The following is a 132,113-nucleotide window of genomic DNA, read 5'->3' on the forward strand; positions in this document are numbered from 1 at the left end:
TTGTATAAAGGAACAATTATACCTGATTTCCAGTCCTTTGGAACCCTTCCCTCTTCCCAAGCCAATCTACACAACTTCCATATCCACTCCACAACAATCTCACCCCCATACCTCAGCATTTCATCACACACTCCATCAATTCCTGGGGCCTTTCCCAACTTGATCTTCTTCATTGCTTCTATACTTCCTCCCTACTGAACTCTTCCTCCCTTCTCTCATTTCTTCTCCCAGTCATTCCTCAACCCCTTATACTCGCACTGCTCTCGTTCTCTACATTCGACAAATCCTCAAAGTGCTCCTTCCTTCTCCTCAATTTCTCTCTCTTCTCCATCAACAATCTATTATTCCTATCTTTCACTCCCCTACTATTTCCCCTTTCACACTGCCTTACTTTCTTTACCTCCTTCCAAAACAATTTCTTACTCTCCCTCCATTTCACACTCAGATTCCTCCCAAACTCTTCAACCACTTTCATTCATACTCTCCTTCACCAGTCTCTTCACCTCCCTTCTCTTGCTCACATATACCTCTCTATTCTCTTTTTCATCTTCTCTCCTACCTCTATTCGCTACCCATTCACTATATGCCTTTTTCTTTTGCTCCACAGCTCGTTTCACCTCACCATTCCACCATGCTGTCCCTTGCACACCCTTGCATCTCATCCTCACTCCACAAACCACCTCACACGCTGCGCCTATCTCTTTCGTGAATATCTTACATACGTCTTCCATCCCTTCCATCTGCTCTAGCTCATACCTTCCCAATCTTTCTTCCACTAAGCTCTTATACTCTGCCATTTTCTCACTGTCTTGCAAATTCTCCACTCTTCTCACAGAAGCTGTTTCCTCCTGTCTTCCCCTTCGTCTCCTCAACCATTTTCTTTGCAGCTTTACCTTGACCATCACTAAGTGATGGTCCGAGACTCCATTCCCCCACCCTCTCCACACTCTTGCATCCAACACTTGTCTTCTCATTCGCTCATCCACACACACGTAGTCTGTTATTGCCTTTCGTTCAACAAGTTCGCCATCCATCCTCCTCATTACTCTCCATGTATACCGGTGAATCATCTTATGCCGAAAGTAGGTGTTGGCTATTGCCAACCCCTTACAAGCACAGATGTCCACCAAAGCATTACCATTCCCATCTTCTTCAGCTGGCACACCCCACTGACCAACCACTCCATCCACTCGTACATTCCCGACTTTGCCATTCATGTCTCCAATCAAAAGCACTCTCTCGCTCCTCTCAAATTTGTCCATACATGCTTCCACTCTCGCCCAAAACTCATCTTTCACTCTTGCCACTCGCTCCTCTGTCGGAGCATACACACATACAATCGCCCACGCTTGTATACCTACTTTCATCCTCACCCATACAATCCTTGCACCCACTGTTCCATACGCTCTTATATTCTCCTTCCACTTCTTGCTTATCATCAGACATACTCCCTCTCTTGCCCTCTCATTCTCGTTAACTCCCGCACATATTCCTGAACCATATTCCCATTCTCTCACCCTTTCACCTCTCCATTTAGTTTCAGTCAATCCACATATTATATCCACTCTTGCATCCTCAAGCACCTGAACAATCTCTCTCCCTTTCACTTCATCATTCACTCCTCTCACATTCTACGTTCCCACCCTCAGAAAGTCCTTTGTCCGTTCCTTAGTCGTCAGCGTATGGTCCGTGTTGCATACTATAAATTATGCTTGCATGCAGTCTGCTTGCGCAGGCCAATTACACTTGGTTCACAGACTACACACACATCCAAAGCCACTCCAGCACTACAATTACTCTTACAAGCACTTCTCACCCTACATACAATCTCTACCAAACAGCCTAAGCCATTTGAAAGAGATACATAGGCTGTATCGTCCCCACTTCGGTCGGGATAGGCCGGTCCTGCAGAGAAGATGATATGATATCTCTCTCTCTCTCTCTCTCTCTCTCTCTCTCTCTCTCTCTATATATATATATATATATATATATATATATATATATATATATATAGATAGATAGATAGATAGATAGATAGATATACATCATCATCATCAGCCGTTTGAGTATCCACTGCAGGACCGGCCTATCCCAACCGAAGTCGGGATGATACAGCCAATGTATCTCTACCAAGTGGCTTAGGCTGTCTGGTGGAGATTGTATGTAGGATGAGAAGTGCTTGTAAGTGTAATTGCAGTGTTGGAGTGGCGTTGGATATGTGTGTAGTCTGTGAACCAAGTGTAATTGGCCCGTGCAAGCCGACTGGGTGCAAACATCCTTTATAGTAAGCGACACTGGTTCAACCACAGCATCCCTTGTGTCTGCCAATGCAGTACGTGGCCGGGTGAACACTCCCAAAGTTTATTACCTCGATTGGAGTCCGTGCATGAAAGGGTTAAGAAAGTCTCCATGTCACCCTGAAAGCAAGAGAGACCCTGTGTTGCAGGAGTTCATCAAGCAACACAAAGCAACATTGGACCCTTCTCACCCCAGGGACCTCGTCGACTCCTACCTAATTGAGATACAACAGACTAAGGATTCTCCTCAAGACGATACTTTTTCAGGTGAGGTCACGACAGAAGAGACACTGTTTATAGGTGGGAAGGGACCAAGGTATGCTTTATGGGTGGGGTGTGACATGATGATATATTATCCAAAAGAAGCACCACTGAAGCCTATAGGTAGAGTACTATGTTCCTAATGGCATGATCATTATATATAAATACTCTCTTCACTTTCAGTTGGTGTAAAATAGGCATCTGTCCAGCTTGAATGCTTATCTGTAACATGAACTAAAATGGATATTATGGTACTTGTAATAGTCATAGAGAAGTGCTGCGGAAATGATTTAGAGCTGCAGCACTGTCTATTTCTGGCACTTAGCTCTGGAAATAAGCTGCAAAAGGACGAAAATTTCCACCGAATAAAAGTGAATGAACTTTAGACTGTTATTATTCACAGCATACTAAGCTCATTTCAATTTAACCTGACCTAAAATCGCCTGCTCTCTACTTTGAATACTGAAATGTAAAAATATATTAAAACGAGAATATGATCCTGTCATATTCTCTCCATTTAAGGTGGTTCCCTAACACCTCTTCCTTAGCGATTTATTTTTGGATACGGCTGGTTAATATAAACTTGCACACTATATATCCAGTGTGGTGACAAAATCCTTTATGTAACACAGAAAAGGAGAGCAAGGCGTAAGAAACAGAGTAAATACCTTAGGAGGAGGTGTTAACGACCTTCCCTAATTGACGGGAAATGCTAGCATGAATTTGACCCCTACAGTCCAAAAAAAAACATCTCTCCGAAGCAGATTAAGATCGTTTGAAGTAGTCAGAATAAAATATAAAAAGACGAAATCGGACTAGAGAAGATAATAATAATAATAATAATAATAATAATAATAATGATAATAATAATAATAATAGTAATAATACTGAACCTGGAAATAAGTTCTCAGAGGCGGATTTTAAGGTGATGATCAGTGATTTTTATCTGATTCTTTCTAAGTTATGAAAAACCATAGTGAGAAAAAAAAAAGAAAAAGAAAAACATGTTCATATTTTACAGACGCTCTGAAAAGTAATGATTAGTAGTTTGCATTGGTTGTTTCAAGGCACTAAAAAAAAAAAAATCATGTTTACGAAAAAGATTTGAAGGTGATGATCGGTATTTGCGTTCTTGAAAATGATAAAAAGGGAGGGGGAAGAGATTTACTTTAATAAATGGATTTCAAGGTGGATTTTTCACTCGTACTCGCCCCATTGAGGCAGTAAGAAAAAGAGAAATAAAAAAACTTAGATTCAAGAGATGGATTAGATAGTCATGAGTGACTTTTATTAGTCTTCAATAATTCGATAAGACTATGCATGTTTTTTCAGAGAAGGATTGAAGGTGATGACCAAGAACTGCATTGATCTTTTTGAGGCAGTAAGAAAGCAAAAAAATAAATAAATAAAATGTCTATATTTTAGAGAATGATTTGAAGGCGATGATCTGTGACTTACCTTTACACTTAAAAGATGAATATATTTATTTTTCAGAGAAGGACTTGACTGAGGTGATGACCGAATTGTTTTTGGCCGGCGTTGAAACCACGACGTCGACCCTATGCTGGTCAAGTACCTGGCCAAGTACCCGCAGGTGCAGGCCAGGTTACAGCAGGACATTGACGCCGTGGTTCCTGAGGGCGGCTTCCTCTACTACCACGAGAGGAGCAAGTGGGGATGAAGTTTTTGCTCTCTGTTTGTGTTCTTAACCCTCTCGTGCACGCATAAAAGTTTTCCGGCACACGATTTTGCTTGACTGGCCGCCCGCCTAGCCCGCCCGCGCGCCGCTGAAAACACGCATTCTCGCCTTATTTTCGCCACCCAGACCTCAATATACTGTCATGAAACCTATATGATCTTATTCGTCGATGTTTGTTCTAGCTGATAAGCAAAAAAAAAAAAAAGAAAAAAAAAAAAAGGAAAATTCGAATAAAAATAACATTAGGCAGCCCTGAATAAACATTTTGCAACGTCAATTTCACTTCCCAACATCACCATTCAAATGCTTTCCATCATACAGGAAAATGTTATTAGAAGTTTTGATAGAGAATTTCATCAGATTTCTAATGAGAAATATCTGGTTGTGATACGATTTGTAGTTTTCGAGAAAATAGCCAAAAACTAAAAGCCATTAAAAAAAATCTTTTTTTTGTTCAGGGAGCTTTCATGCAGAAGTTTTCTTGCACACCGTATGTTTTTATTTCATAATGTTGTGTAGAATTTCATGAGCTTTCACCTCGGCAAAACAGATTTTCGATATGACTGATAGTTTCCGATTAAATCGCAAAAAAAGACTGGGTACTCATGGCAGTGCGTCATTTTTGTCATGCGCGCACAGCAAACGCTGTATTCCCGCCTACGTAACAACGACTTTTTACCAGATATTACATTGTTATGTTCAGTACATACGTAGAATTTACTGGTCATTATCATGGCTCTTACAGGAAGTCGATATGTCCAATATTTTCGAGTAATTGGCCGACAAAGTGAGATTACTTCGTCCAGCGTTTTCGACTATTACCGCCAGTGAGAATAAAACACTACGTTCCCCCGCCTTTTCCTAAGAAATATGCTCCCAAAGGCTTATATTTTCGTAAAGAACATACGTAGAATTTACTGCTCTTTATCATGGTTCTTACAGGAAATCGATACGTCCAATATTTTTCGAGAAATAGGACGACAAAGCTAGATTACTCTTCCGATCGCTACCTAGCTTTACTGCACGCTAAAAAAAAAAAAAAAAGGTTTCCCCCCCTTTGCCTGAAGACTATGCTCCCAAAGCCTTTCTTCTTTTTTTCCCTTTTATGTGCAGACCGTAAAGTCTCCAAAGGTTGTTTTTTTTAGTGTTATAACCTACTAGACATGAACACTTCTTAGTTCTAGTTACTGCTAATGAAGCTGTACTTCCTGTCATATGTGTAGTATGTAGGAGAAAATGGTTGTGTGAAAAATATAGGGGTAGTGATAATTGGTCAATATACATATCAACAAAATTCGGAAAAGTCACTTCCTCCAGGGGTGTTGAAGAGCCTGAAGGACCTTGTGGGATTTGAAGATGAGGAGTTATGTAGTGTGTGTGTGTGTGTGTGTGTGTGTGTGTGTGCGTACGGTCCACTAGGGAATACTTCGCTCAGCATGGTACCATTTGAAGCTATCTGTCACGAATCAATTCGCGACATTTCCTTTTTGTGAGAAGCCACGAACTATTAGTGGAAAACTCACTGTGTATCGCTCAGTTAACCGTTTCTCTCTCCAATTCGGGGGTATACTTTTCAAATCATTCGTCACCGTTTTCAGGGGTGACCGATTTGATGCACGTCACTAAGTGCGCTACTGAGCGATACTATTGTTTCTTTATCGTTCGCCTCTACTTCCCTCAACCGTTAGCCACGCCTTGCGTCCTGCCCATACAATGTATTTGAATTCAGTCTTGTGTTTGCTGTGACGGAGAAAAGGTCCTGTGCTCCAAGAAGTGTGAGAGGTCGCTAGCACCCAGGCTCCACTGAGACAGTATCAAGTCCTCCCACCTTTAGTTCTCCAGCTTTGGGTGATACACCGCATTCATTGACTAGTATTTCCTTTGTGTATTTTGTAGTCTTAAGAGTTTAGTTAAGGTGTTTTTCCTAGGCGTAAGTATTTAGCTTCTGTGTGAGTGAGCGAGTGCGTCTCATTTAATTTGATTTGAAATGTAATGTTAAATTTGTTTTTGTAATTAATAAATTTAACAGTTCTATTTCTTGAGCTTAATGTAGAGTAAAAATCTTGTTTCATTTCTCCATAATTAAGCTTATTTTCCATATAGCTCCTAGCTTGCATAAACGTTTGCTTTCATAACTGGTACTTAGACCAGTCTTGTTGTATTAACTTAAAATCCGTTGTGCCAGGAGTTAATGCATCAGCAAGAACCTGATGTTATTATTATTAGTATTAGTTATTTATTGTCAGGGGTGATGTAACTTTCTCCAGAGGCTAACAGTACAGTAATTCAGCAATTGTGAGTAATTAGTCTCTGCTGTGTACTGTTGAGAAAGTTTATAAATTCTCGTTCTTAGAGAATCGTGCACAAGCCAGCGTAAAGTAATCGTTGCTTGATGTAGCAAGACAATCATTGTCTCTGCGCTTCAATATTATTGAATATAAATATCAATTTAAATAATATTTAACCATTTATATCAAAATTACAGATCTATTTTAAAAACCCCGTGACAATTGGCGACCTCATTCCAGGATATTAACTCCTAGCTCTAAAGCTATTCACGAGATAGTGCTCACTCATTCATATTTAGGTATTTATCATTAAAGTTTATAGGCACAAGCTTACTGGTGTTTACCCTTAATTTAGCAAGTGAATTTTGCTTTATTAATCAATAGAGTACTTAACTCTAGTTTATTCTTGGTAACGCCAGACGATTTTATTCGCTCCTGGGAAGTCGCCGTACCCATTGTGTTTATTTTTGAGTCTTCCCAGTCATTTACATTTTTTATTTATTCTTTGCCAGCTAACTGGATAAGACTGGTCACCACTAGCTTGTGTCTGTATTCTTTACTTGTGTTTATTAGTATTCGTCGCTAAGCAGTCAGTACTCAATTTCGGTTACTTAGTAAATTGAGCTAGCATCATGGCTACAGCTGTATATGTACAGGAAGCCAAAGATATTGGTCTCACAGACCCAGAGAAAATACAGAGTTACGTTCTCTCACGGTTCAATTACGAGCAAGAACGTGAGAAAGATGCTCGTGAAGAGCGTGCAGGATTCAGCGCGAATGCGGCGAGAACAGCGCGAATACGAGCGAGAACAGCGTGAGGAACGTGAAGAGAGCGTGCTTATGAACAAGAGCAGCGTGAGAAACAGCGCGAATACGAGCAGAAACAACGCGAGCTCGAGTTAGAAAAAGAGCGAGAACAGCGCGAATACGAGCGGCAACAACGCGACCAAGAGCGAGAACATGAACTTGAAGTGCTGAAGCTCAAGCGAGATTCCTTGGCTTCAGACACGTCTGGTGCAGTTGGTCAAAGCTCCACGAGCGTTCTCCCTGCACATGTCCTAGCGACCCCACGCATCAAGCTTCCTTCATACAAGGAAAGCGAGCGAATCGAGCCGTACATAGCTCGTTTTGAGGACATGGCAGACTTATATCAACTGGATGAGGCAGCTAAGCGGCTTCAGTTTCTTAGCCTATTTGAGGGCCCTGCCCTCGATATTCTCCACAGAATTCGTGGAGACAATCTCACATATGAGATGATGAAAGCTGCACTCATTAAGGCGTATGGTCTCACAGTAGACGACGCCAAAGTTCAGTTCATGCGAGCTCGTCTCCAAGACAAGGAGACAGCTGTTCAGTTCCTTGATCGTCTCACAGCTTACTTAAATGAGTGGATGGAGAAAGATGAAACTCCTTCCACGCGTGAGGGGATAATTGACCTTATGCTGCGTACACAGCTAGAGAGGTCGTGGCCTGCTGAGCTCATAGCACAGCTTAAGATCTGCCAGGTGAAAGATGCCAGCCAAATGGCAGAAAAGGCTGACGCATTCTTTACTGCATACGGGTATCAAGCTCGTAAGCAAAACACCTGGAGCAGAAAAGATACTGCCAAGTCTGGGAAGCCGTCTCAGACTGAATCCCAGCACCAAGGCCGTTCTCAGAGTAATGGTCAAGGTCCAAAACCGCAGTGGAAGGACCAGGGGCAAAACACTCAGAAACCTGAGTGGAAGAGGTACAACAAGTACCCTAACCAGCAGCAGTATCAGCCACGCAACCGACCGTCGGGACAAACTTTTTCACCACCAGCTCAAAAGAGGCAGGAAGCAAATGCAGCCTTCATTCCTCAGCAGCAGCACGGTGGTCACGTCCCTACCAGTGTGGGTACTTCCCCACAGTTCACTAGTCCCACAGTGACAGTGAACCCCCTCCACAGATGGCCAATGTTCCATCTTCTCAAGTATATAACCCTCAAGGCACAATGTTTGCCACATCAATTCAGCAGCCTCATGAGTGGCTAGCTGCTTCCTCCACAGGCCCTCCCACAGGTGACAGTACCTTCCTTGTTCAGCCAGGGTTTGTGGAAGGCATTCCTGTGAAGGTCCTGAGAGACAATGGTTCCTCAGGTTGCTCTGTTAAGCAGAGTTTAGTTCGGCCTGAGCAGTATACAGGTCGACAGATCCATGCAAAGCTTATTGATGGATCAGTGAGATTGTTCCCTGAGGCATGTATCCAGGTGGCATCTCCATTTTATACTGGTATGACACTTGCAGTTGTCATGCCAGAGCCTCTATTTGACTTAATAGTAGGCAATATTAATGGAGTCAAGGATAGTTGCTCCGATGGCGCTACTCAGACTTCGGCTGCTGCGGTGACACGAGCCATGACTGAGGCTCCAGACTGTGTCACCCCAGTGATCATTGAATCGCCGCAAGATCTGATGTGCAGTCAACTTGTACAAGAACAACATTCTGACCCGACACTTGCTGCCGTGCGGAACAAACAAAAGGGTCAGTGATTAAGTATTCACGGGAGGTCGAGCCAAGTTCCTTCGTAAACAAGGACGGCTCTACCGTGAGTCACGAACACCCGAGGGGCGAGTTCGACTGCAGTTTGTCGTTCCCGCCAAGTACCGCCTAGCAGTGTTACAATGGGGTCATTGTTCAGCCTCAGGAGGTCACATGGGGAAAAGGAAGACCCAGGGCCGTATCCGAGCTGACTTTTTCTGGCCAGGGATGGGACGAGACATAGACAGTTTTGTCCGTTCCTGCAGTGTGTGCCAAAGTATCACCACTGATCAGGGACATGTCCTTCCTGTGCCGTTCATAACCACACCTGTAATCTCTGAGTCAGTTGAGAGACAGGGTAGTGGTGAAGTGGGTGCAGACCTGATGTCTCGCCCATTGGCCCCACAGGACACAGTATGTCCAGGGCCTGTACATGCATATTATGTACCTTAAGTTAAGGGGGAAGTTGAGAGGCGACTTGAGGCTATGGAAGACCCAAGTTTGCATAAGGATTCTCAGCTTCCCGGTACTAATAGAAGTACTGTAGGTTAAGGGGGAAGTTGAGAGGCGACTTGAGGCTATGGAAGACCCAAGTTTGCACAAGGATTCTCAGCTTCCCAGTACTAATAGAAGTACTGTAGGTTAAGGGGGAAGTTCGAGAGAGAACTCCGCAGTGGCGACTTGAGGCTATGGAAGACCCAAGTTTGCATAAGGATTCTCAGCTTCCCAGTACTAATAGAAGTACTGTAGGTTAAGGGGGAAGTTCGAGAGAGAACTCCGCAGAGGCGACTTGAGGCTATGGAAGACCCAAGTTTGCACAAGGATTCTCAGCTTCCCGATACTAATATAAGTATTGTAGGTTAAGGGAAGTTCGAGAGAGAACTCCGCAGGCGACTTGAGGCTATGGAAGACCCAAGTTTGCACAAGGATTCTCAGCTCCCCGATACTAATATAAGTACTGTAGGTTAAGGGGGAAGTGAGAACTCTGCAGAGGCGACTTGAGGCTATGGAAGACCCAAGTTTGCACAAGGTTTCTCAGCTCTCCGATATTAATATAAGTACTGTAGGTTGAGGCACAGGTTGAGGACCGTGTGCAGTTCGAGGCTATGGAAGACCCGAGTTTGCACAGGGATTCTCAACTTGCCGACCATAATCGTGTGCTATAATTAATGGCGACCTCGAGTGTACTTTTCATAGCATGTACTGACTGCTAGCCAGAGAGAGTAATTGTAACATAATAAGAATTTTGTCCCATTGACACTTTTGATGCTCCACCTCAATTGGTTTTGCAGGTTCAGCAATGGGTGTAGCAGTTTTGCTGTGCGGGCCAGCCGATCGTCTGCCGCACGCTGCCACCTCTTCTCCTCTGCCTTCGTCATTGCCATATATTATTTACTGTGTCATTTTACACGTAGGTACAGTTACACTGCAACTGTCACACCTACACTGTGTATTACATACATCACACTACACAACAATTAGTTGTCAGTGTAAATATAGCGACTTTTCGCTCAGTTTGACCTGAGTACAGGATTTTCACCGTCGTCACGGAGTTTTTTCCCTCAAGCTTGCTTCTATTAACGTAAATACGAGGTTTTTTCGCTCACTGGCGACTGCGACTTTCTCCTGTAGCAGGATAGCACACACACCACAGTGTGAATCTTGTGTGACTGAGTTAGGATTTATATGTATGTATATTGAAATCATTCTTCTGAAGGAAGAAAGATTTAATTTTGATGGGGCGTAATGTCACGAATCAATTCGCGACATTTCCTTTTTAATGAGAAGCCACGAACTATTAGTGGAAAACTCACTGTGTATCGCTCAGTTAACCGTTTCTCTCTCCAATTCGGGGGTATACTTTTCAAATCATTCGTCACCGTTTTCAGGGGTGACCGATTTGATGCACGTCACTAAGTGCGCTACTGAGCGATACTATTGTTTCTTTATCGTTCGCCTCTACTTCCCTCAACCGTTAGCCACGCCTTGCGTCCTGCCCATACAATGTATTTGAATTCAGTCTTGTGTTTGCTGTGACGGAGAAAAGGTCCTGTGCTCCAAGAAGTGTGAGAGGTCGCTAGCACCCAGGCTCCACTGAGACAGTATCAAGTCCTCCCACCTTTAGTTCTCCAGCTTTGGGTGATACACCGCATTCATTGACTAGTATTTCCTTTGTGTATTTTGTAGTCTTAAGAGTTTAGTTAAGGTGTTTTTCCTAGGCGTAAGTATTTAGCTTCTGTGTGAGTGAGCGAGTGCGTCTCATTTAATTTGATTTGAAATGTAATGTTAAATTTGTTTTTGTAATTAATAAATTTAACAGTTCTATTTCTTGAGCTTAATGTAGAGTAAAAATCTTGTTTCATTTCTCCATAATTAAGCTTATTTTCCATATAGCTCCTAGCTTGCATAAACGTTTGCTTTCATAACTGGTACTTAGACCAGTCTTGTTGTATTAACTTAAAATCCGTTGTGCCAGGAGTTAATGCATCAGCAAGAACCTGATGTTATTATTATTAGTATTAGTTATTTATTGTCAGGGGTGATGTAACTTTCTCCAGAGGCTAACAGTACAGTAATTCAGCAATTGTGAGTAATTAGTCTCTGCTGTGTACTGTTGAGAAAGTTTATAAATTCTCGTTCTTAGAGAATCGTGCACAAGCCAGCGTAAAGTAATCGTTGCTTGATGTAGCAAGACAATCATTGTCTCTGCGCTTCAATATTATTGAATATAAATATCAATTTAAATAATATTTAACCATTTATATCAAAATTACCGTGATATTATAAAAACCCCGTGACACTATCACCCAAGCAAAGTGGCACATCACAAACAGGACACATGTGATTTGAATCCCTCCTCATCTTCGTCAGGGCACACAGGGCACACTGGAGCCTCCTCCAGTTGGGGATCCTCTCCCTTCGATGGCCCAGTGTGTGATTCAACCACACTCTGTCGTTGATGACTCTACAACTCTTGGTTGGATGTCCTCCTGGTCTTCCCTGGTCCTGTCTTCCTGGAGGTGCAGCTGCAGGGCCGGGCATGGCAACGGCAGCAGATTCTCCCAGCGGACCAGCAACTGCTGCTGGTCGTCTCAGCACCCGTCCTGGTCCTGCAGGTGATGGTGGCACTGGCTCCTGTGCTGGTCCTCCTCCTGGAGATGTTGGTGTTGGCACCTGTGCTGGTGCTGGTCCAGGAGATGGTGCTGGCCCAGGAGATGGTTATGATGGCACATGTGCTGGTGCTACTGCAGGTGCCGCAAATGCTGGAGGTCCGCTGGCCGTCAGGTTGGAAGCTCAGGGGCGTGGTGCATGACGTGCCCTGTTGCGGGCCACTCTGCTTCCTCGAAGTGGAGGAGTTTGTCCACTATCTCCTCCACAAAGTCCAGCAGACTGACTGCCCTGCGTGAGCACTTCTTGTACAGGGCGAATGCATTGATCATGGCCATCTGGATGAAGTAGAATGTTATTTTCTTGGTCCATTTCATGGTCTGCAAGTGGATGGGGTAGTACTGGACCATCTGGTCGAAGTGGTCCACCCCACCCATGTATCGATTATAGTCCTCCACCACGACAGGCTTGTCCAAGGTCTTCCAGACATAGGTTGTCCTCCCATTATTAGCCCTGGTCTTCCCTCAAACCTGCTTCTGGACGTTGCTTGTGCCGTGGAAGGTGAAGACCCTGTTGACGATGCGCTTGTCCTTCCACAGCAACAATATCACGTTGTCCTTATGCATTGCTGCCATGCCCCCCTCTGGCAGGTTCTTGGTCCTGGTGATGTCCAGCAGCCGCTTTGGTGCTCCTCTGGTCAGGCGTAGGGTCCCACACACGTAGGTTCTTGCATTGAAGAGGCGTTCGCACAGGGATACAGAGTTATAATAGTTGTCCAAGTAAACTTTGTATCCCTGATCCTTCAGCGGCTCTACGAGGCTCCAAACGATGGTCTCCAGCTCCTTTTTCTGTCCCGTATACACCTCAAAATTCCAGATGTACCCCGAGGAAGCCTCAGCCAGGATATAAAACTTGATCGAATGCTTCGAGGGCTTCATGGGGTTGTAGATGGAGAAGCTGAGGTGCACCTTCCACACCAGTGAGCCCTTGTCCAGGCTGAGGTGTTCCTCGGGTAAGTAGGTGTCCTGGAACCACTGAAGGAGGTACTAAATCGCCGTGCAAACCCTGATGAGCCTGTCGCGATTGTCCTGGGGTATAGCAAGTGAGTTGAAGGATTGGAAGTGTTTCAGGATGGCCCTGAAACGCCTCCCACTCATCATTTGCTGGAAAAGGGGGTAGTTATGTAGACAGGATCTCCTCAAGTAATGCCTGATGGTTGGCATATTCTCCACCCCCATGAAAAAGTACAGCCCCAGGAACTTGCCCATCTCCTCTTCATTGCAGATGAACCATGTGTCCAACACAGTCCCCAAGTGCGTAGTTGTCAACGACTCGGTGAAAAACAGCTCAAAGAACTGAAGAGGCATTGTTGGTGGATCCAAACTCATTCCTGGGGATCCTGTGAAGGGCCCATAGCCGGGCCGTGAACCATGCCAGCCTCATCAAGTTGGTGAGGATTCTGACGATGAGGACGATGAGATTGTCTTCTCCTACTGCTGCAAAACATTGGGAGGGGGGATGAATGCTGTTGGAGACAGCGCCCTTGTTGACCAGGCAGGGGACAACGACACAGTCGCATCCTGCACCAGTTGCACTGCAGACACTGCGCCACATGCAGGTACCAGTGTCACGTAACTAAGCCCTGCTACCGGTGACATGGGCTCGGCCAAGGGGAAACTGGAGGCTAGAGGTGGAGAGACCGCGATGGCTGCTGGAGCAAGAGGTCTGAGCAAAGGCGATGCCTGTCGTCCAAGTGAAGACGATGGCTGGGTTGATAGTCCCGACACTGGTGGTGGTGGTGTCTGCTCCCATCGTGGTAGGGGTGGGGGCAAAGCCGCCCGAGGGGAATGGCATTGGACATCGTCCCAGTCCTCCTCACTTGAAACATCACTAAGCTCCTCAACCTCCTCGCTCTCAGTCTCCTCCTCAAAGAGAACCTTTTGCCACTCATCAGAAGACAAACCCCCTCTTCTCCATTTTGGCAACCACTGACACACAAAGTCCATTATGAGCTTTTTACGTTCTCAGCTGAAAAACAAGGGATATTATTCACTGTCACACAACACCTTCCATTGAGAGTAGCCCTACAGAAGTGATGTTATATCTTTCCGTACGGCCAATTCCTGCACCAATTACGAACAGTTCACATAAATGATAACTTTTCAGTATCGTTGCACAGTGTAATACCTGTCCACTATCGTCCGTGCATGTGTGCCAAAAATAAATATATATACAGTATATATACTGTACACACACACACACATATATATATATATATATCACCTCATTTCATCTAATCAACCATTTGAGTGTCCACTGCAGGACCGGCCTATCCCAACAAAAGTGGGGATGATACAGCCAATGTATCTCTGTGAAGTGGCTTAGGCTTTTTGGTAGATTGTATGTACGGTGAAAAGTGCTTGTAAGTGTAATTGTAGTGTTGGCGTGGCTTTGGATGTGTGTGTAGTCTGTGAACGAAGGATAATCGGCCTGCGCAAGCCTAATGGGTGGAAGGATACTTTTAATGGTATGTGACACTGGTTCAACCACAGCACCCCTTGTGTCCGCCAAAGGAGTACGTGGCCAGAAGAATGCTCCCAATGTTTATTATTCTGGCAGGGCGCAAACTCTCGTTCTTCAGTGAACGAAAACTCACACTTTGCCACTGTACCATAGAGGCTTCATATATATATATATATATTTATAAATATATATATATATATATATATATATATATATATATATATATATATATATATATATAGGCCTTTGGTTCCTTCTTCCTCGCATAAAATATATATATATATATATATATATATATATATATATATATATATATATATATATATATATATATATATATATATATATATATATATATATATATATATATATATATATATATATATATATATATATATATATATATATATATAATATATATATATATATATATATATATATATATATATATATATATATATATATATATTTTTTCCCTCCTTCCCCCAGGGATTCAATAACACATGAAAATATCTCAGGACAAGCATTCGTGACACTTATCACAAACATTTTTTTATAAATCATAAATAATCAACATTTGTCTTAGCACGTTACAGAATCTAAAGGTGAATGTAGGGAAGAGTAGTGATGGTCTTTGAGAGAGATGAGGTCAGTGAATGTACAGCGAGGTTGGATGGTGAGGAATTGGAGAATGTGAGTACGTTTAAGTGCTTGGGTATTGTGATGAGTAAGGATGGAGGTTTGGAATATGAAGTGCTTGAAAGGGTAAAGCAGGGAAGAAAGGTTGCTGGTTCTTTGAAAGCAGTGATAAGAAACAGAGAAGTGAGCATGGAAGTGAAAAAGTTACTTCATGACGGTGTTGTACTGTAACTGTAACGTATGGAAGTGAAGCTTGGGCGTTGTTGGAAAGACACAAGTCAAGAGTGAGAGCAGTGGAAATGAGTTTTAAGAGGAGCTTGTGGAGTCACATGGAGAGACAGGCTGATGAATGAGGATATATCGGAGCGTTGTGGTGTGGATGTGGATGTGATAGGAAGCGTTATGAGGAACACACTGAGGTGGTTTGGCCATGTGGAGAGGATGGAGGGTGAAAGACTGACGAAGAGAGTGTATGTGAGTGAGGTGGAGGGGGGAAGAGGGAGGAGGAGGCTGAGGATGAGATGAAGGGATGGAGTGGAAAGGTATATGAGAGAGGGGGGTGTGAGTTGGGAGCAGGGCAGTGAAATGGTGGGGGACAGGGCGACGCGGAGGGGTTTTCTTTGTGGCCACCCCTAACGGGATTGAGGCGTCTGGCAATAGATAGATAGAGACGTTACAGTACCTGTCCACTGACGTCCGTCGTTGCCCAGCATCCTAACATCATGTGCACACCTGCCGCTATGTTATCACTGACAATGCACCCACATCCCACAATGAACACTCATGACACATATCACAAACATTATATATAAATCATTAATAATCAACGAATGTCTTAGCATGTTACAATACCTGTCCACTGATGTCTGTCATTGCTCGGCGTCCTTACATCACCCGCATACTTGCCGCTTAGGTATCGCTAACCTACACTAGCACCCACAGAACTCCTTCACAGACAATCGCAGCACATTTGATGTTCATTGTACATAAAGTATAACTTCTCACTAAATGTCTTAGCAAGTTACAGTACCTGTTCAATGATGCACATGGTTGCCCGGTGTCCTGACGTCCCTGCACACCTGCCGCCAATGTATTCCTAACCTATGCTATGCACACACAGATTTCGTTCACGGACACTCGCAGCACATGTCACGTTCATTGTACATAAAGTATAACTTCTCACTAAATGTCTTAGCAGGTTATAGTACCTGTTCAGTGACACACATTGCCCAGCATCCTGACATCACCTGCACACCTGCTGCTAAGGTATCACTAGCCTTCGCTACGCACCTTAAAATTATCCCTTCACAAACACTCGCAGCTCAATTCACGTACACTTTACACTAAATCATACGCAAATACAAGGTGACCCCCCAAAAAACTCCCACATTTTGCAAGGCTGCAGCACTGGCAGTAGTGAGACAGGAGGAGTGGGGCTAGGGTCTGTTGGTAACCCAACCCCAACCGTCCTCAGTCATCAACATGGAGTGGTCGGGAGCACACCATGCGTTCGCTGTCGAAGTGTTCTTCACAAATGACTATTCCGTGATTGTCGTGCAGAGGGCCTTTCAAAGACATTTCAGTATTCCATGGAGCCGAAACGTTCCAGATCAGAAAACCGTCTTGCAGTGGGTTGAGACTTTCAGGGCAACAGGCTCAGCTTTAAAAAGAAAATCACCTGGGCTACCTAGAAAACTCATATGCCTTAGAATATTGAAGCATTGAGGTGATCTGTTGTGCAGTCTCCGAGACGTTCTGTGTGAAAGCATGCTTTAGCTGTAGGGATATCCCGTGAAACTGCAAGGAGAATCTTACACAAAGACCTTCACTTTCATCCAGACAAAATGATGGTTGTGGAAAAACTCAATGTGAGAGACTAGATAAGCCACAGGGAGTTATGCGAGAACATTCTGCAACGTGTTCCGGAAGATGCTGTTCTCTTGTGCAGTGATGAAGCTCATTTTCATTTGAGCAGCTCAGAAAACAAACAAAATTTTCACTATTGGTCTGAATACAGCCCTCGCATGCTACACGAAAGACCGTTGCACTCCGATCGAGTGACTGTGGTGCACTGTTGCTGGCATTGTGAGTCCTTATTTCTTTGAAAAGGGTGGTGTAACTGTTACCGTAACTTCTGACCGTTACATTGATGTGCTCAAAAACTTTCTAAGGCCACAACTCGAACACCTTGAGCTTGAAGAACTCGATGTGTGGATTCGGCAAGATGGAGCTACAGCACAAACAGCTAAAAGATCATTGCAAGTGCTGAAGGAAATGTTTCCGGATCGGGTGATCTCGTTGTGTGGCGATGTTGGGTGGCCAGCCTGCTCCCCTGACCTCGCCCCGTGTGATTTTTTTCTGTGAGGCTACCTTAAATCTGATGTGTATACTCATCGACCCCAAACTCTTGAAGCCCTTAAGGTTGCTGTTCAGCAGGATATAGCCGCTGTTCCACCAGACATGACCCGTCAAGCCATGGCAGCCTTCAGAAATTGCCTCCAAGCATGTATAGACAAGGACGGTCACCATTTGGAGGATGTCATCTTTAAAACATGATGGGAAAAAAATGTATTGAATGAAGTTTCATGTGTGCAAATAATATTTTGATTATCTTTAACCATTTCTTTCAATTACCTTTGAAATGTGGGAGGTTTTTCTGGGTCACCCTGTACATGACTACCACAATTATTCCACCCCTACCTTCACAATTATTTACGTTCCTTACTACGGTACAACGTGACCGTGGTGCAGCACTTTTGACTCGAGATTTATGACGTACCGCTATGTTGGCACACACCACACTCCTTCACTTACACTTGCTGCATGTTGACCTTATATTTCACTCAAATTCATTGATATATACAGTATGACAATCACAATAGCCATCCCTAAACACCTCTAATAATCCCTTCCTGACTACGGCATACAGGTAACACCTGCCCCATTCCACAGTCTGGCTATGGCATATGTAATGCATGCTAGTTCCAGTATATCACAAAGGAAGCCACTATAGCTTTCACACACTATACAGTTTAGGCATTGGCTTTTTTATATATGTATGTGTAGTTACAGCATAGGGCCCAGGGGACGTGGAGTGGCAAAACCCCGCTACAGTGAAAAAACATCTTGCCCCTAGTCCTAACGACAGATAATGGGCACCATTTCTTCTCAAGATATATATCTATGATCCATCGACAAAATCATTTCAAATTATGCTCAGAAATAATATATTATCATACTCAGTCCATTGGGGCTTCAACCTGGGCAGGAGGGGGAGAATTAGTGGCGTTTAAAGGGACAGCACACATGACGCAGCCTCACAGAATGGCTCCTTGGGATCGACTGTGATTTCTCGCTATGGGCAGCCTCCTGGGAGGCTGTACAGTGTTGCCAATTCTTTACCTCGGAAGAGGAACACGCCCGCAAGAACGAGTCCAAATTTGACACAAATCGGCTGAAAACTTTTTTTTTTTACAGTGTTTTTTTTTCTGCTTTTTCACGCAATTCGTGTCAACGTGCGTTTATCTCCCAAACCACAAAGAACACGATTCATGTCAATGTGTCTGGGAGGGTTAATTGTCTGTGTTTACATTTTTGCATTTTTGTTTATATCTGTACTATTCAGAGGAAAAATCATCTAACGCATTGCCAATATGCCAGGTATCAAACCCACAACTCTCAAATGTGAGTCAGGCAGCATACCACTACACCACAACCAGGTAAAACTTATCTCACATTGTTCGATTCCTGGCATATTGACAATGTGCTGGAGAATTTTTTCTGTGTACAGTTCAGGTTTCTCCCTTCATTCTGACTTTCCTTAAGCATTTGGGATAGATTAAATGCATCTACTTGCCCGAGTGCCAGAGGGATGTCTAATCCTATTGTGCACACATCTGGGAGTCTGAGAAACATTGGTTACAAGATTGTCACTATGTGAGTCAACTTTTACTTGGTCAAGGTGTAGTGCTATGCTACATGGTTCACACCTGAGAGTCCAGGATTTGATGTCCGGCATGTTGGCAATATGTTAGACGTTTATATCTGTCTTCTTGATTCTGTGTATATGCAATGCTGTTTTGTCTGTTTCTGTGTGTATGTTTTTTTGTTTTACTCTGATTGTTTTACTGCATTGTCTGTAGCTCAGTCAGGTTAACTTCTTAACTCTCTCCTTTTCCTCCTGCCTCTCAGTGTGATTCTGTTTGCTATGTCTCTGTAATAGTCCATACATTTTATTGACGTTAGAGGAGGTTATGCGGTCTTAGGAAGCTTTTGCGTTCTTTAATACGATGGTAATGTTAATGATGGAAATGATGTTGATGACGAAAGTGATGATTGTAATGAGAAAAATGATGTTCATGATGACCTTGACCATGACGATGGCAATGATGACAAAGTAAATCTTGCACATACACACACACACACACACACACACACACACACACACACACACACACACACACACACACACACACACACACACACACTCATTCTCCCCTCCCTCTCTCTCTCTCTCTCTCTCTAACTCCTGCCCCTCCCCCAGACTTCCCTACCTGGAGGCCGTCATCCACGAGGTCCACCGCTGCGTTTCCCTTGTTCCAATGGCCATTGCACACTCCACCTCGGAGGACACAGAGATCGACGGCTACACCATCCCCAAGGTTAGTGTTTTGCCTCCCCCTTTCTCTCTCTCTCTCTGTCTCTGTCTCTGAGCATATCTACCTATCTACCTACTTACCAATCTACCTAATCTACCCACCTCCGCAGGGCACAGTGGTAGTTCCCCACCTAGAGTGCTGCCACAAAGACCCTAAGTACTGGGCCCAACCACACCACTTCCACCCCAACCACTTCATCAACCCAGACGGATCTTTCAATGCCAGGAAGGAAGGATTCGTCCCCTTTTCTGTCGGTACGTACAATAAAAGTCCTTGTTATAATGCACGTTGGTAAGAGTACAGCATAAAATCGATATGTGATGTTAAGCAGTACAATTTTTCCTCGTCATGTGATGGTAGGTACAATATTTCTTCGTTAGGTAACGGCAAGTATTATATTTCCTCTCTATAATGAAAGGTAAAATTTATCCTCTTTATGTGATCATCGGTCCAATATTTCCTCGTTATTCGATGGTGGGTACAACATTTCATCGTTATGTGTTAGCAGGTATAATAGTGCTTCATTATGTGAAATTTTTTTTAATGGTGAAGGGGTTAGTGTAGGCCAGGGATCGAGGAACAGGGGTAAATTACTCCCAATGGGGGTCTATCTAAAAATTTAGGGGGTAATACGTGAAGTATGGGAAGTAATGCGTGCGGTATATTACTGATTTTTCAAGCAAATGATGCACGTTTTAATAAACAAGATGTAAAATCATGTGTCATGCATCATGATATTTGTTGCTTAGCTGCCGTCCAATCGACAGATGGGTACATAGACGTAGCTGTTTTTTGGGGGGGAGAGGGAAAATTTGATTTTACTCAAATAAACTTTGGGTAATACCCCATAAAAGTTTCTCAACACTTAGTGTAGGGTATCTTTGACCCTTCCCTCTTTCTTCTTTTAAACTCTTTGGAAGGGATTCTTTCTCCTCTGCCTTTCTACCTTTGCTTCCACATATGCATAAAAAAGAATTCTACCTCTCGACATATTGGAATTAATGAATCTTCAATTTGGGGTTTACTTCTTATATACTCCTTAGAGGGGATACTTTTTTCTGTCTGTCAGCCTTTGATTGTATATCACTGCATAAAAGTAAAACTAATAATAAGAGAATCCTCCACTTCCACATCACCAGGTCGACGGTCGTGTCCTGGTGAGAGTCTGGCCAGGGTGGAATTGTTTGTGTTCCTGACGGTGCTCCTTCAGAACTTCTCTTTCGCACCGCCACCAGGGCATGAACTCACCATGGACAAGGACCCTACAGATTTCCTCATCAACACACCCAAGCCCTACAGGGTCATCATCACTCAGAGGGTGTGATGTTGAAGTAAAAGTGAGAGGAGGGAGTGGTGAAGTGAAACAAAGAGGGAGTGATTGAGGGGTTGATAAAGTGAATGTGCGAGAGAGGAGGAGTAAAGGAGTGGTGGAGCGAAATAGAGGGAAGGGTGTGATGGAGGGGGATGGATGGAAAGAATCTGAGATGATGGAGGGGTAAGGAGAAAGAGGTGAAGTGAAATAGAATGAAGGAGTGTGAAGGAGGCTCTCTCATCCACCGCTTCCCTGGGCATAAGAACCGGCAGGAAAAAATAAGAAACGCAACATGATCACCGGAAAGGAAAAGCATGGAACTTGTTATTAAAAAATAAAAATAAACAGGAGAAAATAAATAGAAAGATGAATAGACAGTTACAGAGAGAGAGAGAGAGAGAGATGGAGTTAAAGAAAAAAATGGTCCCTGGGGTATTCTGCTACTTATTTCAAGCCACTCAGAACATTCTCCATTTATTACTACCCTTTGATTGCATATAAATATGAGTCTCTGATTCATGGACAAAATTTTTCCCACATGTCACGAGAATATTATTTTGCTTATTTACGTGTAGGTTATCAACATTTTCCTGGACACCTAAATAATCTTTGAAATGTTGGATGGTATTGCATTACCAAGGAATAACAATATATTATCTTAGACATTATTATTTTCAACATCTTTTTAAAATATTGTTATGAAGCGAGATTTGCTAGTTAAGAAAACTGGAAGGTTCTCAGTTTTTTTTTTTTTTTTTTTTTTTTTTTTTTTTACAGTTGGCAGTTAGCCTGCTGTTTGTGATTGGAGGTATTTTGTAAGTTACACATTAATTTTTATGCTTCTTTTCCCCTAATGTTTTATTTATGGGATTCATTGTTAAATTAACTAATTTTGTCTCTATATGCTAAATAATTTAGAGTGTTATGCAGTGTAAAAAAACTATGGCATGTTTTGGATGTCTCCGCGTTGGCAACTGTTGCCCGTTGAGAATGTACTAGAAGTTTCGAGTACAATGCAGACTTATATAGGGATGGAGATAAGAATAGAGCGGTTTCAGTCAGCTTTCAGCTCAGTTTGAGTGTAGTTGAGTGTAATTGCTGTTAGTGAAATTTGTATATCTTCGGTACTTGTAAAAATAGTGAAGTGTTGTTGGTAGGCATTAAGTGTAATTTGAAAATAAAGCCAATGAACTTAAGAAGCCAGTGATTATTACTACACTTGAGCTGGTATTGTGTGCTGTATACCGAAAGGCTGACCATTGGATGAACAACTCACTGGGCAACATTCTCCCTATACTATACTACTGCTGCTGAAGCCTATGGCAGTGTGGTATGAGGACATAACAATGGTGTCAGGAGTGTGGGTCATTAAGGGCCGCAGTGAGTCTAACCATTGACATGGAAGCAGAATGTGCTCAGAAAAGAGGCCATGCTGGGCAGGAGAAGGTAAGGCTGGGTTCAATTATGAAACTATTATGAGCACAACTACAAGCACACAATGAAGGACAGAAAGAACTCAAAGAACAATTGCAGGCTGAAAATGAAGGACAAAAAAACTCTAAGAATAATTACGGGGTCAAAATGAAGGACAGAAAGAACTCAAAGGACAATTACAGGCACAAAGTGAAGAACAAAAAGAGCTGGAGAAAGAAATCAAAGAATAATTGCAAGCACAGAGTGAACAGCTTCAAGATGCATTACAGGAGTAACATTGGAATTACAACTGCAGATGCAATGACAGCGATGCTTTCATGAGGCAAATGAAGCGAGAACAGCAATAGTTGAAGGAGGAAGTATATGCTGAGCTACAGCAGCAGAAGTGTGAGGTAAGCAATAACGTGATGGAGTTCAGACAGCATCTAGATGACCAGCTGAGGCATGTAGGCGACCAGCTGAAGATTAGTGAGGGAATAGTGACGAAGTGCAGACAGCAGGTAGACAAATAGCTGAAGCTTAATGAGGGAGTAGTGATGGAATGCAGAGAGCATGTAGATAACCAGACGAAACATATACACCCACTGGAAATTGATTTAGGAACAGAATTGCTAAGAGTGAGTTGTCTGTCTTTGCTTTGTGTTTCCACCTCTACCAAGTGAATTTTTTGGGCAAGAAGTACCTGGCAACTCCTCTGGTGTTGGCGGGAGGTGGTGAAACACTCAGCACGTCAGTGGTTGCCCAGAAGCGAGAGTGGGAGTATATGTTCCCGTCGGTCCGAGCTTGCACCTCCCTATTTTTTCGTATGCATTACTGTTTGCCCTGTTATTTTCCTAGAGTCGAGTTGTCATGCCTGAAAAGTACTGCTCAAGGGATGAGAGGGTCTGTATCGTTGCATGGAGGCAGGATATTATCCCTATCAACACAATTTATGAATGTACTGATGCGCAAAGTCGACCGTCATGAAGATTCTTACTACAGCACTCGGCCTGCCACCTGATGTCGAACCAGAGCACAAGCATGGTGGTGGAAAGAAGAGAACGACTTCCAGAGGTACAGATACTCTTCTGAAGAGGGAAGTAATCAAGAATCCTCGACTGACAGAAGCAGAATTGAAGAGAATGTATCCCCAGCTGTTACAAGATGTCTCAATTTGAACTATTCAACACCTCTCGCAGAAGAGCTGGGTTTGCCAAGCCGCACCGCAGCCAAGAAACCACTTCTCACTGACCGCATGAAGAAGCAGCACATTCAGTTTGCCAAGAAGTTTGCACACTGGACATCGGATGAGTGAAGAAAAGTTATGTTTTCCGATGAAAGCACTTTTCAAGTGTTCCAGGTGCATTCTGCCAAGGTTCATAACCCTGCCTCTGATAGTTGATATTACCCTGCTTACACGGTGCTGACTGTTAAGCACCCACAATCAGTAATGGTATGGGGGTGTTTCTCAGGTGAAATGAGAAGGGGAGGCCTCTACTTTCTTCCTAAGAACTTGATGATGAATGGTGGCCGGTACATTCAAGTTCTGAAAGATCATTTGTTAAACTTTTTTGCTTTTCATGTGTGCGACTTTTTCATGCACGATTCAGCTCCATATCAAAAGTCAAGAAAGGTGACAAAATGGCTTCAGGATAATCGGATTGAGGTCCTTGACTGGCCTGGCAACAGTCCGGATCTAAATCCGATAGAAAACTGGTGGGCAAAGATGAAGAAAATTATGGCAGAGAAGAAGACACCCAATCTAGACAACATCAAGACTGAACTGACAAATGTTTGGTGCCAAAAATGTCCTTAGATTACTTTAGAGATCTAGGTGATTCCATGCCAAAATGCATCCAACTGGTCCTGAAAAACAAGGGAAACATGATTTCGTATTAATGAATGGCATTTCATGAACAAACATTGTGATATACTATGATTACTGTGTTTTTTAATACTTTGTGCTGGGATGCCCTAGATCAATTTGCGGTAGCTGTAGTCGACCATGTGAAGATAATTAGTGAGAGAAGTGAGGCTGTAGAGAAATACTGGACTGCTGAGCCCGAGGTTAGTGTACATGGAGCATATGAAAAGAATGGACAGTGTATGGTGAATCATGACGGATCCTAAGCATTTAAAGGTAGCATTACAGGGTTGAATAATCAGAATGTAGGTGATTAAAGTCCTGGATTTAATAATGATGCCCCAGTTTTTAGAGTCCAAACCAGTGAAGTGTATGACTGTAATGGGGGTCCAATGAAAAAGAACCTCAGGAAATTGATGGTAGAGTATCTTGGGAAGTTTACCGTGCACAGTTTGAGTTACTTGCTGATCAGAATGGTTGTGATGATAGGCAGAGGGGAGTTTAGCTTACCAGTACCCTCAAAGGTGTCACAGTGGAAATACTGAACCAGATGTTAGTAAAGGAGAGGAACAGTTATCAGTCCTTAGTAGAAGTACTGGAATGCAGATATGGGACAATGTACCAGACTGAGGTTTACAAAGCAAGATTCTGGGGCTGTGTATGGGCTCGAGGCGAATCCCAACATTAGCTAGCTCATGACCTAGAGAGTATGGTATACAAGGCATACCCTGGAGCAAAACCTAACCTAATGGGTATTCTTCTTAGGGACCAGTTCAATGATGCTCTTGATAGTGCAGAGCTAAAAGTGCAAGTGATGCATGCACAACCCAGAAGCATGCAAGAAGCACTAGCCATGCCTCTAGAATTTGAGTCCTTCATCAGGTCCAGTACTTCCATTTTTCAGGCAGGTCGTAGTGCAGGATTCGAGGCAAGAAAGGGGCAGCTATGTGGAGTGGAAAAATTTGAAGGAAGTTGCTGGACATAGGAAAGATGACTGCGGGAAGTGGAAGAGGGAACAGGAGAAGACCGGAGGAGGTTGCTGGTTCCACAGGAAGCTGGGACAGAAGAAGGACGATTGTTACAAATGAAAGAAGGAGCAAGAACAGAGCAATGTAAGGAAATCAATAATTGTAACAAAAGCATGTTGGACAAGTACTGAGGTGGGGACACTTCAATTCTGAGTGCCCAAAAAAGAAAAGGGAGGATAAGAAGAAGGCTGCAGAAGACCAGAAAGAAGCGGAAAACTAGTGGAGGCTGGTGCTAAGGGGCAGCCAGCAGCCGGATTTTCCCATGTAGCCCCACCACAAAGAAAATGCAAGAGAACTGCGATCGACAGTGTGTGAGTAGACAAAAGAATGGACAGAATGAATTGTTTCCTGGTGACTGATTCACCCTCAGAGCAAACTTTTGTGAGGCCTGATGTGTTACATCATTGGTATCTGCCTGAGTCATCAGAAAGATTGTGTGGCATAACTGGGCACCACGCAGAACTGAAGGGACCCTTGGATTTTTGGACTGAAGTGGCAGGGCAAGAGGCCACGCTTTCAGCCTATGTAGTTGTGATGCAGGATCCTTGCCTTCTTGGTCTGAACTATCTGATGTCCATGGGATAGGAGCTAGAGTTCTGCTCCATGAAGCTGAAGGTTTGAGGAAGGTCGGTGCCTGTCATGGCAGTGAGATGTACCAGTTCTGGTGGCGGGGTTAAGGCACTCTGCACTAAAGTGATACCCCAAAATCAGAACCATTGCTCCAGTGCAAGGTGAGTGGCTCTTTTGACAGCTGTGTAGGGGTAGTGGAGCCTGATGTACGGTGCAAGACGGAGGCCGGAGTGATGGTGGGGAAAACTTGAGTGGAAACAGGTGCAGGTGAAGTGCCGGTTATGGTGGCCAATTTCTCCCATGAGCCACAGAAGATCAATGAGGGAGAAATTCTGGGACTGTGCCAGGCGGTGGACCCTGAATGGCATCAGAGGAAAGCCTGTAAAAGGAGTGTAGCCAAATAAGGTGGGTATCTGCCAGACCACTTACATGACCTATTTTCAAGGAGTTCCTAATGCCTGGATGGCTTACAAGTGCTGAAGTTGAGGCAGCTGCAGGCGAAGTTTGCTGATGTCTTTTCCACTGGAGACCTAGAACTGGGATGCACTGATCTGATGGAGCATTGTATAGACACTGGGGCTCACCACCCAATTAAACAGACAGCGTGAAGGATGGCGCCAGCTCAGCAGCAAGAAATGGAGAAGGTGATGAAGAATATCCAAAGTCAAGGATTGACAGAAAAGTCCAGCAGTCCTTGGGCATCAGCAGTGGTTCTGGCAAGGAAAAAGGATGGCTCAGTAAGGTGCTGAGTAGATTATCAAAACCTGAATGAAGTGACAGTGAAGGATGCATACCCCTTACCAAGAATTGATGACACCCTGGATGCTTTGTCAGGTGCCAAGTGGTTCTCCACTTGGCACCTGACAAAGCATCCAGGGCAGGATACCACCTGGTCAAGGTTGCAGAGAAGGTTAAGGAGAAAACAGTCTTTTCGAATGGGTGGGGTTTATTGAAGTTTAACCCCTAAAAGCCTAATCGCATCAATTGATGCAATTTGAGTTTTATGCCAAAATGCCTAATCGCATCAATTGAGCAAGGCCTGTAAAAAACTGCGGAGCACTTCCTCCACCCCGATTATGATGTACATGCCTTCAGGCCGATGAGAACTCACCCGAGCTGGCGTGAGGGAGGATCGGACCAACGCGGGCATTGGGGGCACCCCCCCCTCTGGGCTGCCTCCATGCCACCCTCCACTCCTTCACTCCCTCCTTGTCCCCCATCACCGTCCCACCCCTCCATGCACCTGCATCTCTTCTCCCACCACCACCTGTGTCCCTTCCCACCCACTCTTGCCCGTCCTCCCAATCAGCTAGCCCTATGTCCCCCCCAAACTCCACCCTATCCCTCCATCCTTGTCCCTCATTACCCTCCCGCTCCCTACAATCCCCCGAGAGGTATCAGGCCACCAAGATGTTACATAACACATGAAATGCTTCCTTTTCATGCTAAAAGCTGGTTATTTTTCCAACCCCCACACCTATAGGCCTACTTCCCACAGCCTACTTTATCTCCCCACAGCCTAGTAGTCCCCTCATGCCTATAGGCCTACTTCCCACAGCCTACTTTATCTCCCCACAGCCTAGTAATCTCCCCACACCTACATACACCTATTTTCATTGTTGGTGTGACAAAACACTTTGAAATGACCTGTTTCAATAAGAAAAATATGTAGTTATCAAAATTTTCACGTTTTACATTGTTGTCAACGGGTTACTATTATAAACTTTATTAACTTTGACGTGCGATTGTGTGGTAACCATTAGGCCTATGGGGGTGCAGATTGTGTTGTCAGGTGTGTAAATTCTTCTTCTTTAGCCAGAACACACTTTGCCCATTGTGAAAGTCGCCAAACCACCCTCAAATTGCGGCAGGGGGAGGTACCCTGCCTGAAATAATTGTTGTCTTTAGGGGTTAAAGTGATGCCTTTTGGCCTATGCAATGCCCCAGCGACTTTTGAGCATCTCATGGATCGTGTACTGGGAGGCCTGCACTAGCAGACAGCTCTCATGTATCTGGACAATGTAACTGTGTTTGGACAGACTTTTGACCAGGAATTGGAGAGGCTGTCAGATGTGCTCAACAGGATCAGGGCAGTGCACCTCAAGCTGAGCCCCAAGAAATGCAACTTGTTCCAGAAGAGAGTGAAGTACCTGAGACACATTGTAGGTAAGGACGGCATCTGTACTGATCCAGAGAAGGTGGCAGCTGTGAAAAACTGGCTGGTTCCAACTGTGTGAAGGAGCTATGGATTTTCCTGGGCTTGTGCACCTACTAAAGGTGTTTTGTCAAGGACTCTGTATTGATAGTTGTGCCTCTACACAAGTTGTTGCGGATGAGGTAGAAGTTTATATGGATAGTAGTGACTCAGAAGGCCTTCAATGAACTCAGGCAAGCGTTGGCAAGCTCTCCAATGTTGGCATACCCAGACCAGAGTCAGCCATTTATCTTGGACTGTGACGCTAGTGATCATGGTATTGGTGGAGTCCTGTTGCAGAAGAAGGACGAACTAAGAGTATGTGGTGGCATATTACAGCATGAAGCTCATCCCGCCACAGTGGAACTATTGTGTGACCCATAAGGAGCTCTTGGCAGTGATGAAGAGCCTTGATTACTTCCATCTCTATTTATATGGGTCATACTTCATGATCAGGACAGACTATGCAGCACTGAAGTGGCTGAAGACATTAAAGGATCTGGAAAGACAACTAACACACTGGTTTGGGAAGCTGGATCAGCACAATTATGAGGGGCAGCACCGTTCTGGGAGGGTACATGGCAATGCTAATAGCCTGAGTCATCGGCCTTGTGATTCAGAGTGCCTGCAATGTAGTAAAAGAGATCACAGCAAGAAATGCAGCCGGACTGCAGTGACAGGGCCAGTGTCAGATGAAGAAGACCTGAAGAGGATGCAGTTGAAGGATGCTAATTTACAAATGGTGCTAGAGTGGCTACATCAGAGTACAGTGCGACCATCTTGGGAAGAGGTTTCCAGGTTCAGCCCTGTGACCAAGAGCTACTGGAGTCAGTGGGACCTTCTTCATTTGAACACTGGACTACTGGAGCATCAGTGGGAGACGTCCAATGCAAAACAGTATTGGCAACTGATTGTTCCAAAGAGGATGAGGCCTGAGATCTTGGATGAGTCCCATAACCAGATCACTAGTGGGCACCTGGGAGTGAAGAAAACTCTAAGTTGGCTGAGACAGAGGTTCCATTGGACTGGCATGCATCAGGATGTTAAAGAGTGGTGTCGGGCCTGTGATGTATGCTGTGCCAAGAAAGGACCCAAAAAACGTGGATGCTCCTCTTTCCAGCTGTACCAAGTGGGAGCACTGATGGAAAGAGTCGCGGTGGACATTGCTAGACATCTGCCATCACTGAAAGAGGAAAGCAGTATATATGTGTCGCCATGGACTACTTCACAAAGTGGCCAGGAGCCCATGCCATCCCTGATCAAGAGGCTGTGACTGTTGCTAAGGTGTTGGTTGACCAGTTTTTGTGTCGTTTTGGGATGCCACAAGAGCTATAATCAAATCAGGGTAGAAACTTTGAGTCTGCTGTGTTCCATGAGTGCTGCAGTTACTGGGGATCAAGAAGACCAGGATGATCCCACGAAGGCCATAGTCAGAGGGGATGGTGGAGAAATTCAACTGGACCCTAAGACAAGAACTGGCCAAGTACTGTGTACAGGAACAAATGGAATATGACCAGAAATTACCTGCATTGTAGATGGCATATTGATCTGCATCCCATGAGTCTACCGCCTGCACACCTGCAAAACTGATGTTGGGCCACAAGTTACACTTACCCATTGACTTGCTAATGGGAAAACCACCTGGTGAAGAGCTGCCTACAGACACCTCCAGCTATGCGAAGCATCATCAGGAAAGACTGGCTGAGGTACATCGTCAAGTGTGACGAGCCCTAAAGAGGCTCCTCGCACTTGAGGTGATGAAGTGCAGGTACAATGCCAAGGCAAGTGAGGTGAACTTCAAATTTGGTGACAATGTTTTGGTTATACAATCCTCAGTGGAAGAAGGGGCAGTCACCGAAGCTGCAGAGCACTTGGGACGGGCCTTCCACTGTGTTGGACCACTTATCAAAAGCAATGTATCGGATTCGGGGAGGCAGGAAATCTCGCCCAAAGGTGGTACACGTGAGTCATCTGAGGCAATACCATGGGCCACGATAGAACAGCTGGGAGGTCTTCAAGGAATCTTGTTCACCCACAGCCGAAGATGTTGAGGAGGACCAAGGAGCTGAAGTGCAAGAGGATAGTGACAGTTTCCTAAGAGAAGTGCATCAGGAAGAAGACCAAGACACTCCAGGAGGACTGGACTGTGTGGAGGAGCAGGGACATCATCGGAAGCCGCATAGTTGAAGACCTGATAAGTTGAAGGATTATTTTGTGTATAATTTAATGTTTAGTTTGGATTAAGGGTTATGTTTGTGTAGTTTTGTCGGTGACAAAGGACTAGGGAGGGGGTTGTGTTAAGAAGCAGGATTTGCTAGTAATGAATTAATGGAAGGTTCTCACTTTTCCTTTTTTTTTTTTTTTTCTTTTAGTTACATGTCAAAGTTGCCAGTTAACATGCTATTTGTGAGCAGAGGTATTCTGTATGTTATGCGTTAATTTTTATGCTCTTTTTCTCTATAATGTTTATTTATGTGATTGTTGAGTTATGTAATTCTATCTCAGTTTGTTATGCAGTGTAAGAAAACTCTGGCATGTTTTGGATGTCTCCGAGTTGGTAACAGTTGCCCATCGAGAATGTGCTTGAATATTCGACTATAATGCAAGCTTCTGTAAGGATGGAGAAGAGACTAGAGCAGTTGCAGTCACTTTTCGTTCGGTTTGAGTGTAGTTAAGTATAATTGCTGTTAGTTAAGTTTGTATATCTTTGGTACTTGTGAAAATAGTGAAGTGTTGTTGACAAGCATTAAGTTTTATTACATGGAATATAAAGTCAGTGAACTTAAGAAACCAGTGTTTATTACAACGCCTGAGCTGATCTTGTGTGCTGTACACGAAGAGGCTGACCATAGGAAGAACAATTCATTGGGCAACGTCTTTCTTATACTGTACTACTGCTGTTGGAGCCTGTGGCAGTGTGGGATGGGGACGTAACAATACTGAAGTCAGTTCAGCAATAGTGTCCGTTTTTTTCTCTCCGTCTTGTTGGCTCACTTATTTGTTCATTTTTTTTCTCTCCGACTGTAAACTGATGAGCTCTTTTCCATCATTACATTTTCCTTTCATTAGTGTTTTTTTTTTTTTTTTTTTTTTTTTTAAGGATGATGGATAGATTTTTTCTGATCATCTACTGTATAATTATGTAGTAGTAGTAGTAGTACTAGCAGTCGTGCTAGTAGTAGCAGTAGAAGTAGTACTAACAGTGGTAGTAGTAGCAGTCGTAGTGGAGGTAGTAGTAATAGCAGTAGTAGTTACAACCCGAGGCTCATCAGGACGTGAACCTGGTGGATTGCAGGCTCAAATCCCCGTTCTCCTGCAGTCCGCCATCCACCTTTCGGAGGATGAGCAAGGAGTTGAGAAACGCTCTTACAACCAGGCAGAGGAGCAGTCCGGTTATACTGGTGCCACCGCGTGAAGGCATCCCTCTCTAGCACCAGTGTGAACAGGTAATTAGACAACACACTTTGTCCAAGAGTCTGATGGGCGGGTTAAGTTAGAGAATGAATCACGCATATTTTCTGTTAGAGAGAGAGAGAGAGAGGAGGGGGATGGTAAAAGATGGAGGAAGATAATGAGGGGAGGAAAAGGTAGTCTATGCATAAATGGAAATAACCCTAAGTTGCCTAAGAGTTTGCGGAATTGCAGTGGTGGGGATGGTGACGAAGATGTTGTCAGGGCTGTTGCTGTTGCTGCCATACTTCGCTCTTAGAAGCCCACCCGTGAAGCCCCGTGGTTAGTACTGAGGCTGTTGGAAGGGTGAACCGATGGCGGTGTTCTAGAAGTAATCAAAATGACCATGAAAATACAGTAGTAGCATCTCTTCATGGCCGATTTTTCTCTCTCTCTCTCTCTCTCTCTCTCTCTTCTTTGCCTGTTACAGCTTCAAGTCCTCTTGTGTGTATGTCACTGCGACATACACGGGCGATATATATCAAATGATTATCCCGTCACTAACATACGAAAGGATAGTACGATATAATGACTCAAATATAGCGCTAAGGAAGACATACTTACAGCACCCTTTTCTATACCACCCATAACCATATCTTAGGTGGCATAAGGCGCCTTTTAGTGTTTTCTGATCCACCTTAAAATGAAGCCAACTCTTCCTTATTTAACTGCCCACCTCTTCACCAAACTTTATATCAGTCCGATATCAGGTTTGTGACCTATATTGCACTAAGTGCTAAAAAAAACATGGCACGGGTTGCACGGATGTGGGTGCTGCCGAGGGTGGGTCAGGTGCCTCACTGACACTCATGTTGTCGATAGGGCCTAGTGCTTGTACCATGTGTGCCTGCAGGGATCTGGGGGCTGCCGGGGGTGGGCTGGTTGCCGTCGGGGTTAGTCTGTCTCATCGACCAAGTGATGAACCTCAGGAATGTGTATGGCGATATTGTAATGTGAGTACACACACACACACACACACACACACACACACACACACACACACACACACACACACACACACACACACACACACACATACAGACTTTTCTATGGGTGTGTCCTAGCTGGATTACATCCCAACATTCCTTTAGGTATATTGAACAATAAGAGATTTAAAAATGAGTTATTAGCTTCAAGGACTTAACTATGCTGTTACCATAGCAACTGTAAGATACTAGAATGTCTGCACTACCTTGTGGATGGAAAACTGTTTTCCTCAGCCTTTTTGATATCTATATTTGAAATAGGAACAGGGATTGCAAACTTTATGGCTGCAAGCGATGATCAGGTGAAAGATCTGGGCTAAGGAATATTGCAACGTCTGCCTTAGTTAGTTACATAGACACTTTGTCAGTTTGTTAGTTTGTTAGTTGGTTCAATCCCAGGATCATCTGAACCTAAAGCCATTGGACTACAAGCTAGTTGTCCTCCTCCCATTGTGCACCATCCTTCTTTCGGTTGTTCGGGAGGTAATTGAGGGGGTAGGGGGGTTTCAAGAATACTCCCCCAGTATCCCTGCTTGTCGTACGAGGCGACTAAAAGGGTTGGTGGTGGGTTAGTGCCCCACCCCGTAAAAAGAACTAACTAAAAAAGCAAATAAAGCGCCTCGGACCCGGACGGACCATACGTTGACGACTAAGAAACGGACAAAGGACATTCTGAGAGTAGGAACGTGGAATGTGAGAGGAGTGAATGATGAAGTGAAAGAGAGAGAGATTGTCCAGGTGCTTGAGGATGCAAAAGTGGATATATGTGGATTGACTGAAACCAAATGGAAAGGTGAAAGGATGAGAGAATGGGAATACGGTGTAGGTATATGTGCGGGAGTCAGTGAGAATGAGAGGGCAAGAGAGGGAGTATGTCTGATGATAAGCAAGAAGTGGAAGGAGAATATAAGAGAGTATGGAACAATGGGTGCAAGGATTGTATGGGTGAGGATGAAAGTAGGTATACAAGCATGGGCGATTGTATGTGTGTATGCTCCAACAGAGGATCGAATGGCAAGAGTGAAAGATGAGTTTTGGGCGAGAGTAGAAGCATGTATGGACAAGTTTGAGAGGAGCGAGAGAGTGCTGTTGATTGGAGACATGAATGGCAAAGTCGGGAATGTACGAGTGGATGGAGTGGTTGGTCAGTGGGGTGTGCCAGCGGAAGTAGATGGGAATGGTAGTGCTTTGGTGGACATCTGTGCTGGTAAGGGGTTGGCAATAGCCAACACCTACTTTCGTCATAAGGTGATCCACTGGTATACATGGAGAGGAATGAGGAGGATGGATGGTGAACTTGTTGAACGAAAGGCAATGATAGACTACGTGTGTGTGGATGAGCGAATGAGAAGACAAGTGTTGGATGCAAGGGTGTGGAGAGGGTGGGGGAATGGAGTCTCGGACCATCACTTAGTGATGGCCAAGGTAGAGCTGCAAAGAAAGTGGTTGAGGAGACGAAGGGGAAGACAGGAGGAAGCAGCTCCTGTGAGAAGAGTGGAGAAATTGCAAGATAGTGAGAAGAGGACAGAGTATAAGAGCATAGTGGAAGAAAGATTGGGAAGGTATGAGCTAGAGCAGATGGAAGGGGTGGAAGACGTATGTAAGATATTTACGGAAGAGATAAGCGCAGCGTGTGAGGCGGTTTGTGGAGTGAGGAGGAGATGCAAGGGTGTGCAAGGGACAGCATGGTGGAATGATGAGGTGAAACGAGCTGTGGAACAAAAGAAGAAGGCATATGGTGAATGGTTGGCGAGTAGAGGTAGGGGAGAAGATGAGAGAGAGAAGAGAGAGGTATATGTGAGCAGGAGAAAGGAGGTTAAGAGACTGGTGAAGGAGAGTAAGAAGAAAGTGGATGAAGAGTTTGGGAGGAATCTGAGTGTGAAATGGAGGAAGAGTAAGAAATTGTTTTGGAAGGAGGTAAAGAAAGTAAGGCAGTGTGAAAGGGGAAATAGTAGGGGAGTGAAAGATAGGAATAATAGATTGTTGGTGGAGAAGAGAGAGAAATCGAGGAGATGGAAGGAGCACTTTGAGGATTTGTTGAATGTAGAGAGTGAGAGCAGTGTGAGTATAAGTGGTTGGGGAATGGCTGGGAGAAGAAGAGATGAGAGGAGGGAGGAAGAGATCAGTAGGTCAGAAGTAGTGGAAGCGATGAAGAAGATTAAGCTGGGAAAGGCCCCAGGAATTGATGGAGTGTGTGGTGAAATGCTTAGGTATGGGGGTGAGATTGTTGTGGAGTGGATATGGAAGTTGTGTAGATTGGCTTGGGAAGAGGGAAGGGTTCCAGAGGACTGGAAATCAGGTATAATTGTTCCTCTGTACAAAGGAAAAGGGGAGAGAGAAGTATGTGGTAACCATAGGGGTATTTGCCTTCTTAGTGTGACTGGTAAAATATATGGTAGAATACTCATTGATAGGGTTAGGCATATGACAGAGGAGCTAGTTGGAGAAGAACAAGGGGGATTTAGGAAGGGAAAAGGGTGTGTAGATCAGATATTTGTTCTAAGATGTTTAGTGGAGAAGTATCTAGAGAAAGGAAGGAAAGTGTATGTTGCCTTCATGGACTTGGAGAAAGCTTATGACAGAATAGACAGGAAAGGTATGTGGAAGGTATTAAGAATATATGGAGTGGAGGGGAAATTGTTGAGTGCTGTGAAGAGTATGTACGAGGGAGCTAGGGCTACGGTGCGAGTGGATGGTGAGCTGAGTGAGTTCTTTGATCTCAATGTGGGACTGAAACAGGGGTGTGTAATGTCTCCATGGCTGTTTAATATATATATGGATGGGGTCGTAAAGGAGGTACAAGGTAGGGCAGTGGATGTGGGGGTGGCCCTAATGAATGAGGGTGAGATTTGGAAGCTTCCGGTGTTGCTGTTTGCTGATGATACAGTATTGTTGAGTGAAGATGAATGGGAGTTGCAAGGTTTGGTGAATGAATTTGGGACAGTGTGTAGGAGGAGGAAGCTGAAAGTTAATGTAAACAAAAGTAAAGTTATGGTGTTTGAGAGGAATGAAGTCACAGAGTGTGCAGTGAGGTTGGATGGTGAGGATATGGAGAATGTGAGTGCATTCAAGTACTTGGGTAGTGTGATGAGTAAGGATGGAACTTTGGGGGATGAAGTACGTGAAAGGGTACAGCAGGGAAGGAAGGTTGTTGGCACACTGAAAGCAGTGATGAGAAATAGGGAGGTGAGTATGGAAGTTAAGAAGTCACTGCATGATGGTATTGTGATCCCTACCCTGACGTATGGAAGCGAGGCGTGGACCTTGCAAGAGGGGAACAAGTCAAGAGTGAGAGCAGTGGAAATGAGTTACTTGAGAGGAGCATGTGGAGTGACATGGAGGGACAGGTTGACGAATGAAGAAGTGAAGGAACGTTGTGGGGTAGATGTGGATGTGGTTGAAAAGATTAGGAGAAATACACTGAGGTGGTTTGGACATGTGGAGAGGATGGAGAATGAAAGACTGACTAAGAGGGTGTATGTAGGTGAGGTGGAGGGAGGGAGAGGGAGGGGTAGACCGAGGATGAGGTGGAGGGATGGAGTTGAGAGGTATATGAGGGAGGGGGGGGTGAGTCGGGGGGAGGGGAGTCAAATGGTGGGTGACAGAGTGACTTGGAGGCGTTTTGTCTGCGGCCACCGTTTGCGGGATTAGGGCGTCGGGCTATAGATAGATAGATAGATAGATTGTACAAACAGGGAGCTCCACCACCCACTCATATCAGTGTACCACGTGAAGGCATCCCTCTCTCGATTCAGGTCCACCTTAATGACCTTAATTTCACATATAGCCTATCATTAAAAACAGATAAATGCATAAATAAGTAAATAAATAAATCTGTAAACATCTGTCTTCTTCGTCTTCGTCTCCTTCTTCTTCTTCCTCTTAGGCGGCACGCCTTCCTCTGTAACGACGACCTGCTCAAGAAAGCCCTTTACAGACCCGAGCTATCAGACCGACCAGAGTTCTTAACCTATCGAGTTTACGGAGACTGGAAGATGCTGGGTGAGGATGTGGGAACCTCTTTAAGGACATACGTATTCAAGGTGGCGTGGGGAATCCTCAGTATCTTTTCCTTAGCGACTTATTTTACGTATTGCACCTTTACATTGTCTTATATGCTACTTAGGCTGTGGGAACCCCTTTAGGGACATGCGTATTCTAGGTGGCATCCGTTACATCATTTTCGTCCTCCAAGTCTTGCCCAGATCTCCACTCTTGACCAATTTGCAGGGTTGCCAGATTTTTTTGATCAAGTTATCTTGCTGATGTTTCAAAATTATCGTTTTTCCACCCAAATTATCGTAAAAATATATCGGATGCCTGTGAAAATTATCGTATATATATTTTTTGCTACTACTACACTACGCTCTACAGTAATATGATGATAAATGATGGAGTTCTTACCAACACAACATGTCTTCAATGGTGTTTTGAATTTATATAACAGCATTAGTCTCATGTAATATAAAAGAATATTGGAAATTCATAAAAGTTTCGGTATATGTAATGGCTAATGTAAATACTGTAAACGGCAGGTATCATTTAAGGGAGGTTTATATAACAACATTCAGTTTAGAAAAGTTACATTCATCAAAACTTTTTAAATAAAATTAACAATTCTCCTTCTCTGTTTACAAATCACTGATTACACAAGATACTTTTAGGTAATTCTTTTTTTTTGTCAAAATAAGTATTTCTTTTATGTACAGAGTACTTCACGGTGACGACTGACAAATATCAACCCGTAACAGTCAACCGTCAATGTGACTCGAAATGTGTCTGTACATTTCGTTCAGTACAACAAGCCTAGCTATCTCATAAACACAATTACCCTACGTGCACTAAGGAAAATTACTTCTCATTATACAGATAACATATTATCTATGGAAAAGATTTACTCTGATGAAAAGGCTTTTTTTTTTAATTATCATTTTTAAAATTAAAACTCTTATGCCATAAAACACAGAATTATCGTTCAGAATGTACGACAATAAGAAAAGGTATCGTACATCGTACCAGAGGCAATTTATTCGTACATGTATGATAATTATCGTACGCTTGGCAACCCTGTTTTGTATTAATATATGTCTAATTTCAACCTCCTTCCAAGATGCCCCTCAGGATTGATATTCAATAAGGAGCCCCACAAGGAGGCGGAATGAGAAGTTCTGGCTTGAGGTGGGATGATGTTTTTCCTTGACTATATTATTATACCGAAAAGGGATAAATCTTTTTTTTTTTTTTCAATATACTTTTCCCCTCAGGACAGATATTTCACTCTCAAATTATATCATTCAACTCTGGAAACCATCATCGGAGGTATTTCTGATCGTCAAACCTGAGACCCACGATAAAACAATGTACATTTATTTTATAGTTCTTTCCCTCTTGACCATATAATTTTCCATTATTCATTTCCTTCAGATCTGATACTGTAACTTCCAAATCATTTTATTCATCTCACAAAAGGCGTCACCAGGGACTATGACCGCAATCCTTTTTTTTTTTTTTTTTTTTTTTTTTTTTTTTAAGTGTCCTACTCTGAGCAAAGGCTTTAGGGCCTATTCCCAAGTCCCAGTAGTCCTCCCACATCTCCAAATGTCACGACTTCGGCGCTAACACCCACCATGCATATGGAATACATGCTAGGGCTGCCTCATACAGGACTGGTGTACTGGTATTAGCAGGGGTACTTTTATGACATGTCGGCGGGTCGTCTGGTAGATCAGAAAAGTCTGCTTTTCATGAAATTCAAATCCTTAAACTGTTCCTTGCCCCAGCAGGGATTCGAACCTGAGTCCCTTAGGACTGTAGACCACCTCTCTACCGATTCAACCACAGCCTTCCCCAAACACCATAAGAGCGGAGTATATTTACTTCATATTAAGTTTATATTTCCCCCCTCCCCCCCAGGCTTGATATTCAGCAGTGGATCCAAGGATCATTGGTAGACATCAGGATGGCATCCGGTAACAAAGTGCTACACGCTGAACCAAAGTCCTCCACCTAAGAACAATGCCTTAGCCCTTAAGAAGAAAAGGGGACACGGTGTAAAATTTTATATATATATATATATATATATATATATCATCAGCCGTTTGAGTATCCACTGCAGGACCGGCCTATCCCGACTGAAGTCGGGACGATACAGCCAATATATCTCTACCAAGTGGCTTAGGCTGTCTAGTAGAGATTGTATGTAGGGTGAGAAGTGCTTGTAGGTGTACTGGTAGTGTTGTATTGGCTTTGGATGTGTATGTAGTCTGTGAACCAAGTATAGTCGGCCTGCGCAAGCCGACTGGGTTCAAGCATACTTTATAGTAAACAACACCGGTTCAACCACAGCACCCCTTGTGTTCGCCAAAGTAGTACGTGGCTGGGTGAACCCTCCCAAAGTATATTACCCTGGTGGGGCGCGAACCCTGGCTCACCCGAGTACGAAACGCACACTCTACCACTGTACCACAGAGGCTCATATATATATATATATATATATATATATATATATATATATATATATATATATATATATATATATATCCATCCATCCATCCACCATCAATCCTACGTTGCCCCATAAGGAGCGTAGGAGCCCGGGGCTAAGCAAATTGGTCCTGACATTTAAGTTGAGAATGACCAGCCTCACTCATCCCTGAGTGGCATTAAGTGAGCAATAAACCCCAACCACCCCTTGGATATAAATCTTCACCAGTTCAATCCGATTGGAGCGCCGTAATTACCCACTAAACCACCAGGAGTCAATATTTGAGTGTATGGTTACCACCTAGCATAGTGAATGGTTTCCTGGTGTACAGGAAACCATTTGGCTTGTCACTCAGTGTAGAGTCACCCACAGGCAGAAGGAAGAGGAAAGAATGATAAAAAAACAGACAGACGAGGGAGCGTAAAGTCACCCGTAGGCAGAAGGATGAGGAAAGAATGAAGGAAAGAAAGACAGAAGAGGATGGAAGGAAAGAAGGATGGAGGAGAGGAAAGGGCAGACACCCAAGGGCAGCAGTACATCGAGTGATTGGATGGTGAGCGTCCCCACCTTCCACCATAGATATGTGTGAGTATATATATATATATATATATATATATATATACTTAGGCTGCTTCCCCCAAGGAAACGGAGGTAGCCGAGACAGGATGACACACTCCTCATTTACTCATCCAAACGCATTCATTCGCATCTTAGCCCCAAAGGGAAGAAGGGACAGACCCTCACCACAACACAATGCGCAAGGGTCAATTGCACAGTGCAATCAATGACATCCGCAGCAGGGCCCGACAGCAGAACTGGTTTACCTCTGCCACATCATAATAGACCCATCCCCTTACCCGCACTTGACCTGACTAGCTGATCAGACCAAATGCGGGAGAATATCCCCTCAGGGCTGTGTCATCATTTATTCATTCACAATTCCTCTCCATTTTTTTCTGTCATGCACAGCTACTCTTCCTTGCTCAACAGACATCCCTCTCGCATCCAGAGCTCTCTTCACACTGTCCATCCATCCAATCGTGGTCTCCCTGTCATCCTTACACCTCTCACATCAGATCTAGTTATCTTTTTCACCAATCGCTCATTATCCATTCTCTCCATATGCCCAAACCATTGCAACACCCTCTGCTCAACTCTACCAGCCATCTCCCAAATAACTTCAGTTCTCCTTTGCACTTCATCATTTCGCACTCGATCCATACGCGTCACTCCACACATACTCCTCAGACACCTCATCTCCATTACATTAAACTTTTCCTCTCTGCTACACCCATATTCCATGTTTCAGAACCATATAACTCAGTCGGTACCACAACACCCTCATACAGCCTACTCTTTACATCCATTCTAAGGGAACGACATCCAAACGCTTTTTTCATTCCTCCCAACACGTTACTTACTTCATTTATTCTTTCACTTCTGCATCTATTCTTCCATCAACAGCAACATGTGACCCTAGATATTTAAAACACTCTACCTCCTCAAGCAACTTACCACTCAAAACTATATTCATCCCTCTACCATCTACCAACCTCGTATACTTCATCACTTTACTCTTATTCTCATTTACTTTCAATTTCCTCTTTTCACACACCCTTCCAAACTCCTCTACCAACTGTCTCAATCTCTCCTCTGAATCAGCCACCAGTGCAGTATCATCTGCAAACAGCAACTGCTTCAGATTCCACTCTCTACCATCAACATTCACCAGACTCAGACCTCCACCTTGCATTCACCTCCCTTACAACACCATCCGTATAAATATTAAACAACCAAGGCGACATCACACATCCCTGCCACAGATCCACTCTCACAGGAAACAATCACTCACAGCATTTCCCACTCTTACACACGCTCTACTATTTACATAAAAACTTTTCACCCATTTTAGTAACCTACCATCAAGTCCATAGAATCTTAAAACAGTCCACAAAGCCTCCCTATCCATTCTATCATACACTATCTCTAAATCCATGAATGCCCAAAACACATCCTTGCCTTTCGCTAAATACTTTTCACACACTTGTCTCAAAGTGAACACCTGATCCACGCATCCCCTCCCTCTCCTAAAGCCACACTGCTGATCACCAATTACACCCTCTGTACCCTCTCTAACTCTTATAATTAACACTCTACCATACACCTTACCTACAACACTCAACAGACTTATACCCCTAAAGCTAGTACATTCATACTCATTACCCTTGTCTTTATACAACGGGACCACACAAGCACTTGCCCAGTCAATTGGCACCATACCTTTCTCAAAGCACACATTCAACAATCTTACTAACCAGTCAACAATAGTCACTCCACCACCCTTCAGGCATTCCACAGCACACCCATCCATACCTGCAGCTTGCCCTGTTTTCATCTCCTTTACTGCCTTCTCCACTTCCTCGTGATCAAAGAATCATTCAGCTCTCGCAACACATTTATTCCTTGCACCCTTCCATCCGCCACAATCTCAGCCACTCTTTCCTCCTCTACATTTAACAATCTTTCAAAATACTTTGCCCACCTCTTTCTTACTGCATCCACCTCAATTAACATCCTTCCATCCTCTGCTTTTACTCGTTCTTCTTTCCCAGACACTCCCTTTCGCACCCTTTTAACCTCCTTCCAGAACATTTTCTTATTCTGTTGAAAATTCTCAGTCAGCAGCCTACCCCACCTCTCATCTGCTGCCACTTTAGCATCACGCAAAGCCCTTCTTCCCCTATTCCTCTTTTCCTTATTCGTCTCATATGACACCTCATCCTTCCTCTGCAGCCACACTTCATATGCACGTCTCTTCTCAGCCACAGCCATACTTACTTCCTCGCACCACCATTCACTTCCTTTTCTTACACCACCACCCACACGTCTCACACCACACACCTCTTCTGCATGCCCTACCACAGCGCTCTTAAACAGCTGTCATTCCTCCTCCACACTGCCATTTTCCTGATCTTTCACTGCGTTCCACTCATCTTTCAATTTCTCCTGATACTCTATCATTTTCTCTCTTTTATCCAACTCGCTCACTTTCAAAACCTCCTTGCCACACCTAACCCTCCTAGCTCTCGCCCATCTCTTACCTACTCTTAACTTTCCCTCCACCAGGTAGTGGTCAAACATACCTCCACCCTCCCCTCTCAAAACTCTCACATCCAACAACCTTCCAAGTACATTCGTAGACACAACCACATAGTCCATCAATGCTTTATCCACAACCATTCCACCCTCCTGTCTCACCCATGTATATTTATAAATATCTTTCTTCTCGAACAGAGTATTTCCAATCACCATCTCTCGCTCAACACACATCCCCATCATTCGTTCCCCATCTTCATTTCTTCCAGGCACACCATGCATACCAACTACACCTTCAACTGATACATTTCCCACTCTAGCATTCAGATCTCCCATCATTACCACATTCACATTCGCTACAAAACTCTGCAGACACTCATCAACATCATTCAGGAAAGACTTCCTCTCTTCTTCATCCCTTTCACTACCAGCCCCATGTGCACTCACAAATACCCACAACTCACGTTCAAATCTCGCTTCCACCCATATCAGTCTCGATGACACCTCTTTCCATTCAATCACACACTGCTGTACTTCCGGACTCACTAACAAGGCCACATCTTCTCTTGCCCTTCCACTATCAACACCTGACAATCTTCCATTCACACTTCCAAACATAGACTCACCCTTCCCTTTCATCTTCGTTTCACTCAAAGCTAACACATCCAACTTTCTTCTCACAAACATACTCCCAATCTCCTCCCTTTTAGCCTCAATCGTACTACATCCACGCACATTCATAGACCCAATCTTCAGGGTACGGGAATAACTCCATCCCCCATTCCTTTCTCTGTCCTGTCTCTTTTTAGGAACTAAAAAAACAGAGGAGGGGGTCCCTAGTCCCCTCACCCCGCCCCTTTTAGTCGCCTTTTACGACACGCAGGGAATACGGTGGCAATATTCCTCCTTACACAACCTGGCCACAGAGTATTAGTACCACCCCATAGTGCGGCCAGATTGTGTCCTCCCACACACACACACACACACACACACACACACACACACACACACACACACACATATATATATATATATATATATATATATATATATATATATATATATATATATATATATATATATATATATATATATATATATATATATATATATATATATATATATATATATATATATATATATATATATATATATATATATATATATATAGGATATATATATATATATATATATATATATATATATATATATATATATATATATATATATATATATTGTTACATAGTCTATGATTTCATCATCCTTTGTGTAATTCTAACGTACAGTATGCTGCATGTTTGATCATGAGCGTGTTCTACCTCACTCCCCCCGTCCTCCCTTATAGTAAAGTCGTTCTTTCTGTTGTTCAGAGCAGGAGTGTCAACTCTTTGTCCCCTCTGGCTTCATTTGCGCGTCCTTCTTACAAGTTGTATCAAGCTCTGCCGGCCCCTATATAATGAGCTCAGTCTCTGCATTAATTGCCACTTAGATCTACTCCTCATTTTGCTCACATCTCTGTCCTCCCCTGTACAGTTGTTATTATTGTGAGTGCTCAGGAAGTCTCTAGCCATCTAGCAGCTGTGTAATTTGAGTATAAGTGTTATTGCATTTTTTCTTGTACTGTGTAATGTAGGGTGTTAATTCTTGGGCCTAGTGGGGTTTTTGTGATTAATGTAAAGTTTGGATGTCAAGCCATTGTTAATATTATTTTGTTTCTGTAATAATATATCTTGCATTCACTGAGTATTATCTGGCATTCTCATTTTATCAGGGCTGACTTAGATTTTTTTTTTTATTTTTTTAATAACAGAACGGAGGAAGGAAAAACAAATGGGGAAAAAAAAAATAATCCATACACCAGATTACTGGTGTCCTCTGTTCATAAAATATCTGTAACAGTTAGACTTAAAAAGTTGTAGGTTGAAATTTGGAGGAAAACGACTCTGGGGAAGCGAGTTCCAGAGAGATGCAGTTCGGGGAATGAAAGAATTCTGATAGGCAGAAGTTCTGCAATATGGTTGAGTGACATTCCAGTCATGAGCGCTACCAGATGCCCGTGTAGCACGAGGGAAGTCATGGAGAGGTGGCACCATGGACGCAACTTCGTTTGAGCATTTGCCAAAAAAATATCTGTAAAATAATGCAAGGGAGGCAACATTCCTTCTTACTTGCAGGGGAGGTAGTTTATATGTAATGGCAGGGTTGTTAATGATTCTAACAGCTTTATTCTGAATTTTGTCTAGTTCTCTTAATGCAATCTCTCCACAACCATCCCACAAGGGTGAGCAATATTCAAGCTGAGAGCGCACATGACTCTTATAAATTATAGCCAACTGCTCATCGGCGAAGAAGTTACGGACTCTGTACAATAATCCAAGTTTCTTTGAGGCGGTTTTAACAAGTGAACTGACATGAGAGGTCCAGCTGAGGGCACTGTTAAGTGAGACACCAAGAATTTCAATACTTTTGGAGATGGGAATATTAGTAGCACTGAAGGTAATGTACGAATCTGGCAATATCTGTCTATTAGTAAACTGTATATATTTAGTTTTACTAGCATTAAAAGAGACAAGGTTGTTTTGTCCCCATTCACTGATTTTAGATAGATCTTGATTAATGGAGATGGCTGTACTGAGTTGAGAGGTAGAGATATTAGACTTTGTAATTGGATGTCTGAGTGTGAATGAACTATGTAGTGTTGAGTCATCTGCATATGAGTGAATGGGATTGTGAGTGACAGATAAGAGATCATTAATATGAACCAGAAATAGGGTTGGCGCCAGAACTGATCCCTGCGGCACGCCGGCGTTAATTGAGTGGAAATTTGAATATACATCATCTACTTTTACTCTTATTTTCCTGTCACTAAGATAAGAAGAAATCAAAGGAACAAAAGACGTTAGTCCATAGCAAGGGAGTTTGGACAGCAGGGAACGGTGCCATACTCTGTCGAAAGCTTTAGAGATATCAAGAGCTACTGCATGAGTTTCTCCAAAACGATCAATTGACTGATGGATCGTAGGAGTTAAAAGATTGAGTATGTTAATGGTGGATCTTTCGCGGCGAAAACCGTATTGTCTATCACTAATTAAGTTGTTGGATTCAAGATGTTTAACAATATGCTTATTAATTAAAGTTTCAAATACCTTACCAAGAGAAGATGTGACAGCTATTGGTCTGTAATTGGAGGGGTCAGACGAACTTCTTTTCTTCGGAACTGGGTGGATATTGGCTTCTTTCCATGAATTTGGGAATAAAGAAGTCCGTATGCATAGTCTGAATAATTTAGCTAGGACAGAGGCAAGTTCAGGGGAACACTTTTTCAAAATAATTGGCGGAATTCCATCTGGGCCTGGAGCTTTGTTGCTAATTTCGTGTTAATAGAGGCTATTGCAGTTAACCATATATTTAACCTGTTTTTTGCCATTACATTATCCTTATGAGTCCTGAATGTTTTGTTGTTAGTTTGAGCATTAAACTTTAACTTGTAATTTTACCTAACTCTTTTGTTTTGAACCTGGAACTTTGCGGGACAGTTTTCTCTGTTCCGTAACAATATATATATATATATATATATATATATATATATATATATATATATATATATATATATATTACTACTAGTCAACTACTACTACAATTACTTATTGCAGGAGTTCATCAAGGAACACAAGGGCACACTTGACCGTCATTGCCCAGGAACTAAATGATCACTACCTGATTGCCTTCCGAGAGTCCTAAGCCACCAGCGATGTCACAGTATCATGTGGGAGTGCAGTGGCCAGTGGGATTATGAAGTAAGGTATTTATGTCAACAAAATTCAAGGTACCAAGATCACCATATTGGTACTGGGATCACCACTGCCGTACTGAGATCACTATAACAGTACCAAGATCACCATAGCCATACTAAGATCACCATATCGGTACTAAGATAATCATGTAGGTATTTAAGATCACTAGAGCAATACCATCACCATATATGTATTCAGATCACCATATCGGTACTAAGGTCACCATATAATTGTATTTATTTATCTTTTTCAGAGCGGGACATGAAGGTCTTGATCTGTGACATGTTCGTGGCCGGAGTTTAGACCACGACCACGTACAGTACCTGTGTTGATTCATCCTGTACTTGGTCAAGTACCCGGAGGTGCACGCCAGGCTACAGCGAGACATCGACGCCGTGGTTGCTAAGGGCGGTTTCCTCTACTTCCACTAGAGGAGCAAATGAGGCTGATGGGTTTGTTGTCTGTCTGTTTGTCTCTAAATCAGTATGTCAATCCTTGTGGCTATCTTCCTGTCTGTCTGTCTGCCTGTCTACATAACTCCTATGTGTGCCCCTTTCTACCCAGAAAGGAAAAAAAAAAATGAAAGGAACTACTTTTTTGGAGGTTTTATAATCAAATATTTTGCTTCTCCACCATGTAACACTTAGTTGGTCTCGAACTTAACCTCGAATAAACTAACTTAACCTAACCTAAGTGAACAATAAATATCGTAACGAATATTAATATAATTGGAACACTAAATAAACTAACCCAGCCTCACTATTGGGCCCGACTTTCTTACGTGGAGGCTATGATTGAGAAGATTCAGCGTATCGCCTCCTTGGTTCCATTTGGTGTTGCACACACCGCTTCACAGGGCAGTATGTTGGAGGGCTACTGCATCTCCAAGGTAGGCACACACACACACACACACACACACACACACACACACACACACATAACTGGGTCTCGCACGTATAATGTTTCCAGCAGTGAGATTTGAACATTCTCTCTTGCCTGCGAGTGTTGTGCAGGGAACAATGGTGGATATATTAGCGGTTGTGGTGGACTGGTTGTTAGATATGGGTATCACTCAATCCCTTGTTGCTGAAAAGGGACGGCTTTCTGTGGTGGCGCCGATATAGGTGGACGGCTACTTTGCCTGGTTATTAAAAAAAGTTCCTCAGTTTACTCCTTATCCTTGTTATATCTTTACTTTTACTTATTTATTTATTTATTTATTTATTGTCTCTATATCTTGCTCAGGGGGCTGTAGTCCTCCCCAACCTAGAGGCCTGCCACAAGGACCCTAAGATATGGGCCAAACCTTACCACTTCAACCCAGACGGATCCTTGAACGCCAGGGAGAATGAATGTCTACCCTTTTCCATTGGTGAGTGATGTGTGTGTGTGTGTGTGTGTGTGTGTGTGTGTGTGTGTGTGTGTGTGTGTGTGTGTGTGTGTGTGTGTTTTAGAGAGAGAGAGAGAGAGAGAGAGAGAGAGAGAGAGAGAGAGAGAGAGAGAGAAAGAGAGAGCGGAAGAAGTGCAAGTGATTTAGTCATGGAATATGAACGGTAGTGATGGAGAGAGTTATGGAGGGTGTTAGGAAGGGATGGGGAGTTTGTGACAGTCGAGGAGAGTAAAGAACAATGACTGGAAGTGCAGTCGAGGAGAGTAAAGAACAATGACTGGAAGTGCAGTCGAGGAGAGTAAAGAACAATGGAAGTACAGTCAAAGAGAGTAAAGAACAATGACCGGAAGTGTAGTCGTGTCAGGACTCCATATTATAATTACAAATCATAATAGACAGATAGATAAATAGATAGATAGACAGACAGATAGAAGCAGCAAGTCAGATGATGAGAAGGTATTGTGTCTGCGAGAATCGAGCAATGCTAAACATGCTTACACACTCTAACTCAAGGAATGCTTTATAGGCACACGACAGCGCCTAGTGACCATACACACACATACACACATACTTACACACAGGTTTCTAGAACATTCCAACAACAGTGTAACACACGTGACGCGACCCCTGCTACTCCAGACTTTAGGAAGCAGAGCTCAGAAGGAGATAGACCATAGAAACGGAAGGTAGTAGGGATAAGGAGACTAACAACATGGGCGAGAGTGTGGAAGAGAGAGAGAGAGAGAGAGAGAGAGAGAGAGAGAGAGAGAGAGAGAGAGAGAGAGAGAGAGAGACAGGCCATAGAACCGGCAGGTAGTAGGGAGAAGGAGCCTAGCAACATGGGCGAGAGAGAGAGAGAGAGAGAGAGAGAGACAACGAGGTAGCTCGCGGGACTCTACTTATACTTCACTCGTGTGTGAGAGACTTTGTTAATATTTCCAAGACAAATAAAAATAGTCCCATACTCATCTTTACCTCTCCTGTCATTGCATGACAAAAGGGAACGAAGATTATCTACTTACAAAGCTACTCACATATAACAACCGCTCGTCCACGAGTCTAATATATGTATAACTGATCTACAAAACTTCACTACAAGAAGCTTACAAATTTATTGTAAGAGTCGAAGAGAGTAAACAACAATGACTGCAAGTGGCCAAGTTAAATACTGCCAAAGGAAAGGAAGCAGAAGGTCTGACAGTTTGATGAGCAGACTAGAAGAGATTGGTCTGAACTGGCTGATGTGATTTTGGCATTTTCTACAAGGGCGACCATGCATTATTATAATTCTGGGTGACGTTATTTTCATATACTTAAAGGGAAAAATCTGCCTAGTTCAATAATGCAACACAGTAATAAGGTATGGGGTACTCCAATCCACAGGGGATATCGAAATGTGGCACAGTCGTCCTTCTTCCAGGCAAAGATTCATGCTGATCCTTGCTATATAATTATTGAACTGCATATTTCTCTCTCTCTCTCTCTCTCTCTCTCTCTCTCTCTCTCTCTCTCTCTCTCTCTCTCTCTCTCTCTCTCTATATATATATATATATATATATATATATATATATATATATATATATATATATATATATATATATATATATATATATATATATATACAATCGGTTTGAGCCGGTGAAGGTTTATATCCAAGGGATGGTTGGGGTTTATTGCTCACGTAATGGATGAGTGAGGTGGTCACTCTCATCTTAAATGTCAGGATCAACTTGCCTAGCCCTGGGCTCCTACGCTTCTGACGGGGCAACGTAGGATTGGATGATATATATATATATATATATATATATATATATATATATATATATATATATATATATATATATATATATATATATATATATATATATATATATATATATATATATCAGCAGCAGCAGCCGTTTGAGTATCCACTGCAGGACCGGCCTATCCCGACCAGAGTTGGGATGATACAGCCAATGTATCTCTACCAAGTGGCGTAGGCTGTCTGGTAGAGACTGTATGTAGGGTGAGAAGTGCTTGTAAGTGTAATTGTACTGCTGGAGTGGCTTTGGATGTGTGTGCAATCTTTGAACCAAGTGTAATCGGCCCGTATAAGCCGACTGGGTGCAAATATACCTTATAGTCGACACTGGTTCAACCACAGCACCCTTTGTGTCCGCCAATGCAGTACGTGGCCTGATGAACACTCCCAAAGTTTATTACCCTGGTGGGGGTATATATATATATCTATATATATATATATATATATATATATATATATATATATATATATATATATATATATATACCAGACAAGAATTTGGTAGGCTAGTGCAGAGTTTTGCTAATGTCTGTGAGCATCGAGCCTTGAAAATAAATGTAGAAAAAAGTGAAGTGCTGGTCATTGAGAGAGAAGGTGACTCCCAGTGCGATGTTACAGTGACTGGAGAGACACTGAAAGTGGTGAGAGAGTTCAAATATCTGGGTACGGTGATAGAAAAAAGAGGAAAATGTGCAAAAGAAGTTGAAAGTAGAGTGACATAAGGAAGAAAAGTAGCTTTTGCAATGAAGGCCTTGATAAGAAATAGAGGCTTGAGTGCTGCAGCTGCACCAGGCTTACATGAAGGAGTGATAGTGCCAACTTTAACATATGGATGAGAAACTGTGGTGTGGCATGAAAATGAAAAGTCAAGAGTATGAGCATTGGAGATGGGACTCCTGAGGAATGTATGTGGAGTACAGAAAGTGGGTAGGATGCGAAATAATGTGATTTGTGAAACATGTGGAGTGAGGAAGTCGGTGGACACCAGAATCGAAGGGAATGTGCTGAGATGGTATGGTCATCTGGAGAAAATGGATAACAAAAGAGTGGTGATAAAATGTATATCTGAGCGAATTTGAAGGAGGGAGGAGACAAGGTAGTCCAAGGAGAAGATGGAGAGATATGGTGGATAAGTGTGTGAGGAAGAGAGGTTTGGAAGTCGGTGAGGCTAGGGAATTGACAAGAGATCGAGCTGGTTGGATGAATGTTGTGAGCAGAGGTGCAGAATCAGGGATTTGGCACCCCTTTTTCACGTGGCAGCATCCGGATTGACTCTATCAGATACGTTTACGTGAAGCTACAAAACGTGGTAAATGTTTTTGGCCTATTTGATAGAACCAGGATTCCGGGGGCTTGAATGATGAGTGAATGGGAGAGTGGCCCATTGGACTGGGCAAGTTTGGGCCGTCTGAACATTGCTACTCCTCAGCCTGCCCTAGGGTGGGAAAGAAGGTCCGGATGATGATGATGATGATGTTGATTTATACAGTAGATAGACAAATAGATACATAGGTCGATAGACAGTTCTATAGATAGATACAGATATATGGACAGCATAATTATATGACATTCTCCTAATTATTTTCTTTGATATGCCAGTATTTCAGTGTAGGGTAGGAGGTGTACAAGTGGAAAATGAGTGCACTGCTGTTGATAGAAAGCGAGACAGGTCCCCGTCTGTGGGAGAAGACTGTATGAAGATATGAATTTATTTTAAACAGCGTCCACTGATCTTGCACACGCATGCGTGTGTGTGTGTGTGTGTGTGTGTGTGTGTGTGTGTGTGTGTGTGTGTGTGTCCAATGTTACTCCTGAGCAGTATATAATCGTTACCCAAAAATAATTACTGGGTAGGTCAAATTTAGAGTGAATATTAATGTGAAATTAGGGACAAAGAAAATAGAAGTGTTGGGAAATAGTTAAGTGTTATGAAGATTTGTTTATCGTAAGAACTGTCTGAAATATTTGATGAATACTAACTCCTCGGTTTTGTTACTAGCTCGCCTGCCATACTCTTCCTCCCTCTCTCATCCCTCACTCATTTGTTCTTTCACTCCTTCACCCCCTCCCTCCTTTCCTTTCCTTCCTCACTCACTCATTCACTCAGTCACTCATTCCCCTGCTGCTTCCCTCATTCCTTCACGCTTTCTCTCATTCGTTCACTCAATCGTTCACCCAGTCGTTCTTCACTGACTCATTTCCTTGTTCATTCCTTCGTTCCATCACTTCTTCCCTCCCTCACTCATTCACTGATTCTTTATTTTTTTTTTTTTCTTAGGTTAAGGGCGTGGGTGGGGGTGAAGGGGTTGCCGGGGACTGGAGTCCGAGGAACGAATAATATGAAGCAAATATTGTATTCCTAGTTTCAGGGGTCATATACAGCCGCAGTTCCTACTCGTAAGTATTGAAAACGAGCAGTGTCAGTTATCAGCATTATAGAATACACATAATACATTAGAAACGAATATCTACAGTCTACCTAATACTAGCATACTGTATTATTTTAAAACAGAAGTGAAGCATTGATATGCACTGAAGCATTAATGTGCCAAGGTGTCATGGGATCATTTATGGTTCCTTACACTTAAAGTGAAATGGACAGATCTCTCCCGAAACCAATATACTTTTGCGTTGTTTATTAACTGACAATAGTAATATGAATCAGAGGGCTGCTGCCCACACTGGAAGAAGTCATATACGGTATATATGTATAAATATGCTACCTATATGAGACACAGCGATAGCAACAAGCAGCGACGGCATTACGTGAGTGTTCTGTGTTGTGGTGGGTCCCATGTCAGCACGAAACGGCTAGCCTCACAAACACCTTACCACTGTGAAACCAGCTCGCCACCTTGAATCCAACACTACTCCACCCCATCACTTGCCCCCACCCCCACGGTTACCATAGTAACAGAATGTGGGGTTCTACCTTACATACCGTGCTGCCTTTGTATGTATAGTGCCCACAGTCCCCCAGTCTTAGCAGTATGTTTGTTTTAGCTATATTTACATACAGGTAACAGAGGATAATATACTTTAACGTTTCTGACCATGTTAAGGATTAATATCATATAATGTTGCTTGGACCTGAAGGCTGCTATATGATTACTCTTCCACTGCTGTAATACCTCTACTGCCATTTTTAAAACGTCAGTATCAACCCCCGACACTGTTTACACACATTCGATGATGTCATAGTTGGGGATATGCAAGCTATTTCATAAACAGTGTCCGGAAACATGAAGATCGTTGTATGTGTGAGCTGCCCTATGCATGTTATAGCAATTTTAGAATCATCATGACCTGCCGTAACATTTGCATTTACAGCTGTATTTCCATAATACTACCCATCTCGGATATGTTTACTAATTGATAATGATATTTATGGGACCTTTGTGTGTTACCTGCACACAGTGATAATGACAGGGACGAGGGCATAGCTATAACAGCACCAATCTATCACCCTTGCCATGTCATACAACGACAATGTCGTGTAGGTCATGGCCTTCCTCACGATTGTAATATGCGAAAACACATTTTACACACAACGTGTTTTGTCGTGTTTGTATTTTTGCTTCATCTTTTTTTTTTTTTTTTTATGTGAGGAAGAAGGAACCAAAGGCCATGAGCCCGCAGTAACAGTTCCCTCCAAGAGAAAAACAAAATACAATAGAGAGCCAAATTCAAGATCCGATCATTTTGAGATGTCTGGACACACTATGTTTGAAAGACTGGAGATCATAGGCAGCAGGAAATACAGACAGAGGGAGACAGTTCCAGAGCTGACCTGTTGCATAAATGAAAGACTGGGAGTAACGGTTAACTCTTGCATTAGAGAGTTGGACAGAAAAGGGATGAGAGTTTGCTGCCAGACGGGTGCTACGCGCCCGTCGTAGAGGTGGAGGAATGCAAGCAGACAGTTCAGAGGAGCAGTGACCATTAAAGTAGCGATAGAAAAGAGATAAAGATGCAACAGTGCGGCGAAGAGACAGAGGTTGAAGGGAGTCAGTAAGAGGAGGAGAGTTAATGAGACGAAAAGCCTTTGACTCCACCCTATTGAGAAGAGCTGTATGTGGGGAGCCTCCCCACACATGAGAGTTGTACTCCACACAGGGGCGGATAAAACCCCTGTATAGAGTCAACAATTGTGCAGGGGTAAAGAAAGAGCGGAGTCGGCTTAGCACATCCAATCTCTTGGAAGCAGATTTTACAAGAGATGTAATATGATCTTTCCAAGATAAGTCCCGAGTAAATGAAACCCCAAGCATGTTCAAGGATGATGCAGGATTAAGCTGAATATTATTAAACATTAGTGGGTATACCTGTGGAAGATTTTGTCGGGTTGATAGGTGTAAGAACTGAGTCTTAGATGCATTAAAGACAACCATATTATTTTTACCCCAGTCAGAGATATGAGCCAAGTCAGACATTAGGTGTGCCATAGCCTCATCCCTTGTTTGTTGAAGTAACTGTTGAGATGGGCGTTGCGGGAACCGAATGGAAAGGTGAAGGGTGGAGTCATCAGCGTATGAGTGGATAGGGTTAGATATACAGCTTAGAAGATCATTGATGAATAAAAGGAAGAGAGTTGGTGATAGGAGAGAGCCCTGAGGAACACCACTGTTAATAGATCTAGGAGAAGAACGATGGCCGTCTACAACAGCGGCTATAGAACGACCAGAAAGGAAGCTAGCGATGAAGGCACAGATAGAAGGATAGAAACCGTAGGAGGGCAGTTTGGAAATTAAAGATTTATGCCAGACTCGATCGAAAGCCTTTGAGATGTCAATTGCAATGGCAAAGCTTTCACCAAAGTCCCGAAAGGAGGATGACCAGGAGTCTGAAAGGTAGGTGAGAAGATCGCCAGTGGAGCGTCCCTGACGGAACCCATACTGACGATCGGAAAGAAGGTTGTGATAGGAAAGATGCCTTATAATTTTTCTATTAAGAATTGACTCGAAAACTTTTGAAATACAGGACGTTAAAGCAATTGGACGATAGTTGGAAGGTTGGGAGTGGTCACCCTTCTTTGGGACTGGCTGAATGAGAGCAAACTTCCAGCAAGAAGGAAAGGTACAAGTTGACAGACAAAGGCGAAAGAGTTTGCCTAGGCAGGGTGTAAGCACAGGAGCACAGTTCTTAAGAACAACAGGAGGGACCCCATCAGGCCCATATGCCTTGTTAGTACTGAGGCCAGTGATGGCAGAAAATACATCAACTGAAGAAATTTTAATGTCAGCCATGAGGAAGGCAGAGGGGGGAAGTGATGGAGGAACAGCACCGGAATCGTCTAAGGTGGAATTGGAGGAGAAAGTCTGTGCGAAGAGATCTGCTTTATCAGTAGAAGAAATAGCTACAGAACCATCGGAGTAGAAAAGAGGAGGGAAGGATGATGAGGTAAAGTTGTTAGAAAGATTTTTGGCAAGGTGCCAGAGGGAGCGGGAAGAATTCGAGTTGGAGAGTTGAGAGCATTTAGTATGGATGAAATTATTTTTAGTAGAGCGAAGAACAGACTTAGCACGATTCCGGGCAAAAACATAAAGATTATGTGATTCAGGGGTGGGTTGGCTCCGGTACCTTTTGTAGGCCTTCTCCTTGTTGCGGACAGCATTAGAACAAGTGTGATTAAACCAAGGCTTTCTTGCGTTAGTCAAAGGATATGAGAAAGGAATGTATGCTTCCATGCCCGAGAGAATAACCTCCGTAATGCGCAAGGCACACTCAGATGGCTCACGGCCATGGAAGCAATAATCATTCCAGGGAAAATCAAAGAAGTACTGCCTGAGGGCCTCCCAGTCCGCGGCTCCAAAATGCCACAGACGACGTTTCCCTGGAGGGTCCACAGGCCGTACCGGAGTGATAGGACAGGTTAAAATAATAAGTTGTGATCGGAGGAGCCCAACGGAGAGAAAAGATTAACAGAGTAAGCAGAAGGATTAGTTGTGAGGAAGAGGTCAAGTATGTTGGAGCTCTCTCCAAGGCGGTCAGGGATACGGGTAGGGTGCTGTATAAGCTGCTCTAAGTCATTAAGGATAGAAAAGATGTAGGCTTGTTCACCAGGTGGAACCGTGAAAGGAGAGGAGAGCCAAAGGTGGTGGTGAACATTGAAGTCTCCAAGAATGGAGATTTCAGAGAAAGGAGAAATGGACAGAATGTGTTCCATCGTAGAAGTAAGATAATCAAAGAATTTTTGATAGTCAGTAGAATTAGGAGATAAGTAAACAGCACAGATATATTTAGTCAGAGAATGACAGGAAAGCCGAAGCCAGAGTGTGGAGAATTCAGAAGAATCAAGTTCAGGAACACGAGAGCAAGATAAGTCGTTGCGTATGTATACACAACAGCCACCTTTGGCTTTGAAATGAGTATAAAGTAGGAGGATACAGAAAAGGGTTTGCTGTCAGTTGCCTCAGACAGCTGAGTCTCCGTTAGAAAAAGCAGGTGAGGTTTAGAGGAGGAGAGGTGGTGCTCAACAGAGCGAAAGTTAGATGAAAGGCCGCGAATGTTGCAGAAATGAAGAAGAAGAGAGTCAGACAGTGGTTCCAGGCACCTCGAGTCGTCACTGGGAGAGGGGCAGATGGCGGGGGCATTTATGGTCCCCCCCCCCCTGGGGACTCCGAGGCTGGGTGAATTGACGCCATTTTTGGTGAATTTTGAATAGGAAGTGTAGTGTGTACTGTGCATGTGGTTTGGTGAAGATAGTTAGAGAAATTTGTACTGGAGAGCATGCTCTCTGTGTAACTGAGACACTGAAAAAGTTCAGCAAAGGGGGATGGTCAGGAACTAGTCCTGAGGGCTGATGAAACGGGAGCTCCAGCACTCCCTGTCATCAGCTTTCCATCCACCTCGGGAGTACTGCCCTGCTCGACTGGTGCTACAGTCTACTCCACTGCTATTACTATGCTTAACTAAAACAGAAAATCATATGCAATATGCACAAAAATGTAGTATTACAATTATTTGGTTCATATTATTCGTCCCTAAGACCAGGCTAAAAAAATACTGCGATTTTCACTGAATATTAATGGACTCGATTCGTCTAGGCCTACTATAGGCAAATACGAAAATGACCATAGAATGCAATAAAAGGTTATGTTCCTCTATAGTTACAGAACGCAGATGGACCAAACGTGTTGATCACACGTTACGCACTAACAACATGCACTGAAATTAATATAACAGATTAAAAGGTATACACCTACAAATAAATGTGTTTGGTCATATCACAGCAATAAATATGTAAGAAGCCTGTATGAATACGTGACGCAAATGAGGCACAATGGCAAATATATTGATGTTGGGATCACAGATACGATAATAAATCAACGACATTTATTATTAAATGTGCACAGTATAGATAATATATGAAAAACCGGTGAAATATTAAAAATAACATTACTTTTTGGTCATTAATTTAATTGTTGTATAGTGTTAGGTTCACTTTACGCTGATGACAAACAGTGGTAAGAGAACGTTATAAGTTCATTGAATGCTCATATCTAGTGACTGTGACTGCTCGTTTCATTACGGAAAGTTTTGTCCTGACTGCTGAAAAGTAATTAGTAGTTTGACAGCAGGGGTATTGTTTGTGGGGTGTCACGTTGCTCATATCGTTACTCTGACAGTATCTTGAAACAGAAAACTCTGTAAACAATATGTAGTGGACGGTTAGGAACTACGTTATGGCTAATGGGTATAGCTTAGTTGTTTTGTTTCATTATTATAGGTTGTAGAAGAACGTAGACTTCTACAAATAATAATTAATTAAAAAAAAAATATATAGATATGTCAAATGTAGGTTTTCATATTGTCTTGTTACGGTGCATACTGCATCTGTTGTGTGTGTGGCGGGGAATTGGGGAATTGTTGTGAGTTATGACTTGTGAGTGTTGTCATGGGTGTGTTTGTGGATGCGCGTGTGTGCACGTGCGTGTGTGGAGAGAGGAAAGGAGGGTAGCGCTGTCACGGCAAGAAACTCAGCATGGTGTCAGTTTAAATTCAGTATTCATGTCCACACAACTGCTGAGACATGCATTGTATCATACTGTAATTATACAAGCCTGCTTCTCATGGTGATATCTATAAACTTAAACTGTAAATAATGACTGATGATAAACTGTCTCCGTGACTCAGCTAGGCCGAGGCAGCGGCACCTGCTGTTAATGTTTATAACGTGATCACCTGCCCATAGCATCAGTTAGTGAGAGTATAACTGTGTCATCGTAGAAGCTTGACAGGTACTGGTGATGCCGAACTATGTGACACTGCTTCAATAATCATGGTGCAGTACGATTGCGACAAAGAAGACGAATTAATGAATACCATTATCGTATTATTTCTACTGATATATTCATCACGCTCATAGAATGCTCTACGTTAAGCTTTGAATACGCGGATATTCCATAGCCTTTGGATATTACAATGCTATTTTTTCTGATTGCCACAGGCAGACTGAAGTGATGGTTCACATCTAAATGATACGTGCGGTCTGTCTTGTGACTGCTGGCATATTTCAGAGACATAGCGTTGTGTCTGAATACAGTAAATGGTTATTGTTTCTGTGTAACCTTAATGGATATATACTCAGTATGACATGTCATCACTGTTGTGTCGTGGTAACACATGAAACTCTGCACAGTGCTGACCCCAGTGCGAGGCTAGAACCAAACCCTACCCCCCGCCAAACACTCACATCATGTATTGCCTATAAAAACGTTTGTACATGTTTAGTTGAGAACTTTTGATACACGGTCTAAATTCCACACTGATGTGGGTAACACACTGTATTTATAACCGTACACAGCCTAATCAACATAGCTCTGTCCTCTTCACCTTATCTCGGTTCTCAGTCCCCGCTAGCCCCTCTACCTCCACCCACACTACGTGCCGGCTCCCCTCCCCTCCTTGTCATTCGCCAGTGTTTCTTATAGACGACTGGGGTATCAGGCTTCATGTTTTACGGAAATTTGTGATTGGCAATGCTGACTGTCTCCATGCGGAACTGTCCGCGGGTGTACACTTAATGGGATGGCCTTGCAGTGGCGATTGTTTGTCTACAGTTGCCGGGTCTACTCGGCCAGGTAAGCCGGGGTTACTCAACTACTATTACTACTACCTTGCTTGAAGGGAAGGGAGGAAAAAATAAAGGAGAAAGTGGAGGGGAGGAGAGGGGAGGAAAAGGAAAGGGGAAGTTGAGGAAGAGGGAGGGGGTGTAGAGGAAGAGAGAAGAGGACGGGGAGTAGAGAAGTACAAAGGAATAAAAACAGCTATAGACCTAACGAGTCCTTACAGGACTGTCATTCCTAATTTTATGTACTGAACATATGAATTGTAAGGGTAGGGGAAGGAAGAGGATGGAAGAAGAGGAGAAGGAAAGGAGGGGGGGAAGAGAGGGGAGGCGACGGGGAAGCAGAGAAAAATAGGAGTGGAAGGCGAAGTGGAGGAAGAGGGGAGGGGAGGCAAGAGGAAAGTTAAATAAGAGGAAAGAGGAGAAGAGGGAAGAGGAGGTGGAAATAGGGGAAGAGGAGAGAGGAGGGGAGAAGGAAGTAAAGGAGAGAGAAGAGAGTAGGGCAGGGGGAAGTATAAGAAGAAGGGAGGGGTGGGGGAGGTAGAGGAAGATAGGAGGGGGGGGGAGGGAAAGGGAGATGAGAGGAAAGCAGAGGAAGAGTGCAGGGGAGGGAGAGAAGGGGAGGGGAGGGGAGCAAGGGAATGGGGTGCTTAAGATAGGGGCAGTCTGCCAATCATCCTTACCAGCAAGAACAGTCAATCGATGTTTTGCTCCATCAAGTGACGAGATGGTGACGGAAGTGCTTCTCCTCGGTTTCCTCACATTCCTTCTTATCCTTGGTGTCAGGCGGCCCCCGGGACTGCCTCCGGGTAAGTGCACAATCAACAAAAAAAGTTTGCTTAGTGAGTGACTTTGGGGAGTCCGTAACACATTTTTCACAGCGATTTGTTCTGTCTCCGCGTACCGTACACTCGAAGGCAGTATTCGGTAGAAGACCTTAGTTTCAACTTCCCTCTAGGCAAGGGCGCGGGCTATGATGTATCTGATTCACGGCATAAACTTAATAGCTCGTTCCCTAAGGTCAGGAGTTCCCTCGCACGTGTCTCACACCTCTGCATGTCACAATCTTAGCACTAATAACCACTGTCCATGGAGGATGCTTGCTATGGTGTCCTCATCCAGGACAGGATGGGTAGGCATGATGACTGAGGGCTAAGACTCACAAACTTACTTGGCGACAATGATTTATCACATGCAGAAGGGACGAGGAGAGAAAAGGTGAGAGTCTTACAGTGCACCTGCCAGCAGTTAGTAGTAGTAGTAGTACAGGTAGTAGTAGTAGTAGTAGTAGTAATAGTAGTAGTAGTAGTAGTAGTAGTAATAGTAGTAGTAGTAGTAGTAGTAGTAGTAGTAATAGTAGTAGTAGTAGTAGTAGTAGTAGCAACCCCAGGCTCATATGAACGTGAACGAGGTGAACCGCAGGTTAAAGATGACCTCCTTCTGCAGTCCACCATCCTCTTTTTCGGGGAACAGAGAGAGAGCTGGGGAACGTTTGTATAACCGGTCAGCAGAGACAACCAGTTACACTGGTGCCACCACGTGAAGGTGTCCGTCTCCACCAACTACCTGCAAAGACAATACATTTATAACAGAGGGAAGTGATTGCAGAATTGTCCATGATCTTCATTAGAGAAAGTGTACAGATCACATCCGTGGGGGTTGTATTCTGCGTCTGCTTCACACTAAAGGGGCGGCCACACTTGCTTACAACAGGTGATCTTTAAGACGACACGATGCACAGGGTTAGAGCAGCTGCAGTATCCAAGCCTGAGCGTTGGTCTGGCTCCTGAACCTTCTTTCCCCTTGTTGATCGTATTTGGAGAAAGTATGGCCGCACTCTGATGGACTGTTCGTCACGTCCTGTCTGATGCTTCATAACCGAAGCGCACCATTTATGGATGGAGAGAGCTGATGCCGTATTCTCGTGTGGTTAAGATGCTTCTAACACCTCTTCCTTACTGGTTTATTTCTGATTCTTCTCCGTTACTGGTTTCTTGTGTGTTATTCATGTAATCTATATCGATACTAGAAAGATTACAGATGCAGAAATGAAGATATTAATGGGTAGTTCGGAAAATAAAATAAGTTAAAGAAGAGGTTAATCTACTGTTACTACTCAGCATTGAAGAAGGAGAGCTGGCAGTTTTAGGCCAAGTTAGTGTAAAAACAGTATAGCAGAACGGCTGATATAATAATCTGTGTTATAAGAGGCTTCGTAGCACTTCTGCTATGGCGATTTATTTAGCATATTACACCTACAAATACTTTTGAATGTAAGTTGTGTCACATTAAATCGACATCAATAACGCATAACAGTATACTGAGATGTAAGACGGAGAATAAATCACTGAGGAAAAAATGTTACTATATCTCCAAGGCCAAATATCATACAGCCACGTAGGCGAACTTGTGCCCTAAATGCGCTAGTACTGATAAGATAAACATAGATATATAAACACACAGTGCAGAATCACAAGGCCGAACTCACCAATATCAAGTTTTCGGTAAAATGAGTTTGAAGTTTCCCTTCTTTAAATACTGCATATCTCCACCAAATATTCATTAATTTCAACAAATGAGGTATAAGAAAATGGTTGGTAATGTACAATCACTCATAAATGAAGTGGTACCTCGCTAGCCAACACCCCCACGTTTCATGAAGTAGCACTGTAACCTTTACAACTTCAGGTAATTCGAGCTGGGCTTTGAGATACAATGACTGAGGGAACCCAGACTCGAAATTAGTTTCACTGTAGATAAACTAATGTAATTATGCCGTGTGCAAAAATGCTCTTCATAATATTGCTTTGTCTATTAAATAATCGCATCATGGTGCGAACGGCAAACCCGTAGACATCAGTAGATAATCTAATGTTGAACACTCACAATGTAGCATCTATCATTCCCATCAAAACATGATGAGTGGATGCCCAAAAACAACTGCGATGTCGTATCTGCCAATGATTCACAACCATTCCCTCGACACAGTTCACAGCATTCCGTTGAAATGATTATTATAGCATTCACCCAGTAGCCTAACCTGTGATGATCTTTATAAAAGTTTAATGTCACATTACCGATTGGGAGTTGCCGTGTAGGTACAAGTCCCGGAAAGACCAATAATTAATCATGTACTCACCCGCACATTATAAACATCTTGAGGTTAACAAAAAAGTGTCATTCATATGAGGCTGCTAAATTTTAAAGGCGGCATGTCTTCATGATATGTAATTTCGAGGTAGGCTACAACATCATGGTGAAATAGGAACACCTTTTTGACATTACTATGGTTTCATTGTTCTGACGAGATTTGTAAAATAACTCGATGACCTCGTCAGAAAAACAAACGATGCATAATCTACATCCGGTTTTATGGCGTATTATTGGATAAATTATATCACCATGGGAATGATACTGTTCTATCTAAAACAGCAGTTTACAGCTAAAATAAAGATGAAAGTTATACTTCTGTTAGGCTAATTTTAAGTTGCAGATCACTTCTGTATAAATGCTGCATTAAGTGCCTCGTGACATTTTCACAGAATATGAATTTCTGCATTATCGTTCTTTTATTAATTGTTTCCTACGTTCATGGTGAGGTATTTCATGTTTCTCCGGAAAAATAATATGACACTGAAATGTGTAACTACATCAGTGTTACGTTTTTGTGCAGTAAGTCTTAGATAACGCATCTTCTGAATATCTTTCACGGAATTTCAGGATTTCATTGTTTCTGTCATAATGATCCTGCAATAAAATAAGAATTTTTGGAGTAGCTAGGTTACGATATACTGTCCAGGTTGAATTCTAAAGCAAATGCTCCCTCTATCATCTCAGTCCACGAATTTCATAGATATAGATGCTTGTCTTTCACGATAATCCTGTAATTTTTATGTCCTGTGGGACTCTCCGTCGTGGACTGTGATCCCAAAACTTGAAGCCCAGGAGCTGAGTTTGTCTGCCCAGATTAGTATCCATATCAATAATATCTGCGGGGCAATACTCACAAGATGGATGGAAAGCTGATGACAAGGAGAACTGGAGCTCCCGTTTCATCAGCCCTCAGGACTAGTTCCTGACCATCCCCCTTTGCTGAACTCTTTCAGTGTTTCTCTAACACAGACAGTAGGCCAGCATGCTCTCCAATACAAGTTTCTCTGTCAGCACCAAGCTACATGCACAGTACACACTACATTACCTTTTCAAAATTAAAAAAAGAAAAGAAAAAATGGCGTTAATAAATAATGCCTTGGAGTCCCAAGGGGTGGCCCATAAATTCCCCCACCATCCGCCCCTCTCCCGGTAACGACTCAGAGAGATGCCTGTGTGGCTATAATATGTAAATCTTGAGATTTGGTTTTAGTTATCGTGTTATCTTGTATAACTTCGTAGCTTCTTGTAGTGAGTTTTGTAGATCAGGTATACATATATTATACTCTTGGACGGGCGTTAGATATATGTGAGTAGGTTTGTAAGTAGATAATCTTAATTCCCATTGTCATGCAATGACAGGAGAGGTAAAGGAGAGGTATGGGACTACGTATAATTTTATTTGTCTTGAAAAGATTAACTAAAGTATCTCACACACGAGTGAAATATAAAGTAAAGTCCCGCTGTTACCTCCCAGACTTGTCTCGCTAGACCCCTTCTCTCTCTCCCTCTCAGTACAACCTTTCGGTTCTATAGCTAGCCCCCTTCTGACTCTCTAACTCTTCCATCCTACTCTACGAGGGCTAGTGTCACGTGTACTCTACATGTGGGATTGTTCTAAAATCTTGTGTGTCTGTGTATGTGTAGCGTTTCCGGTGACATAGTGTACGTGTGGCATTCCTTACAGAAATGCGGACACATTTCTTTTCCCACTGAAATCGCAAACACATTTCCTTTGGTCGACTCTTGCTGACGCATTTCCCATTCCCACACCTTGACTGGTGCTCCTGTCTATTACATTATCTATCTATCAATCTATCCATCATGCTATGAGTTGCATTGTTATAATATGGAGTCCTGACACCTGGAACCACTGTCTGACTCACTTCTTCTTCATTTCTGCAACATTCCCGGCCTTTCCTCTAACTTTCTCTCTGTCGAACACCACCTCTCCTCCTCTAAACCTCACCTTCTATTCTTGACAGAAACTCAGGTGTCTGAGGGAACTGACACCAAGCTTCTTTCTATTTTCTCCTATTTCTAAATTTATTTCAAAGCCAAAGGTGGCAGGTTGTGTATATGTATAAAACGACCTATCATGCTCTCGTGTTTCTGAACTTGATTCTTCTGAATTCTCTACTCTCTGGCTTTGGCTCTCCTGTCATTCTCTGACTAAATATGTCTGCGCTGTTTACTTATCTCCTAATTCTACTAACAATCAAAAATTCTTCGACTATCTTACTTCTATGATGGAACACATTTTATCCATTTCTCCTTTCTCTGAAATCTCCATTCTAGGAAATTTCAATGTTCACCACCATCTTTGGCTCTCCTTTCCTTTCACTGACCCACCTGGTGAACAAGCCTACATTTTTTTCTATCCTTAATGACCTAGAGCAGCTTGTACAGCACCCTACCTGTATCCCTGACCGCCGTGGAGAGAGCTCCAACATACATGACCTCTTCCTTAGAATTAATCCTTCTGCTTACACTATTAATCTTTCCCCTCCTTTGTGCTCCTCCGATCACAACCTTATTATCTTAACCAGTCCTATCACTCCGGTACGGCCTGTGGACCCTCCAAAGAAACGTCGTCAGTGGGTTTTTGGAGCTGCAGATTGGGAGGCCCTTATGCAGTACTTCCTTGATTTTCCATGGAATTATTATTGCTTCCATGGCCGGGAGCCATCTGAGTGTGCCTTGCTCATTATGGAGGTTATTCTATCAGGCATGGAAGCATACATTCTTTTCTCATATCCTTTGACTAATGCAACAAAGCCTTGGTTTAATCACGCTTGTTCTAATCCTTTCCACAAGAAGGAGAGGGCCTATAAAAGGTACCGGAGCCAAACCACCCCTGAATCACATCTTGTTTATGTATCTGCCCAGAATCGTGCTAAGGCTATTCTTCGCACTACTAAAAATAATTTCATCCGTACTAAATGCTCTCAACTCTCCAACTCGAATTCTTCCCGCTCCTTCTGGCACCTTGCCAAAAACCTTTCTAACAACTTTACCTCATCATCCTTCCCTCCTCTTTTCTATTCTGATGGCTCTGTAACTATTTCTTTTACTGATAAAGCAGATCTCATCGCTCAGACTTTCTCCTCCAGTTCCACTTTAGACGATTGCGGTGCTGTTCCTCCATCACTTCCCCCCTCTGACTTCCTCATGGCTGACATTAAAATTTCTTCAGCTGATGTATTTTCTGCCATCACTGGTCTCAATACTAACAAGGCATATGGGCCTGATGGGGTCCCTCCTGTTGTTCTTAAGAACTGTGCTCCTGTGCTTACACCCTGCCTAGGCAAACTCTTTCGCCTTTGTCTGTCAACTTGTACCTTTCCTTCTTGCTGGAAGTTTGCTCTCATTCAGCCAGTCCCAAAGAAGGGTCACCATCCCAACCCTCTAACTATCATCCAATTGCTTTAACATCATGTGTCTCAAAAGTTTTCGAGTCAATTCTTAACAGAAAAGTTTTAAAGCATCTTTCCTATCATAACATTAACTCTGATCGTCAGTATGGGTTCCGTCAGGGGCGCTCCACTGGCCATCTTCTCACCTACCTTTCAGACTCCTGGTCATCCTCCTTTCGGGACTCTGGCGAAAGCTTTGCCATTGCACTTGACATCTCAAAGGTTTTCGATCGAGTCTGGCATAAATTTTTAATTTCCAAACTACCCTCTTACGGATTCTATCCTTTTATCTGTGCCTCCTTCTGTAGCTTCCTATTTGGTCGTTCTATAGCCGCTGTTGTAGACGGCCATCTTTCTTCTCCTAGGTCTATCAACAGTGGTGTTCCTCAGGGCTCTGTCCTTTCACCAACTCTCTTCCTTTTATTCATCAATGACCTTCTAAGCTGTACATCTAACCCTATCCACTCGTACGCTGATTATTCCACCCCTCACCTTTCCAGTCATCTCCCACAATGTCCATCTCAGCAGTTACTTCAACAAACAAGGGATGTGGCTATGGCACACCTAATGTCTGACTTGGCTCGTATCTCTGACTGGGGTAAAAATAATCTTGTTGTTTTTAATGCATCAAAAACTCAGTTTTTACACCTATCAACTGGACACAATCTTCCACAGGAGTACCCAGTAATGTTTAATAATATCCAGCTCAATCCTGTATCATCCTTGAACATGCTTGGGGTTTCATTCACTCAGGACTTGTCTTGGAAAGATCATATTGCATCTCTTGTAATCTCTGCTTCCAAGAGATTACGTGTGCTAAGCCAACTCCGTACCTTCTTTACCCCTGCACAGTTGTTGACATTATACACTGGTTTTATTCGCCCCTGTTTAGAGCACAATTCTCATGTGTGGGGAGGCTCCCCAGATAGAGCTCTTCCTAATAAGGTGGAGTCAAAGGCTTTTCATCTCATTAACTCTCCTCCTCTTACTGGCTCCCTTCAACCTCTTCGCCGCACTGTTGCATCTTTATCTCTTTTCTGTCGGTACTTCCATGGACACTGCTCCTCTGAACTGTCTGCTTGCATCCCTCCACCTCTACAATGGGTGCCTAGCACCCATCTAGCAACAAACTCTCATCCCTTTTCTGTCCAACTCTCTAATGCAAGAGTTAACCGTTACTCCCAGTCCTTCATGTATGTGACAGGTCATCTCTGGAACTGTCTCCCTCTGTCTGTATTTCCTGCTTCCTGTTATCTCCAGTCTTTCAGACGCAGTGTGTCCAGGCATCTCTAAATGAACCGATCCTTAATTTGGCTCTCTCTTGTATTGTTTTTGTTTTTTTTAATGAAGGCAACGGTTTGCGGGCTCCTGGTCTTTGGTTCCATCTTTCTTGAATCAGTATAAATATATATATATATATATATATATATATATATATATATATATATATATATATATATATATATATATATATATATATATATATATATATATATATATATATATATATATATATCCATCATCAGCCATTGAGGTCCACTACAGGACCGACCTATCCCTACCGGAGCAGGGACGATACAGCCAATGTATCTCTACCCAGTGGCTTAGGCTGTCTAGTAGAGATTGTATGTAGGTTGAGAAGTGCTTGCGAGTGTGAATGTAGTGTTGTAGTGGCTTTGGATGTGTGTGTAATCCGTGAATCAGGTGTAATCGGCCCGCCTTAAGCCAACTGGGTGCAAGCATACCAGTATGCGACACTGGTTCAACCACAGCACCCATTATGTCCGCCATAGCGGTCAGTGGCTTGGTGAACGCGTCCCAAAGTTTTTACAACTCAGGTGGGAGGTGAACCCACGTCCACCAGCATGTGAGATGCAGACTCTGCCACTGTACTACAGAGGCTCCATATATATATGAGTGAGAGGACATATCAGTGCCAGAGTAAATGCAAGCTTGTCCACGTCTCCACAGTTTATGTGTGGGTGAAGGGAATGTGTCACTGCAAGTGTGAACTGTAGTCTGGCAAAATCTCTAATAGCTATATATGCGTGGGTTGTGGAGATGTGTCAGTGCCAAATGGAACGCTAGCCTGGCCACATCTCTACTACGTTGGTGTGGGTTGAGGGCATGTCTCACTGCCAGAGCGATGGCTAGCCTTGCCGCATCTCTACCACATATGCATCGGTGAAAGGACGTGTCAGTGCTAAATCACATGCTAATCTGCCCATATCTCTGCCACATAACATTGGATAAGGGAAAATGATAATGCTTGATTTCTCCTTGAGCTGGTCACATCTCTGTCACATACAAGTTCATGGGTGACCGTAGTAGCGCATTTACGAATTTCAGAAGGCTTGAACTCAGAAGGCCGGATAACATTTTCGTGTGCTGGTTCAGTTTGTCCCATATCCTACTTTTGGTGGCAATAGGCCCAGTAGGTTGCCCGTGAGTGTGCATGCGTGTGCGTTTTATGCACGCACACACACACACACACACACACACACACACACACTCCAGGCACGGATTTTGGGTAGGGAGGAGCGTGGGGGAGGTATGGCTCCGTGTTTTCGGCAGACCGAATATTTATAATAAATGAATTATGACAGTATAAGTATTAAGCATCTTACATAAATGCTTTCGTGTAAGCATTTCGATGAAAAGAGGGATTTGGTGGTACACTGTTGAGGCTTGACAATGAAATTCCAAGAATTCATACTTGTAAATCCACAAACAATCATGCCAACGTATTCCACATTGTTGCATCCAGCTCTGACCAACCCCATTCCACATCCACTCACCCCCCTCCAACACCCAGACGTCGGCCTCATCCCAACACATACACACACAGTATCTACGCAAATGTTTCTTTACGGTAATATGATGTTCTTCACTGATGCTCAGTTTTCGTTGCTTTCAGCATCTATAATCCCAGCCTCTGGTTGGTGGAGGTTGGACCCATTTGTTCCCTGCACATGTATTAAGACTTCACATCCTCAAGTACCATGACGTCTAATTATTTTGTTTTCTCATTATTGGTACGCTTTTACTTGGTAGATTTATTATTGTGGTGTTCGATAATAGTACTGAATAAACCCTTTCTATCTTGAGGTCATTCGTAACTTATTTTAGATTGCCTGGTGGTAAACAGATAAGTATTATCACGTAATCATGATGAAGGAGACGCTGTTATTTTATAGAACGTTTATGCCAAAATTAATTCTGTTGGATGTCGGTTACGGCAACCGCTGTCTTAGTATATAGTGGTCTTTGGGTATTGAGCCCATGACCTGTTCTGTCTATAGTTATTACTGTATGAAAAACCAAAATCTTTGATACTTCTGGTCGTCTTTAAAATAATTGGTGCTCATAACTTCTCATCTAACTATCGAATTGTAGAACATGTGGTAACGTTTTAGTATATAACGAAAAATAACTGGACGAGTATTTTTTTTTTTCTCAAAATATTCCGACTCAGTGATAATGGAAGGTTGCCTTGTTAGACTTTTCAATTGTATTTTGCTACCATCCATTATGATGAGATGATTCTCCGACTGTGGTGCATGCAATATGCCGAGTGGCAGTTAGGAATTAAGAGGAAGGTTTTCTTGGCGTATTACATGCATCGCCGTCAGAGAATCGTCTCATAATGAATGGCAGGACAATATAAAAGTCTACCAAGGTAACCTTCCATCATCACTGAGTCGGAATATTCTGAAAGAAAAAAAAAAATATTCGTGCAGTTATTTTCCGTCACATAGTAAAGTGTTACCATATGTGCTACGATTCAATTGGTAGATGAACATAATAAAACAGTGGTTGCCGTAACCGATATCAAACATAATTATTTTGGCATTGTCACGAATCAATTCGCGACATTTCCCTTTTGTGAGAAGCCATGAACTATTAGTGGAAAACTCACTGTTTATCGTTCAGTTAACCGCTCATTCGGACGGAAGCTTTGTCAAATCAGTTTTTCATTGTCATACGTGATCGTCTCTGTGTGAGACATTAGCGCTTCCGATGAGCGATTGTTTTGGGCGCGTTTCGCTCACTCGACCGTTAGAAAATACGGCCTAGTGCTCCGCTTTTCTTTCCCACGATTTGAATTCAGTCTAGTGTTTGCTGTGACGAAGACAGGACCTGTGCAGCAGTGCGAGAGGTCAGCTAGTACCCAAACTCCGCTTACAGTTTCTCCAAGCTCCCACCTTTAGTTCTCCAGCTTTGGGTGATACACCACATTCATTGACTAGTATTTCCTTTTTGTATTTTGTAGTCATAAGAGTTTAGTTAAGGTGTTTTTCCTAGGCATAAGTATTTAGCTTTTGTGTGAGTGAGTGAGTGCGTCTCATTTAATTTGATTTGAATTGTAACATTAAATTTATTTTTTGTAATCAATAAATTTAACAGTTCTTTTCTTGAGCTTAATGTAAAGTAAAATCTTGTTTCATTTCTCCATAATTAAGCTTATTTCCCACATAGCTCCTAGCTTGCATAGACGTTTTACTATTCATAACTGGTACTTAGACCAGTCTTGTTGTATTAACTTAAAATCCGTTGTGCCAGATAGGAGTTAATGCATCAGCAAGGACCTGATTATTATTATTAGTATTAGTTATTTATTGTCAGGGGTGAAGTAACTTTCTCCAGAGGCTAACAGTACTAATTCAGCATTTGTGAGTAATTAGTCTCTGCTGTGTACTGTTGAGAAAGTTTATAAATTCTCGTTCTTAGAGAATCGTAGCAAGTCAGAGTAAAGTAATCGTTGCTTGATGTAGCAAGACAATCATTGTCCTTGCTCTTCAATATTATTGAATATTATTATCAATTTAAATAACATTTAACCATTTATATTCCAAAATCACCGTGACAGGCATAAACGTTCTATAAAATAACAGTGTTCCCTTCATCATGATTACGTCATAATACTTATCTGACTACCACCAGGCAATCTAATATAAGACACGAATGACATCAAGATGGTATTTTTTTTTTTTTTTCAGTACTATTATCGGACACCGCAATAATAAATCTACCAAGTAAAAGCATACTAATAATGAGCAAACAAAATAATTAGACGTTATCGTACTTGAGGGTGTTAAGTCTGAATACATGTGCAGGGAACAAATGGGTCCAACCTCCACCAGTCAGAGGCTGAAATTTTAGATGCAGAAAGCAATGAAAACTGAGCAGCAGTGAAAAGCATCATATTACCGTAAAGAACATATGCGTGGATACTGCATGTGTGTCTGTGGGGGGAAGGAGGAGGCATACGTCTGGATGTCGGAGGAGGGGTGAGTGGATGTAGAATGGGGTTGGTCAAAGCTGGATGCAGCACTCGGGGAAAACGTTGGGATGATTATTTGTGGATTTACAAGTTTGAACTCTAGGTAACTCACTGTCAAAACCTCCACAATTTATCACCAAATCCCTCTTTTCATCGAAATTATTATATGAAAACATTAATGTAAGATACTTAACACTGACATCTTGCTGACGTAGTTCAGTTATTATATATGTTAACTGGACTGCCGAAAATTCGGGGATTGCGCCCTCCACGTCCCTCACTACCCAGGCTCCATGTCTGGTGTGTGTGTGTGTGTGTGTGTGTGTGTGTGTGTGTGTGTGTGTGTGTGTGCGTGCAGGCGTAAACGCACTCACTGGCGACCTACTTGGCCTATTGCCACCAAAAGTAGGACATAGGACAAACTGAACCAGCACACGAATATGTTATCCGTCCTTTTGAGCTTAAGCCTTCTGAAATTCGTATGTGCACTGCTTCGGTAACTCATGAACTTGTATGTGACAGGGATGTGACCAGGTAAAGGAATAAACAGACATTATCAATTTCCCTCATCTATGCATATGTGACCGAGATATGACCAGATTAGCATGTAATTTAGCAATGACACATCCCTTCACATTGCATTTATGATAGAGATGTGGCCAGGCTAGCTGTCGCACTGGGTGTGTGGCATATCCTTAAACCACGCATATGTAGTAGAGATGTGGTCAGGCTAGCGTTCGCATTGGCAGTGACACATAGCTTTCACCCAGGCATATGTTGTAAGGATGTGGACAAGCTAACGTTTGTTCTGGCACTGACACATCCTCTCACTGACAAATATGTTGTAGGCTATAGAGAAGAAATTATTGATATGAATACTTATCTGGGCAGACAAACTCAGCTCTTTAGCTACAAGCTTTGGGATCACAGTCCATGACGGAGATTGCAACCTCCAAATTCAGTGATATTATCTCCACGGTTATCTGACATTAAAATTACAAAGTATGGTGAAGAACAAACATAATGTATGAAATTCGGGGACTGAGATGATAAAGGAAGCATTTGCATTACAACGCAACTCGTACAATGATGCGTAACCGTGCTACTCTAAAAATTCTTCTTGTATTTCATGATCATTATGGCGCCATCAGTGAAATGCTAAAATTTTGAGTAAGATATTCAGACGATGCATTATCCAAGACTTATTGCACATAAACATGACACTGATATAATTACACGTTTCAAATATGTCAATATTTATTACTCTTCTGGAGGAACATGAAATACCTAACCATGAACATAAGAAACAATAAACGAACGGTAATGCAGAAATTCATATTCTGTGAAAATGTCACGAGGCACGTAATGCAGTATTTCTACAGTGATCTGCAACTCTTAGGCTAACAGAAGTATAACTTTCATCTTTATATTAGCAGTAAACTGCTGTTTTAGGTATAACATTATCATCCCCACTGTAATATATTTTGTTCAGTAATACGTCATAAAATCGGACGTAGATTATGCATCTTTTTGTCTGACGAGGTCATCGAGGTCAGTTATTTTACAAATCTCGTTAGAGCAATGAAACCATGATAATGTCGAAGAATTGTTCCTATTTCACCATGATGTTGTAGCCTACCTCGAATATACACATCTTGAAGATATGTCGGCTTTAAAATTTAGCAGTCTCATGTGAATGACAATTTATTGTTAGCCTCAAGATGTTTATAATGTACTGCTGAGTACATGATTAATTACTGGTCTTTCCGGGATGTGTACCGACATGGCAACACCCAGTCAGTAATGTGACATTAAATTTTTATACGAAATGTCTCAGGTTAGGGTGCGAGGTGAATGTTATAATAATCACTTCAACGGAATGCTTTGAATTGTGTGGAGGGAATAGTTGTGAATCATTGGCAGATACGACATCGCAGTTGTTTTTGCGCATCCACTCATCATGTTTTAATGTGAATGATAGTTGCTACATTGTGAGTGTTCAACATTAGAGTATCTACTGAGGTCAAAGGGTCTGCCGCTCTCACCATGATGCGATTATTTAGTATACAAAGCAATATTATGAAAAGCATTTTCACACACGGCATAATTACATTAGTCCATCTGGAAGTGAAACTAAATTCGAGTCTGGGTTCACTCAAGCATTGTATTTCAAAGCCCAACTCGAATCATCTGAAGTTGTAAAGGTTAAGGCCCTCTCCCACTTCTGCGTAAATAGGCACGATGAAGTCACAATGAAAATCGTGGCCGAAGTCGGTGATGTGTTGACGACTCTGACCAAGAATCGTGGTGTCGGCGTAATACCGGCGACACCAGTACGACAAAACGCCGACACCTCGGCTGAGTATACGATATAACCAGTGACTTGTAGCCGACATATCGCCGATATGTCGGCGTAATGCGCAAGCATTATTCTAAATTCAAATTTTAACGTTTTTTTTTTACGGCGATTCAATGGCGATAAAGGTACAATGGCGGCATACTGTCGACGATGTATCGTCGATGTGTCGGCGAATGCATCGGCGCCAATGCGGAATAAATCGCACGCACCTAGCAGACAAAACGCCGAGGCCATCGCAGGTGCCTCGCCGTCATCGGCGTATTTAAGGCGATTAATCGACGGTTCATCCGCGAAATGTTGGCGATATATCACCGACATTCATAAGATGAAATATTACTGTCGCACAACCCGGTACGTATCGTACGGTTTACGTAAGCTATGTCGTATTAACCTCACCGATGCATCGCCGATACATTGCCGATGCTTCGCCGTATGACTGTACGACATCTCAAAGGTTTTTTTCACCGCCGACGCCTCGCAGATGTCGGCGATCATACGCAGTTTATACACCGGGTAATCGCCGACGTCGCCGAGGCGTTACCTTGTTGTCAACGACTAATCTGAGAAATTTTACAAAATCGTGGAGGGCCACGACGTTTTCATGCAGCATGAAAACGTCGTGGCCCCCCACGACAAATTTCCACCTCGTGCAACGTATCGGCGACATGCCACGAATGGACAAGATTTTGATCACGAATACCCACGATTAGGGATTTTTGACACATCGTGACTTTATCTTCCCCATTTTCGCCGAAGTGGGAGAGGGCCTTTACAGTGTTACCCTCACGAAACGCGGAGGGGTTGACAAGCTAGGTACAGTACAGTACATGATGGTGGTAATAAGGACGCTTTTCGTAATTGCGATCATGATGCCGACATAATGATAATTTAATTGGGTATGATTTTTTATAAGCAAATTGGGATGTGTGATTACAACACAAATATATAAAGAATGATTGAAAACTAAATAATAAATGGTAAGACAACGGTAACATTCACTCTGTGTAGTGCATAGACTCTGAAAAAGAAGTTGATGGTCTGGAGATGGAGGGTCCGAGGTAACGCTAACAGTCTTTTGATCGTCTTCGGATTCATCAACTTCTACAGATGATGCCAGGTTGTTGATAATTTCATTGAGGAATGTGAATTGGTGCTGTGCAACATACTCACGATGGACTTCCATGTCGCTGAGCTTCTCGTGCGACAACTTTACTGGTTCACTGTACTTTAGGGGAAGGGACATTAGGACGAGATTAAAGGGCTGGTTATACACAGTAGACCTGCTCTTTTGTAACCGAAGTTCCTTGGCAGCCATAAACGAATAAGATGAGGAGATGGTGAAACCTTGCTTGTGGTAGCATCGTACATATTTTCCTATCTTTGAAGTTTGCATCACTCATTGATTTTTTTTTTTTTTGATCATGTTCTGTAGTACACTAAAATCAAGGACCTGATAAGCATCCTTCAAAACCACAATGAAAGGTTGTGTTGTTCTTGACGTCTTGATTATTTGCAAATGGTTTTCCTGGGAAGAACACATCAATGCCCTTCTCTGTGTAGTCAAAATCACGGTCACAAGGAAGGTAAGAATGTCCAGGAATCATAAGTATGTGTTCAATACGGTTAAACCTACCAGCATGGGTTTGCCGAAAGCAAGCCTAGACAACATTGTTTTAGTTTGGTCCACCACAGTTATTACTTAAAAATAACAAGTTTTTTCATATTGGTATCATTTTCATTCAGATTATAAAGGTTTAGACAACTTGCAAAATCTATAGACCCATGTTTTGCAATAGTTTCATTCCAGACATACATCGAAGCTTTTCTTGAAAGTACATTTGGAATACCGAGGTTGTACGTCTACAAGTAACGGCGGTAGTATTGCACACCTGCAAGAAGTTTGGGTGTGGGCAGAGCCTGTTGTAGGTCCATAGCAATCACTGCAAGTGTCTTTGGGTCACTTTCTTCTTTGTGATTTTTTTTAGCATATCATAAGCTGCTTTTGCACGCCTGACATGCCACCCTTTCAGTCTCTAGTTTCCATAATTGTTCACTGTTCATTTCACAGTCTAAACCACTTATTTCGGCCTTCACTTTATCACAATAGTTGCACGTATCATGCTGAGGTGCTTCAAAGCCTATATTAAAATTTCTATTAAAATAACTGCGGTAGTATATCTTTTCGCTTCCTCCTGGCCAGGGTAACATTCCTTTAACCAGTCACAGTACAAGTTGTACATTTTTTTTTTTTAACATGCGAATACTTTTTGTAAGGGCTTTTGGCGCAACTGTAATGGCTTGATACAGTGACTAATGATGTTATGTGTTCTCTCACAGCATCAATCCTTTAAAGTGCCAACTTGGCAACAGGTTTGGAACCACGTTTGTCCTTTTTTGCTGTCCTAGTCGAGGCCTTTTTATCCAGCACGACACGCACACGCCTCCCTGCACTGCCGTGAATATTATGAAAAGCAGCACCACACATGCTGTACACTGCATTTTCGTGTTTAACACTGTACGAAATATGGCGTTTGGTACGAAGAGGACGATCCTTTACTCCACATCTTGACTTGTCATTAATGATGAAATATAGGAAATTTGTAACTCATAATTACCATGCTTACAGAAATTATCAAAGATTTCACAAATCTTTACCATTTCCACTTTATCAAAACAAAGCATTCGAGGTCCAATCTTTCGTTCTGGCACTTGCTAATATGTTGTTAGTCTGGGGCTGGACACTCAAAACGAACCTTTAGCCACGACGCCAATTGACGGAGGGTCAAAGGCGCCTATGATGGTACCCGATTCCCATAACCAAACAATTTTAATGGCGCCTTTGGTGTGCCTTTCCACGGAAAGGCAACTTTCCCTCAGAAGGCGCCTTTTGATACCCCAGCCAATCACGGCAGCTTTATGATAATACACTTCGGAAGTGTTTGCCAGTCACAAAGCAGCATTTAGTATCAGCTGACGGAGATAAACAAAACATGAAATGAGGGTGGAATGCAGTAGTCCCAACATATTTCCGTTTTCGTAGTGAGATTTTGTGGGAATGGATAATAAACATAAGCTGGAATTCAATCCCACTGACTTCAAAGCCATATGCGGGATCAATAACTCACTGGACAAAATAATATGTGGTCTCTTCCTGTGCGTACCTTCAATAACACCTTCCTTTAAAATTACTGCCACACACACACACACACACACACACACACTTTCTATCTCTATCCATCTTTCTATATCAACCATATCTATATCTATTTATTTATCTATCTATCAATCTATATAAATATAAATATATATATATATATATATATATATATATATATATATATATATATATATATATAATCCCTCCAATATCCAACGTAATAGAGCAATAGGCAGGTCCGAATAGTGGTCCTGTCCGGATATTGGGCCCCAGCTTATGGACTTGTACTTATGGACCCTAACTCAGAGAAACACCCATATAACTCCCTCTGGACATGCATAGCACCTATTCAAGACCCAGATCACACCAATAAGGCACATAAAAGACTGAAATAAATGCAAAAGAAGCATAAAATGAGGTTTTTGAGGTAGGTTCATACAGTATTCAACATTCTGGTTACTGACTCCCGGACTGATACTTATGGATCCTAACCTAGCCTAACTCAGAAAAACACCTTCCTACTGCACATGCATAGCTCCTAACATCCTATTGACACCAATAAAGGACATTAAAGAGTGAAATGAGGTGTTTGAGGTAAGTATAGTAGGGAAAAAAGTACAGTATGAAACATTCTGCCTACTTACAGCAAGTCCATGGCCATCTCGATGAATAACCGCCTCCTCTCGGACTCTGACAGTAGGAAGGATTTCCTGAAGCACTTGCAGTACACTGTTTATGAAATCTTGCACTGAACTTAGTCAATCGCACTCAGAAGTCCGTTCTCTTCACAGTGCGCACTCTTGTCTAACTTATGCTCCATTGTAACTTACTAAGTGTTGCACTCTGCACTTTAACTTTTCCCACTCGTCTAACCATTTTCTAAAGCAAAAACAAACAAGTCTATTTATGTTAAATTTAGTTCAAAAATTATCTTTTCACTCACAACTGTAAATCCTTAACACAACGCACTGTTTTTTTCACTGCACAACACTGTAAATTCCCGTGTAGTCTAGTGGAGAAGTTCTTGCTGTTTAATCACTGTCAGAGTCCGAGAGTATCACTGGCAGGTGACCTACGGGTGCGCCGCTGGGTCTTGGTGATGGCGTACCCACTGCAGACGACTCTGAAGATAGACGCAAACTTACGTCGAGCGGTGACTCCACCGTGGCTGATGTGCTGGGCTGTGGCTCGGAGCATGAGGGCCTGTCTTGGGGAGGCAACGGAGTGGAGCCAGGGCTGGGCCCAGCGGGGGTCACAGGCCTGAAAAAACTGTCAATCGTTGACTGACGCAAGGAACAACGATTCTGACGATTGATGATGTGCTGCCTGAAAGCACGCACTTCCTCCACAAGTCCCAAGGGCCCCATCTCCCTGTTGCAGTCCAGGTGTTCCAGGTAGTCGAGAACGAACTCTAGGTCTTCCCGGAGTGTGCTCAGCTTGGGGATGGCTGGAGTAGTGTCATGCTGAGAGGAGTCCGCATCATCGTCGCTGTCCTCATTGGAATCTTCAAGCTGGGTACAAACACATGCAACTGAAGATGCGATCTTGATATCAGACAATGTCTGATATCCAGGATCGCCCTCGTCGTCATCCAACCACTCACGCACATCGTCCACATCAACATCATCGCCATGCGTATGTAGACGTGCATGGAAGTCATCCACGTCAAACCCTAGGAAATCATACTCCACATCCGTTCTGAGAAGCAGACGAGACCAACCATTTTCTAGAGTCTTGACGGGGACTTCCTTCCATGCACTGGCCCAGTTGTAGATTGCAGACTTGATGTTGTAGCGGCGAAGGTTTTCCAAAGTCTGCTGGCCTCGCATGTCCCGTCCCTCCCTGCACTCGTCCTCATCCTCGAGAACAACCATCACCTCGTCCAGGAACTTCCTTCGGTATAGGCACTTTGTTGTCACGATCACTCCTTGGTTCATTGGTTAGATAAGAGCAGTCATATTAGCTGGCAAAAACATGCACCTAATCCAGCCATTCTCAGCCACCAACTCCTTGTCGCACGGGTGGGCAGGTGCATTGTCGAGGAGAAGGAGAGCCTTTACCTGGTCGCGCAGGATTCCCAGTGTCTTCGTCTGGTAATGTATGACCTCCTTGACGAAGTGATGGTGGAACCAGTCTTTGAAGATCTGGGCTGTAAACCATGCCTTCAAAGAATGGTACCAGATGACAGGAAGGACATCCATCACCCCACGAAGGCACTGAGGCTGCTTTGCACGGCCAACAATAACGGGCTTGAGCCGGTGTATACCGTTAGCATTGGCACAACACAAAGGAGATATCCATTGCTTGGAGAGCTTGCGGCCAGGTACGCGCTTCTCCGTCTCCTCGGCTGGAGTGTTCATTGGCAAAGAGTGATAGAATAAACCAGTTTCGCCAGCATTGTAGACTTGACCGAGAGTGAGGCCCTCCCTGTCGATCAAGCTCTTCACCTTGTGCCAAAACTCCTCTACTCCATCCTCGTTAGCGTCCAAAGCTTCACCATGAGCTTTACGGCTGGTAAGGCCATGCTGTAACTTGAATGCAAAGAGCCAACCCTCGGATGCCTTGAAGTCTAGGGCGTCGTGATGCCTGGCGAACTTCTCAGTAGCAGCCTTCAGCTCCGTACCACGTACCATCACACCAGCAGCACCTTGCTGTCGACACCAAATCAACGTGGAGCGGTTGACTTCTGCAAACTTGGGAGTAAACATCACCTTCCTCTCCACGTTGCATTTGCTTCTCGATGAGAAGTCAGCTGTGTACTGCATGAGTTTGTCTCGGGATCTCTTGATATCAAACAAAGTAGATCGGGCCAGGTTGAACTCGCGGAGTATGCGGGAAGAAGACCACCCCGCATCTACTTTCTCCAATATCTCCTGTTTCTTCTCCAGAGTCAACACCACTCTCTTCCTCTTCTCAGGCGGCGGGGCCATCATCACACACACTAATAAGAGGCACGAGAGCAGCAGGAGTGCCTGCAGCAGGTAAGGAACCACCACAAAAGCGAGCACGTGGGTAGCCATGACATCAAGCGTGCACTCACGGGTAGAGACAGGTGGTAAGTGGGGAGGATGCAGGGGCGCTCAATTGGACGTCAGAGGGATGACGCGCCACAACAAAGCTGTCCCGCTCCGAGCATGGCAAGTTCAAATTACAGGTGGGAAAATTTCGTTTTTTTTTTTTTTTTTTTTTTGCGGTTTTTGGACCATTTTGGGAATATTGGATCCCAGGACGATTATGTCCGGTTAGTGGGGATGTTCAGATACTGGGCATTCGGATATTAGAGGGGTTACTGTGTATATATATATATATATATATATATATATATATATATATATATATATATATATATATATATATATATTAAAGGAAATTTGCCTAACCAGTAATTTCATGAAATCACTAGTGAATCCGTGAATTGAGTTTAAATTAGGATGGTTTACCAGAAACTAAGGTTAGGTTAATCTATGCTGCGGTGGGGTTAGGCCGAGATAATCTGGGTTAAATTTAGATTTGTTAGGTTACATTTAATTAAATGAATGCTTAAAATATTTTTATCATTTATCTAACTTACCCTAACTAACCTAACCTAACCTAATTTAAACTTAACCTAGTCTATCCCAGCCTAACCTAACTGCAACCTTAAATGAACTTAACCTGAATTAACCCAGACAAAGTTAAACTCAGTCCACGAATTTCATATATATATATATATATATATATATATATATATATATATATATATATATATATATATATATATATAGTTACGGAACAGAGAAAGATAATGTACACTTTAAGTGAGAATACTAATAATCACTACTGTCCCGTAAAGGTCCAGGTTCAAAATAAAAGAGTTAGGTAAAATTACAAGTTAAAGTTTAATGCTCAAACTAACAACAAAACATTCAGGACTCATAAGGATAATGTAATGGCAAAAAACAGGTTAAATATATGGTTAACTGCAATAGCCTCTATTAACACGAAATTAGCATGAGTAAATTTATCTAAGTCAGCCCTGTTAAAATGAGATACCAGATAATACTCAGTAAATGCCAGATATATTATTACAGATACAAAATATTATTAATGATGGCTGACAATAAGAACCTTTACATAAATTACAAAAACCTTACTAGGCCTAAGAATTAACCTTATGCTACACAGTACAAGAAAAAATGCAATAACAGTTATACTCAAATTACACACAGCTGCTAGATGGTTGGAGACTTCCTGAGCACTCACAATAATAATAACTGTACAGGGGAGGACAGAGATGTGAGCAAAATGAGGAGTAGATCTAAGTGGCAATAATGCAGAGACTGAGCTCATTATATAGGGGCCAGCAGAGCTTGATACAACTTGTAAGAAGGACGCGCAAATGAAGCCATAGGGGACAAAGAGCTGACAATCCTGCTCTGAACAACAGAAAGGACGACTTACTCTACTATAACGGTAGAAGGGGGGACTGAGGCAGAACACGCTCTTGATCAAACATGCAGTATACTGTGCGTTAAAATTACACAAAGGACGATGAAATCATAGGCTATATATATATATATATATATATATATATAGATAGATAGATAGATTCACTGTCATCTAAAATGCCAGGACCAACTTTCCTAGCCCCGGGCTCCTACGCTCCTCATGGGGCAACGTATGATTAGATGATAGATGGATGTACTGTGTATATATATATATATATATATATATATATATATATATATATATATATATCCTATTGGAGCCTAGTGTCCCTAGTATTGGACAGAACTGGGAATTTTCAAGTCCTTATAAAGTAGGGAACCCCCGGGTAGGGACCTATGAGCTTCGCAACTATGAGCCGATACGAGGAGGGCGGCACGCTCAGTACCCTCCCGGTGCGATGCCTCGCCCAGCACCCCTGAGATCCAATGGTATATATATATATATATATATATATATATATATATATATATATATATATATACAATATATATATATATATATATATATATATATATATATATATATATATATATATATATATATATACATATATATACAAGGTTTTTGTCTGTCCACAATTCCTCTTTTCTAAGCAAGAAAAGTAGTTGCTATTTTATTTCCTAGACCTAATGGTGGATCAACATCTGCCATCCATAGGAGAGAAATTACGGTAGGTTAAGATGGGAGAAACACCAGAATTCCTGCATTTCACTTTCAGGACAAATTTTCCTTCATTTTGTTTGCGTCGTTGTTTATAGACTCAGCTACAACAGCAGATTTGTCTCATGCACAACGTTTTCGTAATGCTGTATCTTTTCTCTCATAAGTCTGTCTATCTATCTATCTATTGCCAGACGCCATAATCCCGTAAGGGGTGGCCATTTGACTCTGAGGTATTTGTTTTACAGGGAGGGGCACTAACCCTCCACCAACCCACTTGTTGACACGTAGGGAGCACGTATGGTTTGGTTATATGGTTACCACCCAGCGTTGTAAATGGTTTCTTGGTTTACATTGTCACTCAATGTAAAGCCACCTGTAAAGGAAAGAAAAGCAATAAGAAGTGACAGGAAAGATGGGAGAAATAGGAAGAGAGGAGGGCAGGCACAGAAAAAGAATGATAAAGGTGATGGAGATTAAGAATAATTAGGTTAAGCTGTTTTGACTGAGTTCAGTTGGTATAACATAAGAGGAAATATGGGGGATATTTCTGTAGTTTTGGACAACAAACCTTGACATAACCTTCTAGTATCCTAAAATGGTCTAACCTATCATAACTTTGGCTATCCAAATCTAATCTACAGTATTCAAAGCGTAATAATGGGGCAACCCGCAATGGATGGATTTTCCACTTCTGCATATTAGTGTAAGGGCCATTGCACCTCCAGTTTAGGTGCTGTGCCCTGAACACAATGAGGATTTGGTTTAATGCTCAAGGGATATAAACGGGAAGAAGTGGCTGACCAAATAAAAATGACCTGAGCTAGCCAAACCCAAGTTGGACTGCCATAATCTTTATTCCTAACCACATACATTACAGTACTTACTTAACAACCAGAGCAACAAGAAACAGTAGGTTATAGCCTATAATGTTAAGGGAAATCTATGAAAATAGTTGTTTTGTGAAATCACTAGTTAATCTGTGAAATGGATTTTTAGATCAGGATGGTTTTGGCTAGATTTCAATTAAACTCTAGTTAGGCTTGGTTTAAATCTGGCTAGGTTTGTTTAATTAGATTAATTCAGATTATGCTCTGCCTTTGTTATCATAAGCTAGTCATAACTTTAATTAAACAAACCTATACTAGCTAGACCTAATATCATTCTAATATTACCTAACCTAACCTAACACTTACATAATAAGTGATATTGTATATTAACCTCACCTAACTACAACATTCATTTTTACTACTATAACCGAGATCAACCCAACGTATGTTGAATAAAACCCACTTCACAGTTGACTAGGGTTTCATTAAATAACATTTTCCACACGTTGTCTGGAATATAAAATTTACCTGTGAATGGGCAACCTGACTTACTTCCGGAGATCAGCAAGTATAAGAGTTAAATCTGAATATACCCACTAACTAGTAAATGAAGTACAATATCTCTAGCTGAAGCTGATGGGTTAGGCTTACACTAGGAATGACTGGACCTACAGAAAACACACTGATTTGTTCATATATCGCTGAATATAATTCCTGTATGTATTGAACAAACAAATGAAACATTAGACACACACTGGTGCAGTATGAATTGCCATAATATGGCTAAACGTATTGAAGAAACAGCTTTCAACTGTAAGTGCCTCTACCGCTGAGTTGTCACGCTTAATTCCCCATTTACGTCATTGTTACTGGAATATGAGATCTTGCTACCCATTAACTAATTTTCATGCAAACCATTCCACTCAAAACAAGGAAATGAGGTTGTAATTCATATAAATAGGAGCGATCAGCACCACACACATAATCCACGAGTTGCTGTTGCTCATCAAAGGCGCCTTTTGATTACAAGGGCTCCTCCAACTCCAAAGACAGTATAATAACATGCCGGGACACTTGCTGATAAGAACGCGTCCGTACTGCACATCATGTGTTATCACGTCACATGGCGGTTTTTAAACTAGTAGCTCACGCGCCACTGTGAAGGATGGGTGTGATTGAACTGACGTTATATATATATATATATATATATATATATATATATATATATATATATATATATATATATATATATATATATATATATATATATATATATATATATATATATATATATATATATATAATACTCACACACACTCAGTATATAAGTCTGATAATGCAATTAATAATATCTCATTTTGTAATAAACGATTGGATGTAAAAAATTTTTTCTTTAATTCCTTCCTTTTTCTTCATATTTACTGAATAATGTAACTCGTGCCGCAGTTAGGAAAAAAATCCTTCATCAACCTTTTTCCTACTTTAAACCAACTCCTCGTCAACCCTTCATAAACTTGTCAACTCCTCATCTCATGAGTATCAACCTTTTATCAGGCTTTCACCAGCATATTTTCTACCCATCAGATTATTAGAAATAGTGATGAAAAAGAAAAAGAAATAGAAAATTTTTATATGCTTGCACGGTAATTAACCCGTCACGTCCCGAGCTATTTCGCACCTCTGAGACCCCCCAATCCGAGGTAATTTCGATTTTTTTTTTTTTGGCTAAAACCTCCGCTTTCGGTGAGAAACATTGAAATATCGCAGAGAAATCGCTAACCTGAGGTTTAGAATACCGATCCAGGTAGCAGTACCTACTTACCTGACTGGGTTTTCTAACAGGCTGGCACCAAAGAAAACGAGTTCTATGGGAGGGTAACTATTTCACACCACTCATAAACGGTATTTACTTATTTACTTGGTATGAATTTATATGTAGTACGAGAGTATATTGGTTTTCAAAAAGTAATATAGGCATTATAAGCATTGTTTCACTCACTAACTCATCACCATACCTGACCTTCTTTTGTCACATTACCTGATCATCATTTCTGATTGTTTCTTCCTCTAATGCTATGTAAACTTTGTCCTCCACATTGTCATCAATTGGGGAATCACTCTGGCCCTGAATGTCTTTATTAGCCAGGTCACTGGTAATAGGTGAATTGCCGAGACAATGGCGTGCGGGGGGGGGGAGGTTATGCGGTGTAAGGCTTTGTCCCTGCTTGGCATCTTGTAAAGGAATAGAGGAAGGTGTCCCGTGTATACGTACGAAAAATCACACACGAAAAATGAAAATTGTGCAAATTATGAACCTTGCAATTGCGCGATGTACCAGTACGTCGTTGGGACTGGCAAATGCAAAATGTTGCAACGTACCCATACGTCGACGGGACACATCGGGATAATTACATTTCCTGTTTGAATATCGTGGGATCCATTTTCTGTGTTAGCGTTAATGCCATGTTACTTCACGACTGTATCTCCCCCCACCCCTCAAGTGCATGTGTCCCGACCTTTTAATATAAAGGCGAATTCACACCGGATGCTATGCGAGCTATGCTAACTATGCTAGCCACGTGGCTGTGAATTCGCTTGTGTTATTGTCATCAGGGTTGCCTAGACTGGATGCAATGCTATGTCAGTGATGCATGCAATATTGCGGGCATAGCTCTGAAGATCGCTCCTCTGGCGATTTTCCTTGCCATAGTTAACATCGCGCATGCACACTAGTGGACGTGCCAACGCCAGCCCAGCCCCCCACGTCAGTCTCACGCCACTCAGTCTGCCTGCCCCTCGGACACGTGCAGTACAGACAGACGGCTGCTGCAGGATGCAATGGAGCAATTAACTTATTGAAGAGGTATGGAAATATCCATGCTTATATGACATGACTTCCGAAGATTATTGGGATGTGGTAAAGAAGGACTGCTGTTGGCAGGAGATTGCTAAAGCCGTTGACAAAATACATATCATGTTGTATATAAATGATGTAGCGTATATAATAAGTTACATTGTATAACATAAGCTACATTCTCTGGCACATTCCATACATGATTATAAATACAAGGTAATGTAAATGATTCTATCAACTCGCTAGGTTTACCTTTATGTACGCTCTCTCTCTCTCTCTCTCTCTTCACATTAGTCTCGTGTACCCATTTCCTTTTCCTTTTTATAAAAAGGGCTAAAGTAAGCAATAATAGCTCCTCCTCCTCATCATCCTCCTCCTCCTCCTCACAGAACCATTTCGTACTCTCCTCCATAGCTGCAGTAAACCAAATGTCAAAGTCAACTGACTGTGACCAGTATCTTTCGTAACTTTGTGACGTAGCTAGCCGGCATGGTTTACAATGTAAACAGTCAAATAGCAAGCATAGCTAGTGTGCGTCCATAGCATAGCTCGCATAGCATCCGGTGTGAATCCGCCTTAAGATGCTATTGAGGAATTTTTCCAATATGGCCACACCCAGCGGAGCTTTTGATTATTAATCTTTCACGAAAAGGCGATGCATAAAGGCGCCTTTGGCACAAAGGTTGCTGTTAAAAGGTTTGGGTATGCAGCCCCTGGTGTAGGATTCATCAAGGTTTCTTCTCCTCTTTGCCTTGGTCTTTTTCCTCTTGCCTACATTTCATACTCTTTTCCGTATGTACCCTGTGGTACTAGACTCTGTCTGAATAGCACTGCTACTCATTACTCAAAGTATTTTTCCAAAAACTGATCCAAAAACAGAGCACTTTCTGTCACACGTGTGTCACACGAGGGTAATGTAAACACACTGCCAAGACGGTTTGTAGGCGAAGTGCTCACTGCTACAGCCTGCCACGGTTGCTGATTAACTGGATGATGTGCAACGCTACTGGATTGGTCAGCAGGCCAGAAGCGAATTCGCTGTTGTGGTGCAACATGGGACCCCAAGATTTATCACAGGCTGCGGGTATTCTGGCGGTTTTTACGCCATAGACTTATCCACAGATATTGGGTAAAAATATTGGGTATAGTCAGCCAAAGAAGTCGTGTCTTCTTTCCGAATCCAGCAAAGCTAAGCCTACTAATACCAAGTTGGTTCACTTTCCATCAGGGCACAGGGAGGCGTGGCTTGTGTGTGACGTCAGTTGGCTTAAGTAACAGAAAATGTATGAAACCGCAGACTCAAATTAAACATTTATAACAAGGGAAAACGAAGCAGGGGAAGAAGTGCTTCCCTCACCCCCCTACATGTTCCATCACACCCCCACACCTTCCCTCACACATTTCAGTCCCTTCCCTCACTTCACCGAACCAAAAAAAATGTCATAGTCTGAGTAGTGGAGCAAACATCCATCCCCCATCATGGTCAGGAGTCAACTGAGCTGGTGTAGTGGTGTTTCGTGCCAGAGCCAGTTGACGTCACTCCGATCCTCCACCCCCTGCGCGAGCTTGGAGCCGTTTTACAAGGAAGTGAATCGACTTGTTATTAGTAGACTTAGCCAACAAATATTTGAACAGATTGGTCGAAGCAGCAGAGACAGCTTCACAAGTCTGGCAACTGTGTCAGATCAGACTATGGTGGGGGTGAGTGGTTTGGGGGTGGTAATGGAGGATGCATGCTGTAGTTGTTGTTGGCAGTGTAGTCTATCATTACACCACAGAGTAAAGGTGCTAAATGTGATATTACACCTGTCTTAATACCTGTAAATAATGTAATGTATCGTCAACCTGAAATAATGCCTAGAACGTGTAGCCAATCAAGCGTTAGATGAAATGACAAGGTGCAACCCCGCACTTTCCCCACTTTCCTGCCACACCCCCTCTGCTGGATATCCTATCAACTAGCCACATGACATAGGAATAAAGGACAGATAACTGTGTTTTTACTGTACGTTTATCTTCTGAACATGACAGGATATATTATATACTATGTGTGGTGTGGCAGAGGCATGCGGTGCTTACACAGTAATAACGAGAAAAGCATTCCACAACAGGTTAGTGTTTTGGTAAAGGGGTAGGGATACCTAGCCATTTTTTTTTTTTTTATACAGAACAGAGGAAGGAATAATAAATGAATAAACAAAAATAATCCATACACCAGGTTACTGGTGTCCTCTGTTCATAAAATATCTGTAACAGTTAGACTTGAACAGCTGTAATTTGAAGTTTGGAGGGGAAACAACTCTGGGGAAGCGAGTTCCAAAGAGATGCAGTATGGGGAATGAAAGAATTCTGATAGGCAGAAGTTCTGCAATATGGGTGAGTGACATTCCAGTCATGAAAGCTACCAGATGTCCATGTAGCACGATGGAAGGCATGGAGAGGTGGCACCATGGACGCAACTTCGTCTGAGCATTTGCCATAAAAATATCTGTAAAATAATGCAAGGGAGGCAACATTCCTTCTTACTTGTAGGGGAGGTAGTTTATTAGTAATAGCATGGTTGTTAATAATTCTAACAGCCTTGTTCTGAATTTTGTTTAATTGTTTTAATGCAACCACTCCATATCCATTCCACAAGGGTGAGCAATATTCAAGCTGAGAGCGCACATGTCTCTTATAAATTACAGCTAACTGCTTGTCAGTGAGGAAGTTATGGACTCTGTACATAAGTCCAAGTTTCTTTGAGGCGGTTTTAGCAAGTGATCTAACATGAGAGGTCCAGCTGAGGGCATTGTTAAGTGAGACGCCGAGAATTTCAATACTTTTGGAGATGGAAATGTTAGTAGTACTGAAGGTAATATACGAATCTGGCAATATCTGTCTATTAGTAAATTGTATATACTGTATTTAGTTTTACTAGCATTAAATGAGACAAGGTTGTTTTATCCCTGTTCACTGATCGTAGATAGGTCTTGATTTATGGGGATGGCTGTACTGAGTTCAAAGGTAGAGATATTTGACTTTGTAAACGGGTGTCTGAGTGTGAATGAGCCATGTAGTGTTGAGTCATCTGGATATGAGTGGATGGGATTGTGGGTGACAAATAAGAGATCATTAATATAAACCAGGAACAGGGTTGGCGCTAGAACCGATCCCTGCAGCACGGCAGCGTTAATTAAGTGGCAATTGGAATATACATCATCTACTTTTATTTTTCCTGTCACTGAGATATGAGGAAATCAATGGAACAAAAGACGTTAGTCCATTGCAAGGCAGTTTGGACAGCAGGGAACGGTGCCATACTCTGTCAAAAGCTTTAGAAATATCAAGGACTGCTGCATGAGTTTCTCCATGTAGGTCAATTGATTAATGGATGATATGAGTTAGGAGACTATGTCAGTGGTGGATCTTTCGTGGCGAAAACCATATTGTCTATCACTAAGTAAATTGTTGGATTCAAGATGTTTAACAATGTGCTTATTAATTAAAGTTTCAAATACCTTACCAAGAGATGTGACTGCTATTGGTCTGCAATCAGAGAGGTCAGAGGAACTTCCTTTCTTGGATATTGGCTTCTTTCCATGAATTTGGGAATGAAGAAGTACGTATGCATAGTCTGAATAATGTATTTAGAACAGAGGCAAGTTCAGGGAACACTTTTTCAAAACAATTGGCGGAATTCCATCTGGGCCTGGAGCTTTGTTTGTAGGTAAATTGTCTAGGATGGATTTTATGTATCTTGTCTGTATTTTAAGTGGAACAATTTCGGGAGAGTCAAGTTCTAGTACTGGGACGTTCTGGCTGGCATCCTCTATGGTAGAATTTTTGACAAATGTGTTATATAAGATGATAAAACCAAGATACTGTATACTTCCACCAATTTATAGTCATATCATCACATTCAGGTATCAATACTGGGCGACAGGAAATACAGGGGAGATTCTAGTTATCATTAATAAACGCTGTTTTATATTATCACAATCATGACGTTTTATTAAATTCTAAACACTCGTTATGAAACTTATTCCACCGTTTTTCCGTCCTCTGAAGTATTCCAAAAACCAAATTTGAATTAAACATGACAACCCATGTGTATGAATCTGCAGTATATTTTGATTACATGTAAATATGCATAATTGTGTAGACATTTAGTGAAATAATAGTGATAAAAGTTTACTATAACCCTATTACCCAGTATGTTATTCCCAACAATTTCCATCCGACAGTAATACATGGCACTCCCACCACGGTTTGGTCTGACACAGTTGCCAGACTTGTGAAGCTATCCCTGCTGCTTCGACTGATCTGTTCGAATATTTACGGGGTTCAGAACGAAGACACGACTTTTTTGGCTGACTATACTACGAGGGTGAACCAACCATCAGATAGCAGAGATAATGGAGATTTCAGTGATGTAGATAACGAATTTCTGAGGGGGTGGCGAGTTCAGCCTTGTGGATGTTTACACCTACTCCAGGTGAATTCATTCGTGTTGTGGGAATGGCTCAGTCAGCATTATCAGTGTCTAACCCTGCATCATATCTTCATTTCCTACTGCTACTGCCACACCAGTGCCCAAACCAGCAGGCAGAACCTTCCCTGCAATAAACAAGAAATGGTCAGTCAAAGGACCATTTAGAGGTCTGGGGCAGTGCCTATAAGTCTCTCTCTCTCTCTCTCTCTCTCTCTCTTATGGAGGGGTTAGTGGGACGAGCAGGGGTTTGATCAAAAGAAAACAGTGGATGATACAGGAAATGACATTAGAATACAGGTGTACACTGTAGATTACATGTTATTAGTGTTTGGGTTGAGTATTTTTTCTCAGCTACCTCTCTTACCCCTCCCCTATCCACCATCTTTACCTCCTATGGCACCATCTGTGGAGAAAATGTCAAACTAAGTCAATGGCATTGATATTGCCTGTTGGGGAATTTCGCAGTTAGCGGAAAAGGCGCCACGATTTTTGTCTGCAACAGTACTAGGATGTTTATTGGGCATTGCATTTGTCAGCAGGTATGTGAGGGATACTGTTGGAGGGTCAAGTGCTTTAATGACGCTCGTGTTGTCCATAGGTGCTAATAATTTTACCTTGTTTGCCTGCAGGGATATGGGGGCTGCCGGTGGTTGGCTGGTTGCCGTCAGTGTCAGTCAGTCTCAGCGACCAAGTGATGAAACTCAGGAAGGTGTATGGCGACATTATTATGTGAGTGCACACACACACACACACACACACACACACACACACACACACACATTGCATTTCTTCATGACAAGCATCATACTGTAATCTAGTGTTAATCTCTTGTTACAGCTCAGCATTCAAGATGGCGAGATGGTAATTTTAGGCCAAGTTGGAATGAAAAGAGTATGGTACCATGTGCTTGTGTTAATCCTTTGTTAACCCCCCTTGTCCCAACCGATTGTCCACCATGACCCCCCTCCCCAATCCCAACCAATTTTGGATTTTTATTTTTTTTTGGCTCAAACCTCCGCTTTTGGTGAGAAACATCGAAAATTCATAGAGAAATCGCTCATCTGAGGTTTAAAATACTGGATACAGGTAGCAGTATCCCTTACCTTACTGTGTTTTCTATCAGGCTGGCTCCAAAGAAAACAAGTCCTATGTGAGGGTAACTATTCCACACACTTATAAATGGTATTTATTTATTTATGTGGTACGAATTTATATGTACTACAAGAGTATATTGGTTTTCACACAGTAATATAGGCAAGATAAGCATTGTTTCACTCACCAAACATCAACATACCTGACCTTTTTTGGTGACATTACCTGATCATCATTTCTGACTGTTTCTTTCTCTCTCTAATGCTACATAAACTCAGTCCTCCACATTGTCATCGATTGGGGAATCACTCTGGCCTTGAATTTCGTACCGTGGCGTGACATGTCTTTACTGGCCAGGTAACTGGTAACAGGTGAGTTGACGAGACAATGGCGTGTGGGAGGGGGAGGTCTTGCGGGGTAAGGAACTAACCCTGTCTGGCATCTTGTGGAGGAAGGTGTCCCGTGTATATCTACCAAAAATCACGCGCGGAATTTGAAAGTTGTGCAAATTAGGGACCTTGCAATTGCTGCGTGTTTATATACGTCAACGGGAGTCACAGTGGCAAAACGTGTGGACGTATATGTACGTCAACAGGAGTCTCCGGGTTAAAGTACAGCATTCAAGATGGACAGATGGCAATTTAACTCCTAATTAAAAGGAACAGAGCATAGTTTTAATGGATTCTCCTTTATAATATTATTACTAGAAAGACTTTGCTTCTGAGGTGTTATAACAGGGTAGTACAATTGCCCTTCTCTTTCATCCCACCGGGAGATTTCTTACATGTCACGAGAACAGCTCATTCAGCATTATCAGTGTCTACCCCGCATCATGTATTTGTTTCTGACTCCCAAAGCCACACACACGCCCACACCAGCAGACTGAGCCGACCTCATCCCATAAGGTACAATCAGGCTAGTTTTAAATTGAGAGCTCTTTGTGGACCACCCTGTATAATTTGAGACCTTTTGTCATTTCTGTAGATGATTACTTTGCGACTGTGATGTGATTAAATGTCTTTAGAGAAATACTTTTTGAGATGGTTTGGCAATGTGGAGAGGATGGAGAATGAGAATGACTAGAAGAATGTATGTAAGTGAGGTGAAGTGGAGAAGAAAGGGAGAGACCAAGGAAGAGATGAAGGGAGAGATCAAATGGAGAGATGGATGATAGAGAGAGTGTGAGCAGGAGGGAGGGCAGCCAAATTGCAAAGGATGGTGTGACGTGGAGGCGAATTGTTTGTTGCCACAGCTAGCGTCTGACAAGAGATAGCTAGACAGATAAGTAGATAGACAGATAGGTATATGGACAGATAAACAGCCAGACTGATAGATACATAGATAGGTGGATAGATTACTGTGTGACTCGTGACGTTATAAATTTGGATTACTTTTTTACAGGTGGCGTACGGGATGTTTAACCACCGTCTTCCTCTGCAATTACGACACAATGAAAACTGCTCTGAAAAGATTGGAACTCTTGGACAGGCCCAACGTCTACACTTACTCTGTGTTTAGCCATGATGGCGCATTAGGTAAGGGCAGATAGACAAAGGAACAGTTAGACAGACATAATCTGTCCATGATGTGTAAGAATAAATGAACAGATACACATCTAAACAGATGTCTACGAATATTAACCAGAAAATTACACTTGGTATTCCAAAACTAAATTCTGTAAAGTGGTTCATAAAAAAAAAAAAAAGGGGGAGAAAAAGAAAACAATGATTAGCCAGTATGGTGAGATTGAACGATAATATTCTGTGACTACATTCAGCTCAAGCCATTATACTGAAGAATGGACTGAATCTTTCTCCTAATATTTTCTTTACTATTTCCACCCGAGGCTTGGTATTCAGCAACGGGCTCCAGTGGCAGAAAAACCGCCGCTTCACCCACCGTCAGCTGCGGGACCTCGGCATGGGCAGAACGGCGCTGGAGGAGGTGATGCAGGAGGAGGCGTGGCAACTTGTGCAGGACTTCAGGAAACACACGGACAAGGACCAGCCACTGCCTGTGTCCATGGGTGTGGCTGTTCTTAACATTATATGGACGATGGTGGCAGGTGGGTTGGGGTGGGGGCAGGTTGGTTGTAATGGTGGCAGGTGGGTTGTGGTTGTGAGTCAGGAGGGTTGATGTGACAGGTGGTTTGAGAGGGAAACAGGTGCATTGATGTGGTTGAGCTAAAGTTCGTGGAAAGGGAAAGCTTTAGGGAAGAATGATGTAATTTATTTTCAAAAGTAATCTTTCAAAGTTAAGGTCACAGGGCAAAGTCAGATATTGGGCCCTTAAACTAGTTGGTGAGCGAGGGTGTTGTACTTATTGAGTCCTTCTTGTTATTATTGTTAAATGGGATGATAATTAAACAAACTTTCCCTCAAATTTCCTATCTTCTAAGCGATTGGAGACAGTTGCCCTTGCTCTAATAATTATTTTCTCTCTGAACTTCCCCCTATTAACCATTCTTTAAAAAATGTAAAAAAAAAAAATAAAATAAAATAAAAATAGGAAAATCACGTACGCTTCCCAGCCGGCTGCGGCGATGGAAGACGTTAGAGGAAACTATTTAGAGACAGTATTAAAACACACACACACACACACACACACACACACACACACACACACACACACACACAAAGACTACGAGAAGGAAGGATGTGAAGGGATCAGAATAATGGAAGGCAAGACAGTGCTGGCTGGGGACAGTCTGTGACCATGTGCCCGCGATTGTACCATGTTTTCAGTGAGCTTACTTCGATCTTATAGTTATCTCCTTTCTGCTCTACGATCTCCAAAGTGTTTCCTTCGAGAATATAATTATTTTCTCTCTGTTCTACAACCTGCTGACGACTCTACCAGACACGCGCCATGAACTGGACGACCCGAAAGCCCACGACTTCATAAGACTCATCCACAAGACCGTCAACGATCAACAAGGCCCCGTTTACCTATTCAATATCTTCCCGTGGCTTGTAACGTTGGCTCCAAAGTCTCTCAAGAAGAGGCTTGGTTATTATGCTCTCAAGAATGATTTGAAGAGCATCCAGGACACGATGAGGGTATGTAATAAGCAAAGGTTAGATTAGGCTTCGTCTGGTTAAGTTAGGCGAGGCTAGGATAGGTTAGGCGAGGCTTTGTTAGGTTAGATTAGTCTAGGTTAGGTTAGATTAGGCTAGAATGGACTTGATTATGCTAGGTCACATTAGCATAGCTTTGGTTAGGTTAAGATAGGTTAGAGATTAGGACAGATGAAGCTTTGGTTAAACTATAAAAGGACGAATGATGTTTCTGTTCTCTCTCTCTCTCTCTCTATCTATCTATCTATCTCTTTTATGTATTTATTTTTTATGAGTTTTACGCCGTCTCCCCATTTTTCCATAAGGGCCAAGGCGTTGCCCCTGAGAAGAGGACTTAGGTTTGGAGCGTGTAGCATTATATGACAGGACGTCCTTCATATTGTCTATCAGTGACCCTTGGGTGAACTCGAACCTCCGACCCTTCGGCCAAAGCGGAGCGCTCTAACCCACTGAGCCAGGGGTGCTACATCTTTGTGGTGACGGGAGAGTGCTACCTCTCCCAGCAGGGTGGCTCGGGCACGCTGCGTACTCGCGACCAAAGGGTCGCGAGTCAGGCGCATTACCACAGAGCCATCCTGTCTCTCCAATGTTTGTCGAAATAAATTCCCTAAGTGTACTAAGAGCAAAGAAAGATTTAGTTGTGTGTGTGTATATATATATATATATATATATATATATATATATATATATATATATATATATATATATATATATATATATATATATTTATATGAACAAATTGAATAAAGTCTTTTCATGTCACCCTGAAAATATAAGCGAAACCCCGTGTTGCAGGAGTTCATCAAGCAACACAAAGCAACACTGGATCCGTCTCATCCCAGGGACCTCGTCGACTTCTATCTAACTGAGCTGCAGCAGAATAGTGATTCCCCTCAAGACGATGCATTTTCAGGTGAGGCCACGATGGAAGAGAGAATGTTTATAGATGGGAGGCGACCAGGGTATGCGATATAGGTGGGGAGCGACATGATGATATATTACCCAGAAGAAGCACCACTGGGGCCTATTGGTAGGGTACTGTATGCCTAATGGCATAATCATTATGATATATATATATATATATATATATATATATATATATATATATATATATATATATATATATATATATATATATAATCTATCTATCGATCTCTCTCTCTCTCTCTCTCTCTCTCTCTCATCACTTTCAGTTGGTATAAAATGGACATCTCTCCATCTTGAATGCTTATCTGTAAGAAGAGGTTAAACGAATATTATGGTACACGTAATAGTCATGGGGAAGTGCTGCGGAAAGGATTTAGAACTGTAGCACTGTCTTTTTCTGGCACTTAGCTGCGGAAATAAGCTACAAAAGGACGAAAATTTCCGCCAAGTAAAAGTTAAAGAAGTTTAGACGGGTAATATTGACAGTATACTCTACTCATTTCACTTTAATTTGACCTAAAATCGCCTTCTCTCTACTTTGAATGCTGAACTGTAAAAATATACTAAAACGAGAATATGATGCTGGTCATATTATCTCCATTTAAGGTGGTTCCCTAACACTTCTTCCTTAGTGATTTATTTTTGAATGCGGCTGGTTAATATAAACTTGCACGTTATGTATACAGAGGAATGTGATGATAAAATCCTTTATGTAACACAGAAGAGGATAGCAAGGTGTAAGAAGCAAAATAACTAGCTTAGGAGGAGGTGTTAAGGACCTTCCCTAACTGACGGGAATGCTAGCATGAGTTTCATCCCTACAGTCCGAAAAAAAAAAAATCTCTCCGAAGCTGAATAAGATCGCTTGGAGTAGCCAGAATAACGTATAAAAAGATGAAATCGGGCTAGGGAAGATGATAATAATAATAGTAATTGTTGTGGGTGGGGGCGCTTACCATCCACTCATTCGATGCAATGTTGCTTTGGGTGTCTGCCCTTTCCTTTCTTCCATCCTTCCTCTTCTATCATTCTTTCTTTCATTCTTTTCTCTTTCTTCTGCCTACGGGTGCCTTTACACTCCCTCTTCTGTCTTTCTTTCCTTTTCCTTCTGCCTGTGGGTGACTACAATGAGTGATAAGCCAAATGGTTTCCTGTACACTAGGAAACCATTTACTACTCTGGGTGGTGTCCACATAACCAAATTATGGCGCCTGGTGGTTTAGTAGATAACTAAAGGTTGTCCGATCGGATTGAGCCTGTTTAGGTTATATCCATAGGGTGGTTTGGGTTTATTGCTCACGTAATACCACTCAGGGATGAGTGAGGCTGGTGGCTCTCATCTTGAATGTCAGGACCAACTTGCTTAGCCCCGGGTTCCTACGCACCTCTGTCGGGCGACATGGGATTGGATGATGGATGGATGAATAATAATAATAATAATAATAATAATAATAATAATAATAATGATGATGATGATGATGATGATGATGATGATGATGACGATGATGATGATGATGATGATGATGATGATGATAATAAACCTGGAAATAAGTTCTCAGAGGCGGATTTTAAGGTGATGATCAGTGACTTTCATTGATCTCTAAATTATGAAAAAATCTTAGAAAAAAGAAAAAAGTAAAGGAAGTTCATATTTTAGGGACGAGTTTAAAAGTAATGATTAGTGATTTGCATGAGTCCTTTCAGGGTAGTAAAAAAAAAAAAAACATGTGTGAAAAAGATTTGAAGGTGATGGCTGGTATATGAGTTCTTGAAAATTATTAAAAAATGGGGAAGAGGGAATGATGATTATAATAAATGGATTTCAAGGTGGATTTTTCACTTGTACTCGTCACTTTGAGGTAGTAAAAAGGCAAAATAAATTTTTTTTAAAGACCAGACTTGGATTAGATAGTGATCAGTGATTTTCATTAGTCTTCAATAATTCGAAAAAAAACTATGCATGTTTTTTCAGAGAAGGATTGAAGGTGATGACCAGGGACTTGCATTGGTCCTTTTGAGGCAGTAAAAAACAAATAATAAGTGTCTCTTTATATTTTAGAGAATGATTTGAAAGCGATAATCTCTGACCTACCTTTACACTTAAAAGTTGAAAAGAATGTATTCATTTTTCAGTGAAGGACTTGACTCAGTTGATGACCGAATTGTTTTTGGCCGGCGTTGAAACCACGACGTCGACCCTAAGCTGGTCGATCAAATACCTGGCCAAGTACCCGCAGGTGCAGGCCAGGTTACAGCGGGACATTGACGCCGTGGTTCCTAAGGGCGGCTTCCTCTACTACCACGAGAGGAGCAAGTGGGGATGAAGTTTTTGCTCGCTCTCTGTTTGTGTTCTTAATTATTTGTGTTTATGTTTCTGCTTTTTTGTTTATATCTGTACTATACACAGGAAAAATCATCTAACATGTTGCCAATATGCCAGGAATCGAACCCGGGACTCTCATGTGAGCCAGGCAGCATACCACTACAGGTAAAAGTTATCTCACATTGTTCGATTCCCAGCATATTGGCAGTATGTTAGATGATTTTTCCTGTGTACAGTTCAGGTTTCTCTCTTCATTCTGACTTGCCTTAAGTGCTTGGGATAGATTAAATGCATATACTAGCCCGACTGCCAGGAGGTTGTCTAATCCTCTCGGGCACACAACTGGAAGTCCGAGGAACATTGGTTACAAGACTGTGACAGTGTGAGTCAACTTTTACTTGGTCGTGGTGCAGTGGTATGCTGACTGGCTCACACCTGAGAGTCCCGGGTTTGATTCCCTGTATATTGGCAATATGTTAGGTGTTTATATTTGTTCATCTTCTAAATTCTTTATATTTTCAATGCTGTTTTGTCTGTGTCTGTGTGTATGTTTTCTATTTTGTAACCTTGATATTTTTACTGCATTTTTTCGTAGCGTGTCAGGTTAACTTCTTAACTCTCTGCTTTTCCTCCTGCCTCTCAGTATGTGATATTGTTTGCTGTCTGTCTGTAATAGACCATAAATTTTATTGGCATTAGAGGAGGTTATGCAGTTTTAGGAAGTTTTCCAGTTCTTTATTACGATGATGATGTTAATGATGGAAATGCTGTTCATGATGAAACTGATGATGATGATGATGATGATAATGATGAAAATTATGCTGATGATGGCCGTGACTATGACGATGGCGGTGATGACAATGAAGTAAAACTTGCACACACACACACACACACACACACACACACACACACACACACACACACACACACACACACACAGAGGCTTTCTCTCTCTCTCTCTCTCTCTCTCTCTCTCTCTCTCTCTAAATCCTGCCCATCCCCCAGACTGCCCTATCTGGAGGCCGTCATCCACGAGGTCCATCGCTGCGTTTCCCTTGTTCCAATGGCCGTCGCACGCTCCGCCTCGGAGGACACAGAGATCGACGGCTACACCATCCCCAAGGTTAGTGCTTTGCCTCCTCCCCCTCTCTGTCTGTTTGCCTGCCTGCCTGTCTGTCTGTCTGTCTGTCTGTCTGTCTGTCTCTCTCTCTCTTTCTACCTGTGAGCCTATCTACCTTTCTGCCTACCTACCTACCTAATCCTCCCACCTCTCCAGGGCACAGTGGTAGTTCCCCACCTAGAGTGCTGTCACAAAGACCCTAAGTACTGGGCCCAACCACACCTCTTCCACCCCGACCACTTCATCAACCCAGACGGATCCTTCAACGCCAGGAAGGAAGGATTTGTCCCCTTTTCTGTCGGTACGTACACCCAGGCACAAAAGTTTCTGTACCCCCTCGGTGGATTTTTTTTTTTTTCTGGCCTATCGACCATTGGAGCCAAAGCCCCTGGTCATTTAAGGCCGTATATATATATATATATATATATATATATATATATATATATATATATATATATATATATATATATATATATATTGTTACGGAACAAAGAAAGATAATGTACACTTTAAGTGAGAATAATAAAAATCACTACTGTCCCGTAAAGTTCCAGGTTCAAAACAAAAGAGTTAGGTAAAATTACAAGTTAAAGTTTAATGCTCAAACTAACAACAAAACATTCAGGACTCATAAGGATAATGTAATGGCAAAAACAGGTTAAATATATGGTTAACTGCAATAGCCTCTATTAACACGAAATTAGCAAGAGTAAATTTATCTAAGTCAGCCCTGAATAAAATGAAAATACACTGGGTAATGCTCAGTTAATGCAAGATAAATTATTACAGATACAAAATATTATCAAAAATGACTGACAAAAAGAACCTTTACATAAATCACACAAAAAACCTCACTAGGCCTAAGAATTAACCCTATGCTACACAGCACAAGAAAAAATGCAACAACAGTTATACTCAAATTACACACAGCTGCTAGATGGTTGGAGACTTCCTGAGCACTCATAGGGGAGGACAGAGATGTGAACAAAATGAGGAGTAGATCTAAGTGGCAATGATGCAGAGACTGAGCTCATTATATAGGGGCTGGCAGAGCTTGATACAACTTGTAAGAAGGACGCGCAAATGAAGCCATGGGGACAAAGAGTTGACAATCCTGCTCTGAACAACAGAAAGGACGACTTACTCTACTATAACGGTAGAAGGGGGGACTGAGGCAGAACACGCTCGTGATCAAACGTGCAGCATACTGTGCGTTAAAATTACACAAAGGATGATGAAATCATAGGCTATGTAACACCTCCCCACAAAGAAAAAGAAATTTACAAAGGAAATTTCTTATTACTCTAAAACAATCTGTCCAAAGTCTAGACAAGCAATCTGCAATAACATTTTCCTCCCCCTTGACATGCTGCACGTCCAATGAACACTCCTGAAGAAGTAGACTCCATCTTGTCAATCTCTGACTTCCATCCCCAAACCCACTAAGGAACTTCAGTGGGTTATGATCGGTATAAATGACTATGGGGTCAAAACCAGAACACAAATAAAATGAAAAACGCTGCAAACCCAAAATCAAGGCCAAAAGCTCTTTCTCAATAGTTGAGTAGTTCTTTTGAGGTGGAGTGAACTTCTTACTGCAACAAGATACAGGGTGTTCAATACCCTGATCATCCTCTTGCAGCAAAACAGCCCCAGCTCCTGTATCACTTGCATCAACAGCCATCCCAAAAGGCTTAGCAAAACTTGGAGTAGCGAGCACTGGCTGACTTAATAGGATAGCTCCAAGTTCGTTGAAAGAGGATTCACAGTCATCGGTCCAGACAAACTCAACTCCCTTTTTCAGTAGATCTGGCTTAGGGACTAGAGTGACAGGAGAACTCCACTCGCTCTGACAGGGCTCAATCATCTTGTGGTCCAACAGGTAGCCAAGCTCCTTCTGGATGAGAGGAACTTTCACTGGGTTCGCACGGTAAGGAGGCAGTTTAATTGGCTTTGTATCTCCAACATCGACATCATGCATCAACACAGTGGTTCTTCCTGGAGTGGCACGGAACACTTGCGGGTACTCCTGCAGTAATGCCGAAAACTCCTGCCTTTCCTCGGGAGGTAGATGAGAAAGCTTAGTCTGGAGATCATTCATGATATCAGGATTCTTCCCCAAACTATCACTCAGGCTCATACTGCATGGGAGAGCTTCACTTGCAGACTCGGGTGGAACAGCTACAGTGCAGACTGGATTATTTTCGTCCCGCCTGTGATATAACTTTAGCATGTTGATGTGACATAGTTGCTTGTTCTTTCTATGATCTGGTGTGGCGATGACATAGTTGACATCACTGAGTTTCTTCTCCACAAAATAAGGACCACTAAACTTGGCTTGAAGAGGTTGCCCATGAACTGGTAGCAGAATCAAAACCTGATCTCCTGGCTGAAAGTGGCGTAACCTGGACTTCTTATCATACCAAGTCTTCATATTCTCCTGAGCAGCTCCTAAATTCTCTCTCGCCAGCTTTAAAGCAGTGGACAGCCGTTCTTTGAACTTCATCACATACTCCAGCAGGTTGACGTCATCTTCCTCCGACAGCCAGCATTCCTTGAGTAGCTTAAGGGGTCCTCTTACTTCATGGCCAAACAGTAGTTCAAAGGGTGAGAAGCCCAGTGATTCATTTGGAGATTCTCTTGCGGCAAATACAACGAATGGAAGACCTTTATCCCAGTCTTTCTGATGTTCCAAACAGTATTTCTTGAGCATCGATTTGAGTGTTTGACGATATCTCTCCAATGCTCCTTGGGTCTGGGGATGGTAAGCTGAAGACGTGATCTGGGAGATGCCCAACTCTTTCAGAGACTGCTTGAAAACATTTGACATGAAATTACTTCCCCGGTCTGACTGTACCTCCTTGGGCAGACCAAACTTTGTGAAGAACCCTAGCATTTCCTTAACCACGTTCTTTGCTGAGATATTTCTAAGAGGAATGGCTTCAGGATAACGAGTAGCCATATCAATCAGGGTCAACACATAAGAAAATCCTGAAGAAGTCTTAGGAAGAGGGCCCACAATATCCACCAACACACGGGTGAATGGCGCCTCAAAAGGAGGAATGGGAACTAGAGGTGCAACCTTTTCGGTCTGATTACACTTCCCCACAACTTGACAGGTGTGACAAGACTTACAATACCAGGAAACATCTCTGAAGATACCTGGCCAGTAGAAGTGTTTCAAAATGCGTGCCACAGTCTTCCTCACTCCAAGGTGTCCTGCCAAACTGGAATCATGAGCCACTCTAATGATATCCTGCCTACAAACACGAGGGATGACAACTTGATGTACAACCTCCCATTCACAGTCGGCTGATGCTGTTGGGGGTCTCCACTTCCTCATAAGTACTCCTGACTTTACATAATAACAAGCAGAAGCACCAGCTGACTCTTCCTCACTGCAAGCAGAGTTAGCTAGACCTTTCAACTCAGGGTCAGCAACCTGCAACTCAACCAACTCTTGACGAGACAAATTATCAACACTACGGGGTACTGCCTCATCTGGTGAGTGATCCAAATTAGCAAGAAAAGTGTCAGCTAGGATAACATCATCATCATCATTATCCTCTAAGTCAACAGTAACTTTAGACTTAGCCCTAGTGACAGCACATGCAGGGAACACATCAGGGACATCACAATCCTGGGTCGCAGCCACTGGCTCACTAGACAACTGAGGTGCTGGACACACTTGACTTCCACCAATATCATTTCCAAGTAAGAAAGTTACACCTGACATTGGGAGTGTCTCAACCAACCCAACCATAACGGAACCATTAACAAAACCAGACTCCAAATTCACTCTGCACAGAAGGACAGAGAAGTAATTATTCCCTACACCTTGTAAGATTACAGTTTCATCAGAGGAATTAACATTAGAGCCTAGAACACTGGTCAGCATAAGGGATTGGCAAGCACCTGTATCACGATATATTTTAACTGATTTCCTGTCATTACTGTCCAGAGGACTGACAAAACCATCAGACAGGAAATTAGCACATGAACTCTTGAGAGTGTCACCCACGTTACTGCTCAAAAGAGGAGCTCCATCATGAGAATTTAAGTTACCCCTCAAAGCAGGTTCAGTTAACTCAGTTAAAGAATTCTGGGAACTCTCAAGAGTGGACACTAGACCAATTGACTGAATATTTAAAGACTCCTTTTTGTTCACATCACGCTGTCTCCTGAAACATTTTTCCGTAGTATGACCAAGCTTACTACAATAAGTACATTTACTTTTCTGAAATCTAGAGGTGAAGCTGGTATTTACTTCCTGAGAAACATCATCTTTATCCTCTTTCCTGTTACATGTACTCTGAGTAGAGGCAACGTACTTACTCTCAGCTTTCCTTTTTTCTTTAGAATATCTCTTGTGAGTGAGAACATATTCATCAGCTAAAACTGCAGCATCAGACAAATTATCTATTCTTTTCTCATCAAGATATAGGCTTACATCTTTATTTAAACACCTCTTGAAGTCCTCCAGCAAAATCATCTGCTTAAATTTACCAAAATCAGAATCCACATTCTTAGAATTTAACCACTGCTCTAACAGATCTTCTTTGATTTTTGCATACTCAGCATGGGATTTCTTATCTTGCTTATAGGTTGTCCTAAATTTTACTCTATAGGCTTCAGGAACAAGCTCATAGGCCTTAAGAATCAAGCTCTTAACTACATCATAATTATCTGATTGATCCTGAGGCAAAGATGCATAAGTTACTTGAGCTTTACCGGTGAGAACAGTTTGAAGGAGTACTGGCCAATACTCCTTGGGCCAATTAAAACCTGTAGCTACCCTCTCAAACAACTGAAAATACTTTGTTAAATCAGATTCATTAAAAGAAGGGACAAGTTTAAAATTTTTAGCCACATCAAAATCATCAGAGCTAGGTGATCCAGTTCCACCTTGTTTCATGCGATACTCATGGTCTGCCTGAATCCTGGCAAGTTCAATTTGTGCCTGTATCTGTGCCTCCTGAATACGAGCCTGAGATTCAGCCTCCTTAGCATTTGCTTGAAATTCAGCCTCCTTAACACAAGCCTCCTTAGCCTGAGACTCAGCCCCCTTAGCACGTGCTTGAAATTCAGCTTCCTTCACACGAGCCTCCTGCAGGGCTAGCTGTAACTTAGCTAATTCAATCTGCGTTTGCTCATTTGGAGGAATTACATTAAACAAGCTTTTATTAATCATGCCAACAATTTGATCTTTAGAATGATGAGAGTGAACTGGAATTCCCAATTGTTGAGCAACAAGCTTAAGTTCATTCTTTGTTCTGTTTTCTACATCACACACTGTTTGCACATTTGACAAAAAATCTTTGGCTTCATCAAGTGTAGTAATAGTAGACATCATGAATAAATCAGTCACAAAATATCAAGCAATATCCTTATGATAATATCCTGAATATCCTGATAAGAGGTCGCCAAATTTATGTTACGGAACAGAGAAAGATAATGTACACTTTAAGTGAGAATACTAAAAATCACTAGTGTCTCGTAAAGTTCCAGGTTCAAAACAAAAGAGTTAGGTAAAATTACAAGTTAAAGTTTAATGCTCAAACTAACAACAAAACATTCAGGACTCATAAGAATAATGTAATGGCAAAAACGGGTTAAATATATGGTTAACTGCAATAGCCTCTATTAACACGAAATTAGCAAGAGCAAATTTATCTAAGTCAGCCCTGAATAAAATGAAATTACACTGGGTAATGCTCAGATAATGCAAGATAAATTATTACAGATACAAAATATTATCAAAAATGACTGACAAAAAGAACCTTTACATAAATCACAAAAAAAAACTCACTAGGCCTAAGAATTAACCTTATGCTACACAGCACAAGAAAAAAATGCAACAACAGTTATACTCAAATTATACACAGATGCTAGATGGTTGGAGACTTCCTGAGCACTCACAGGGGAGGACAGAGATGTGAACAAAATAAGGAGTAGATCTAAGTGGCAATGATGCAGAGACTGAGCTCATTATATAGGGGCCGGCAGAGCTTGATATAACTTGTAAGGACGCGCAAATGAAGCCATGGGGACAAAGAGTTGACAATCCTGCTCTGAACAACAGAAAGGACGACTTACACTACTATAACGGTAGAAGGGGGGACTGAGGCAGAACACCCTCGTGATCAAACATGCAGCATACTGTGCGTTAAAATTACACAAAGGATGATGAAGTCATAAGCTATGTAAAAATATATATATATATATATATATATATATATATATATATATATATATATATATATATATATATATATCTACATATATATATATATATATATATATATATATATATATATATATATATAGATAGATAGATATAGATATAGATATATATACATACACATAGAAACACATTTCCATGCATATATACAGACACACTTTCATGCACACGTACAAATATATATATATATATATATATATATATATATATAATAATTTTTATTTAATTTTATTTTTTTTTGTATTTTCTATTTTTTTATTTTTTTATTGGTTTTATATTTTTAAGACCTTATAAAGAAAAACCTAATCTAGAGACCCTAAAACTAATCACCTGACAGACAAATCGCTAACCTATACTAAATCCTACAGAGACAAATAGCTAGACCTACACTAATGGTAAAAATACCTCGGCTAACAGAACACCATCGACTGCAGATATGCAATGCCTTTCTATGTTACATACCTGCACTCATCACCTGCTAACTGTCAGTCGAGGCACAACCTAATACTGTATAGGGGACATTAATATATGAAAAGGAACCAGACGAGTCAGGAACAGTTCCATATATGTCAGCTGTCGGCCCTAATTACAATAACTTAATCATGATGGTATAATATATTTACATAATATGTACAAAAAGTGAAGAACCTCGCCCAGCAGACCACCATCGACTGCAAGTGCCCAATACCTTTCTATATTGCACACTTGCACTCATCAGCTGGTGACTGTCAGTCGAGGAACGGGGTATAATGTAGGGGACATCAATATTAGAAATAGGTCAGTGGGAGAAGGAACTATTTCAAATATGTCAACTGTCAACCCTAATTAATAGTACAATATATACATAATTACAGTCGATAAAAAACAAAACCATGTAGTAAAAAAGTCACATCACTCTGATAAGTCCGGTCTTTCTCAAGAAAGCCATCAATTTATCAGTCATAACAATGTCCCCATCACCCAGGATGGTGGAAAGCGTAAAGTGGGACGTCTGCAGCACTGCAGTAATTTATAAGTGAAGCGCGTTCACGAATAAATCGCCGACAGCGCAGGATGATATGACTGATAGATAACACCGCATCACAGATGTCACAGTGCGGTGAGAATCGTTTTTCCATATACGGTTTCGTGTGCGTAAGCATGGTGGCATTAAGCCATAATCACGCCAACACTTTTTCTTCCAGGCGACTGGGACGGTTGGTAGTGGCCCAGTCGCCCAGGTACGGCTTACACGTTCGAATATTTAGTCTGGTCCACTGACCTTGCCACAGAAGATTTTTTGATTTCTTTCTGAGAGAGAGACTCGACAGTAGATCATGAGGAACTTCCCAAGTCTCCTTGAGCTCTACAGCCGACTTTGCAAGTAAGTCAGCCTGCACATTGCACAATGACCAGGCACCCAGATCAGCGTGAATGACTTGTTGCATGAATGCAGCTTATTAACAATGCGGCCCTGGATCTCGTTCGAGTCCGTAGTGCAAGAGCGATTGCCTGAAGGGCTGACTTTGAGTCTGAAAATATGACAAATGAGTCAAGCTAAGAATTTAGAGCATAGTCTATGGCTTTGTCAATAGCAAAAAGTTCGGAGGTAAACTCAGATGTATGAGTCAGCAACCGATATCTGAAGGCACATTCAGTCGACCATACACTTGCACCCACACATTCACTCGACTTGGAGCCGTCGGTGTACAATTGGTGGGACTCCAAGTGACGAATGATGATGTTACAAAACAAGTGGTGGACCTCCGCCTCCAGCGCCTTGGCCTTTGGTGCTGGGAGCCATGATACATCAACAGTAAAGCCAGGTGGCTCCCAAGGTGCTATATTTTTAAACACAAACTTGTCACAGTCACTGAGGTCCACACCAAGCTCCTGAGTTAGTAAGTGGAGGTGAACAGCAAGTGGCCTTCGCACCCCCTGCATAAGGTGGTGGTATTGATCCAGGGGGGTACTGGCCACATTGCCGATATTACTTTTCCTTGCTGTTCGTATGCCATATGATAAGGCCAGGTGGTCACGGCGAATACAAAGGGGACGCACATTCGCCTCCACTTCCGTATGAGTTACACGGGTACACCGGATGACGCCAAGTCACATTTGCAAACATTTATTCTGCAACACATCCAATCCTTTCAGCGTGGCATCTGATGCCGAGCCATACACCTGTGCGCCATAGTCTAGCTTCGATTGAATAAGGGACTTATACACCATTAATAAAGATTTTCTGTCGGTACCCCATGTAGTACCCGCTAGGTACTTGAGGACATTTACTGGTTTATCACAAAGAGCAAACAAATTATTAACATGAATTTTGTAGTTCAACCGACGATCAAAATGTATTCCCAAAAACTTTACAGAATTTTGACAAGGTGCCACTTGATTATCCAAAGTTAAGCATAAATTAGGTACGTTAAGATTAGTGAAGACTACAGCGGCACACTTAGGGACGGAAAACTTTATTCCCCACTGCAAAGCCCATTGGTGGACGGAATCAAGGGCTGCTTGAATCCACCCAGCCGAAAATTGTGCGTTATGGGAAGAGTGTCATATTGCACAATCATCAGCGTAGAGCGAGTATTTAAGATTCCTCAGGATGGGAGCTGATGACAGAATACCATTGATCATAATACTAAATAAAGTGGGACTAAGAACACTGCAGCACTCCGTTTTCCTGGATAAATATATCCGATGTTACGTTATGGGGCCATTTGACAGAGAAAGTTCTGTCTCTTAAGAAATTTGAAATAAAAATTGGCAAATTACCTCTTAAACCATAAGCATAGAGCTTCATTAGTATACCGTGTCGCCATGTCATGTCATAGGCTTTATGGATGTCCAAGAACACCCCTATCATGAATTCTTTATTGGCAAATGCCTCTGCAATACAATGCTCCAAATTCATTAAATGATCTAGTGAACTTCTGTATTTACGGAAGCCACATTATTGATCATTTAACAAGTTCTTTGACTCTAAAACAAAAAGAAGCCTATTATTAACCATTCGTTCCATGACCTTACATAGACAAGAAGTCACCACAATAAGACGAAATGAAATGGGATTCATAAGATGACCAGCCTCTTTGGGTATCGATATGACGTGCACAAAGTGCCATGAGTTTGGGAACGTTCGAGACGCCCAAATCTCATTGTACAATGCTAACATCTTAATCAGGTTGTCCTGATTAAGATGCTGGATCGTACCGTACGTGATGGTGTCTGGTCCAGGGCTGGTGTCTTTACAGGATTTAAGGGCAAGGAGCAGTTCATCTAGCGTAAACTCTTGGTTGTACAGGGAGTCTACGTCTTCTTTGGCAAAGTCTAGTAACTGTAGCCCAGCTATGCGTTTATGATGTTGAAAACGCGGATCATAATTGGCCGAGCTACTTTTATAAGAAAAACTCCTGGCGAGGATATTAACAACGTCCACGGGCCCATCATAGATGGTGTTGTTCAGCTGCAGGGTGGTTACAGGGAAGTATGGGCCTTTATTATTTAATATTCTAATGGTGGACCAGACTTTACTTGGTGGTGTAGTATGATTCACCATAGACACAAAGGACCTCCAGGAGTCACGTTTGGCCCTTCTTAGTATTCTCCTTGCCTGAGCCCGTGCCTTTTGTATGCAATAAAATTTGCCTCAGTGGGCTGACTATCAAGAATCTTTTATCTCCTATTGCGTTTCCTTAATGCTTGTCGGCTATCCGGCGTCCACCAATGTGCTCTATGCTTCGCATGAACTGTAAAAGTCTTGGGAATAGCAGCCTCAGCTGCGTGTAATATGGAAGTAGTTATATTTTCGACCTTAACATCTATGGTCTCCACTGATATATCTAAATTTGTGATCCTTGAGAAGGATCTTCAATCTGCTTTCTTATAGTTAAATTTTGGAAGTGGAGGGTCTGAAACGATGTCGCGTGTATAAGAAAGACAGATGGATAAATGATCACTTCCCAATGAGTCGTCATATGGGTCCCATGAGAAATCTTGATGTATAGCAGGGGAGGCCAAAGATAAATCAATGGCCGAAAAGTTACCAGTACGATCATCTACATGAGTAGCTCTACCATCGTTCAGAAGATGGAGGTTGGACTGTAGTATTAGGTCGGTTACTTGCTCCCCACGACCATCGATCCTCAAGCTACCCCATTCATAGTGATGGGCGTTGAAGTCGCCTAACACTAACTTATTTCCAGGAAGATATTCAAATACTGAATTTACAGCATCACTATCAATGAGGCCATGTGGAGGAGAGTACAGAAAGCAAATAGACAGATACGTGTTATTAAATTTTACTCTGCATGTGACAGCTTCCAGAGTAGAATTTAGAATTACTTCCTTTTGTGGGTGTGATTTGTGTGTGTATATGGCAACTCCGTGACCTTCATATCTTCTATACAAATGGTAGTGTTTGAACTGTGGAGGATCAGGATGATCCTCCAGGCGCATCTTCTTTAAGCAAACAACGTATTGCTATATTTTGTAACTTATTCCCAACACCTCTACAATTCCACTGCAATATAGTGAATGCGGTGGTTTAAGATTTACGAGGGTGGCCAGTGCTCTTAGTCTTTTTTTGTCGCCCACCAGCAGGCGAGCGACTACTGGGGGACCTATCCCGGTGCCTGCAGATGGAAAGCTCCATTTTGTCGTCAATAACGAGGGTCCCAGATTCCACCGAGGAAGAGCTACCTTTTCTCTCCCTTGCTGGGCCAGGAGCAGGTGAGACATGAGGTCGTGACTTGGTGAGGGTTGTCATATTACTCTTACTAGAGTTGTCAGGCTTCTGTTTAGGCTTGACTGACTGAAAGGCAGCAGCAGCCTGAGAGTAAGAAGTTGCAGTGGGGATGTCAGTCTGAAAGGTGGATTGGACAGGAGGCTGAGATGGAGAGGTAGAGTGTGTGGCAAGAGGAACCGGTTCAGGATCAGTCTGTGTTTCAACAGAGCACATCACGGGACGGGACATCACCGCCGAAGCATAGGACCTATTTGGTGTGGGAGTTGCATGCAACTCCTTCACTTTTTTCCATGCTTCGTAGTAGGAGATACCTTCTGTCGCCTTCACCGCACAGACCTCTTTCTCCTCCTTCCACTTGGGACAATCCCTAGAGGAAGTGGAGTGAGCACCCTTGCAATGGAAGCAACAGAGTCTCGGATGTGCAGTGTTCAGCATCGTGACCCTGTATTGCACATTTGCTACACACTGGTTGCGAAGCCTGACAAGTCTTATCTGTGTGTCCATAGAGCTGACAATTCAAACATCTAAGTAGGGTAGGGATATACGGTCTTACGTTAAGTATTTCGTAACCGACTGTAATCCGTGAACGGTGTACAATCTGCCAAAAGTCAGTACAATTGTTGCAGTCTTCTTCCTTACGCCTTCCGTGAATCTGGTGATAAACCGTGCTTCAATGACATCTTGCGTAGCTAGTTCACATATAATATCGTTCTCCCCCATAACCATGAGATCCCTGCTAGTGATAACTCCCTTGCAGGAATTCATGGAAACCGGGATCTTCGACTCGATGTCATGACAATGAAACTTGCGCAGCTTTAACAAGTCCTTTACCTGAGAGGAGTTGAAACTCTTTACAAGGAGGTCTCCATTTCCTTCCAAGTTTTATTACTTGTTCCACCTATCCGCACAATGGTCAATCACTTTCTTGACAATGAAGAGATTGAGTCTGGACAGGGGAGTGGAACCTAGAGCACGAAGCGTTATGTAGGTCGCATTCCCTACAGGAACTTCAAGTGGGGCTCAAGTCTGGCGTCCGTCAGTCTGGGGGTGGTCAGTCATGTCAAACCTATTGTCGGCAGGACCACCTCCCCCCCCTGAAGGAGGGGAGGCAGCAGGGGCGTCCGCCATAGTAACCACTTCCCCCGTGAAGGGGAAGTGGGAAGAGAGAGAAAAACGTGCAAAGGACAAAGCACCCAGGGAAGACACACCTAGTCTGAGATTCCCCTCTCAAACTACTCTCGGGAGGACGCACCTGTGTATAACTCACACCCCAGAGCGATCAGTAGGGGGGACATTCCAGAGATGAGTCAGCAAAGGCAATCTCAGTAAGTAGATATAGACACCTACTATATCTATTAAGGACAGGGAGGAATATTAAAACTAGATAACCTAACTTTTATTCCGCTGATTGCAAAACTAATGCCGGTGAGGCAGCCCTGAAAGTTAGAGGAGAGCCAGCAAAACACATCCGTACTCCCCACGACCATGCATCAAAAGTCCCGGTGGATAGAAGTGGAAGTCAGGGTTAGAGAGAGGGCAGGCGAACGGACGACCGTGAGTGGTAGTTTGGAACTGAGCTATGAGGCGAATAGCGAGAAACTTAATGACACTGGATTCGAAACATTTCCATGCTATTCACCTGCAAAATATTATGCGTTCGTAACATGCAAAGCATATATTATAACTTAGACTACTATGTTATCATGGTGTCCTGTGAAACTGACCCATCTGTTTCGGATCCTCATCATACAAATAAACCACCGAGCCAGTTGTATATAAGCTGCAACTCATCATTATCACTGCGGACGTTCATGCATGGTCGTGAAGAGAGTAGACGTTTTTTTTCGCTGTGCTCTTCTCTAGTATTCAGGGCTGCCTCACCGGCATTAGCTTCTTTTTTTTTTTTTTTTTCACCCTTCTGGTGATGCTTAGGTTTAGCCAGTACTCAGTTACCTCCCCTCCCTGTTAGTCTTGAACAGTAGGTGTGTGTTCCAATAAACTGAGTTTACCTTTGCTTATTGCCCACGGAGGGTCCCCCCCACTGATCACTCTGGGGCATGAATAAACACGGTCGGGCCTCCCTGGAGTGGTTTGAGAGGGCAACCTCAGACTTAGGTGTGTGGTCCCCGTTTGTTTGTCCCTTGATTGTTTTCTCTCCTTCTTCCCACTTCCCCCACTAGGGGGGAGTGGTACTATGGAGGACGCCCCTACTGCCTCCCCCCCCCCCTCAGGGGGGAAGGTAGTCCTGACCGACCCCCAACTTCTACACGGACTGACAGCCCCCAGACAGAACTCCCCCAGACTCGTGTGCCCCGTGACATCCCTATTAATAATGCGGAATATGTAATCATCACTGCTCTAGGTTCCACTCCCTTGAGCAGTCTCAATCCCTTCATGATCAAGAAGGTCATTGATGGCTGTGCTAGGGAGGTGGAACAAGTAAAAAAAACTTGGGAACGGAGGCCTCCTCATTAAGACTTGTACCTCATCTCAAGTAAAGGATTAGTTGAAGTTGCGCAAGTTTCACTGCTATGATGTCGAAGCCAAGATCCCAACATCCATGAATTCCTGTAAGGGGGTTATCACTTGCAGGGATCTCATGGTGATGAGTGAGGAAGAGATCATAGATGAACTCGCTCAGCAAGATGTCATTGATGCTAAATTTATCACCAGATTCTCGGAAGGTGTCAGGACGAAGACAGCAACCATTATTTTGACTTTCGGTAAAGTGTCGCTTCCTAGCAATGTAAAAATTGGTTACAAAATTGTTCATGTGCGGCCATACATCCCCAACCCTTTCCGTTGTTTGAAATGCCAGTTATATGGGCATGGTGCCAAGACTTGTCGGGCTTCCCAGCCAGTGTGTGGCAAGTGTGCAAGCCAGGGTCATGATGTGGAACATTGCACATCTGAGACGGTCTGTTGCTTCCACTGCAAGGGCGCTCACTCCACTTCCTCTAGGGATTGTCCCAAGTGGAAGGAGGAGAAGGAGGTCTGCACAGTGAAGGCAACGGAGGGCATTTCCTACTACGAAGCTAGGAAAAAGGTAAAGGAGTTGCATGCAACTCCCACGCCGAATAGGTCCTATGCTTCGGCGGTAATATCCCGTCCTGTGATGTGCTCTGTAGAAACGCAGACTGATCCTGTCCTTCTCCCTACTGCCACTCACAGTACATCTCCATCTCGACCTCCTGTCTGCTCCAACTCTCTCACTAACATCCCTAAGGCTTCAACTTATTCTCAGGCTGCTGCTGCCTCTCCATCAGTACGGCCTAAAACGAAGCCTGACAAGTCTAGTAAACGTAACATGACCACCCTCACAAAACAGTCTCGTCCTCACGTTCTTCCAGTTCCCACTCCAGCGAGGGAGAGGAAGGTTAGCTCTTCCTTGGGGGAGTCAGGGAACCTCGTAATTGACGATAATATGGAGGTTTCCGTGAACAAGCACCGGGATAGGTCCCCCAGTAGTCGCTCGCCTGCTGGCGGGCGACAAAAAAAGACAAAGCACACTGGCCCCTAACGAAAATCTTAAACCGTCGCTTTCACTGTATTACAGTGGAATTGTAGAGGTATTTGGAATAAGTTACAAGATATAACAATCTTGCTTTCTATACACAGGCCAGACGTTATTTGTTTACAGGAGACGCGCCTGGAGGATCATCCTGATCCTTCACAGTTCAAACACTACCACTCTTACAGAAGATATGAAGGTCACGGAGTTGCCATTTACACACACAAATCACACTCACAAACGGAAGTGATTCTAAATTCTACTCTGGAAGCTGTCGTGTGCAGAGTAAAATTTAATAACACGTATCTGTCTATTTGCTCTCTGCACTGTCCTCCACATGGCCCCATTGATAGTGATGCTTTAAATTCAGTATTTGAACATCTGGCTGGAAATAAATTAGTGTTGGGCAATTTTAACGCCCATCACTATCAATGGGGTAGCTTGAGGATTGATGGTCGTGGGGAGCAAGTAGCTGACCTAATACTACAGTCCCACCTCTGTCTTCTGAACGATGGTAGAGCGACTCGTGTAGATGATCGTACTGGTAACTTTTCGGCCATTGACTTATCTTTGGCCTCCCCAGGTATACATCAAGATTTTTCATGGAATCCTTATGACGACTCCTTGGGAAGTGATCATTTACCCATCTGTCTTTCTTATACACGTGACATCGTTTCGGACCCTCCACCTCCAAAATTTAACTATAAGAAAGCAGATTGGGGATCCTTCTCAAGGATCACCAATTTAGATATATCTGGGAAGACCATAGATGTTAAGGTCGAAAATATAACCCAATCCATACTACACGCAGCTGAGGCTGCTATTCCCAAGACTTCTACAGTTCATGAGAAGCATAGAGCACATTGGTGGATGCCGGATTGCCGACAAGCATTAAGAAAATGCAATAGGAGATACAGGATTTTTGATAGTCAGCCCACTGAGAAAAATTTTATTGCATACAAACAGGCACGGGCTGAGGCAAGGAGAATAATAAGAAGGACCAAACGTGACTCCTGGCGGTCCTTTGTGTCCACGGTGACTCGTACAACACCATTACGTAAAGTCTGGTCCACCATAAGAATATTAAATAATAAAGGCCCATATTTCCCAGTCACCACCTTACGAGGAAAATAACATCTATGACATGTGGAGAGAATGGAGAATGAAAGACTGACTAAGAGGGTGTATGTAGGTGAGGTGGAGGGAGGGAGAGGGAGAGGTAGACCGGGGATGAGGTGGAGGGATGGAGTTGAGAGGTATATGAGGGAGGGGGGGGTGAGTTGGGGGGAGGGGAGTCAAATGGTGGGTGACAGAGTGACTTGGAGGCGTTTTGTCTGCGGCCACCCTTTGCGGGACTAGGGCGTCGGGCTATAGATAGATAGATAGATAGACAAGCCCGTGGACGTTGCTAATATCCTCACCAGGAGTTTTTCACATGTATGTAGCTCAGCCAATTATGACCCGCGTTTTCAACATCATAAAAGCACGGCTGAGCTACAGATCATTGACTTTGCCACAGAAGACGTAGACTCCCCGTACAACCAAGAGTTTAAGCTAGATGAACTGCTCCTTGCCCTTAAATCCTGTAAAGACACCAGCCCTGGACCAGACACCATCATGTACGGTATGATCCAGCATCTTAATCAGGACAACCTGATTAAGATGTTAGCATTGTACAATGAGATTTGGGCATCTCGAACGTTCCCAAACTCATGGCATTTTGCGCACATCATACCTATACCCAAAGAGGCTGGTCGTCTTATGAATCCCACTTCATTTCGTCCTATTGTGTTGACTTCTTGTCTATGTAAGGTCATGGAACGTATGGTAAACAATAGGCTTCTTTTTGTTTTAGAGTCGAAGAATTTGTAAAATGATCAACAATGTGGCTTCTGTAAATACAGAAGTTCACTATATCATTTAATGAATTTGGAGCATCGTATTGCAGAGGCATTTGCCAATAAAGAATTCATGATAGGGGTGTTCTTGGACATCCATAAAGCCTATGACATGACATGGCGACACGGTATATTAATGAAGCTCTATGCTTATGGTTTATGAGGAAATTTGCCTATTTCTATTTCAAATTTCTTAAGGGACAGAACTTTATCAAATTGCCCCATAACATAACATCGGATATATTTATCCAGGAAAACGGGGTGCCAGAGGGAAGTGTGCTTAGTCCTACTTTATTTAGTATTATGATCAATGATATTCTGTCATCAGCTCCCATCCCGAGGAATCTTAAATACTCGCTCTACGCTGACGATTGTGCAATATGGCACTCTTCCCGTAATGCACAATTTTCGGCTGGACGGATTCAAGCAGCCCTTGACTCCGTTCACCAATGGGCCTTGCAGTGGGGATTTAAGTTTTCCGTGCGTAGGTGTGCCGCTATAGTCTTCACTAATCGTAACGTACCTAATTTATGCTTAACTTTGTATAATCAGGTGGTTCCTTTTCAAAATTCTGCAAAATTTTTAGGAATACATTTTGTTCATAGAATAAATTTTAAACTTCACGTTAATACTTTGCTTGCTCGTTGTGATAAACCGTTAAATGTGCTCAAGTACCTAGCAGGTACTACCTGGGGTGCCGACAGAAAATCTTTATTAATGGTGTATAAGTCCCTTATTCGATCGAAGCTAGACTATGGCGCACAGGTGTATGGCTCGGCATGCGATGCCACGCTGAAAGGATTGGATGTGCTACAGAATAAATGTTTGCAAATGTGTCTTGGAGCCGTCCTGTGTACCCGTGTGGCTCGTATGGAAGTGGAGGCGAATGTGCCTCCCCTCCGTATTCGCCGTGGCCACCTGGCCTTGTCCTACAGCGTAAGGACATTAAGGAAAAGTAATATCAGCAATGTGGCCTGTACCCCCCTGCGTCAATACCACCACCTTCTGCGGGAGGTGCGTCGGCCACTTGCCGCTCGCCTCCACTTACTGACTCAGGAACTTGATGTGGACCCCAGTGACTGTGACAAGTTGGTGCTTAAAAATATAGCGCCTTGGGAGCCACCTGGCTTTACTGTGGATGTTACATGGCTCCCAGCACCAAAGGCCAAGGCGCCGGAGGCGGAGGTCCACCACTTGTTTCATAACATCATTGTTCGTCACTTGGGGTCCCATCAATTGTACACCGACGGCTCCAAGTCGAGTGAATGTGTGGGTGCAAGTGTGTGGTCAACTGAATGTGCCCTCAGGTTTCGGTTGCCGACTCATACATCTGTGTTTACTTCAGAACTTTTTGCTTTTGACAAAGCCATAGACTATGCTCTCAATTCTAGGCATGACTCATTTGTCATATTTTCAGATTCAAAATCAGCCCTTCAGGCAATTGCATCTTGCACTACGGACTCTCACGAGATCCAGGGCCGCATCATTAATAAGTTGCATTCATGCAACAGGTCATTCACGCTGATCTGGGTGCCTGGTCATTGTCGTATCTACGGCAATGAGCAGGCTGACTTACTTGCAAAGTCGGCTGTAGAGCTCGAGGAGACTTGGGACGTTCCTCGTGATCTACGGTCGAGTCTATCTCTCGGAAAGAAATCAATAAATCTTCTATGGTAAGGTCAGTGGACCAGACTAAATATTCCAACTTGTAAGCCGTACCTGGGCAACTGGGACACTGCCAACCGCCCTAGTCGCCTAGAAGAAAAAGTGTTGGCACGGTTATGGCTCAATGCCACCATTTTAACCCACATAAAACCATATATGGAAAGACGCTTCCCACCGCACTGTGACATCTGTAATACGGTGTTATCTATCAGTCATATCATCCTGCGCTGTCGGCGATTTATTCGTGAACGTGCTTCACTTATAAATTACTGCGGCGCAGTAGACGTCCCCTTCACCCTGTCCACCATCCTGGGTGATGGGGACATTGTTATGACTGATAAATTGATGGCTTTCTTGAGAGAGACCGGACTGATCAGAGTGATGTGACTTTTTTACTGTGTGGTTATGGTTTTTATCAACGGTAAATATGTATATATTGTAATATTAATTAGGGTTGACAGTTGACATATTTTAAATAGTTCCTCCTCCCACCGATCTATTTCTAATATAGATGTCCCCTACATTAAGCCAAGTTCCTCGCCTGACAGTCACCAGCTGATGAGTGCAAGTGTGCAATATAGGAAGATATTGGGCACTTGCAGTCGATGGTGGTCTGCTGGGCGAGGTTCTTCACTTTTTGTACAAATTATGTAAATACATCATATTATCTCGCTTAAGTTATTCTAATTAGGGACGACAGCTGACATATATGGAAATGTTCCTGACTCGTCTGGTTCCCTTTCATATATTGATGTCCCCTATATTAGGTTGTGCCTCGACTGACAGTCACCAGATGATGAGTGCAGGTATGTCATGTAGAAAAGCATTACATATCTGCAGTCGATGGTGTTCTGTTAGTCGAGGTATTTTTACCATTAGTGTAGGTCTAGCTATTTCTCTCTGTAGGATTTAGTATAGGTTAGCGATTTGTCTGCTAGGTGATTAGTTTTAGAGTCTTTAGATTAGTAAGGTATAAAAAATATAAAATATAAAACCAAGGAAAAAAAAATACAAAAAAATAAATAAAATTTAAATTATTGTATATATATATGTACGTTTGCATGAAAGTGTGTCTGTATGTATGCATGGAAGTGTGTGTGTGTGTGTGTGTGTGTGTGTGTGTGTGTGTGTGTGTATATATATATATATATATATATATATATATATATATATATATATATATATATATATATATATATATATATCTGGCCTTAATAACCAGGGGCTTCGGCCCAAATGGTTGATACGCCGGGGGGGGAAAAAAAAAAAAATCACTGCAGTGATAATTTTTGTTAATGTTATTCCTGGATTGTCTATTGCTATAATATAGAATGATTGTGACTTTAGCTGATCCCCACAGTAGCTATGCGGATGGTTATAAATGTTGCAATTATTTTATGTGGACGAATAAACCACATTGTGATGGGCAGCGGAGAGCATTCGCCAATAATTTACTATAACCAGATGAAATTAGATGCAAACAACACAAAATATTATGAGGCAACGAAGATACAGGTATGATATCCTGCTCTGCCTTGTTATCCAGGCCTTAACCGTTGCTTCACCTCATTCATGCATTATTTTCCTTCAGTCTCTGCCACTTTTATTATTCTTACTTCCCGGTATCCTCGTACTGCGAGTCGTCATATTCCTTAGGGGGTTTCTAGTCGTCCGGTCCTATAACCCCTACTGTATTACATTATTCCTCACATCATCACTCCCACACAATGTTAGCATAAGACCGCTGAATCTGTTACTACCATTATTGGCACTGCCACTACTATTCCCCTTTTTCCCATTGTGTCAAATTCCCCTCACAGTACTACTGCTACTACTACTCCTACAACTACTCCACTATAAATCTGTATAATAATACATATGATTGTCCTTAGGTCTGTGTATCTGCTGGGATGTTCAAAAGATCGTTGCGAGACGCCGCTATGATTATCGTAGCACGCTCATAGCGGCCATCTTTGATCGTGAGCTACGACAACCACTAAAGTGTATCTTTTAACGCTCGCGACAACGCTCGTAGCTCACGATGATGCGATCGTAAAATCCGTTCCGTTCCGTTCCTTTCGTTCATAATGCAACCCAACTGATAGTCGCTGTGCCAATCAGAAGAGAGATTTCATAATCCTTGAAAGATTGTGGGCCAATCAAAATGGAGTTTCAAAATGTAAACAAATACACTTATCCATTACATAACTCAAACAACTACGATATTCATCCCAAGACATATCAGACATGACAAGTGACGAGTTCCCTATCAAACGAATTCGTCGAGCAAATTTTACAGATGAGATGATGGCGTTAATACAAGGTTGGCTCGACAGACAGACATTGCTGAAGAACAATCACATCACCTTGGATATAACTATAGTGTAGGTGAAAGATCCACATCATAATAACAAAACATAGTGATAATTTTGAAAATATCGAGATCCAAATTGAGACCCTTTTACCTGAATAAACAATATATCATTGGCTTCAGACTGTATCATTACAACTCCCACAGACTTAAACCATGTTTTAATGAACAGTGCATTGGTCTGTATTTTTACAGATGTAAGGGGGCACAATGGCTCAGTGGTAGAGCATCAAGCTCATAATCGAGGGATTGCGAGTTCGAGCCTCGCCCGGGACTGCCGTGCCGGGAGTGGTAGCGCGCTCCTGTAACCTAGCGGGGCTATATGATCCAATACAGGGTCTAGCTCAGAGGAACGCCAATTCTCCATTTACAGATGTAAGCAGTAGAAACGAAAAATTCCCCCTCATTGCTTACCTCTTGGCATCTTAACTTCCCTAAGAGATTTTCTGTACAACACGTGTGCCACTCTTAATTATTCTGCTCACACGTCCCTGTGTTAAGCCGAATGTGTCTGCCAACACGCTCTGAAACGAGCCTCTTGCATAAAATCTGAATGCCATTAACACTTGCAAATGACATAGCACAGCACGGGATCTTGTCGCTGGTCCAACTAGTGGTTCAACTCTTGCACACCAGCGAAGTTCTTGTCTGAGAAACCTATAATATCTCAACAAATGTTCGTCACTGTAAGCAAATGGATCCTTTATGTCTCTGTAGTTCCTCTCAAGTCTCATCGCTCTTCGTAATGTCAGTTCTACCTGTAAAACCACATGTAACTCCATCGTCGTTCACAGAAAAGGTAAATAAACAAACTCAGCATCACTTGATTCAGTTTGTTTATTACAGAAACATCCACTATGCGACACGACGATCAGCTTAAGGCTGCTTGTCAGAAATCGTAGTGCTGCGAGCAAATATGGCGGATGGAGGATCGTAAAATTTGTTTGAACATACACCTTAGCGATTTACGAGCGCGCTATGATTATCGTACCCGCTACGATGATCTTAGCGGCCGTTACGAGCTTTCGAACATCCCACCCCTGGATAACAAGGCGGACCAGGATACCATTCCTATATCCTCGTTGTCTCATAATATTTTGTGTTGTTTGCATCTAATTTCATCTGGTTATAGTAAATTATTGACGAATCCTCTCCGCTGCCCATCACAATGTGGTTTATTCGTCCACATAAAATAATTGCAACATTTATAACCATCCGCATAGCTACTGTGGGGATCAGTTAAAGTCACAATCATTCTATATTATAGCAATAGACAATCCAGGAATAACATTCACAAAAATTATCACTGCAGTGATAATGACGAGTTGCAGCTTACATACAACTGGCCCGGTGCTTTATTTGTATGATGAGGATCCGAAACAGATGGGTCAGTTTCACAGGACACCATGATAACATAGTAGTCTAAGTTATAATATATGCTATGTATGTTACGAACGCATAATATTTTGCATGTGAATAGCATGGAAATGTTTCGAATCCAGTGTCATTAAGTTTCTCACTATTCGCCTCGTAGCTCAGTTCCAAACTACCACTCACGGTCGTCCGTTCGCCTGCCCTCTCTCTAACCCTGACTTCCACTTCCTTCCACCGAAGGGGTACAGAAACTTTGGTGCGTGGGTGTTCAGTAAAAGTCCTTGTTATGATCCACGTTGGTAGGAGTACAGCATATATTCGATATGTGATGGTAAGCAGTACAATTTTTGCTCGTTATAATAGATAGGTACAATAACGTGATGGCAAGTATTATATTTTCTCTTTATCATGGAAGGTATAATTTTCCCTTCTTATGTGATAATAGATCCAATATTTCTTAGTTATGCGATGGTGGGTACAATATTTCATCGTTATGTGGTGGCAGGTATAATACTTCCTCATTACGTGACATTTTTTTTTTTTTTTTTTTTTTTTTTTTTTTTTTTACTGGTGAAGGGGTTAGTATAGTTCAGGGATCGAGGGACAGGGGTAAATCTCCCCAAATGGGGGTAAATTTAAAAAATTACTGGTAATGCGTGCAGTATAGGAGGTAATGCGTGCGGTATGATACTGATCTTTCAAACAAATGACGCAAGTTTTAATGAACAGGATGTAAAACAATGTACGATTCATCATGATATTTGTTGCTTAGCTGCCGTACTATCAACACATGTGTACATAGAAGTACTTTTTTTTTTTTTTTTTTCTAGGGATTATTTCAGTTTACTCAAGTAAACTTTGGGTAATACCCTATAAAAGTTTCTCGACCCTTGGTTTACTGTAGGTTATCTTGGACCCTTCCCTTTTTCTTCTTTTAAACTCTTTGGAAGGGATTCTTTTTCTTGTCTTTCTGGCTTTGCTTCCATATATGCATTAAAAAAAAAAAAAATCTGTCTCTCGACATGTTGGAATTAATGAATTTTGAGTTTAGGCTTTTTTTCTTATATACTCATTAGAGGGGATACCTTTTTGTATCTGTCTGCCTTTGACTGCATATCGCTGCATTAAAGTAATAATAATTTTAAAAGAATCTTTCACTTCCACATCAACAGGTCGACGGTCGTGTCCTGGTGAAAGTCTGGCCAGGGTGGAATTGTTTGTGTTCCTGACGGTGCTCCTTCAGAACTTCTCTTTCGCACCGCCACCAGGGCATGAACTCATCATGGACAAGGACCCTACAGATTTCCTCGTCAACACACCCAAGCCCTACAGGGTCATCATCACTCAGAGGGTGTGATGTTGAAGTAAAAAATGACAGGAGGGAGTGGTGAAGTGAAACAGAGAGGGAGTGATTGAGGGGAGTGATGAAGAGAATGTGAGACGGTGGAGACGAGTAAAGTAGTGGTGGAGAGAAAGAGAGGGAAGGGAGTAATGGACAGGGATGGATGGAAAGAATCTGAGATGATGGAGGGGTAAGGAGAAAGCGGTGAAGTGAAATAGCGGGGAGGAATGTGAGGGAGGCTCTCTCATCCACAACTTCCTTGGGCATAACAATCGGGAGGAAAAAAATAATAAACACAACGTGATAACTGGAAAGGAAAAGTTCAGTATGGAAACTTTTATTTAAAAAAAGGAGAAAGTAGATAGATACGTAGGATGATAGGCATTTAGAAGGAGAGAGAGAGAGAGAGAGTGGTAAAAAAAAATTAGTCCCTGGGGTATTCTGCTACTTATTTCAAGCCACTCAGAACATTCTCCATTTATTACTACTCTCTGCTTGCATTTAAATAAGAGTCACAGATTCATTGGTAAAATACTTAACACATGCCACGAGATTTTATTTGGCTTATTTATGTGAAGTTTATCAAATTTTTCCTGGACACCTAAAAAATCTCTGATATGTTGTATGGTATTGTGTTACCAGGGAATAAAAATGAATTATTTCATAAAATATTATTTTCAACATCCTTTTTCAATATTAAGAAGCGAGATTTGCTAGTTAAGATGTACTGGAAGCTTCTCAATTTTTCCCTTTATTTTTATTTTTTTAAAGTTACATGTCACAGTTGCCAGTTAACCTGCTATTTGTAAGCGGAGGTATTTTGTAAGCTATGCTTTAATTTTTATGCTCTTTCTCTATAATGTTTTAGTTATGTTATTGTTAAATTTTATTATTTTGTCTCACTCTGTATGCTAAATAATTAAGCAAGTGGAAGAGAACTCTGGCTTGTTTTGGATGTCTCCGAGTTGGGAATTGTTTTCCGTTGAGAATGTACTCGAAGTTTCGAGTATAATGAAAGCTTATATAAGGATGGAGAAGAGACCAAAGCAGTTTCAGTCAGTTTTCAGTTCAGTTTGAGTGTAGTTAAGTGTAATTGCCGTTACTGAAGTTTGAATATCTTCGGTACTTGTGAGAATAGTGAAGGGTTGTTGGTGGGCATTAAGTGTAATTACTTGGAAAATAAAGCCAGTGAACATAAGAAGCCAGTGTTTACTTACGACGCCTGAGCTGATCTTGTGTGCTGTACACTGAAAGGCTGACCATGGGAAGAGCAGCTCACTGGACAACGTCCTCCCTATACTGTACTACTGCTGTTGGAGCCTATTTCAGTGTGGTACGAGGATGTAACAGTGTTGTCAGAAGCGTGGATCATTAAGGGCCACAGTGAGTCTAACCCTCACCATGGAAGCAGAATGTGTACAGACAAAAGGCCATGCTAGGGAGGAAGTAAGGCTGTGTGCAATTATAAAGCTATTATGACCACGACTACAAGCACAGAATGAAGGACAGAAAGAACTCAAAGAACAATTACAGGCTCAAAATGAAGGACAGAAAGAACTCAAAGGACAATTACAGGAACAAAGTGAAGAACAAAAAGAGCTCAAGAAAGGAATCTAAGAATAATTACAAACACAAAGTGAACAGCTTCAAGAGGTATTGCAGAAGCAACAGAAGGAATTACAACTGAGGATGCAATGACAGCTAGATGCTTTCGTGGGGAAAATGAAGGAAAAGCAGCAACAGTTGAAGGAGGAAGTATATGTTGAGCTACAGCAGCAGAAGTGTGAGGTAAGCAATAAGATGATGGAGATCAGACAACATCTAGATGATCAGCTGAGGCATGTAGACGACCAGCTGAAAATTAGTGAGGGAATAGTGATGGAGTGCAGACAGCATGTAGATAACCAGCTGAAGCAGAGCAGCAACAGTTGAAGGAGGAAGTATACGCCTAGCTACAGCAGCAGAAGTGTGAGGTAAGCAATACAACGATGGAGTTCACACTGCACCTAAATGACCAGCTGAAGCATGTAGACAAGCTGAAGATTAGTGAAGGAATAGTGACAGAGTGCAGACAGCATGTAGATACCCAGTTGAAGCATGTAGTCGACAATGTGAAGATAATTAGTGAGAGAATTGAGACTGTAGAGGAATACTGCACTGCTGAGCCTCAGGTTAGTGTACAGGGAGCATACGAAAAGAATGGACAGTGCATGGTGAATCATGACGGATCCCAAGCATTTACAGGTAACATTACAGGGTCGAATAATCAACATGTAGGTGATTTCAGTCCTGGACTTAATTATGATGTCCCAGTTTTTAGGCCCCAAACCAGTGAAATGCATGACTGTAATGGGGGTCCAATTAAGAAGAAACCTCAGAAATTTGGTGGTAGTGTATCTTGGGAAGCTTACCGGGTGCAGTTTGGGTTTCTTGCTGATCAGAATGGTTGGGACGATAGGCAGAGGGCAGTTCAGCTTGCTATTAGCCTCAAGGGTGCCACAATGGAAATACTGAGTCAGATGTTAGTAAAGGAGAGAAATAGTTATCAGTCCTTTGTAGAAGTACTGGAATGCAGATATGGGACCATGTACCAGACTGAGGTTTACGAAGCACGATTCCGGAGCCGTGTACAGGCTCGAGGCGAATATCTGCAGCAGCCAGCTCTCGACGAGTATGGCATACAAGGCATACCCTGGAGCAACACCTAACTTGTTGGCTATTCTTCTGAGGGACCAGTTCATCGATGCTCTTGATAGTGCAGAGTTGAAAGGGCAAGTGAAGCAAGCACAACCCAGAAGCATGCAAGAAACATTAGCCAGGCCTCTAGAACCTGAGTCCTACATCAGGTCCAGTACGTCCACTTTTCAGGCAGGTCGTAGTGCAGGATTCAAGGCAAGAAAGGGCCAACTACTTGAAGCAGAAAAATTTAAAGGAAATTGCTGGTACTGCGAAAAACCAGGACTTAGGAAAGAGGACTGCTAGAAGTGGAAGAGGGAACAGGAGAAGACTGGAGGAGGTTGCTGGTTCCACGGGAAGCTGGGACACAAGAAGGAGATTGTTACAAATGAAAGAAGGAGGAAGAATAGAGCAGAGCAGTGCAAGGAAATCTACATTTGTAACAAAAGCATGTTGGACAAGTAGTGAGGTGGGACACTTCGGTTCTGATTGCCCAAAGTAGAAAAGGGAGGATGAGAAGAAGGCTGCAGAAAACCAGAAAGGAGCAGAAAACTAATGGAGGCTAGTGTTAAGAGACAACCACCAGCCAGCTTTTCCCAAGTAGCCCCACCACAAAGAAACTGCAAAAGAACTGCTATCGACGGTGTGTAAGTAGATGGAAGAATAGACGGAAAGAAGTGTTCCCTGGTGATTGATTCAGCCTCAGAGCAGGCTTTTGTGAGGCCTGATGTGTTACATCACTGGTATCTGCATGAGTCATCAAAACAATTGTGTGGCATAACTGGGCACCTCACAGACCTGAAAGGACCCTTGGATGTCTGGATTGAAGTGGCAGGGCAAGAGGCCACGCTTCCAGTATGTGTAGCTGAGATGAAGGATCCTTGCCTTCTGGGTCTGGACTATCTGATGTCCATGGGATGTAAGCTGGACTTGTGCTCCATGAAACTGAAGGTTCGAAGAAGGTCGGTTCCCGTCACGGCAATGAGACGTACCAGTTCTGGTGGCGAGGTGAGGGCACTCTGCACTAAAGTGATACCCCCCAAATCAGAACCATTGCTCTGGCGCAAGGTGAATGTCTCTTTTAACAGCTGTCTAGGGGTAGTGGAGCCTGGTGTACTGTGCAAGACGAAAGCCAGAGTGATGGTGGGGAGAACATTGGTGGAAACAGGTGCAGGTCAAGTGCTGGTTGTGGTGGTCAGTTTCTCCTGTGAGCCACAGAAGATCAACAAGGGAGAAATTCTGGGACTGTGTCAGGCGGTGGACCCTGGATGGCATCAAAGAAAGGCCTGTAAAAGGAGTGTAGTCAATGAAGATGGGTATCTGCTAGACAACTTACAAGACCTATTTTCAAGGAGTTCCTAATGCCTGGATGGCTCACAAGTGCTGAAGTTGAAGCAGCCGCAGATGAAGTTTGCTAATGTCTTTTTCACTGGAGACCTAGACCTGGGGTGCATCGATCTGGTGGAGCATTGTATAGACACTGGGGATCACCGCCTGATTAAACAGCAGAGCGAAGGATGGCGCCAGCTCAACGGCAAGAAATGGAGAAGGTGATGGAGAATCTCCAAAGTCAAGGAGTGACAGAAAAGTCCAGCAGTCCTAGGGCATCAGCAGTGGTTTTGGTAAGGAAAAAGGATGGCTCAGTAAGGTGCTGTGTAGATTATCGAGCCCTGAATGAAGTGACAGTGAAGGCTGCATACCCACTGCCAAGAACTGATGACACCCTGGATGCTCTATCAGGTGCCAAGTGGTTTTCCACCCTAGACGTGAAGGCAGGATACCACCTGGTCAAGGTTGCAGAGAAGGACAAGGAGAAAACAGCCTTTTCGTATGGATAAGGTTTGCTGAAGTTTAAAGTGAAGCCTTTTGGCCTATGCAGTTCCTCAGCTATGTACCCATACTATATTATTGTAATCATATAACCATACTTTTAACACCTAAACCTATGTATGTAACCAGTAGTTTGTGTTTATCAGCAAATTCCTTTAACTGTTAAGCTAAGCTAAGGTTCTCACTCCCGCTTCTCGCTCACAATTCAGTCGGAGATTAGCCAGCATTCAGAGCACATCTATAGTATTCCTCCCTCAAATAAATCTCCGTTATACATCGCCTCAGATCTTTGGAATTAACCTGAGTGGGGAACGAGGGGGTAGTGAAACAATTTGGTAGCAGCGGTGTGTTGGATCTCCCTCTCATTTCGCCTCCACAGTGATTTCAGTGACACAACCGGACTCATTAGTGTAGGTGTTCCAGTCTACGCACCTGCCACGCACCTTGTAATTCACCTGCCTTGTGTTTGTGTCGACTACGTCTTTCTTGGTGAGAACTTACCTTACTTCCCTGAAGTTTTTACCTCTACCAACCTGCAGACTGCATCGGTTCTTCACGACAGCTGCACAACTATAGTAGGACTCGCGCACGTTTGCGGCTGTGGTGTGGCCCGCACCTGTGTACAGTGTTGCCACGTTTTCTATACCGTTATCTCTCTCTCTCTCTCTCTCTCTCCTGGCGGGAAATGTGAGCCACCCTGAGTACTTTTGATTCTTTTATAAGTTATTTATAATTGTGCTTTCATCTGTTAATTTGGTTTTGTTTTATTTAGTAGTAGATGGAGTGTCAAAGTTACTGTCTGCTGAGAGGTTTGTTACGTTACTGATTCATACACCCCGACGTAGTGGGGTGTGGGTGTAGGTGTGGGTGGGAGTGTGGATGTGGGTTTGTTGGGGTGGTGGTCCAGGGGGGAGGGGAAGTGTGAAGGGGGATTTGACCTGAGACACCCAGGAGGGATTAAGAAGGGAGGGAAGGGGAAGGGGGGGCTGGATTCACCTACCACGTGGTCAGTATTAGAAGAGAGAGAGAGAGAGAGAAATTACGTGTATAGATATATGTGCATCAATAGGAACAATGTATATCAGTGTGTGCAGTATGTACAAAGGAACAAATGAATACAAAGAAGGCAGTGACAGACCTCTCTCTCTCTCTCTCTCTCTCTCTCCTGGCGGGAAATGTGAGCTACCCTGAGTAATTTTGATTCTTTTATAAGTTATTTATAATTGTGCTTTCATTTGTTTATTTGGTTTTGTTATATTTAGTGATGCCGACAATGCATTCAATGCATGCCCCTCTCCTGCCTCTCTCTCTCTCTCTCTCTGTAGGGAAGCTATCTGTCAGTGCTGCCACTCACAAGAATTATATGAATTATTTCTTTTACTTTGGATATTGGCATATTTCTTCTTTTTTCAGGCTCATTCTATTATATCCATAACTGTAATATTATTAACCACCCTAAAACTAAGCTAAAAAACATTAAAAGTGACTGCTATTTCTTTTAGCAACACTGTACAATATGTATGCCATGTTTCTGTGTTACTGTATAAATATTTTATGCATAATAAGATTACTGTTGATTCATCCATCAAAATACACAAGTGTAAGTTTTATTCATCTGAATTTATCGAATTTGTGATGCCTTGTACATAAACAGCTTCCGTTTCACATCGCAAGTTGGGGAAACGTGGCACCATTGTCCACAGGTGTGGGCCACACCTAAGCCGCAAACGGGCGGGAATCAGACTATAACATTCAGTAAGGAACTATCAAGTGACAGTTCTCAAGCTCCTCCTGTTTTAGACAATTATAAAATTAACACCCCAACACTCCACCACACCCCAACCGCTCCCTCTCAACCCCACCTTGCAAATTGCTGAGCAATCAAAAACTGCCGCCAAGCCCCCACCACCACACCCAGCAACCATACCACCCTCCACCTACTTGCCCTGGGAATGTGTCCAACCTATCAGTGATCTTCACGTCATCGCCGGCACTCTCCAGTCAACGTCTTGATGGTGATCATCTGCCGCTCCAGCTCGCAACTCATTCGTCGACTTTGAGTGTGACGTCATTCTCCCTCACCGTCTCCCATCACCAGAGAGGGACACCTAATTCAAGTAGAGTCTCAAAATCTTCTCCAGCAAGTCGGGCTTCGCTTCATTCTCCAAGCTTCGGTATTCATTATATGTAAATATGTAGTTTAATGAGCCCATTCTTTGCTTTTCTATAGAGATTATTCTACGGATTTTCTCTACAGATTGTGCCTCGTATTACCAATCATCCGTCTTCATTCACTAGCTTGCATCGCCCATATTTACCTTACTTCTCAGCCACCCCTCCCACCACGCTCACCTCTCACCTCAATTTTTTCACCCGAATAATTTTTCTTTCATATTCGCCTCCATTGTGCATATTCACCCTCATTACCATTGTAAATATTTCCTATTCCCTCATTCTCACATTGTATATAAATATTTTCATTCTCATAACTATAATTTTTCCCATTTCACTACATGTCATATTTCGCAAAAACCGAGCTTTCTCCTGTTCGCCAGCGACAAGACACTGAAAGTGAGCAGGTAGATCTCAATAATGACGATTCAGTCACTTACCTTCGTAGTGGTCGGTCGTATCAAAAATATTCTTCATCTACTCAGACAACTCCTAAAGCTGAACTCCCTCATACCATTCTCACTACCACCACCACCACTACTACTACCACTGCTACTACTCCTGCTCCTGCTCTAGAGAACCCAGATATTTTTACTCCAGATAAAGTAAATCCAAATACACCTTCATCTTTAAATGACTCTCTAGAACTTCCTTCTACCCCTTCTCCTCCCACTTCCCACACTATCTCTGCTACGACACTTCAGCTCCCAACTCACCCACATATAACCACCATTACCATCTCTACTTCTCAGTCAACTTCTTCAATTACTTCCACACTTACCCAATCACACACTCTTCCAACCATGGTGAATCACCCCCTCCCCTCCACAGTCAATATATTTGGACGATGCTAACCGCCCAGAATTTACGGGCGAGGATAATTCAGTGTCAATCTACGACTTCCTCAGAGAGGTCGAAACAGACATTCGCAATAGACAAATCACAACTGAACCCCTCAAAGTCTCTTATCTTATGGGTCGGTTACACCAAGGCAAGTCACCAATAGGAGCCGTGATTCGTGCGGGCCATTTCGAGAACTGTCAAACATTTGGTGAATTAAGCCAACAGTTAATTCAGCTCTGTTGTCAGCATTCAAATGCCGCATCCCTCATTGGCTTCACTAATTTATTAAAACAAATGGAGGAGGATATGAATGTCCCACCTAAAGATGCAAAATTATATGTGGGAGCAGCTGTGATGAAGGCCACTAGTTCAGAGATGCTCCAGTTGTTGCGTGGCACCCAATGGGTAAGACATTAATGGAACCCTTATGATTTCACTAAACGACTTTGGAAATTTGCTGGATTACATGAGACTTATGAACTGGCTAAACACAAAGCAGAAAGAAGTAACTCTACAGATAGGTTTCAGTCCAGGAGATAAAATTCTTAACATCTCAAAGGCCATTCAGGAAAGAACAGGACTGAATCTCACTCGTCAGACCAGTACTCGCCCCTCAATCTCGTAGATTTCCATACCTCTGTCGCCACACCAGATTATTCGCGTTCGTGCTCCACTACGAGGGGACAACCTTACACTAACCGATCCTTTTCATGAAACCGATCACCAACCCACGGTCGTGACCAGTCCAATGTGCGACGGGGCAAACAGTCCTCGATTGTGTGCTGGCAATTTGGTAACACTGGGCATCGAGAATCCAGTTGCGACCGTAAACACAGACGACATCACTCACAAGGACGACAATGTACACCTTCGCGATCGCGTCGCCCTAAGTGCAAATATCACAAGAGCAGTACAACTCACACTACTGAGGAGTGTCGTTTCCTAAACAGCCCCCAGCTGGGGGAAGGGGAGCGCCTGTATCGGCAAAATATAACATAACATCGAAAGATACGCCCGTATCAGACGAACGTAACGTAGCAACAGAAGATCAACTCCCCATACGTCTGGTAGGACCTATAACATCTTCAGGATTGGTCATTCTAAGACGGAGTGAAGACATACAAACCTCGTTTTTCATGGACACGGGACCTATGGTAAATTTAATCTCCGATAACTCTTTAAACAGCATTAGAGGAACAAGCAAAAAGGTCGGATTCCTCGAGCCACCTGACATTCGTCTCTGCGGTGTGGATGGCTCAGAGTTTAAGGTCAAGGGACGAGTCACTTTAAAGATACAACTAGATAGAGCCTTGACATCTTTTGCAACTACATTTTATGTCACGAACGACCTCAGATATCCAGCAGATGCCCCTCTTGGTATACCCACCATGGCACAAAACAACATCGCTCTAATCCCTGCTTCTGGTAGTATAGATACTCATGGGTTCCCAGTATATGGCATGGATTATCCACGTCCTGTGCTTTCCAAAATAAACTCATTCAGTCTCCACTGTCCCCACCACTACCTGAGAGTACAGATGAATGCTCCTCAGTATCTGAGAGTAAAGAGATAAATCCACCATTACCTGGAAGTGTAGAAGTAAATTCACCAACATCTAATGATACACCCTTTAAGCACTCAATAATAGATCATGATAACCTCTCTAACGACAGCACTATAGCCGACTCAGACACGTCTCAGTTAGCTACCTCACAAAATTTGAATGATGTTCTAGAACACGCGCAGATGAGGCGTGCGGTAACAAATCAGTGTACAATTTTGTTACCGCATGAGTTTCCCAAAGTCTCTGTTCATGTTGTAGTTGCGAAAGAAGGTGTGGATGTACTAACATTACCTGAGACGTGTTGTGTGAATGGTTTAACTTATGAGTCGGCATTGTGTGCCGACTTATTAAATGTCACCTGTTCTTATTAAATGTCACTAACGCTCCACTGAAGCATAAAAGTGGTATAAAGATTGGAGACTTCCTGGATTACCCATCGGCCGTAAAGGAGTGCCAGGAGGTACCATTCTCCATACCTACTAAAAATGATGATGATTGTTGTGGATTTCAGTTTGAATTTCCCACCCACGACAGCACATTTTTGTAAATAAATTCTTGTAGTAAATAATCTGGGTAAGAGATTATTTATCACTGGAAATAAATCTGGTCATGGAGAAAACAACATATTCAGTTATACACCTGTATATTCAGTAATGATAAGTTTCATTTAATTTACTTCGTGCACGAAGCTGTTCAAAGTTGCTCAGCTCTCTCCACTTTTTTGCATGGTCGCGGAGAGTGTGGACGTGTTTTCTAGCTCTCCTCCAGCATAGGGCTGCCTCACCGGCATTAGCTTTTGTTTTTTCCAGCCATTAGGGTGTTTTTTAAATAAAGTTAAGCTAGATAGTACTCATTTTCCTCCCCTCCCTGTTAGAGACACAATAGGTGTTTGTGTCTTTTTCTGAGTTTACCTTTGCTTATCGCCCACGGAGGGTCCCCCCCACTAATCGCTCTGGGGCGTGAATTGACACGGTCGGGGCCTCCCTGGAGTGGTTTGAGAGGGCAACCTCAGACATAGGTGTTTGGTCCCAGGTTGATTGTCCCTTGGTCGTTTTCTCTCCTCCTTCCCACTTCCCACGTTAGGGGGGGAGTGGTACTATGTCGGACGCCCCTACTGCCTCCCCCCCCTTCAGGGGGGGAGGCGGTCCTGACAGACCCCCAACTGAACCACAGACTGACAGCCTCCAGACAGAACGGCCCCAGACTCGAACCACCCTTGACATTCCTGTACATAATGCACAGTTTGTGACTCTCCATACTCTCGGTTCCACTTCCTTGAGCAGTATCAATCCTTTCATCATCAAGAAATTGTAGGACTCTTGGGAATAAAGTCCACAATATAGCAATTTTGCTATCTATACACAGGCCAGACGTTGTTTGTTTACAGGAGACGTGCTTGGTGGATCACCCAGATCCTCCACAGTTCAAACACTACCATTCGTATAGAAGATATGACGGTCACGGAGTCGCCATATACACCCACAAATCACACCCACAAACGGAAGTGATTCTAAGTTCTACTCTGGAAGCTGTCGCGTGCAGAGTAAAATTTAATAACACGTATCTGTCTATTTGTTCTATCTACTGTCCTCCCCGTGGTTCCATTGATGGTGATGCTTTCACTGCACTAACCCATCAACTTCCAGGTCATAAATTAATTTTAGGCGATTTTAACGCCCATCACTGTCAATGGGGAAGCTTGAGGAGTGATGGTAGGGGAGAGCAAGTAGCCGACCTCATACTGCAGTCAAACCTCTGTCTTCTAAACAATGGTAGAGCGACTCGTGTAGATGACCGCACTGGTAACATGTCATGTATAGATCTGTCCTTGTCATCTCCCGATATACACACTAACATCTCTTGGGACCCATATGATGACTCGATGGGTAGCGATCATTTTTCAATCTGTCTTTCTTATGCACGAGACGATTCTCGGCCTCCTCCACCACCTAAATTTAACTTTAAAAAAGCAGATTGGGGGTACTACTCACGGGTCGCCAATCTAGATATATCGGGAGATAACATTGACGAGAAAGTTTCACACCTACAGACTTCCATTATACAGGCAGCTGAGGCTGCTGTTCCCAAGACATCTACAATTCCAAACAAGCGTAGAGTTTCGTGGTGGACACCAGATTGCCGACAAGCACTCACAAAGCGCAATAGGAGATACAGGATTTTTTAAAAACAGCCAACAGAATCAAACTTTATTGCCTACAAAGCAGCTAAGGCTGAGGCAAGGAGGACAAT

At 42.6% G+C, this 132,113-nt stretch overlaps 1 protein-coding gene across 1 annotated transcript; it reads left to right on the forward strand.

Moving 5' to 3' along the window:
* The first annotated feature begins 46,955 nt into the window (after nt 1–46,955).
* LOC145401035 (cytochrome P450 2L1-like) lies at nt 46,956–96,521 on the forward strand. Its single transcript, XM_080273412.1, has 8 exons — nt 46,956–47,054; nt 47,411–47,537; nt 89,731–89,830; nt 91,595–91,728; nt 92,040–92,258; nt 92,960–93,252; nt 94,066–94,183; nt 96,331–96,521. Exons 1-8 carry the CDS (start codon nt 46,956–46,958, stop codon nt 96,519–96,521), a joined length of 1,281 nt encoding a protein of 426 aa, XP_080129538.1.
* The last annotated feature ends 35,592 nt before the right edge of the window (nt 96,522–132,113 follow it).

The sequence above is a fragment of the Coenobita brevimanus genome, chromosome 54, assembly GCF_032717465.1.
Source record: "Coenobita brevimanus isolate Jiangsu-jjx chromosome 54, ASM3271746v2, whole genome shotgun sequence".
NCBI lineage: Eukaryota > Metazoa > Arthropoda > Malacostraca > Decapoda > Coenobitidae > Coenobita > Coenobita brevimanus.

Excerpts from the sequence above, each read along its gene's own strand:
- LOC145401035 (XM_080273412.1), top strand. The coding sequence starts at position 46,956 with ATGATTGAGAAGATTCAGCGTATCGCCTCCTTGGTTCCATTTGGTGTT. Across the intron at positions 89,831-91,594 it reads GTGTATGGCGACATTATTAT|GTGGCGTACGGGATGTTTAA; the intron begins GTGAGTGCACAC and ends ACTTTTTTACAG. Across the intron at positions 94,184-96,330 it reads TCAAGACGATGCATTTTCAG|TGAAGGACTTGACTCAGTTG; the intron begins GTGAGGCCACGA and ends TTCATTTTTCAG.